Here is a 124753-nt window from a genome sequence, read left to right as displayed (position 1 = left end):
TCCATGATGGCAGGGCCTGACAGATTGCTGACTTATTAGTGTTGATGCTTTCATTTTGACAGTTGGCATGTTGAGTGTTGATTTGCTTGTTTTTCACATTTCGGGCATTGGTCATCATTGTTTTTATTCGTCAGTCATTTCTGTTTAGTCAGCATGGTATCACTATACATAGTCCTGTTTGGCATTACCTATTTGAGGTTGGACATTTTCATTACATGATGGATGAGCATATTTCAGAGTACAGTAGTTTTGAGGCATTTTGCATCTCTGTCTGTTCGTCATTGCATACTGGGGCATACCCCTTCTCCGAGAGCATTGAACCTTCCACCGGTTTCACTCACTTTTGATCTAGTTGTTGATTCCCTTGAGTTGCATACTGGGGCATACCCTCCTTCTCCGAGATCATCGGACCTTTCACAGGCTTCATTATCTGTCGACCTAGTTGTCGATCCGCATGAGTTGTCATACTGGGGCATATCCCCTCCGATCGAGTTTGTTTGCATTATTATCTGAGTCATCCTTTGGTTTTGGGTCACTTGACCAAGTCATTCATCATCATCAGTGTCAGTTAGAGTCCGGGGCCGCACCTATATCGATCGGCCATCTTCCTATCAGTTCAGTTCGAGTCGGGACCGCACCTATATCGATCGGTCATTCGTCGTGTCAGTTTGAGTCGGGACCGCACCTATATCGATCGGTCATTCATCTTATCAGTTTGAGTTCGAGTCGGGGCCGCACCTATATCGATCGGTCATTATCGTGTCAGTTTGAGTCGGGGCCGCACCTATATCGATCGGCCATCTTCCTATCAGTTCAGTTAGAATCCGGGGCCGCACCTATATCGATCGGCCATCTTCGTATCAGTTCAGTTTCTAGGACCGCACCTATATCGATCGGTCATTCATCATGTCAGTTTGAGTCGGGGCCGCACCTATATCGATCGGCCATCTTCCTATCAGTTTAGTTTCTGGGACCGCACCTATATCAATCGGTCATTCATCCTATCAGTTTAGTTTCTGGGACCGCACCTATATCGATCGGTCATTCATCATGTCAGTTTGAGTCGGGGCCGCACCTATATCGATCGGCCATCTTCCTATTAGTTCAGTTCGAGTCGGGGCCGCACCTATATCGATCGGCCATCTTCCTATCAGTTTAGTTTCTGGGACCGCACCTATATCGATCGGTCATTCATCCTATCAGTTTAGTTTCTGGGACCGCACCTATATCGATCGGTCATTCATCCTATCAGTTTAGTTTCTGGGACCGCACCTATATCGATCGGTCATTCATCCTATCAGTTTAGTTTCTGGGACCGCACCTATATCGATCGGTCATTCATCATGTCAGTTTGAGTCGGGGCCGCACCTATATCGATCGGCCATCTTCCTATCAGTTTAGTTTCTGGGACCGCACCTATATCGATCGGCCATTCATCATGTCAGTTTGAGTCGGGGCCGCACCTATATCGATCGGCCATCTTTCTATCAGTTTAGTTTCTGGGACCGCACCTATATCGATCGGTCATTCATCATGTCAGTTTGAGTCGGGGCCGCACCTATATCGATCGGCCATCTTCCTATCAGTTCAGTTAGAGTCGGGACCGCACCTATATCGATCGGTCATTGTCTTGTCAGTTAGAGTCCGGGGCCGCACTTATATCGATCGGCCATCTTCCTATCAGTTCAGTTCGAGTCGGGACCGCACCTATATCGATCGGTCATTCATCATGTCAGTTTGAGTCGGGGCCGCACCTATATCGATCGGCCATCTTCCTATCAGTTCAGTTCGAGTCGGGACCGCACCTATATCGATCGGTCATTCATCATGTCAATTTGAGTCGGGGCCGCACCTATATCGATCGGCCATCTTCCTATCAGTTCAGTTCGAGTCGGGACCGCACCTATATCGATCGGTCATTCATCACGTCAGTTTGAGTCTGGGCCGCACCTATATCGATCGACCATCTTCCTATCAGTTCAGTTTGAGTCGGGACCGCACCTATATCGATCGGTCATTGTTTTGTCGGATTGAGTTGAGTCTTGTTCACCTTCGAGTCACACCTGCATAGTTGAGTCTTCTTTGCATTCTGAGTCGCCATTATTCCTCCATTTTGGTTTTTCAGAGTCATTTTCCTCACTCAGTTACCTGGAGCTCATTGCTTGATCGTCATTGCTCTTCTAGACTTCCCATTCCATTGCACATGACATAGTTCTTTGATTCCGTGATGCGTATTTTTGTCATGTTGTTGGGCACCCTACACCTAGTCTTCTCATGTAGTTCACATAGGGTAGTTTCCTTCGGGCACATTCTTTCTTGTACTCTAGGGTGGTTCGACTGTTACTCATCTTTGACATTGATCTTCGAGTCACTTTTGGAGACGTCTTAGAGGGAGCTTGGATCCTTAGTGTGGCTGCAGAGGCATTTTTGAGACATCATTTCCTTTTAGGATTAGAGCCTCGTTGTTTATCTGTTAGTCTGAGTGAGTTTATATCTCACTAGTGTCTCTATGGGGGTCTCCTTGGTTCTTCGGTAGAGTTCACTTCATTCCACTCACTATTCACACTTACTTTTCACTCCAGTGTTCATGTTCTTTACACTCGTGAACTCTACCGAAGAGGGGCATATTTGTAGACCCCCTTTTAGGTCATTCCTACCTTGCAGCTCAATTTTACCATGTGGAAGAGCCTTGGTCAGCCACGTGTCAACACCTGAGAAGCCATGAGAGAATCATAATAGTGGTTTGGGAAGCCAATCAAAAGGGGACACGTTGCATGGGAATCTGGAAGCCGTGAATGGAGGAGCGTCTCTGGCAGCTGGAGTAGGGAGTGCTTTTCAGAGTCCGTTAGAGATATTTTGAGGATGAGGGAAGGCTTAGAGGAGTTTAGCTAGAGAGAGAGAGTCAGAGAGGAGGGGGAGAGTGAAGAGAGGCTGGTCTGGAGTGAGTTTGGAGTTGAGAGGAGAGTTCTCAGCTCAGGGAGTAGAACGAGAAGGTGGGATTTCAGTCACAGAGAGAAAAGGAGTCATCCAAATTTTGGTTGTCTTCGACTTCAGGTTTTTCCTTTTCACAACCATATTTGACTCCTTTCCTAATATTTGAAATGTTCATTTTGACTGTTTAAGATCTTAAGCATGTTTTCATCCCTGCTTGCTTGATTTTTGTTTATTCCTGTGTGAGTCACATGGTGTCGATGTTGTTTGTTTATGTGTTAAAACCATTCACTTAACCCACCAGATTGTTTTAAGCTCTCCGATCTTCATGAAGTAAAGTTTGGTTTAATGGTATTATCATCTCTTGCACGCACTCTGTTTTCTTCACTTTCTTCTCTGTTTTTTTGGTGTTCTTTTGGAGTATTGGACATCTTGTTTTGAATTTGGCCGTTTGGATTGGGGTGCTTTTGAGAAAGAGAGTTCGCTGTTGTAGAATGAAGAAATGAGGAAGGTCACTCTGTGAGCTTCCAGTAATCGGAAAAAGGAAGCTCCAGAGCTTGCCTATGTCTCCAAGTCTCAGGTTGAGTAGCTTAGAGGAAGAACTGGTCGGACCTATGATGGGCAGGTTTTTCGATTAGTCACTGGATCTTTTTTTCAATAAGCTGCAGGATTATGAGCCTCCAGCTACACTGAGGTTATAGTTGAGGCAACAAGTTTTTCTGATCTGTTGTGCTGAAGGTATCCGAATCAATAGACATCGACAAAGAAATCTGGTTATTATAGCTTGACTCATCAGAAGACAATAAGTGGACGCTTAATCTGGACGTTGTCAAGCTAGAACAGATTGAATAATCAGATAAGATGGATGCAAATCTGAACCATGAAATTCATAAATAGCCTCAACTGGTACATGTGGGGGCCATCAAAAGTTGAGGAGACTTTTGCTGTAGAAAGTGTTGAAGGCTCAAAAAAAGGACGGAGAAGGATAATTCCCCTGGGGCAGTGGCTCCCGAAGATCACCGTCGATGCCTGCGTGGCCCCCAACGTCGTTCTTTCCGACGCAGGTCAAACTGGACAGCAGCGTGAGATTCAGCTGCGTTGGAGTTGAGGACGAGGTGGCGCTGATTCGGGTCACTGGATGTATGGACGACATGTGGAAAGCACCGCGGCAGAAGTAGCTTCAGGACGAAGCTTGTTGGAGGGTTATGTAGACCGGTTGTCTTCGACGGCGTCGTTGTCAATCTCCTCACACGCACTGTCGTTTCAGAGCTCCGGAGGGTGCGGCAGTGGCAGCAGCGAGAGCAACATGCTCTTGTTCTACACCGATGACGATCCGGGCTTGAAGATTACTCCAACGGTGGTTCTCGTGATGAACCTTTGCTTTATCGGCTTTGTCACCGTTCTTCATGTCTTCGGAAAGATCTATCGCCATAAATCTGGTGAAGTGGCTTGATCAAAGATCTCTCCAGCATCTTCTCTAACTCTGGGGCACGTCTTAGTGTTTTGGGCCTATTTCCTACCGAGCACTTGGAGGCATTGACTATGGGCTTGGTGACTATGGTGGGTATAGTGGCAATGGCAGTAAATCGGAAGCCACGTGTTATCACCCACTTCCTGTTCCTATGATTTCCAAATTAATTTTCCTGAACATCATTTTATTAATAATCCCTCCAATTGTTTTTTTTTTATAATGTCAAATTTCCAAATCCTTCAAACAATTTTTGCTTTTCGAATTTTCATCTTTAGATTTATTTTTAAGTCCTAAAACTCCCATTTTCCACATAATTTCCCGATTTCTAGTTTCTTTGTTAATTTTCCAAACTCCATTTTTATCAAATAATTTATTTATTTATTTATTTTTAATTTTCACCTTTAGGTTTTTTTTTAGAATCACTTGAAATCTCTTTTTAATAAAATTTGCTTCCATTTTCTATTCGGCAAGCAATTTTTTTAAATCTTTCATGATCTTTTAAAATGTTTTAAAAATAAGCATAGATTCAATTCTGTAACTCCGAATAATGGAAATTATGGAATTAATTCATGCAAAAATAAACGGGCTTTGGTGGGGGCCCCACATATGTGAATTGACGATTGATTGATTGTTTGATTGATTTACTTATCGTGCGTGTTTGATTTATTTTGTTCCATGTTATGCGCTTAATTATATTTTGTTCATTGCTCACTAACCCTGTTTTATGATAGCGCATTGATCGTTCACGGTCCAGGTACACATCCACTCGCATCCTAATCATTTTATTTGCATGTTTTAATTCTCGTATGTGCATGATTCGTCCTAGGTATTCATTGACTTTCTCATTGGTTGTCATGTCAGCTTCATTTTATTAGTAGAGACCCGACTTTAGGGACTTAGAGGGGTGCTACGGTCTTTACCATACCTTCCCGAGAAGTAACCTGACCCCCGAACCCGATCCGGTTTTTCACAGACCGCCTTTTCCAAAATAAGGAGTCACACTTAGGGTTTTTCTTTCTTATTTTGTTTACCCTTTAATAATAAAACAAAAATAAGTGGCGACTCCAAGTCATTTTCTTAATCGATAAAAATCATTTTTTCTAATAAAATAAAAATCGAGCTCGCCATTGAGTGGGAAACGCATTGAGATAGATCGAAACGCGGGGTCCACAACATGTTTTGTATTTCTTAACAGGATTCTAATAAACGTGTACTTTGAAATTTATATTTAAAAATGTAATTGCCCAATGGTAGTTAAAAGCAAAAAAATCGAAAGAATAGAGAATTAATTGCTTAGAAAAAAATTAAGTATTGTGATGGAGTGAGGACTTTTAATATATTATTGTAATATTAGATTTTATTATATATAATAAAAAAATTGTTAAGAATATCATTATAAATATTTTAGGTTAGGGGAGGAAAAAATTATGGAATAAAGATTAATATTTAAAAACTATTTAAATTGGATAAAGATATACCAAGTAGAGTAGGAGGCTCATAGTTTACGGTGGATATAAGAAGTGGAGAAACATTAGGTGTTTTGATAATTGCATTTGATTTTATGGTATAATGAAATGATTTTTCTCATTCATAGATATAGGCATGATAAATAGGCAAATTCCATTTATGGTATAATGGAATTTGCCTCAAGATTATAGAAAAGTCTCGTTTTTTATAAAGAATATTGTATAAAATATTTTTTTGGTTGATATTAAATAAGGAAGGTTGGTAATCTAAATTATAAAAAAAGGTTGTCCAAATAAACCCGTCCACACAATGGCAAATATGAAGACAAGTATGAAAAATGAGTACTAATCTCTCTTCTTTTTTTTTTTTTTCATTAAATTTCATTTTTCCTTGTTAATGGTAAATTAGTCTTAAACTTTGACCTATCTATACTCGTATATTTACACCATAATGGACCCATAGGCCACACCTAGAAGGGGAAAAGGGGACAAAGGGCACAAAGACCCAGAGAGAGAGGGATGTCATATATAGCTAGGAAATTGGGCATGCAGATAATATCCTAGATCTCCATTAGAAAGCTTCTTCTGGTTTAAGGAAGTTGTGATACTCCAGCTGTGTCATCTCTCCCCCAGTCACAGGATCGAACTGACATCTATAGAAGCTGCATTCAAATTCAATTCAATTGCTTATCATGATTCCATTTCAGATCAACTCTTCTCACAAACTTCTGTTAAGAATATCTCTTACCTTCCATCCATTCCCAGAATTACCACTGTGTTCTTCTGATGACCAAATGCAACAATATACTGAGAACCCTCATGAAGGCGGAACTGAGCAACCGACCACTCAGAGCTGAAATACTTGGGCAGCACTCCTGCACATGAAAACCTAGTCAGAATTAGAATCAAAAGGATAGAACTTCAAAGCTTCTGTTCAATAAGAAACGCAATAGACATGCCCATGATGATTATCCAAAAACTGATAAATAAATAAATAGAATCCTGAACCCCATGGCCTAATCTCTCCTATTCTTCACTTCCATTAGTTGATACTCTAGTAAGCACCATCCAGTAACAGGAACCAAGAGAAAGCAGTTGCATTCAAAAGGAGAGAAGTGGATACAGTTGCATTCAAGAGTACACATACAAGGCCCGATGATAATACAGTTTTGCTTATCAAAAACAAAACTGTATTATTAAAGTTCCATCCAATATGTGGTCTTGGAACCATGGAGATCAAGCAGTGAAGCCTATTTTAACTTTGCGTATGCATATTCACATAATAGCCAGGGGTGTCAATTCGTGTTACTAGATCATGTTCATGTTGTGTCAAAACTAGTTATTCGACATAAGAAAAACATGACATGAATGATAATTAGGTTAAAACAATGAAATTAAACACAACCTAATTATCATACAGCCTTGTGCAACCCATTTAATAGAGTTTGGCATTTTGCTTGAGTCGGTATAATTAGCCTCCCAACCTCACATATTTATAACTCAATTGACCTGTTTATTCAAAATCAAGAAAAATGGTCAGCCTCAAGTCATATTCTAGAAAAGGCACCTTACCCTTGATGAAAGAAAGAGATAAGCCGGATGATGCAACAGCAAGATTGGCATCAGATGCACCATGGGACTTGTCATTTCCTAAGGATCCTGAGTTAACCTTAAGCCCAAAAACATGGACAGTGCCCTTGTCACTTGATACTGCTAGCCACTGGGCAGTTGAAGAGAATGCCATACTGTAAACCTCAGCTCTATCTGCTCCCCGCCGCACCTACATTAGATATTCAATTAATTTAAATCTATGATACATGTCAAATTCTTGCAGAAAGATGAATGGTAGAATAAGTATCGAATAGCAAGTAATATGAGTTTCTAACATAAACAAGAGCTCCTCTGCAGTTCAGAAAAATTGGTTCATTAGATTAATCCACAAGTAGACAAAGGAAGTTCATTTATACTTGTTTCTTGCAACGCAGAGTACTATTCAAGCTTCATTTATGGCTATGAATCCCAGAAAGGATTAACCTTCAATCGATACTTACACGGCAGGTTATTATTGTGTGAAGACATTTTCCGTTGTTCTCAATTGAGATTGAAGGTGATCCTAGCATGATAACTACAAAAACCAGTCACACTTTGAACTGTTTGCTAACAACAACAGCTATCCAAATTGAGGTTGTACGTCAACTGTGCCTGCTGTGGTCTCCACAAGAAGTAGAGGAAAAAGAAGGGACATGGCTAAATGAATTATACTTCACAATCTATTTCAACAAGAAACCTAAAATCGGGAAATTGGGAATACTACTTTTATAATAACCCTAATAGAGAAACATCAAAATATCAATAGCCTATGGCCCATTTACAGAATCATCAAAATTTCAAGTTCACTCCTCAAAGCGCAGAACTGAAAAAGGGCATATAATGTACCTCTTGCAGCCGTGTGCCATCGGAAGTATTGAAAATTCTAACCAGAGTTCCTTTGGTGCTTGCAGTGGCGAGCAATTGGCCGTCCGTAGTGAGCGCGAAACACGCAAGTCTAGAATCATGGGCCGCGAAGAACTTGGTCCTCCTCGAAGCGTAATGCTCGACCCTGACCTGCCCCTTCTGCAACCCTGGACACACCAACACAAGCGACGCAGTGAGCTGCGAAACCGCGCAAAGCCCCCTGGGATTTGCAATCGTCTCAATCTGATGTAACAGCTTCAAGTCCGCGAAGTTGTACAAGAAAATCTTCTGTTCCAAGACCACTATGATACGGTCCCGCCGGAGCTTAACTGCTCGGACCTCCGATCGGAATGACAGCTCTCCAATGCACCGGCTTTGGTGATCATCCCAAATCATGACTTTGTTGAGCGGATACTGCGGCTCAGGTCCGCCGCCAACCAGGGCCAGGATGTTGCACCGGAATAGCATCTCCACGACGCCAATTCCTCCGCCGCGGTCGAAGTCTCGCCGGAAAATCTCGCGGAACGGGTCGCAATTATAGATCCGGAAGCCGTTATCCGTGCCCGCGGCGAAGCAACCGTGGTCCTGATTGAAGGAAATATGGAGAAGAGACGGTATAGAGGATGTCGAATAAGATACAACTTCACGAAGATTAGAATTAGGGCTTTGAACAGTGTGATGATTTGGAGAAGAAGAAAATGATTCATCCTCGCCTCCATCTCCGGAGAGGCCGGTTCCCTGATGCTGACGCATTGCAGTGGGATCCTGAACCGCCGGATACTGCTCGGGGTGGCTCTGCTGAGAGAGAAAGGTCGAATTAGGACTAGGGTTAGGGTTTGGCCATGAAGCAGAAGACACGGCGGTGAGAGTCGCCATGAAAGGGCCTAGTTGCAATTTCAAAAGATTATGGGGTGACTACAAAAATATCATAACCAAACGGAGGAGAAGATAACTTATAAACTGAAAATACAGATATGTCCTCCTCGCTAGATTTGGTTGAAACAAGAATGGCGCCAAGTCGAGGACATTCTTGTCACCTTAGCATTTGTTTCCTTTATGATCTATTAGCCCATAATTGTTCGTTGATTCGGCGACACGAATCGTGGTTGAGAACATGCGCCTTCGCTTTGTCAGGAAGCAACCGTTATGGACCTCGATTCCTTTGGGCGACCACATCTTTCCGATCCGGCCCATTTTCAATTGTGGCCCATCCATTTGAAAGGGGTCCAAAAGCCTATCCAGATAAAAAATAAAAATTTCACATGGTTACGTATTAAAAAATAAATTGTAACGTTCGAAAAGTAGCTGGATACAATTACTTTTAAGTTTAACATGATCAACATAGATTCATTGATTAAAAATTGATTTAGATTTAATTTAATGGCAAATAAAATAAATAAATAAATCTAATTTATATCAAATTTGAAGCGCATTTCACTTATTTTAACTAATTAAATAATTTAAAATATATAAAATTTTAATTAATTTATTTTTTATATTTCTAGTGGAAAAACTAAATATGATAAAAAAATTTCCTTTCTAATTTTTTTATTTTATTTTTTCGTTACCACAAGTTGGGTGAAGATGGTAAGCATAGGAGGAAATTTCCATGGAAGGTGGGGGTGAAGTGGAGACAAACTGTCCTTGAGAAAGTCTGATTATTCTCAGAAGTCAGAAGTTTCCCTCCCCATTGTGGGTTGTGTCATCACTGTCATGTAGTAAATGAGAAATTTCGTGGCACATGAAGTTTCTCAAAGCTGGGTTTTAGATATTAAATATATAGTATGCTTCATGCATAAACTGCCAAATTTGGAGATAATTATTTCTAAGTCACTGACATGAATAGTCTGTCCTCAGATTTCATAGCCACTAAGATTTCCAACCACCCGACTATATATAATAAGCTAAAGGAACAGCTAGAGGCCTATGCCCATCATCTCTCTCAACAAACACCCTTTATGATTGAGCAGATTTTGCTCTCCTTGCCTCTACTGCATTCACATTTTGTTGACTTGCTGGTAGGTTTCACTGTTAGGAAGGGAGGCTCGAGCCTCGAGGCCAGTTTCAATATGAAGTGGTCGGAGTCGGGGTCGGGGTGATTGTATGTACGTATGGGTTCAGTTGCCGACGAGCATTGCAATCTTAAACCAATATGGTTTATGACCCTCAAATTTCCCATACTTCAAAATGCATTTTTACATTAGAAAACAAACACAGCCTTAACTTTTCTCACCGCTACAAATCAATTTTAATTATAAAAAAGCAGAGCTCGATCCTCTAAAAGGGCATCGTTCAGGATTTAGCTATCCATATATATATATATATGATTTCTATTTGATCTAGAGTATGCGTCACCTCATGTATAAAGCCCAGATATATAACGGGTCTTAGATGATGGGCCTAAGACTCGCGATGCCCAATAGTCCAAAGGGTATGGTCTTTTAAGGCATAGAGGGTATAAATATAAGACTAAGTATTGGTTCTTGAGATCACATCTTTTGAATTAGAAATACAGAGAAATGTGGTGCCCTCTATAGCCTTAAAAGATCCATACCTTATCCATCTCGAGAAATAATGGACTCAGATATGTTCCAAAATAGAAGAAGGTATGTTTTAAATGAATTGATATATATATATATATATATATATATATATATATCTGTGTTTGGGTGATCATATTGAATAAAGAAATCAAACACCAAAAATGCAGCAAAAATCGTCAAGACACCCATGGCCTACTTAGTCTAGGTTTGTTAATGGCCCACGATAATCCTATTTTTAACTTATTTTTTATATTTTAAAATTTGTTTTAAAAATAATTTTTACATATAATATTTTATTTTTAATCTTTCCTCATATTTATATAATTATTTTTTAAAAACGAGTAAAAATAATAAAAAAATATATTTTTAAAAAATATTATATTTTCTATTTTAAAAATAAAAAATTATTTTCTATTATTTGATTATTAAATATATTTTCCCTTTTTTTTTACCTAAAATATTTTTAATATTTTGATTTTGGTATAACCATATGATTGAGTTTATTACCGAATTCTTAAATAATACTTTAATTTAAAACTTACAATATATATTTATTATTTTTTTAGCATGGAAGAAAGATGATTTAATTGCGTACCTACATGTTTTTTTGACCATTTAAAAGAGTGGAAAATTCTTGGAACCCTTCCTTCCAAGTTTATAAAACAATATTGAATCTTTAAAATCTTGAATTACTCGGAAAATTTTATATTGACTTAGAATTCAATTAATTTAGCAAATATAAATAAAACTCTGTTGTTTATGTATATAGGGTTTATTATACTTTATCCCTCTAACTTATAGCATATTTTATATATTATCTCATTGAATTTACAATCGAACAATGTACCTTTCATATTTTATAATTACATGTAATATGCATTTTTTAAGTGACAGTATTACCTTAATTGGACCGAAGATGCATGTGTTAGTGTTATTCACGTGACCTATTTAAGTGAGAGTAAAAGTATCATTTCATTTCAAAACCCTATCCAAGTCCTCATCTACCTTCGTTCTCCTCTTTTTTTTTCTTCCTCCCCAAATTGCAACCAAATCATAGGGAGTGAAAATGATAAGAAAATTGTGATGATGCAATATCTTTCTAAACCTTCATTTTCCTTCTCTTCTTCTCTCCTCACTCTTTCTCTCTCTATTCCCTTTCTATTGAAAATTCCATGTTATAAAAGTGCTTTGTTTTTTTTTTTCAAAAAGCTTGATTTTTTTCTCCCAAATTTCCTCAAAACTTCCACCAACTTTCTAAAACATAAAAATGAAACCCTAACCCTAACCCTAACTCTAACTCTGAGTAGTATACATGTTTCGTGTGATTTGGGTGTTATGTTAGGTTTGTTTGATTGTTATTGTTTTTATGGGTTTTTGCGCCTTGTTTGGTTGACAAGAAAATCAATTGATTTTTTTTTTCATTATAAATTTTGAATATGGGACTATTTGAATTAGTTGAGGTAATTTTTTAATAATATTATTTTTTTTTTTGTAAAACTTTTTGAGTTTGGTTCCATTCACCATAAGATTTGTATATCTTGTTCACCGAAATTATAATTTATGAGGCCGAAACTTTAGGAAAATTCCAGCTGGCAATCAAAGGATGAAGAAGAGAGTTGGGTTGGGGATTTGAGTGTTTTGAAATGAAATGACTATTTTGCCGTTAGTCTCCGCACATGTTTTTCCATCCAAAAAATAAATAACATCGTATATTAAAAAAACCTATATTGCATACAATATAAAATATAAGAGTACATTGCTCAATTTTAAACTCGATAAAACGTGTAAAACATGGTATAAGTTGAAGAATAAAGTGTAACAATAAAAAAACCTATATTGCATACAATATAAAATATAAGAGTACATTGCTCAATTTCAAACTCAATAAAACGTGTAAAACATGGTATAAGTTGAAGAATAAAGTGTAACAATATATATATATATAAAGGATACAACCTCTGTTCAAAAGATGAAAAATAAAAAAATGCTAATTCATCATATATTCATTTATCAACTCCCATCATTTTCTTCTCTTTTCTTTTATTAATCACCGAACATATCTCTTTTTCAGAAATTATTAGGATTGATTGTATTAGTTATTTTTTACTAGAAGGGTAGTTTTGTCATTATTGTAAGCTGAGCTATTTTTGAGTTGTTTTGTTCAGTTTGTTGTTAAGTTTTGTTTCTGTTTTTCTGGTTCAGTTTTTGTTGAGCCATTTTACTCTATTATATAACAGAGCAGCCTTGTATTTTGTGACAAGAGGAATGAAGAGAATTCTTTTCATCTTTTCTCTCAATTCTTTCTTCAGATTTCTTTTTCTAACATGGTATCAGAGCCATCCATTTAGGGTTTCAAATCCCTAATTTCTATTTTTTTTCTTCTCTTTCTCTGTTCTTTGTTCTCGATCGTGTTCATGGCGAAAGGTGGATCTGGTAATGGTAATCGCGGTGGCCAGGTGAATTCTGAGATTGTTGTTGTTGAAGATTCGAGTAGTCCCTATTTTCTTCATAATGGAGATCATCCAGGGCTCAATCTTGTTTCAAATCTTTTGACTGGAGCGAATTATCATACCTGGCGTAGAGCGATGCTGATGGCTCTCACAGCGAAGAACAAAGTTGGTTTTGTGGATGGTACGATTTCTAGACCTATGTCTCATGATTTGATTTACGGTGCTTGGAATAGATGTAACAGTATGATTTCTTCATGGATCATAAATGCTGTTTCAAGAGAAATTGCAGATAGTCTTTTATATTTGGATTCTGCTTGTGATATCTGGAAAGATTTGAATGATAGATTTAATCAGGGTAATGGACCTCGAATTTTTCAAATTAAGAAGCAATTATCTGCTCTTAATCAAGGTTCATTGGATGTCAATTCATATTTCACTAAATTGAAGATTCTTTGGGATGAATTGAGGGAGTTTCAACCTGTTCCAGTATGTCATTGTGGTGGATTGAGAGTCTGGACAGATTATCAACATAGGGAGTATGTTTTACAATTTCTTATGGGTTTAAATGACTCTTATGCTCAGATTAGAGGACAAATTTTGATGATGGATCCCTTACCTGCTATTAATAAAGTGTTTTCTTTGGTTATTCAAGAAGAACGTCACAGGACTGTTGGTTATTCTTATTCTGGTTCTCACAATTCTGATCCTATGACATTTGGCTCTAATTCTAATGCACCAGCAGGAAGTTCAGGTGGCTCTAAAACTAGAAGGGATAGAATTACTTGTTCTCATTGTGGTTTCCAAGGTCATACCAAAGATAAATGCTATAAACTTGTTGGGTATCCACCGGGATAGAAATTCAAAAATAAAGGCCCTAATTCAAGCTCAATGGCTAACAATTCAGAAGTCCTCGAGTCTTTGAATGCAGGTTCTTCTGAATCCACTGTTTCTTCCCTCACTACCATGCAGTGTCAACAATTGATTCAACTCTTAACCAACCAATTAAGCTCTACTTCTTCAGCTTCCACAGAGAATTCTTCAACAGGACCATCAGTGTCTAATTTTGCTGGTAATAAAGTTAAAATCCAAAATAAAGGTTGGATTATTGATAGTGGGGCCACCCATCATGTTTGCAATGACATTTCTCTATTTGATTCTTCTATTGATGTTCAAAATGTCCGAGTTACTTTACCTACTGGTATTACTGTCCCTATTGATAGAGTTGGTTCGGTCATTCTTTCGAAGGATGTCAAGCTTCTAAATGTGTTGTTTGTGCCTACTTTCAGATATAATCTACTTTCTGTGAGTGCATTTACAGACACTTTATCTCTTTCAATGGTTTTTACTCCTGATGCTTGCATTATTCAGGAACCATCTCGGGGCAAGATGATTGGGAAGGGTAGCAGGAAAGGTCAGTTATATCAGCTGGATTTTGACAGTTTTGTTGCTGATAAAGCTTTTGTTGCAGCTTCTCGGATTCCTACTTCTAATATTCTTTCTTTGTGGCATTCTAGACTTGGACATCCTTCTTTTAGTCGTTTAAAAGGTCTACAATCTATATTGGATTTTGATTCAACCTTTGATCTTACTCCCTGCAATGTATGTCCTTTAGCTAAGCAGCGTTGTCTGCCTTACATTTCTCTTAATAAAAGATGTTCTTCCACTTTTGATCTTTTGCATCTAGATATATGGGGACCTTTTTCTGTTGGCAGTGTTGAAGGCTACAAATTTTTCTTGACTATAGTTGATGATTATAGTCGAGTAACTTGGGTTTATATGTTGAAGAATAAATCTGAAGTTCAAAAATATATTCCAGATTTCTTTGCTTTTGTAAAGAAGCAGTTTGGTAAGGAAGTTAAGGCCATAAGATCAGATAATGCTCCAGAATTATTTCTTTCCAATTTCTATCATTCTCTTGGTGTCATACACTATCGTTCTTGTGTTGAAACTCCTCAACAGAATTCTGTGGTAGAAAGGAAACACCAGCATATTCTAAATGTGGCCCGTGCTCTTCTTTTTCAGTCCAGCCTTCCTGTCTGCTACTGGAGTGACTGTATACTCACTGCAGTATACTTAATCAATAGAACACCAAGTCCTTTTCTAAACAATAAGACTCCTTTTGAAATCCTACATGATAAGCTGCCTGATTATAGTCATTTGCGGGTCTTTGGTTGCTTGTGTTATGTTTCTACTTTGAAAGCTAACAGGACAAAATTCTCACCTCGAGCCAAAGCAGCCGTTTTTCTTGGTTATCCCTTTGGTTTTAAAGGGTACAAATTACTGGATATAGAGACACGTTCCATATCTATCTCTAGAAATGTTATTTTTCATGAAGAGATCTTTCCTTTTTCAAAGACAAATCCCTGTTCTTCTCCTGATATTTCTTCTGATTTGTTTCATGATCGAGTTCTTCCTTGTATTGCTGCTGATAATGATCAATCTTCCTCAGTTCTTCCTCGTGTTATTTCACAGCCACCTCTTCAAGTTGCTCCTTCTTCACGACCAACAAGAGTCTCCAAACAACCTTCATATTTGAAAGATTATCACTGCTCTTTAATCAACTCTGTTGCTCATGTTGAAACTCACTCCACTTCTCATCCCATACAACATTTTTTGAGTTATGATAAGCTCTCTTCTTCTTACAAACTTTTTTCTCTCTCAGTTTCCATTATTTCAGAACCCAGCTCTTTTGCAAAGGCTGCTGAAATACCAGAATGGAGGGCTGCCATGGATTGTGAATTAGAGGCTCTTGAGGAAAATAAGACCTGGTCCATTGTTAGTTTACCTGTTGGTAAGCACCCTGTTGGCTGTAAATGGGTGTACAAAGTTAAACATAAGGTTGATGGTACCATAGAACGGTATAAAGCTCGTTTAGTGGCAAAAGGGTATACTCAACGTGAAGGCATTGATTATGTTGATACTTTTTCACCAGTGGCAAAACTAGTGACTGTTAAATTGCTTTTGGCTATTGCTGCTGTTAAAGGTTGGCATTTGTCACAATTGGATGTGAACAATGCTTTCCTTCATGGAGACTTGAATGAGGAAGTGTATATGAAGTTACCTCCTGGTTATAATAGAAAGGGGGAGTCTTTGCCTTCGAATGCTGTTTGTTTGCTTCATAAATCCTTATATGGTCTCAAACAAGCCTCAAGACAGTGGTTTTCTAAGTTTTCTACTGCCATTATGGGCTTGGGATTCAGTCAATCTCCTTCCGATCATTCTCTTTTCATCAAAAATGTTGATGGCTTGTTCATTGCTCTTCTTGTTTATGTTGATGATGTGATTATAGCTAGTAATAATCAAGGGGCCATTGCTGATTTGAAATCTGAGTTGAATAAACTCTTCAAACTGAAGGATTTGGGTGATGTCAAGTATTTCCTTGGTCTTGAAATTGCTAAATCCTCTACTGGAATCTGTGTTTCTCAGCGAAAATATGTTCTTGATTTGCTTTCTGATTTCGGGTATTTAGGTTGCAAAGCTGCTAGTACACCTATGGAAGCTAATGTCAAGTTATCCATGGATGAGGGGGTTGATCTTCCTGATGTTAGCTTGTATCGTAGGCTACTTGGGAAGCTGTTATATTTGACATTAACACGACCTGACATTTCTTATGCTGTAGGTCGACTTAGTCAGTTCATTTCTCGTCCTAAATTGCCCCATTTACATGCTGCTCAAAGAATCCTTCGTTACCTTAAAGGTAATCCTGGCATGGGTTTGTTCTTTCCTAGTAATTCAGAGCTTCGTTTGATGGCTTATACTGATTCAGATTGGGCTCGTTGTCCCGATTCGAGAAGATCTGTTACTGGTTTTTGTGTTTTCTTGGGGAATTCTTTGGTGTCATGGAAATCCAAGAAACAACACATTGTTTCTCGCTCTTCTGCTGAAGCTGAGTATCGTGCTATGGCCAATACTTCTTGTGAGATTACTTGGCTTCTTGCTCTTCTCAAGGACTTTGGTATAGATCATTCTGCTCCTGCTCTTCTTTTTTGTGACAATCAGTCTGCTTTACATATGGCTGAAAATCCCGTGTTTCATGAACGCACAAAACACATTGAGATTGATTGTCATCTTGTTCGAGACAAGGTTCAAAGTGGGGTTCTCAAGCCTATGTTTGTTTCTACAGAACACCAGTTAGCAGATGTTTTGACAAAAGCCCTTCATCCTTCTTCTTTTAAGCTTCTTATTGGCAAGATGGGTCTAAAGAACATCTTTAGTCCATCTTGAGGGGGAGTATTAGGATTGATTGTATTAGTTATTTTTTACTAGAAGGGTAGTTTTGTCATTATTGTAAGCTGAGCTATTTTTGAGTTATTTTGTTCAGTTTGTTGTTAAGTTTTGTTTCTGTTTTTCTGGTTCAGTTTTTGTTGAGCCATTTTACTCTGTTATATAACAGAGCAGCCTTGTATTTTGTGACAAGAGGAATGAAGAGAATTCTTTTCATCTTTTCTCTCAATTCTTTCTTCAGATTTCTTTTTCTAACAGAAATCATCATAGTCGTCCTCTTCATCACAACAATCGTCACATGCCAATTCATTGTCATCATCACATGCAGCAGTGTACCCCTGCTGCAGACAATCCCCTGAAATATTCAGGTTCAGTTGCACGTCTACCGTTGGTTGGACGTGCACTTGAGGCCTTGGTGGTAGCTGAGACCGCGGTGGCGTTACCACGCGAGCAAGCGGCTGGCCAAACTCGAACGTGAACTTGACAGCCCCTTGTTCGCCTCCGGAAGAATTCGTCACCGGATAACAACCGCTGCTGGAAACGTCGCGGTTCCCAACCTTGTCAAAGAGTGACTTCACCGGGATGCTGAATTCTCCAACGATCTTGTCCCCGAGAGATCGCTCGCAGTAGAATTGGAAGTTGAGGCGCTGGAGGTTGCGGTGGAGGGAGGGGTCATGGAGGGTGAAACTGAATTGGGTTTTCCAGGTGGGGTCGGTGCCACCTTCATAGTCCACAGTGGTGGAGTTCCATTTGCCAGCAGGAATAAAGGGATCGCCGGAGATGGAGACCAGGGCGTAGACCTTCATCCGAAATATCCTCCTCACGTCCTGAAGATCTTCAGCCGAAATATTTCTCATAACCAAAGATCTGCAGAGCTCCATGGTTGATACTTGATAGAGAGCAGAGGTTTGAGTCCTCTTGTATTTATATCCCTTAGGAGCTTGACCAAGTTCATCTCCTTCACTCATTCCTCTCTATCTCCTCCACATCTGCAAAGACTGGAATCTTGACTTCGTCTTCCCTATAAACCTACAGTCTATTAAGCGTTTGAAATTCTACAGAGGACCAAGCCGACTCCCACTGCAGGACATTTGATGGGACAGAAGTACTGTAGACGCTGGCTTCACTTGTTATATTAGAAAATTCAACACGCTTTCCTACATAATTAAATTGTTTAGGTAATGTATATCATATTAAATTTAAAATAATTATATAAAATAAAAAATATATAATAATTTTTAATTTTTAAAATTTTATATTTCAAATTAAATGATAAAAATAAAATAAATATATTAATATTAAAAATTTTATTAAAAAACATATATAATGTTTAAGTGTGAATATATATTTAAGATTAAAGAAAAATTATAATATTTAATTTTATTTATATGTTTGTGTATTATATTATTTTTAAATTTTAAAAATTATTATATTAATTAATTTATATTATTTCCATATTTATTATTATATAATATTATAAAAATAAATATGAATGTAAATATTTATATTTATTTAATGGCTTTAGGATGAGAGTGAAAACTATTTTCTAATTTCTACTTCCTCAAACAGAATTTTTTTTTTTTTTTTTTCTGAAGAACAAAAAACTATTTTTGGAAAAAAATTACTAGACAAAGCCAATATGAAACCAATTTTGAGTTTGAATTGGTGTTTTCTTTAGTTCCAAATGGGTATGTGGTTCAAACTTAACTCTTTCCTAATGGTCTTTGCATACCTTTGAACTCCAAATGACCAAAATCCATATCAATTTTAAACTATGTTATCTCCTTCCACATAGTTTACTTCAATTATTCGTATCTTCCTCGTTTCAATTCAAATTCATGATCCATTTCAAGCAGTAGACTTCTAACCTCTTAAGCTTCAAATCAATATAGGGCTTTCCCTAAAAAACTCATGGGAGACAACCTAGAATTTAGCTTAAATTTAATTCAAATTTAGGCTTGTGTTGTTGCCTAAGGTTAAGTTCCAATTTTCAATTTGAACTTGATAACAATGCTTCAAACCTTCTTTATCATAGTTAGTTGCCTTCTACCTCTTTCTATAACATATATTTTTCATCATTCATGCTCACAATTTTCTCATTTTACCTTTATTTGGACTCTCATCATGTTTCATAAGTCTTAATTCTTTAGGTATAATTAACTTTTCCTTTGACTTAGTTGAAAATGACATTTACACATAGCATTCTTATAATCCTTTTAACATGGAACTAAGCTCAAAATAAAAGTTAGATTTATAATTACGATCTTATTATCAATTTGAAATAAGTTAAGTGATTCAAGCCTTTTATGTTACAAAATTCGTATTGTTTATGTGCTATTAGAGTATACATTTGAACTCCAATCACTAATCTTATTTTAAAACATCTATACTTGAACATTACACTTATATATCTAGTTTCGTAAGAGTGATCGTCGTATTTCCCTTGAATCTTTGAAGGTTGTGAAGAAAATGTGTATTTTAGCTTGAAGTTGTATAGGTAATTATTATCATCCTTGGAATAATGGAATATCTCAAGGTTTACAATGGAGTGAGAGACTGTGGATTTGAGTGGATTGCTAAACCACGATAAAATCCTTTTGTTTGCAATCTCTTTTCCTTTACTCTTTTTATTTTTGATATTTTAATTTCTTTATTTGCTAGCATATACTGATTGAATTAAAATTTAGATATTGATTAAATTAAATTTTGATAAAAAAGAAGTTAAGAAAAAAAAAACCATCACCCATTTCACCACCTCTTCATTAATTACCTAAGGGCTAAGATTTGTCATGGTTTACTATTATCTATTAAGTATTTTTACGTAAATATTCATTATTAATTAATTCTTAATAATTCTGATAAATAATTTTTTAATCACATTTATAAAATATATTCTATTACTAATAAATACATTTAAGAAATAATAATTGGTTTGAAATTTGATAATTATATCTAAAATTAGATAATCATGAATTGTCTTAAAATTATTATTTTCTCTTCACTTTTTATGTGTTTTAGAGAATAAAATTTTTATTTATGTGTACACTCAGACATTTAAGTAACAAAAAAGTAAAAATACGAAATACAAAGACTAAAATGTAAATTATTAAAAATGTTTTAGCACTTTTTCTTATTAGTTTGCCATTCATTTTGCTTTGATATTATTTATATATATCAACTAGAAATTCAAAATATTGAAAAATAATTATCATGCATATTATTTAATAAAGAATTTAGATTTTTTTTTCATAGCATATTGTCATAGGCATAAAGTTCCAACACAACGAATCAAAGGGGCTCAGTCTGCACACCATGTATTTCAAGCCACTATGTTGACTAGTTTTGTTTTGTCATAAACTCAATAGGGGAATGAGTCCAACTCCTAACCAGTTTGTATAGCAAATGATCAAGCTCTTCTTTATTGTAAAGTCATTGACCAGCGACAAGCGACAACCTCCCCAAACTTAAAGGAATTCATCTGCCTAAACTCTAAAGAATCATTCCAACATCACAAACACGCCATTTCCCTAGAGCAATTCCTATTACATTCAACTCAAACCAGTCAACATACTAGTCTTGATCAACACTTTCAATACGGTCACGAACATTAAACAAATAGTTTGTGACAATATGCTATAAAAAAATGTGGTGTAAATAATAACAAATAAATAATTCAAAATTATTTAATTAAGACTTTTTTATATATATAATAAATGCATAACATTAATTTCACTTTTCTACCACATTATGAATGTGCTTTGTGGTTTGCAATAAATTAATTTGGTCACAATCTTAATTATCTAAATTATTATATTATAATCCAAGAAAATACTCTATTGATTATTTTTAAAAGTATTTTTGCATTTTAATTATCTTTATTTTTATGGGTAATTATGTTAGTGAATTTCGAATCTCATAAAATAAAATAAAAACCACTTTTCTCTTGTTTATTTTTTATTTACTTTTATCAATTCATCAATTTACTTGGAAAATTTTAATTGAATATTTTATAAAAATATATTTTGTCAAAGGCTACATTACTTAGGTTGTAATTTGGGCTGGTTGGATAGGTTGATGGCTAACCAGAGCCAAACCCAAATTAAGAAACAATTAATTGAAATTCAATCCATGTTTGACATGTAACCCTAAATACTCAACTAAGTTTAACCGAACTTCATTTTTCTAAAGTCAAAATGAACTTAAGATTAATTGAGTTTAACTTGGGTTGGTTGAGTTAAACTCAGGTTAATAAAGTAAAACTCAAGGTAGTTGGATTTATTGGATTGCATCTTTCAAAATCCATTCATGGTGGTTTTTAAAAAACTTTTAAATAAGATAAAATTTTAAAATAACAATAAAAAGCAAAATAAACTTATATGTCTTTAAAAAAAATGAAAAAAATATATGATATTTTTAAAACCTAAAAAAAAAAATGAGCATTATTATATAGGATAATAAATATTATAAAAACATTAAATCGAGCTTGAATTAGGCTCTGATTGTTCCAACATTAGCTCAAACATAATCAAAGTTGAGTTCAAATTAAGAAAACTTAACTCTAGTTTAACCAAGTATTAAAAATATTTACTTAAATCCATATAAATATTGGATTAGGTTCAGATCGGGTGAGTCAACGTGATCAAATTACGAAATAAAATAAAATTACACCAGAAATTGACTTCAGCTGAGTCTTCCCATGCTTGACTCGGTCCCCTCCGTGCTCTTGGCTGATTCATTTTCCTACTGGGCTACTGGCTATTATATAAATATAATTGCCCTCTTTCAATATAACAGTGGATTTAATTTTTTAGATAAAAAATAATTTATGAATTTGGTGAATTTATCATTTTTAATAGAAATTATTTATAAATCTAGAATTTAGTTAGTTTATCAGAGAATTTATGCATGGCATATATTTAATTATTTATAATATTATTATTTATTATTTAATTTAAAAAATATTCATATGTCATTGAAATAAAAATGTGGAGACGTGCTCGAAGGGAAGATGTGGGTTACGCAATTAATGCTAGACGTAGAGCTCACTTCACTTGCTAACGTCAATGGAGGACGTAATGCGTACGTTGGAGACTTTCAAGTATTTTTAATAATTGGTGGAATTGATGCTTGCTTATTTAAGAACATAGAGGGAAAAAAATATTTTTAATTCTTTGTTCCCTCTAAATTTTTCAAATTTTTAATTTTTTTTTTCACTTAAGCGGGTAATAATATTTTGTAAAACTCGGACTACACTTTAAAATTGATATGAACAATATCCGAAAAAATAAAAAGATGAAAATATTAAAAAATTGAAAATAGTACAAAGAATGTGAAGAGGGTATAAGAACATCCTTACATTCTTGATATTTTTCTCATATTTTTTGTACTTTTCAAACGATTTTTTTAATTTTTAAAGTTTTTTTTACCTCATTTAGCAATAATATTGTGTAAAAACATTAAGTGTTTATTACATTTTACCTTATAACGTACCTTCATACTTCGTAGATGTGTTTAAATGAGGGTAAAATCGTCATTTCAATTTAAAAATTTCCAAAACTTCAACCTTATCCTCTTTCATTCGATTGGAATTTTCCAAAAAAAATTTAAAGATTAAAATACTAAAAGGGTCATAGAATTAGGAATAATAGCAAATTTTCTTTTCCTTAAAATTCTTATTTCAAAATTTTCTTTATTTTATTACTTCATAGAAAATTTCCATAAAAGGTAATAATTAAATTAAATATTTTAACATATTTTATAATTGGTTATCGTAATAGATGATAACAACGTGTGGTGCATGATATTAATTCCTTTGGCAACCGGTTGGTAAGATTGGTTAACCTGAAGAATCGGTTTTTTTTTAATTTTTTTATTCATGCTGCTTGCCATGTGTCTTGACCCTATTGGCTCAGAAAGGTGGGTATCAGTGATTAATCCAACACGTAGTGCTCACTTCACTTGGTAATGTGAATGGGGAGACTTGTAGTATTTTTAATAATTGTTGGAATTAATGCTTGCTTATTTAAGAACATATAAGGAAAAAAATATATATATTATTTTTATTTTTTGAAAATGATTCAATTTAGAAAGGATAATTTATGAAATCGTGTGATTAAACAAGTTTGCTATTAATTAATTTAAACTTAGAGAAGTTGGTAAGGGAGCACGATCCCCTAATTAAATTAAATTAAATATTCGATCAACCATCCAACTTGATGATTGAAGTCAACACCCATCTCTCCTACCCCTTATTTATTTAGATATTAGTGGATTTTCTTTTGTATTATTTTTGATAAATTTAAAATTAATCTAACAAATCAAGCTTACTAATAATCTCTGTCACACTTTAATTTATGTTAAAGAATGACTTTCGACTTTCTCTTGGACTTTGGCTAAAGGTTTGATAAGATCATTTTAACAATTTTTTTTTTTTGTCTAAGAAGAGCATTTTGACTAAGTCAACGGATGGTGATGTTCTAACAAATATGAAACAATCAAAGGACAAGAAGTCTCCATCATCAAGGGAGAGATCATAAAAATATATGCAAATACTCAAATTTTATGTTAAGAAACATGACATGTATATTGAGATTACATCTTATAATCTCGAGTCCTTTGAAAAATTGGTAGATTAACATGATATTTTAGTTTGATTTGATCAAATTTTATTTGTCTTTTCATGTGTAAAAGTCATAGGTGAGAAAATGTATTAAAAAACATGATATGCATATTGAGTTAAAATTCTACAAGTTTAAATTTTTAAAAAAATTAGTAATTCAATATGGGATCAAAACTTAGTTTAACGGAAAATCGCTTGAACCCGTTCTTTTTAATTTGCATTTCTCTTATTTGTTTGTTAGATATGTATGCAAATTTTATTTGTCTCTTTATACACGAGGGTATTAAGGAGCATGATATATATATATATAGTTCAATATTTTATGCCCTTAATTCTTTATTTTGCAAGTTATTATTTATCATCAATTAATAAACTAGTGATCAATCAATATTTTTTAAACAACATGAGATTAGAATTTCTATGAGGGCCAAGGATGTGTTTTTGAAATTTGGATGAGAGAGGGCACAATATTTACACCTCTAGAGAGTAGTACATGGTACATGAGTGCGAAACCCTAATTTCCTAATAATAATATTGCACAAATGGACTGGCTAAGCTAATTACACATGTAGCCTAATCCAGACAAACTCAAACATTTTCCATTTTTTGTATCGATGAAGTTGAGTTGCGGCTGAGATATTTTCACCGGTCGGCTTCATCATCGTATGAACCAGAAGAGTAATATGCGTCATCTTTATCGCTATCTGGATAATGTTCAAAGGAACTCGGGAAAGACCCGCTAGAATTAATTTGGTCGTAGCTCGGTGCGCTTGGAAGACTGGATGACCGGAAATTATATGAAGCGTACTGGACCTGATTTGTGTGAAGATCATTTCGTCGTTGATCATCATAATTGCAGGCTTGTTGACGGCTATGGATGTAACTGCAGGGGTCGTTTGAAGGGTACCCACTGTAAAGTTGAGGTGGCTCTTCATGATTGAAGGTGTTGTTTCTCGGCAGCTGCTGCGGCGGCCATGGCGGTGCCGGCCGTATGAGGCGAGGGAGGGACTGCCCGAACCGGAAGGAGAGCTTGAGAAAGCCCTTTTCACCGCCTGAGGGGAGCTTCACAGGAAAACTGACATGGTAGAAGGAGTCGAGCACTCCGGCAAGGTCGAACAGGCACTTGACTGGAACGATGATTCCTCCTATGTAACGGTTGTGGTGGAAGGTCCGTTCGCAGTAGAATCTAAACATGAGGTGGAGGCGGTTGGTGAAGAGGGAGGGATCATGGAGAGTGAAGTGGAAGAAGGTGTTGTTCCATCTGGGGCATGTCCTACCTTGGTAGTCGACGGCGGTGGAGTACCATCTGTTGGGGTCGATGAAGGGGTCGCCGGAGATGGAGACGATGGCGTAGACCTTCATCTTCAAGATGAGCCTGACATCTTCTAGGTCTTCTGCAGAAAGGTCTGTGATATCAAAAGATCTGCAGAGTTCTTCCATGCCTGATGGAGATGATGATGATGAGGACGACAAGAGAGGTAGAGATGTAGAGAGATCCAAAGGAGTCCTGAAATTTATGGTGGCTTCACGGCTCCTTTGTATTAGATTGATGTTTGAAATGATCAAAATTTGAATTACGGGCTCCCATGCTGCTTCATGGATAGCGGGTAGAGAGGAGAGAGGATAGAAAGAAAATTCATGGAAATTCACAACACAGGTGTCATATTATAGATTTATAGATGGCATCTTTTGGATAAGATTTTTCTAAAACCCCCACTTGTCAAGGAAAAAAATATATATATAAAAATAAAACACCCACTTGCTGACAAAATTAAATAGACTTGGTATGACACTATTTCCATATATATATAAAAACATATTTTTTTATTATTGGCTAATTTTTTTATTTTTAAAAACATATTTTTTTTAAAACATAGTTTATTACATATTTTAATTAAAAATTAATTTTAATTAATGATTTTTCTAAGAGCTGCCGCAATAGGAAAGTGATACGAAATTTGTCGTTAATTGTAAGTCTTAAAAAATGGTGACGAGTGAAGAGTGTTGGTCCAAGAAACACAATTTAATAACGTGCGTACATGCTTTCTTGACCATTTAAACGAGTGGGAAACTCTCTGGAAACCTCTCTTCCCAGTTGATAAAACTACATTGAATCTTTAAAACCTTGAATTTGCAGAAAAATCTTATATTGACTCGAATTCAATTGAAAATGTAATGTTCAGAATGATTGCTTTTTAAGGCTGCGCATAGTTTGATTTTTTCCTTTCTTTCTCATGACGTAAACATGAGACATGAATTTTTTATTTTTTTATTTTTTATTTTTCTTTTTTGGCTATAGAGTCGACACATTGAATGTTGTTGGTTGGAAGACTCCCAGTCATCTAACAGAGCAACGGAAGATTTAAGACACTAAACCCCAATAAATATGCCAATGAATTTCCATGAAATTGTTGATTTTTTCATAATTATTCATTAAAGTCTAATATCGATGATGTTATGAAAGTGCATCAAAGAAAGATTAACAAATGTAAGAATGGTACACTTGCAAAATTTTTTTGAAGCTCTTCAATATATATGATGCTAAAGGTTGGTTTATACGAGAGCTTTAGGTACGAGTTTTGGAGTGAAATTACTAAATTAGCCATTTTCGGTTCAATTCATTAATCGATAGAATAAAAAATCATTCTCAAACTTTAATAGAAATTAAATTCAACACTTACCCTTTGCATTTTTTATTAATTCAATAATATAATTAATTTCAACGCATATAATTTAGAACTGAAGTTTTTCAACACATAATTTCAGTTTTATCAAACACCACCTGTTACTTTATGCTTAGTTCTTGGAAATCTCTACGTTTGGTGTTTGGAATTTTTGAGGGAAAATTTAATAAAAAAATAGAATGAAAAAATTAAAGAAAAGAAAAGAAAAAAAAGTAAAAGTAATAAAATATTTTTACAAGTATACTCAAAATTATTTACGCGACAATTGACGTGGATGATATCACAAATAAAATTGACATTTTAAGAAATAGTCAAATGAATTATTAAAAAGTACCTATATTTTAAATAGATAAAAATAATACTAATTTAAAAATTTTAAGTTTTATTTTCATATATTTTATCAAAACACATTTTTTTAAAGGGAGTGTTTGGTACGTCGAAATAGGGAATGGAAATGAATATTTTGTTTCCATTCCTATTTCTTAATGAATAGAAATGAATTTAACGATTATATTTCTACCATTTGGATGAACTTAAGAATACAAGATTGGAATGATTATTTATTTCCATTCCAATGTTTGATAATAATAGGAATGAAAATGAAAAAGAAATAAATTTACAATAAGGGGGTGTTTGGTACACGGGAATAGGGAGTGGGAATAGACATCTCATTCCTTTTCTCCCTTATTCCTATGTTTGGATAAATGTTAAGAAGGCGGAAATGAAATAAAAAATTATTCCAGCAGAAATCAAATTCAACTTATGAGTCGGATTTGCATTCATTAAAAGTAGGTGGTATTCTGATTCATTAAACTTATTTGATAATATAAAATAACCTAAATTACTATTTTACCCTCTTATCTTGTTTTTCAAATCCGATGTTTATCTTCTTTGTAAAGGTAGAGATCCATTCATCATCCACTTCTTATCTTCTTTGCAAAGCTAGAGACCACTCATCATCCAATTCTCTACAACAAGTGATTCTTTCAAATTGAATCAATTAAACCTTCCACGATATTTAAAAAAAAAAAATCAATTTCTAATTTATAGGGTTTTGGATGTTCATTTTGATTATTGGATCTAGGATTCGTCATTGTTTGCTGCAACTAGGTTCTGAAAAACATTTGCTAGCTTTGAGAATTTAAATATTATAATAAATAATTTTTTTTTGAAAAATATAATTTTATAACTACTTAAGCATGACAAATTATTCAAATTTTTAATAAAAATAATAATTGAATATTTGTGCATTAGGGTTATACGATTTTTTATGGTTAATTTTTTATTTATTGAGTATATATATATTTTTTAGTCTTATTATTTAATAACAAAAAACCTCTCAAATTTTATTTTTTTAAAATAGAAGTAAAGATAAAAAAATATTTTAAATTATATATAAGGATATTATTGTAAATTTATTTCTTTTTCATTTCCATTCCTATTATTATCAAACATTGGAATGTAAACAAATAATCATTCCAATCTTGCATTCCTAAGTTCATCCAAATGGTAGAAATGGAATCATCAAATTCATTCCATTCCACTAAGAAATAGGAAAGGAAACAAAATATTATTTCCATTCCCTATTCCGATGTACCAAACACCCCCTAATATCTTTCCATATAATTTAAAATAATTTTTTATTTTTATTTTTATTTTTAAAAAATAAAATTTGAAAGTTTTTTTGTTATTAAATAATAAAACTAAAAATATATATATACTTAATAAATAAAAAATTAATCATAAAAATCATATAACCCTAACGTACAAATATTCAATTATAATTTTTATTAAAAATTTGAATAATTTATTATGCTTAAGTTGTTATAAAATTACATTTTACCAAATATATATTTATTATAATATTTAAATTATATTCTAAATGTCGTGGAAAGTTTGATTGATTTAGTTGAAAATAATCACTTGTGGTATAGAAGTGGATGATAAATGGGTTTCTAGCGAAGATAAATATTTTGATAATTTTTTATTCCAATCTTCTTAACATTTATCCAAACATAAAAATAAGGGAGAAAATGAATGAAATGTTTATTCTCACTCTCTATTCTCACGTATCAAACATCCTCTAAAGATAGCTCTATTGGTTATAAATAAATAAGATAAAAGAGATTTAAAATTTAAAATAAATTAATTTTATTTTAAATTATTATTTTTAGGTGTTGACTGCGACATTAAATTATTTTATTAAAAAGAGATTAATCTATCTTAAATTAAATTATTAAGTAATATTATTGATTTAACAAAATCGTGTCTATTTCACTGTCGTGCCTGCAACTTGACGGTCTTCGGAGACTTTACCCAACGGAGAGCCAAGTCCTCCACAAATCTAAATTCACTGGAAATTTCGCGGAGAAAACGGAGTCATAACGGTTACTTCTATATCAAGCTATAATTCACCTTCAAACTTGATTATAAAAGGGTATAGGGATCTAGCAATAAGAAGTTGCAGGCTTGCAGCTATGGCGCCTTTCTACGGTTATGGTCCTCCATCACCACCACCACCGCCACCAGGAGGCGGCAACAAGTACTCGGCGGCTCCACCCTACTCGTGGCCCTATCCACCTCCCGCTCAATGGGTCTACCCGCCCCCTCCCCCTCCTTATTATCCAGGTTATTACCCACCTTACCATCCACCATATTACGGCTATGCAATGCAGCCGCTGCTGCCGCAACAACAGCGACACGGCGGGATTGGAGGTGTAGAAGTCGCTAGGGTGGCCTTTGCTGCCCTTACGATCCTCGGTCTGAACCCGTTTGGGTTCTAGATGGTGGACAGCTTCAACGTGGACAGACATATGTAAGTGAAGATACATGTCTAGCTAGACGTTTTATATGGCCTTTGCTTCTTTCTAAAAGACACAAGACAAAAACAAGTCAGTCTCCATTGAAAGACGGAGCCGGAGAATCATTTTCCGCCATCTATATAGCATTACTCTTTATGTGTGAAGTTAATCTGTGTTCTCTTTGTTTTGTACTCAGTAATCATATTAATAATAAATCTGTCCACCTCGCCTCGCAGTTTTTAATTTCGTATGGTGTAAATAGCTAAACGTATCTGTAGTCGAATTTCTTATTTAGATATAGAAGAGAGAGTTTCCCACTGCGCTTTTGATCCTTGCAGAACATCAGCCTTCATCAAAATCAGGTTCTTATAGAAAGAGAGAGTATCATGCTACAATATTGTGAACAGGTTCGGGAGTTTCCCCTTGATTAGCCACAAGTAATTCATACTTAATTAGTTGAGAAAAGAAGCAATGGAATCTCAAGTGCATCTCAACATCACCACATGCTTTTACCTAAAGATATATGGATTATATGTAGACTTCCTTAATTGATCTATTCCTTCGATATTTGGGAGCTGTGGATAGGAGAGAATATTCGCATTCAATTTTTCTTCTACAACCATCTGCATTCAGTCAACTAAAAGCATAGAAAGAAGGCATTAGTTCACATGGGTTTTGTAACGAACCACTCCCGTGGGATTAGGGAGGTCAAACAGGTAGAGACATTCTCGGCTCTAGGTACAAAGGACCTCCTGGCTTTAAAATAGGCCTACAAGATTAAAAGTAGTGACAACAACAGCAATGCCTTACATCCTAGAGAGAGGAGAGAGCTTCCAAAGTACTTGAAATCAATACAACTCCAAAGAAGAATAGTTCTAGTTAATTATTAACTCATAGCTATCGATTATCACTTCAAGTGATTTTGAGATGAGCCGCTTTCTGGGTGAGATTGAATTAGCGCAATATGGAGGTTTGAAAGAAAGCTATTAATTCAATGAAAATTGCATAACAATTTGAACATTGCTTCCCAATCCTTAAAACTATGACACCTCAAATACAGGAATACTAAATTAATATCAATACATGTCAGAAGTAGAGGTTTTTCCATTAAGGTATTTCAACTTTTCTTGGAATCCAAACAAGCATAGAGGAGGAGAATTTCCAAAAGTACACCGAAGATCAGCTATCCAAACCATGTGAGTTATAGACACGATCATGATCGCTACTAACAACAGCTGCATCAGACACCTTATCTCCCATTAAAATCATAGCTATGGCAGCCCCCAGCGTTTCCAGACTGATATCATCATTCTTCGTCGGCTGCTGATCCGGCAGCTCATGTTTCACAGGTGAATACCCATTCTCCGGCTCCGGAGGAGGATACCCTTGCGGCGGCTTTGACGAATGCCCACCATTTGAATGATACCCATCTGCTGTATTAGGAAAACCCACCGGCGGATAAAATTCCACCGCCGTTGTTTCTGGGTAAGGCGCCGCCACTGAGGGTGGAGCATATGGTGATCCGTACACTGTGTGAATGGGATATGCAGTCACCGGCGAGCATACCTGCGGAGTTGCACCTGGATGTGATCTCTCGCCGAACTTGAAAGAGAAGTTCAACTTGCCTTTGGGCTTCCCAGAGGGCTTTTTAACTTCGTATGTGACATACTTTGCGGACATGTCGTCCCCGGCGTGGTTGAGGAGCTCTTTGACGGACACGTTGGCTTCGCCGATATCCTTGTCGGCGCGGACATGCCGGCAGCAGCGGAGCTGGAAAATAAGCATGAGATGGTCCAATTGAGCCAGCGATTCATCGATGGTGAATTTCATAGTGAAGTTCCAAGTGGGGTTGGACCCACCGTCCTTGTGCACCGGCGTTTTCTGGAGGCTCTGAGGATCGCCAGAGACGGTGGCCACCACGTACACATCCATCTTGGAGATGTGTTTGACCTTTTTGATACCATTCGCTGAGACCAAGGTTATCTCCAGTGATCTGCACATTTTTTTTTTCAGTTTTCAGATGAAATGATCAAAACCCTAGAAGACTAAAAAGCGATGGAAGCCTTAAAAAATTGAAAATAGGCTTGCTGAGAAAGATCCAAGATTCGTCTTTTGAGGCCACGATAAGTCATTATTGATTCATTCAGCAGAGAATCAGAGAAGAAAAAGTCAAGCGTATTAAAGTAACCAAACAAAAAAGAAAAAAGTGTCACATCGAGGAGTGTTGCCCATCAGTATGCATTTGATGAAAGACACCGATTCCCATATTTAAAATTCTCAGAGTAGATCTTATTGATGAAAACAAATAAAAACTATTCATTAAAAATTAATTTTTAAGAACCCTGGTGAACAAATAGTCAATGGGCAAACCCAATGGAGTGTAAAGTTGGATGGACTGTTCCATCCATTATTTTTATTTTTATTTTTTTCTTTCTTTTTCTTTACTTCCAAACCATTTTTTGGTATATATGATGTGTTTTTACTCCAAAATTTGATTTGGAGAAATTTATTTTAATTAGAAAATAGATATGATTGATTTGTTGGATTATAAAATTTAAATCAATTTTGTTGCACTCATGTCAAGTTCATAAGGATTGAATTGCGCGATTGTAATGGTTGAGCAGCTTTTGCTGGAAAAAAAAAAAATTATATTGTTGAAATGATGAGCTTACAATTATTGTATATTTAATCCGTTTTTTTTTTTGTATTGATAAAATGACAAATTTTCCCTTATTATATATTTAACCCATTGATTTAACATTTAATTTTTTTTTAAGAATACTATTATTTTTTAAAAGAATACACTTACAATTGAAAAGAAAATGAGTGTTTCATCATTATATCAATTTTTTTTCCATTGACTATTAGATTTTGATATACTATATGGACGTAGAAATCTCATTGATCGTTGTATCATATTAAAAATTTCTTAAATTTCTTTAATTTTTAGTTGATTAGATTAACATAAGTATTTAATCATTTTTTATTGACATTATGAAAATTATAAAATAATTGAAAAAAACCTAGTATCTTCACTTTGGAAATGTTACCAATGGTTTAGTCATTAAGCAATTTAGGGCCTTTTTACTATAAGGTTTTAATTCTTGGATGGACCATTAAATTTTATGTTTAACAAATGTAATTATAAAAATGTTTTTATTACGTTTAACCTACTCCTTGGTGAGAAATCAGACGTAAGAAGCAATTTCTCCAGTCTAATATTTAAGCAAAAAAAAAACAAAAAAAAAAGCATTAGAAATGTAAGAAAATAGTTGTATTACATCAAATATTAGCATATTTCTTTGTTTGGTGAAGTTGAATGAGATATTCAAAATTACAGAATTGAAATTTCCCAACCCAAATTTGACATTTCCAAGTTGGGGTGAGCTCAATGCCTTTGAATTGCTTCTTAGGAGATGCTCCATCTTTTCGAGCAAATCCATGTAAAGTGTTGCCCTTCAATATCTTATTCCTCCTTGATTTAGTAGAATTCTTGTACAACACCATCATGGTCTGTCATGCTACAATCCTTGTAAAGTTACAATTTTGTGTCTCATTCAACTCTTTGCAAGAAGTACTTTGAAACTAAGAGAAGAGAATGCGGATCGATCAGGTGTTCAACCAAGTTGAAGGCTTAGATATGTGTTTTGAAAGAGAGAATGGAATACTACATTCACCTTTTTCCTTTGGTGAAACCAGACTGATCAAATTGACATCTGGGAGAAATATGTAGCCAAGATGATTATCTTGTCGCTTCCTGTTACTTGTACCTCTTTCCTGTTCAGATGATTCATCAACACATATATGAGTATTACCTTTCATTTGAAAGTGGCATCGGAAATGTCAGAACTTTATAGTAAGCATACTATGAGAATGATATTTGATCCTATTGATAAGTGCGGATATCACTCCCAAGTTTCTTTTATGTTTGGTTTCAGGAAAGTACTAAGGCAAAGAAAAAGAGAATGCTAGAGAAAATTATTATCTCGTATTTGGTTTTATTATAGAAAATACTAAAGAAAATCAAATATAATTAAAATTAGTAAAAAAACTTAAATGTGAAACAAGTTAAAATAAGTAAATGAGTATGAAGTAGCATATAAAAATAAATTATTGACTTCAAATTTACTTTTTATTTTCCTTCTATTTTTCCTCTCTATTTTCTTTCCCTTAAATTTTCCAAGAACCAAACGTAGCCTTAGCTAGCATCAAATTTTCCTCTCATTAGGTTTTGAAAATGTAGTCCATGCAATAGATAACAGGCATGCTATCCATACCAGGCGGGATGAATACGAATCAAATTCGCAACCTCAAGCTCAACATCACCACAAGCTCTTGAGCTAAAGATAACTGTATTTAGCCTTCTTCGGCATTCCTTCAATATTTGGTAGCTCTCTCCCTGTTGGGAACTCTGCATAAGCAAGAATACAGATTCAATCATCCTCCTATGAGGATCATAACCAGACAACAATCAACATCACTTGAAAATAAGCAGCCATAACCAGAAAAATGATACTATTTTGAATAGATTTAGTCAATGATAGCAAAATGACACTATTTCATATTTTTATGTAGGTTTAACCTATAATTAATAAAAGCAGTGATGTTTCACACTCTAGATAGAGAAGATACTTCAAGGAGTGATTGATGCAACTCAGAGAATATCAATTCTATCTACACTCGTTATAAACAAATACACATTGTTCTTTCACACTCCTTGATAATGTTTTCAGACAAAATCTAGCAGTTTATCTGTTTCAAGTCATTTTGTGAGAGAAATAAGCACCATTCTGTTAAGTTGAATAGGGGCAAGTTGGAGGTTGAAAGACAGCAATTTGTTCAAAATTATAAAATGATTTAACATTACTTTCAATCACTGCCAAAATTAATATCAATGGTCATTGGAAGGCATTCTTCCTTGAAGATGTTTCCAAACATGCCCTTGCATGCTGCCAAATGACACTGAAATCAGTACAATTATTGTCATGTACCTCCTGATATTGAATATTTTGTATGTATAATTTCCAAGGAAATTATTTCATACAGAATATCTGCAGATGTCATCCTTGCAAGTAAAAAATGGTGCTAATGTTCAAAACTACCAAATAAAGTAACATGCAATCAAACTCCAAATTTACAAGCGTCTAGCAACAATAAATTGCCCGTTAATTCACAAGTCAGTGATTACTTTAAAAGAACTTACTCACTTATTCCACTAATATGCCACCACCAATAATTGATGGCTAAATGAGCAAAATTTTGTGAATCATTCACATCAACTTAATCTCAATGCAAAAATATATAAAATGACCTCTTCATTTTCAACCAAAGAGCAATTGCAAACAGTCAGCTTTGCCTCAAAGAATCGTGACAGGATTTTCACATCAATGCAGCTTGCTTCATCTGAAAACAAGGTTATAGAGGTGTTAAAGAAAAAGGAGTAATGGATGCAAAAATATGCCAAAAACACACCCCATCTCATAAGACCTTTGTCAATGCATGTTAGTTTCTATGTGTAAACAAGCTTCAAACTATGCTTAGGACAAAACTTTGAGGAAAAAATAGATCATTTTAAGTCTTTTACAATTTGGACTAGCTCCTATTTGTAACTTCTTCAAGAAATTCATGTCTCTTTCCTTTTCACTCTGCATTACTCGCTGCAACTTTCCAAACAACCCAGTGCTGCAAAGTACAAAAGCATGAGTTGTAAGAACATATCTCTCACATGGAATTTGTAATTACTAAGTCGACATAACTACAAAAATGGATACCTAGCCATGTCACTCACCCCGATGGTTTAGGCACCACAAAAAGGGGAGCCTCATCATTTACAGAGGCTGCACCTAGAGCATCATGAAATCTATCTGCCATAGTTTTTCTTTCAGCTTCTGAGACATTAAGCCTTGTATTTTGCATATTGGCCTGGCATTGGAGTTTGAAAGTTGTCCAAGTAAAATAACTAGTACACAGCACATAATATTAACAAAAAGACACGATCAAAGAACCATCACACCAAATAGGTACCTCATCATCACTCGATGGTCCACTAGCCATAGGCTCATCTGGGTCTTCATTTTGCATGGTTCTATCTTCTGATGTGGAAATATTTTTCTTAATAACAAGCTGTACCCTTCTGCCTTTTCTTCTACAACACTGGAGCAAAAACCAAATCAAATTTGCAGTAGAGAACTGTAAAACCAAAAAGTTATAGGTCAAAGAAGAAAGTGAACCATTTTAGATTTCCCTCCCAGCAGCCCATTTTTTTCCTGGAGGTCATTTAGAAGCTCGGCCACTGAATGCTTGCTACAACCATGTCCAACTGTTTGGTCACCTTGCACTGCATGAATCTCAGTCTCCTTTAACTTTTCTCCATGAAAACCATCCACAAACTCAGCTATTGCACCTTCCATGGTTTTATGTTCAATAGCTTCTAGTCCTTCAGGCACCTGATCAACCTTGGATGACCTGCTGCTTTTTTCATTAGTAATAAAAGGCCCAAATGAATCTTCCTTATTCGACTGAAAGCGGAACGAAAATTTGGGCTTGGATTTAGTTTTGCCACCTGCAGCAATAATTATGAAATTCAGGAGTGGAATCAAAAAGATACATCAGTGTTAAGCATCCACCAAGAAATGAGAAAGTACCTTTAGAGAATTTGTTTCCCCTGGAATAGGACACATGGGATGATGAACACCCAGCATTTTCATTTAAGTGAACTAGTTCCTCAGTTTCTTTAGTTACTGCAGACCATGTGTCTCCATCTTGCTTTGCACTTCCAAATTTATGAAGATCAACTTTCTGGAAATTTTTAGCCCCAGAGTTGAGGGGAAAAGTTGAGAATTTGTTTCCCTTTACCAACAAAACACAATTTCTTGCAACAAGGACAGAGCATTGTAATAAAGACAAAGCCTGCATGACAGGAAGATAAAATAGGCATGTACCATCTCAACTTACTGAGTACCTCATCATCATAGACCCTCTCTTCTGAGTTGCATTTAGATCCCTTCCTTGGAGAGAGGATCAAGTGACCCCCATTGTGGAAGACAGACATTTCATCATCATCTTCAAAAGAGAAACCTGTTTGCTTCTGATCAAATTTATGAATGTCAAAGGGCAATCTTTTGATTACTAAAGAGATTTTGAACATCTCATGGGAATTAATTGTTCTATTATAATTAATCATATCATTTTTCAAAGAAAGCCATCAATTTAAGTGGATCCTTCATCATAAAATGACAGTCATCATCACAGATGCTGATAGGGAATTCGTGGCACTGACATATCCTATAATCTTAAAACTATTCTATAACATATCACATTGCAATAGTTCCATTTTCTTTATGGCCCAATTCCGAGTAATAGAGTTCTCCCTTCAAATTCTACACACAGCACAGCTGTTACCATTCAATTCCCATGGAAAGTCCAACTCAACCTTCAGCACAAAACAAGAAAACAACAAGTCAATCGGGTTAACATGCCTCATGTGACAAATTTGCTGTTTTCCTTCCGTGATCCGCTTCATATGTACCTGCACAAGGAACGTCCTAGAATCCTGAAAACCCAATTCCATAATCAATAATCGAACAGAATCATGGCTTGTTGCTTCAACAAGGCATATATTTAACTTCACGAACCGGACAAGTAGTATATGCTTCTTGAAGGTACAATGAGTTCAAGCTCAGAATTAACTGAATACCTATGAGCAACTCAAGCTGTGATTGAATTTGAAATCCCTCCTATCAGAGTATGACTACAATTAGAATATGTCAAACCAATATGTACTCCTGTTGAAAAAACATGAGTAGAAATCCAACTACGGTAGACTAAAATCGAAGTGAAATGTAATGATTTGTGAGAGTAGAGCATAAACCTTCTTCTCAGTAGCTCCACCTAATGAAATACAATTCTGAGGCCAATCTTCTTCTTCTGAGAAAAAGAAATCAACATTGTTTAATGATTGTTTTCTTTCAAAATTCATAGTCGAATATATACATTACTGCAAGCAATTCCACCTGAAATGCTTTGATCAGACTCTGGATTTTCCTGCATGATTTCAGGGCAGAGGATTGATGTGGATGGAAGATTTTCGAAAAAATGGGAAAATCTAGGAAGAGATTGAAATTTGTAAGTGAATTTACCGGAAACATTTCGATGGATAAACCCTTGACTTAAACCCTTTTCCCCTGCGATTTTTCTCGAGGAGGAGCTCTGAGAAAATGCGAGAAAATACCCAAGGCCTTCTTGGGATGGGATGGGCCGTATAGGCCCTTCTTTTTGTGGCCCAAAACCACCCTTCATTTAAAAATAAATAAATAAATAAATAAGATTTCTTTTATTTCAAAATTAAGCCCAGTTCGTATTTTTAACTTAAATCTTGAACCAAGCTGGTTTAAAATTAAGACATTTTCAAGCTGTTTGACTTTACCTATTTTAAAATAAATTTTCCCTGATAAAAATTTTAATTTTAATTTTCTCTTAATAGAAAAAGTCCTTTTTTTTTTCTCTCTCTGTTTGACTTTACCTATTTTGTACAAAAGTTTTATTTTAAAAATAAAAAACTAGGAAGTGTATCCCATTGCATACTTAAATTTTATAAATTTGACTGAAAAATAAAATTGCTATAAATTAATAAAATTATCCAAGAAATAAAAGAATGTAATTAATATAAATTTTTTTTTGTCATTTTCTTTATTTTTTAAAGAAATTTTAATGTGAAAATTTCTATAAAAAAAGTTAACAAAATAAAAATTAGCTAATTGGGATAAAAAGTAAATCTAAAAAAAAAAATCATAAATTTCTAAAATTGAAAACAATTTTCTAAAATTTAAATATATATGTGTGTGTGCGCACGTACACACACATTTTAATCCAAAATTCAAATATCACATACACATCACCGAGTAATTACTAATCAATAGAATTTAACATCAAAAACTTTTTGTGTTTTTAATTAATCAAACATATATAGAAATCTTAATTATCATATGATTATCAATTTTTTAAGTTATCACATCATTCATCATTATAATTATTTTATTTTATTTTTATAATGGATTAGTTAAGAAAATTTATGTTGTTCAATAGATTTTTAACAATTTATATGATTCTAAATGATTTTTTTGAAAAAAAAAAATTATAATCTAGTTTATAGTAAAAATAATTAAAAATAATAATAATTAAGAAAGAGTTGTAATATTTAGACAGCAACTTAGCGTGCCATACACAAAACCAATTTGAAAGTTGTGGGCCGTCCTTTGTAGTGGGCTTCATGCTTCGCCCCACTACAACCGCACTACCTTGGAATTATCAAATCAATATCACCACAAAACTACAAGGCTTACGCGGTACGCTACCACCATAAATTGCTTCACCACAAGAACCAATCCAAACCGTTGAATTCTCTCCCAATTCCACATCACGAAACGTGTCAAAAGGAGAAACACGAATGTATTATAAGATAAACAGTACTGGATCCATACAATCTTTACCAAACCCGCGCATTTTTGAATTTTTCACTATTTTTAATTCCCGAAATTCCAAAATCTTCATTTTTTATGTAGCGTAGTTATATACAGAGAGTTTTAGAGAGGGGAGACAGAGAGCTCTCTGTCGTTGAAGAGAAAAACATAGAGAGAAGCTCTAGGAGAAGGAGACAGAAGAACGAAATGAAGGGTACCCTAGCAAGGCATTTGACGGTTCAGCTAGGTCAAGTTTCTCGCTGCCAGAACCTTCTGGAATCGGAATCCACCGTCGATAACATCGACGCTGATGTCGACGACAAAGATTTCATTCTCAGCCAAGACTTCTTCTGGTAAATTTCACGTTTTTGAATGGCGTATTTTGATTGGAGACTTGCAAGCTCAATTTGATTATTATTATGATGATTACTTTTGTATCTGTGCAAAACTCACTGAACTCGGGGATAATTTGCTTATGTTTTACTTTATAGCGCTAGAGATTGAAAAAGGTAATTTAGCTATGTTCTGCTATAAATCAACAAATGGATTTATTTATGAGCTGATGAAGAATAGACTGGATTGTATCATTCCGATATTGCTTTCCGTCTTATGGGTTGATTTTTGGTGAATGCAGCACTCCTGACTACATCACTCCTGATGGTCAAAATATTTTGAATGGTCTGGATTGCAACAAGGTGATATTTTTTTTTTTTTTTTTGAGGCTTTGGAAATTATGTGTAGTATGATTTATGATAAGAGAATTAACACTTCTTGCCTTTGCTTTGAAAGGATAACATCCCGTGCCCCAAGTCTCCGGAGAAGCTAAAGACTTCAAGAATCAAAAGGAAGAGAGAGGGTAAGATTGGTTATTGTTACAGTCAGTTTGAGTTGTGATATTTTCTGATGATATTGCTAGAATTACTATTTGGATGATGATTAGGGAGCACACTAGACTGTCTCTTTTTTTTTTTTGGAATCACAATCTCTTTTGACTTTGATTCAAGTTAATGTATAGTGCGGCAGCCATGAGTAGCAACTGTGGCCAGATGGTCTACATATATCATCTTCAGATGACCCTGATGTTAATTTCTCTAATTCAAACTTCTTTGTCTTCAAATAGAAGATACCCTGATTTGAACTTTACATAAACTAACGAATTATGCACTTGATTAAATTTATGACCAGGGTTCAACGAGATATATAGATGATGGGTCACAGCAATATTGTAGTAATTATACTTGGAAATCCATAATCCCAACTAGAAAGTAAATTAATTGGGAAATTAAAATTAATGATGTGAATACAGTATCTTGCAATTGGAGGTAGGCATTATGTTTGTGTTTTACATATCTCAGAGCAGTGACAGATTTCCCTACAAATTTTTCTCACCTCTTGCATTCTACTTTCTATTGGTTTGTTTGGTTGTTCATTAAACTTTCTATGTAATTAATGCCCTTTATTTGTAACTGAGTTTCAATTAATTTTTGCAGATGATACCTTATTAGATTCTCCCAATTCCACCTTGTTTGATCAACCAATATTGGAGCTAGAAAAAGACACTTTTGGTACGGATGAAGTTAAGGTGGAGAAAGCAATAGTAACTGGATCACAAAAGAATCAAAGTTATGTTTCACAATCTGCAGTTGCCTTACGGTGTCGGGTTATGCCCCCTCCTTGCTTAAAGAACCCATATCTGAAGAATGCTTCTGAAACTGACATAGATCCTTTTGGAAATCGAAGATCAAAATATTCAGGTATATATTTGTCTTCTTTCTGAAAGCAAGTTGAATTGATGGGTCCAATCTAAAAGATTGTGGGTGAGGTACACTAGAAGTGCTTCTGTATATCTCATGCCTTATTGCAATGTACCAAATCATATGATCCTATATTTTATTTATCTGCTAAGGATAAGCATTACTATCACAAAGTTAAGAAAGTTTTAGAGCCATAGTATTATCTTCTTATCATCTGATATCTCCGGGAACTTCTCTTTTCTTTTTCTTTAACTTAGTTGGGGGTTGGGTGGGGTTACTGCTGATTATCATAGTGTCTGTTCTGGTTTCAATTTTATATCTTGGGTTTTAATTGAATAAAGCTGCAATCTACAGGTTTTTTCCCTGCACTTATTGGTGGAGATGGCCTTTCCCGATATCACACAGATTTCCATGAGATTGAGGTATCTAACCAAACCCAAGTGTTTATATACTTCAGTGGAAGGATTAGTTTTTTATAGTATTCACTTTCTATATTGTCATTTTTCCCCAGCAAATTGGTGATGGGAACTTCAGTCGTGTTTTCAAGGTTCTGAAGAGAATTGATGGTTGCATGTATGCAGTGAAACATAGCACAAGACCATTGCATCAAGACACAGAAAGGTAGCTTCTTCATGCTTCTTGGTATTTGTAGTATTTGTCTGAGCAGCTTGCTTATGCAATAATACCTGCAGGAGGAAAGCTTTGATGGAAGTTCAAGCTTTGGCAGTTTTAGGTTTGTATGGATTCTTTCATAAGTTTTACACCTCTACAATATCTTCTCCACAAATTTGGCTCTGTTTATTTCCTAACCAGAATCATCGTTTTGCCTTTGTAGGATCTCATGAAAACATTGTAGGTTACTACACTTCATGGTTTGAAAATGAGAAACTCTATATTCAAATGGAGCTTTGTGATCACAGCTTATCCATCAAGAGATCTTCCCACTTGTTCACAGAAGGGGAAGTCCTGGAAGCTATGCATCAGGTTGATATATTTTTTTTCAAGCATATGTATGTGACTCTCATGTAAGAAAAATGAGTCCATGTGATATGGTGCAACATATGGTACATGTAGTGAACAGATAATAAGAATGACCTATAGAAGAGAGTATGCCGAGAGTCAACTTAAGTAGATGATTTTGGACAACCACTCCCTAAGTAGGAGAACAAATACAAAAGCCCAAAACCAACCGACTAAGCTAATTTTGTTTTATGACAAAGACCTAATGCATACTAGAGAGACCCATAGAAGAGAGTATGCTGAGAGTCAAAGTAAGAGGATGATTTTGGACAAATGCTACCTAAGGTAGCAGAACAAAACCAAAAGCCCAAAATCAACTGTCTGTTCTGATTTCTTTTATGGCAAAGACCTAATGTGCCAGAATATACTTATTTCATATGTAGAGCACCTATAGATGTTTTGAGTACTCAATCAACAATTCTCCTACCCTTCTCTTAGACTGTCCTTAATTTGTTTCCTGATAAATCGTATCTTGTGGTTTACCATGTCATTTAAATGTCCACTAGGACCTTAGTTTTAAGTTATTGTTAACATCTTTTCACTTGAACTTTGTCTACAGATTGCCAAGGCCTTGCAATTTACACATGAGAAAGGAATAGCTCACCTAGATGTAAAACCTGATAACATTTATGTCAAAGATGGTGTTTACAAACTTGGTGATTTTGGTTGTGCAACACTTCTTGATAGAAGCCTTCCTATTGATGAAGGTGATGCGCGTTATATGCCACAAGAAATCTTGAATGACAACTACGACCATCTTGACAAGGTTGACATGTTCTCCTTGGGAGCTGCTATCTATGAACTTATTAGAGGCTCACACTTGCCTGAATCAGGATATCAGTTTTTGAATCTTAGAGAGGGAAAACTGCCACTTCTTCCTGGCTATTCTTTGCAATTCCAGAACTTACTCAAGGTACCAAACACAATTGACTTATTAAATGTTGCCTAACCATTTTTTTTAAAGAAAGGAAATGTTTCCATATTTCACATTTGTTGTGTCTGGAAGGCAGCTCAGGGGAGGAATAAATGATTTGATTTGATTTCATTATTCATCTCACATTATGTGAATTATCTAGATTAAGTTCTGGCATAGGGTGCATTCAGATTAAAATATATGGGTGCATGAGTTCTACTGGCCAATATATTTTCTACAGTTCTCTTTCTTTCTTTTAAGTTCCAAATCTTGCAATTCTGAATTCTTATGTTGGTCAATGTGACTTTCTACTTCTTTTCAGACTAAATAGTACTAAATTATCAATATAATCTGATTTCTGTGATTTGCAACAATATTTGGGGAATAGACATCTATGATAAATATGGTCTGAAAAAAAAAATCCATTATTTATGGGAATTGGAAACATTCTACCTTGGACTAGCTTCTAAGCACACCTGTAATGACTTGAACCAGTTATAACCTGTGAGTAATAAAAAATGAGGCAGGTACCACACTTTCACTATAGAAATTAAAAGAAAATTTATCTGTCTGTAACTCCATTTCTTTACACCTATAAGAAATGAAGTTGGTGACTAGATATCATTCCAGTGGTGGTTAGAATTCATTCTTGAATTGCCTGCAGACACTCCCTTATATCAAAAGATAACTTTTACCGTCATTTCATTATTTTCTTTTTATGCTATTTTAAAGCCACTAGTTAAGATGATCTTGCACTATATGGTTGATTTATCTAATGGATTGATAATCCTCCCAGGCAATGCTGGATCCAGATCCAGTTCAGCGGCCTTCAGCTAAAGAACTAGTAGAAAATCCAATTTTTGACAGGCTCCAAAGAAATGCCAAAACCAAGTAAGGTCATTTTGCTACAATTGAACTTTGACTGGAACTGGAAGCTATGATTAAGAGATTGTATATGCAGCCACTTATATTTTGCTGGTCTGGCAAACAAGGGATGGAAAAGATTATGAATTCCCAAAATTTGTGACAATAGCATTTTGTCCACCATATGCACCATTTTTCCCCTCAGCATGGTGCAGATTTTGTAAATTGTCAAAGAAAACCTTGAGGATGCTGTAATTTTTGTTGTGATGGAATGCAGTGCTAATGATGAAGTCCCTTTGATTTTGGTGTAGCTGGTTGTGACATGAAACAGATATGGTGATAAAGTTTAGTTGACATTGAGGATAGGACTCAAGAAGTCCCTTCAATACAGGTTTGCCATTAATGTATTTTCCTAATAATCTGAAAAGTCCTGCATTTCTAGGTTTGTACGTTTACAATTGTAGCCTTCTATTTTGAGCTTTCATCCTCATTACTTGTGTGCTTTTAGAATAGAAGCTGTCAAAATAATGCTAGAACCAATGGATAAACATCTTCATCAACCTCATGCCTTGTCTGTTAGCCATATAACCAATCTTGCTTAATCATCTGTAAGAAAAACCTGAGCGCATAATACAAATTAAGCGTTGGCATGTTGGTTGCATTAGGTTGTGACCATTTCTTCTTTGTATTACATGACTAATAAGTTTCTGACATCAAACAAAATACACACAACACACATTTGTTATTCAGTCATTCATCTCGAATATTCCCCTTTTGACATGCATATATGCCTTTGCCTTACCATATCAACTGTTTGTTTCTGCCATTGGACACCCCATGGTTTGAACACATTGTTTAATGAATTATTAGATGTTTGAAAGCTACATTTAACATAAACCATAAATTTTTAACGTGCAATCCAAGCAAAGCTTTGTTCAGAAAAGTGCAATAATTGTTATCCTGGTCAAAACAATATCTTATGTTTGGCTTATGCAACCTAACAGATGGGGGCTTTGTTTGAAGCATCCCAGAACCTAGTATGAATGAGAGAATTAAAAACTGAGACATGGCCTAGCCGTCGCTGTTCTTAATATCAAATAAATGTATATTTAGTAGTTTTCTAGAATTTAATTGCTTGCACAAAGCATTCAATTATTGTCACTGGTAGGCACTTAATAGTCTCTTTTGGGAACCTAGGGAAGAAGAGGAAACAGTTTGGAGATTGACGCCCATTTGTTTTTTTTGGTGTATTTTGGGAGAGCGAAACCGAAGAATTTTCCAAGTGGAAGGGTTGTCAGACCAAAGCGAACCTCTTTTTCTGTTTACTTGTAGAGTGGTCTCATCAGTTTTTGGTTGATTGACATGGTGGTTAGCTTTATTTCTCTCTAGTTTTGGCCCTTTTTGTATACTGCCACTAAACATGGGGTGCGTCTCGTGTTTTGAAGTCTTCTTAATTCAATCCGCCTTTGTCTATGAAAAAAGACAAAGTCTCTTTTGGGACCTGTATCTCCTGCACTAGATATCACTGAATTAGAAAAGGCCTGAAAAAAATATGGGCAACTAGTAGAATTTTTGTGATGTTAGGTGTGTGAATGTCAATGCAAATTGTATAAAACCAGATCCAAGAATCTCCGATAAAATGTTAGTAATTAGTCACCCTATGATGTCTTCACATACACATTTTTCTTTGGAGGGGGACCACCATGATAACCTAAAAGCACGGGGGAGAAAAGTTTGCTATATCTGTGTAGACTTGTTTTAAAACGTACGAGGGCTAGTCATCCAAAATGAATGAAATGTTGCATCCTATGAATCCACCCCCAATTTTCATGGACCACAAATTAGAGGGGCAGGTTATGTCAAACAAACATGGTACTGATTTGAACACCTAAGAGGTCACATACACCGCCCTTCAATGCCCCAAAAGTATTGATTTCAATACAACACATGCACAATTGGAAGTCTTGATAGCTGCCTCTCTTGACCCCCACTACCAAATCAGAGGCTTACAGCTCTACCTACCCATTTACAATTTTGTGCCCTTCTGTGTTGGATTAATCTCTGTGATTTCTGTCGAAAGGGCAGCCAGACTTGGCTTACTCTCATGCGTCATTTGTTCTCATTAGTTGTATTATTGTTGATGTCCCCGATGTGCCACCAACAAGGCCTCACTATTATTGCTAAGTAATAATTTATGGGAACAACCACTCATTGGTCAAGCATTGCTGTAAGAATATTCCCTGAGGTTAGAGTCATGGAGAGGGAGAGAGAGAGAGAGCGACCTCAATAATTTTAAATTTTGAATTATTGCTATTTTTTCCCTTTCTATGAATCTTCTTTGATGGAGAAGTTTTGTGTCATGCTCCCATTTTTTTATTGCTCAGTGGTGTTCATTGAACTTCTCTGTAATCAATTAAATATATTAAAAGGTCTTATCAATTCAGTTTCATAGAAATTTTTTTAAGTCGTAATGTCAACTTTATGATAAGATACCTAAAATCATTCCTCGGCTCTCAAGGAAAAATGTAAAGAAAAAAAAAGAGTGTAAAAAAAAGCGGGTAAAAATAAAAAATAAGTTTAAATTGAATAAATTATTTATATATATATTTTTAAATTTATTTTATTTATTTCTCAATTAAATAATTTTAAAATATATAAATTTTAAATTAATTTTAATTACTTTTTTTTTTCTCTGGGAATTAAATATGGTATTAATAAATATAATGTTCTTGTCATTAAAATATACCCAAAAATTTAAAAGTTAATATATATCTATAATGTTTTTCCACTCCCTGCCAACCCATCAATTGTTTTTTTACTTACTTCACACGTGCATTGCACCTTTTGAAGTTCTTTGATCCTAAAAGGTTGGTGGAAAGAATAGGAAGTGAATTGAAAGGCAAGAAAATGTAAGAGGAAAAAATTTATTTTATATGTTTACTTAAGACGCTGAAAAACACCAAGGACAAAAATGTTTAAAAAAACTGCCTTTTTTTCATATTTAGTTTTATTGTATAAAATATAAAAGAAAATCAAATAAAACTTTATATATTCTAAAATTATTTAATTTTTATATAGCAAAAAAAAAAAAAGTGAAATAAATTTAAAAAAACATGTAAAAATAATTTATTGATTTTGAATATGTTTATTATTTGCATTTTTTCTAAACCAAATATAGCCAAAATTTTTAAATGATTCATTTTATTTTTTGAATTTTTTGTGATCCTAAATCTTTAGTTTCAATAAATTGAAAGCTGCAATAACTCATTATAATTTCCAAACAAGACCTACCAATATACGCAATTTTGTTCTAAGGTCAACCCTGTGATAGATATCCTGTGATCGATGACACGTGTCACAAGTGACCAAGAGGGATATGCACGTTTTCACCCCACAAGAAAGTTCAGAGCTCCACTCTCCCCCCATACATATCAAGTTTCACTCGCCGTCTTCTGTTGTGCACCTCTCAACAATCTACTACGTGGCAATAGCAAGAAGGGAGTACAGTTTTTTTTCTACATCCGAGAGTAGGACTACGCTGTTGCCAACTGTAGCAAACGGACGTCTTTGACGGGTGGTAATTGTGGACTATCTATATTTCCAAATTTACCCCTCATTCATCTTAGAACATGGAAATTGCCATTATCGATTTTATTACTTATTTTTAAATAATAAATTTTGGGTATTCTAGTTAATGTGCTTTGAAATGTAATTAAGTCTTGCCGAATCCAATATTTTTAGCAGACGCATGCTTGAAGAAAAAAAATGGTAAAATAAATTAATAAATATAATATCTTTCTAAAAAATAAATTAATAATTAGAAAAAAATAATTATTATAATATAGAGGTAAGAATAAAAATATCAATAATTATGAATATATCGGTATTTCGATTTTATGAATATTTTAATATAAAATATCCGTAAAAATTAATAAAATTTTGAAAATATTAAAAAAAAATCTAAAAAATTATATAAGAAGTAAAAGTAGATATTTTAAAGTTATTTTTTTTAAATATATATATATATATATATATTATGATATTTGATAATAATATCTTTTATGTTGATAAAAAATATAAATTTTATAAATGTATATTTATTATTAAGTTGCATCATAGATTATTTTATAATATTATTATGATAATATGTCTAATTTTAAAATATATTTAATATGAAATTTATGGTCCATTTTAATTTAAATGTATTTAATGATATCAAATAAATAATAATATATGTATTTTTTTTAATATTTATATTTAATAAATATGTAAAAAAGATCTATTAATAAAATTATGTTTTTATATTTTTGATAATAAATTAAATCAAATATAAATTTAAAATAATTATAATTTATTTCTTTAATAATAAAAAAATTAAAAATTTAATATATCCCAAAATATAGATGAAATATAAAACGAAAAAAAAAAGAGGGTAAAATATCCAAAAATATCATATATATCTTCTCAATATGTGCGATACATCTGGATATTTTAATTCTTTGGGTCACATCCAGTTAATGGGTCAATTGGGGTGCACAACCAATCACATTTTTTGTTCCAATTTTTGTTTACCTAGTCAAAATTGGGACTTTTCTCAATAGTACAGCAATTTAAAAAAGTTATGCTTAAATTACTGTACTGGCAGAAGTTATTACAAATATAGGGTAGTTTTTGCCACATAGGAGAGAGGAGAGAGGAAAGAGGAGAGAGGAGAGAGGAGAGAGGGTGAGAGAAGAGAGGAAAGAGGAGAGAAGGTGACTGTAAAAAAAAAGCAAACTCGTCTCTTGAAGAGACGAGTTCCATGAAAGAAGAGAGGAAAGAGGAGAGAGGAGAGAGGAGAGAGGGTGAGAGAGAGGAGAGAGGAGAGAGGAGAGAGGAGAGAGGGTGTGTAAAAAAAAGCAAACTCGTCTCTTGAAGAGACGAGTTCCATGAAAAAAAATATATATATAATTTTAAAAAAATTCTAAACAATTATTCAAGGGAACTCGTCTCTTGAAGAGACGAGTTCCATGTAAAAAAAATATATATTTTTTTAAAAATATATTTTTTAATTTAAAAAAACCCAAATTTAAAAAAAAAAAAAAAAAATTTCCAAAAAGGGAACAAAGAGACGAGTTCCATGTAAAAAAAAATATATATTTTATTTTAAAAAATCCCAAATTTTTTTTTAAAAAAAAAATAAAATTCCAAAGGGAACTTGTCTCTTGAAGAGACGAGTTCCATGTAAAAAAAAAAATATTTTTTAAAAAATATATTTTTTATTTTAAAAAATCCCAAATTAAAAAAAAAAAAAATTCCAAAGGGAACTCGTCTCTTCAAGAGACGAGTTCCATGTAAAAAAGAATATTTTTTAAAAAAAAATCCTAAATTAAAAAAAAAAAAAAATCCAAAGGGAACTCGTCTCTTGAAGAGACGAGTTCCATGTAAAAAAAAAAATATTTTTTTAAAAATATATATATTAAAAAAAAATCCCAAATTAAAAAAAAAAAAAAACACACACAATTCCAAAGGGAACTCGTCTCTTAGAGACGAGTTCCATGTAAAAAAAAATATATTTTTTATTTTAAAAAATCCCAAATTTAAAAAAAAAAAAAAAACACACACAATTCCAAAGTGAAGAGACGAGTTCCATGTAAAAAAAAATATATTTTTTATTTTAAAAAATCCCAAATTTAAAAAAAAAATAAATAAATTCCAAAGGGAACTCGTCTCTTTATATTAAAAAAAAAAAATCCCAAATTAAAAAAAAAAAAAAAAAAAAACACAATTCCAAAGGGAACTCGTCTCTTCAAGAGACGAGTTCCATGTAAAAAAAAATATATTTTTTTAAAAATATATTTTTTATTTTAAAAAATCCCAAATTAAAAAAAAAAAAAAAAAAATTCCAAAGGGAACTCGTCTCTTGAAGAGACGAGTTCCATGTAAAAAAAAAATTATTTTTTTAAAAATATATATATATTAAAAAAAAAATCCCAAATTAAAAAAAAAAAAAAAAAAAAATTTAATTCCAAAGGGAACTCGTCTCTTCAAGAGACGAGTTCCCATGTAAAAAAAAAATATTTTTTTAAATATATATATATATTAAAAAAAAAAAAAAAAAAAAAAAAAAAAAAAACAATTCCTCAAAATTCCTAACAGACGAGTTCTCATCTAAAAAAAAATATTTTTTTTTAAATATAAAATTTCAAGAGACGAGTTCCTTTAGGAAAAAAAATATATTTTTTAAAAAATATATTTTTTATTAAAAAATCCCAAATTTAAAAAAAAAAAAAAATTTTCCAAAGGGAACTCGTCTCTTGAAGAGACGAGTTACATGTAAAAAAAAATATATTTTTTAAAAAATATATTTTTTATTTTAAAAAATCCCAAATTTAAAAAAAAAAAAAAAAAATTGCAAAAGGAACTCGTCTCTTGAAGAGACGAGTTCCATGTAAAAAAAAAAATATTTTTAAAAAAATATATTTTTTATTTTAAAAAATCCCAAATTTAAAAAAAACAAAAATAAATTCCAAAGGGAACTCGTCTCTTGAAGAGACGAGTTCCATGTAAAAAAAAATATATTTTTTTAAAAATATATATATTAAAAAAAAAAAATCCCAAATTAAAAAAAAAAAAAAAAAAAAAAACACAATTCCAAAGGGAACTCGTCTCTTAATATATTTTTAAAAAAATATATTTTTTATTTTAAAAAATCCCAAATTAAAAAATATATTTTTTTTCCTAAAGGAACTCGTGTCTTAAAATTTTATATTTAAAAAAAAAATATTTTTTTTAGATGAGAACTCGTCTGTTAGGAATTTTGAGGAATTGTTTTTTTTTTTTTTTTTTTTTTTTTTTTTAATATATATATATATTTAAAATTTTTTTTTTTTTTACATGGGAACTCGTCTCTTCAAGAGACGAGTTCCCTTTGGAATTAATTTTTTTTTTTTTAATTTGGGATTTTTTTTTAATATATATATATTTTTAAAAAAATAATTTTTTTTTTACATGGAACTCGTCTCTTGAAGAGACGAGTTCCCTTTGGAATTTTTTTTTTTTTTAATTCGGGATTTTTTAAAATAAAAAATATATTTTTTTTTACATGGAACTCGTCTCTTCAAGAGACGAGTTCCCTTTGGAATTGTGTTTTTTTTTTTTTTTTTTTCTAATTTGGGATTTTTTTTTAATATATATATTTTAAAAAAAATATTTTTTTTTTTACATGGAACTCGTCTCTTCAAGAGACGAGTTCCCTTTGGAATTTATTTTTGTTTTTTTTAAATTTGGGATTTTTTAAAATAAAAAATATATTTTTTAAAAAATATATTTTTTTTTACATGGAACTCGTCTCTTCACTTTGGAATTGTGTGTTTTTTTTTTTTTTTTTTTTTAATTTGGGATTTTTTTTTTAATATATATATTTTTTAAAAAATATATTTTTTTTTACATGGAACTCGTCTCTTGAAGAGACGAGTTCCCTTTGGATTTTTTTTTTTTTTAATTTGGGATTTTTTAAAATAAAAATTATATTTTTTAAAAAATATATTTTTTTTTACATGGAACTCGTCTCTTCAAGAGACGAGTTCCCTTTGGAATTTTTTTTTTTTTGGAATTTTTTTTTTTTAAATTTGGGATTTTTTAAAATAAAAAATATTTTTTTTTTTACATGGAACTCGTCTCTTGGATTTTTTTACATGGAACTCGTCTCTTCAAGAGACGAGTTCCCTTGAATAATTGTTTAGAATTTTTTTAAAATTATATATATATTTTTTTTCATGGAACTCGTCTCTTCAAGAGACGAGTTTGCTTTTTTTTACACACCCTCTCTCCTCTCTCCTCTCTCCTGTCTCCTCTCTCTCACCCTCTCTCCTCTCTCCTCTCTCCTCTTTCCTCTCTTCTTTCATGGAACTCGTCTCTTCAAGAGACGAGTTTGCTTTTTTTTTACAGTCACCCTCTCTCCTCTCTCCTCTCTCCTATCTCCTCTCTCTCACCCTCTCTCCTCTCTCCTCTCTCCTCTTTCCTCTCTTCTCTCACCCTCTCTCCTCTCTCCTCTCTCCTCTTTCCTCTCTCCTCTCTCCTATGTGGCAAAAACTACCCTATATTTGTAATAACTTCTGCCAGTACAGTAATTTAAGCATAACTTTTTTAAATTGCTGTACTATTGAGAAAAGTCCGTCAAAATTGGTGGGCAAATGTGAAGCCAAGAAAATTTGAATTGAGGAGAAACATAGAGAAAGGTCCAATTTTGCTTTACTATAAATGGCATTGAAATACCCCTTTATTCAAAATGGCAGTTGGGTTTTCCTTGTTTGGTTTTGCATGTCAGACAATGAATTCAATTCATTTGTTCACACATCAACATCTTATGTTAATAATATAAGTTATTAACTACAAATCACCTCAATTTGTGATCCATACATGAGAAGGTATAAGAACATAATCTATACTTTCCCTAAATTATTGGATATATTAATTTTAAAAATATTTTCAATTTTGTAAAGGAATATTTCAAAAAATAACTTTTAATTAATACCATACAAAATATCATAAATTTAGAAAAAGCAAAACTTGAAGAAGAAATTATTGGCTTCTGATATCAATCATTCAACCCTACGAAATACTATATTTTCCAATAAATTTGAAAAATAAATGGTAAAAAAAAAAAAAGATTCTCATAATCTCATTTGCTAATTCAGAAAATCAAACTACGCGGCTTCCAATCGAGAGAGTCAGGCCAGGGCATGAAAGGTAAATAACCCTAAAACCAAGAAGCAAACATTTGGGAGATACCCATCAACATCTCCCACCTTGAACTTCACGTTTCTTCTTCACTCTTTTCAGACCTTTCTGTGCCTTTAAATTGGCCTCTCCATCTTCTGCAAACCCTCCATGCCAATCCAAGCCCTTTTCAGATCATAGAAAATGTCTTCTGATGTGGTAAACAGCCCTGACGGGACCCATGATCAAGGCCTCACATCAAAGAAACTCTCATGGGGAAAACTACGTCGTATGGACTCCTTAGATATGGAGTCCGGGACTGTCCATGGCCATAGCCACCATGGCTCCAGGGTCTGCACCCCCCCCATCCTGATATGATTTTCCTGTTATTATATATCTGCATGCATAGCAACTGGGGAAAAGGGAAAAGGAGATTGATGTTTTTTTTTGTTTTTTTTTTATTTTCTGTTTTGAAGGGCACCAAGAACTGGTCTGTGATACTGCACCTGGCGTTTCAGAGCATTGGAATAGTGTATGGGGACATTGGAACTTCGCCTTTGTACGTGTATGCAAGCACTTTCACTGATGGTGTCAAACATAATGATGATATTCTGGGGGTTCTTTCTCTCATCTTCTACACCCTCACCCTCATCCCTCTCTTCAAGTACGTCTTGATTGTTTTGAAGGCCAACGATAATGGCGATGGTGAGAGCTCATCATCTTTAATGACCTTTGATTTTAATTCAAATGAATCCTACTTTGATCTTCTTTTTCTATCTTTCCTTTTTCTTTTTCTTTTTTTTTTTTGCCATTTTTTCTAGTGTTGATCATTGATGAGATGAGTGGAAAACACCTTTGAAAGCCAACTGTGAAGCATCAAATTGTGTGACTTACCCATTAAAATAACCATGCAGGCTCCAACTGGGGAAGGGAAACTTCCTTCGTATGTGCTTAATCAATGATAAACAGTTGTGCACTCAGTCCAATGAATCTTTCTTTTTTTTTTTTTAAAAAAAGAAGAAGATATTTTCTGCCCTTTCAACCCTAAATATATGGTCACATTATATTACTCAAAAAAAAAAAAAAAAAGAGAAAGGAAAATAGCCCATTAAGCTTAGAATTTATACACTTCTTTTAAACACTGATGAATATCACAGGAGGGACATTTGCTTTGTATTCTCTTATATGCCGATATGCCAAGGTGGGGTTGATCCCTAGTCAACAGGCTGAGGACAGAGAAGTCTCCAATTTCCGGTTGGAGCTGCCTAGTAAAAGCCTGCAGAGGGCATCAAAGCTCAAGTCTAAGCTAGAGAAGAGCAACTTTGCTAAGTTCTTTCTGTTGTTTGCTACAATGCTTGGCACTTCCATGGTGATTGGTGATGGTGTCCTCACTCCTTGCATCTCAGGTTAGTTTTATTTCCTGCTTTATTTTCTTTATCCTATTTCTTTTTTTTCATCCTTGTTTTCACATGATGATTTTTTAATTTCGAAATACTTTTCTTACTTTGGAATGTAAAAAACCAGCATAATTTACATCATCTTTTTTTAGTTAGTTTGAGATTAGAAGGTTTCTTTCTTTCATAATAAATGGCTTTTCCTTTTACAAATTTTTGTTACCAAAATTAATTTAGTTGGATTTTAGTTTACCAAAAAAATGGGTTTCGTCCTTCACTCTCTTAATTGTGTTTGGTTCCGAAAAATAATAAGAAAAAAAGAAATATAAAGGAAAATGATTTTTTCATATTTGGTTGTCTTATGAAAAATATATATATATATATAATTAAAACTAATTAAAAACTTATATATTTTTAAATGATTTAATCTTTATATTAATGAGTTAAAATAAATAAAATGAGTTTGAAGTAACAAAAAAAATAATTTATCAACTTTTAATCTATTTTTTATTTTCCTTCATTTTTTTTTCTTCTATTTTTTCTTTATATTTTCTTTCCCGTATATTTTCTTTCAAATTTTCTGGAACCAAACATAATCTTATTATATATTTGACATTTGACTTTGCATATCACAGTTTTATCTGCTGTGGATGGCATCAAGGCAGCCACAGATTCAATGACGGAAGGTAATTTTTCTCAACTTTTAAAATTAACTACTAAAATAATTATTTATTTAATATTTGGATAATTTTTTTATAAGTTTTTAATTTTTTTTTTTTGAAAAAAAAAGAATGGTATTTTTGTACATATTTTTTTTTTATTTTTACAAGATTTGTAAATAAATTAATTAATAAATGAGGTTTGTCCAAATTTGACTAGTAAAGTGTAGACAAAAGCGTTGAATCCGATGGCTTATATTAATAGCTTTTGGACATCTGAACAGCCCACGTTAACTTGGAATCTTTTCCTTTTTAAGGAAAAAACAAAAAAAAAAACAGAAAAACCAATGGGTTTACACTGTTGACAAATTAAAAATAACCCTTTCAAATTACAATAACATCCTCATATAATTATTGTTAATAATATTTTGACTTGTCCACTTCCTTAGTCGGTAAAAGTCTAAATGATTAAATACAATAAAAATGTCTTATTAGAAAATAATTTTTTAAAAATGGTTATATAAGCATGCTATTGATCATTTTTTCCCTCAGTTTGAAAAAGTAAATAAATTTATTTATGATAATTTTATTTAAATAATAATTCTAACTTAAATACCATTTTCCTTTGTGCAAACAGATAGGATTGTTTGGATATCGGTAGCCATCTTGGTATGCCTCTTCATGGTACAAAGATTTGGAACTGACAAAGTTGGCTACAGTTTTGCTCCAATAATCTGTGTTTGGTTCGCATTAATTGGTGGCATTGGGGTCTACAACTTCATCAAGTTTGATCCAACAGTCGTTAAAGCCATTAATCCCAAGTACATCATCGATTACTTCACAAGGAACAAGAAACAAGCCTGGATTTCCCTTGGTGGGATCGTTCTCGCCATTACAGGTTTGGATATACATTAATCAATTCTCCTCCATCAATAACTCGGAAAATTCTCAAATAGTTTCTGGGAAAATGTAGGGACGGAGGCGCTGTTTGCTGATGTTGGCCACTTCACAGTTCAATCGATACAGTTAAGTATGTGCACTGTCACATACCCTGCTCTTGTATTGGCATACACTGGACAAGCCTCTTTTCTCCGGAAACACCATGAGGATGTTGGTGATCTTTTCTTCAAGTCCATACCACGTGAGCATTCTGGTCTTAGAGTCTGTTTTCTGTCTTCTTGTTGGTTCTTTTATTGGTTCATTGAGGTGAGGTTTCTCTGTTGCAGATCGTCTGTACTGGCCGATGTTTGTTGTGGCTGTGTCCGCGTCGATCATTGCTAGTCAAGCAATGATTTCTGGGACTTTCTCCATAATTCAGCAGTCACTCTCATTGGGGTGTTTTCCTCGAGTAAAGATTGTGCATACATCAACTAAGTATGAAGGGCAAGTGTACATTCCTGAGGTCAATTACCTTCTCATGCTGGCTTGTGTAGGGGTCACTCTCGGGTTCAAGACTACTACAAAGATTGGAAATGCATATGGTAGTCCACACAGTTCACCCTTGTTTCATATCTTCATTTCTTGGCCTTTTTTTAACTTTTCAAGCTTAATGTTGTTTTGAAATGATCATAATTATGAGTCTTTGTTGGTATAGGGATTGCGGTGGTGTTCGTGATGACCCTCACCTCATCATTTCTGGTTCTTGTGATGATCATGATATGGAAAACCCATATCCTTCTTGTGATCTCATATGTTGTGGTCATTGGTAGCATTGAGCTTCTGTATCTAAGTTCAGTCCTTTACAAGTTTGATCAAGGCGGGTATCTACCCTTGGCCTTTGCCTTAGTTCTGATGACCATAATGTACATTTGGAATGATGTGTACCGGAGGAAATACTATTATGATCTGGATCACAAGATTTCTCCTGAGATGGTGAAGGAATTAGTAGCGAGCACACACTTTAGTAGAATACCAGGACTGGCCATCTTCTACTCTGAGCTTGTTCATGGCATCCCGCCCATCTTCAAGCATTACATGGAAAATGTGCCTGCCTTGCATTCAGTTCTTGTTTTCGTCTCAATCAAGTCTCTCCCCATAAGCAAGGTTCCAATGGAGGAACGATTCCTCTTCCGCAGGGTAAACCCAGACGATCTTTATGTGTTTCGGTGTGTGGTGAGGTATGGGTACACTGACGTGCGATCCGAGGAAGAGCCTTTTGAGAGATTGCTGGTTGAAAGATTGAAGGAGTTCATAAGAGAAGAGATGATGATGACCCCGACATTAACACACAGTAATGAAGACATGGTTTCTGGAGAGCTGCAAGATGGGTTGATTAATGGTGAGAAGGAGAGTGAAGAATCAAAGCAAATTGATGAAGAAAGGCGCCAAGAGGATGTTGACAAAGATATTGAAGCAATTGATAGAGCGGCACGAGCTGGTGTGGTGCACTTCATCGGTGAGAATGAGGTGATTGCAGAGAAGGGCTCCAAATTAGGGAAAAAAGTTTTGATAAATGTTGGCTATAATATCTTGAAGAAGAATTTGAGACAGACAGAAAAGGTGTTTGACATTCCACACAAACGTATGTTGAAAGTGGGAATGATCTATGAGCTTTGAAACATGGGAAGACTATGATCAACAAAAAGTCCCATTAGTATAAAGTGATAAGGCTGCTTGTAGCTAGCTAGAATAGCTAAAAAAAAATTGTAGCAACAGTACTTCTCTTCTCAAGCATGTATTAGCCAAAATTCAATCCGGAAGGCTTGGTAACAAGAAAGAAGTTTGTAGTGAAGGTATAGATATGGAATGAGGATTTAATATATATATATCTTTTCAAAAAATATTTTCAAATTTGTAAAGGAATATAATTGGAAGTTATATTTCCAAAAATATCTTTTAATTAATACCATAAAAAATATTATAAATTTAGAAAATTCAAAACTTGAAGAACAAATTATTGGTTTCTGATATCAACCATTCACAAATTTGGAAAATAAATGGGGAAGGACACTCATAATTTCATTTACTAATTCATAAAATCAACCACGCGGTTGTCAACCAAAAGTCATGGCAGGGCATAGAAGGTAAGAAGCATAAAACCAAGAAGCAAACATTTGGGAGATGTCCATCGACATCTCCCACCCTGAACTTCACGTTTCTTCTGCACTTCTTTCAGACCTTTCTGTGCCTTTAAATCGACCTTTCCTCCTTCTGCTAACCCTCCAGGCTAATCAAAGCCCTTTTCGGATCATAGAAAATGTCTTCTGATGTGGTAAACAGCCCTGACGAGACCCATGATCAAGGCCTCAAATCAAAGAAACTCTCATGGGGAGAACTACGTCGTATGGACTCCTTAGACATGGTGTAACATATGGTACATGTAGAGAACAGATTAGAAGAATGACCCATAGAAGAGAGTATGCCAAGAGTCAAGAGGATGATGTTGGACAACCACTGCCTAAAGTAGGAAAACAAAGACAAAAGCCTAAAACCAACCGACCAAGCTAATTTTGTTTTATGACAAAGACCTAATATATACTGGAGCGACCCATAGAAGAGAGTATGCTGAGAGTCGAAGTAAGAGGATGATTTTGGACAACTGCTACCGAAAGTAGCAGAACAAAACCAAAGGCCCAAAATCAATTGTCTGTTCTAATTTCTTTTATGGCAAAGACCTAATGTGCCAGATAAATACTCATTTCATTTGTAGAGCACCTATATAATCCTACCAGGCAATGCTGGATCCAAATCCAGTTTGGCGGCCTTCAGCTAAAGAACTGGTAGAAAATCCAATTTTTGACAGGCTCCAAAGAAATGCCAAAACCAAGTAAGGTCATTTTGCAACAATTGAACTTTGAATGGAACTGGAAGCTATGATTAAGAGATCGTATATGCAAACACTTATATTTTTCTGGTCCAGCAAACAAGGGATGGAAAAGATTATGAAGTCACAAAAATTTTGGCAATAGGTTTTTGTCCACTGTATGCACCATTCTTCCCCTCAGCATGGTGCAGATTGTGTAAATTGTCAAAGAAAATCTTGAGGACGCTGTAATTTTTATTGTGATGGAATGCAGTGCTAATGAAGAAGTCACTTTCATTTTGGTGTAGCTGGTTGTGACATGAAACAGATATCAGCGATAAAGTTTGGTTGACAGTGAGGATAGCATTCAAGAAGTCCCTTCAATACAGGTTTGCCAGTAATTTATTTTCCTAATAATCTGGGAAGTTCTGAATTTCAAGGTTTGTACGTTTACAATTTCCAGGTTTCTAGGTTTGGCACGTAGATTGCATTAGGTTGTGACCATTTCTTCTTTGTATTAGATGACTAATAAGTTTCTGACATCAAACAAAAACACATAAACGTGCACATTTATCATTCGTCCATGATATTCCCCTGTTGACACGTATTATTGAAAGGAATTAGACATTATGTTAGTTTATGAATCCAACACGAATTCTATCTCTATGATATAAAAGAGCAATAACCAATTTCCTCTTCTAGCAAGGGGATGAGAAAGAGAGAAAAAGAGGCGTATTTTATTTGACGGTTTTGGCATTGGCAAGGTAACGTTTCAATTCACCATTTCCATTTTGGAAAAGAATTAGACATTATATTAGTTAATGAATTCTGAAGAATTCTATCTCTATGAATGTAAAGGAGTAATAACCAATGTTCTTTTCTTTGGATGAAAGAGAGAGAGCGCCTTTTTCATTACAGAAAGGAATTAGACATTATGTTAGTTCATGAATTTGATAAGAATTTTATCTCCATAATGCAAAAGAGCAATAACTAGTTTCCTTTTCTAGTAAGGGGATGAGAAAGAGAGAAAAAGAGGCATATTTTATTTGATAGTTTTGGCATTGGTAGGGTAACGTTTCAATCCACCATTTCCATTTTGGAAAAGAATTAGACATTATATTAGTTAATGAATTCTAAAGAATTCTATCGTTATGAATGTAAAGGAGCAATAGTCAATGTTCTCTTCTTTGGATGAGAGAGAGAGCGCCTTTTCCATTATGAAAAAAAAATTAGATATTATATTTGTTCATAAATCTGACAAGAATTCTATCTTTATAATGTAAAAGAACAATAATCAATTTCCTCTTTTAGGAAGGGGAGGAGAGAGATCAATAATTTTATCTTTTTAATTATTATTTTTTATGCATCTTCTTATATGGAGAAGTTTCATTTCATGGTCCTTTTTTTTTTTATCACTTTATCTATTGTGTTCATTTAACTTTTTTTTAATCATAAAATAGATGATACTTAAAATTATAATAGATAAAACTTATCCCATTAAAAAGTAGTATCTGAATTATTAAAGATAAAGGTTGTACACCAAAGTGTATAAAATGTTAAGATCCTAATTATTTTTAAAAAGCTACTTAAATTTATATTTTTTAAACTCAGATTGCTGTGATTTTTTTGATATTATATTTTCCAAACAAGGCCCATGAATATACCCAATCCGTCTTAGGGTCAACCTGTGATAGGCTTCCTGTGATATGTGATGATGCAGAAAGAATGCGTGTAACACGTGGCTATGACCGATCTGAACGTGATGCTTTAGAATTTTCACCCCATTGGAAAGTTCTACTCGCCCCCATGCATGTGGACAATTCACTCGCGTCTTTTGTTGGACACCTCTCAACTTTCTATCACGTGAGTACATGGTCCTTTCCACAGCCAAGAGTAGGGTTGCGCTGTCGTTGTCTCTAATTTATTACCTTTTTTTAAATAATAAATTTTGGGTATCTATTAATGTGCAGTTAAATATAGCCAACTACAAAAGATTTAAAATATTTTTTAAAATCATTATTATTTTTTAATTTAATTAAATCTAATTTTATTAATTAAATGAATGTGATGATAGAAAAAAAATAATGATGAAAGAAATTATAAATGTAATATTTTTCTCAACTTAATTATTAAAAAAAGAATTATTGTAATGTTTATTTTTATTTTTAAAATGGAAAACAAAGTAAAAAAAAAAATAGAATCATAGTGATTTTAAAAAACGTTTTTTTTTAATCTTTTTAACATTTGAATTTTTTTATATTTAAATATTAAAAATATTAAAATTGTTTTTGCACTTAAAACGTAAGAATAGAAAAAGGTTTTTAAACATGAAGATATATCATTTTTATTGTAGGCATGAGGATTTAAAAAATATATATAAGTATATATATTAATTAAAAAATATTTTTAGTAATATACTAATTCAAAAAATATTTTCAAATTTGTAAAGGAATATAATAAGAAGTCGTATCTTCAAAAAGTAAATATTAATTAATATCATAAATTTAGAAAAGGCAAGAAGAGGTCTGATATCAACCATCCGACTAATATGGGGGAAGTTTATTTACTGATAACGCGTTTTCCAATAAATCTGAAAAATAAATGGTAAAAAAACACTCTCGGAATCTCGTTTACTCATTCATTATTCATAAAATCAAACCACGCGGTTTTCAGACCTTTCTGTGCCTTTAAATTGGCCTCTGCACCTTCTGCAAACGCTCCGGTCTAATCAAAGCCCTTTTCAGATCATAGAAAATGTCTTCTGATGTGGTAAACAGCCCGGACGACACCCATGATCAAGGCCTCAAATCAAAGAAACTCTCATGGGGAAAACTGCGTCGTATGGACTCCCTAGACATGGAGTCCGGGACTGTACATGGTCGCAGCCACCATGGCTCCAAGGTCTGTACCCCCCACCCTTTCCTGATATCATTTTCTCGTTATTATGCATGGCAACTGGGAGAAAGAAGATTTGATTTTTTTTTTTTTTTTTTTTGAATTTCTGTTTTGAAGGATACGAAGGACTGGTCTGTGATACTGCACCTGGCGTTTCAGAGCCTTGGAATAGTGTATGGGGACATTGGAACTTCGCCGTTGTACGTGTATGCAAGCACTTTCACTGATGGTGTCAAACATAATGATGACATTCTGGGGGTTCTTTCTATCATCTTCTACACCCTCACCCTCATCCCTCTCTTCAAGTACGTCTTGACTGTGTTGAAGGCCACTGATAATGGCGATGGTGAGAGCTCATGATCATTAACGACCTTTGATTTTAATTTATATGTATCGTACTGTGATCTTCTTTTTCTATCTTTTCTTTTATGGCATGAACCCATCATCTTTTCTTTTTAGAAATATGCCACATATTAAGACTTTTCCATACCAACAAGGCAAAATGGTTTATTAATTTCTTGATTTTTATTTTTATTTTTGCCATTTTTTTCTAGTCTTGATCATAGATGAGATGAGTGAAAAACACCATTGAAGGCCAACTTTGATGTATCAAACTGTGATACTTGCCCTTGAAAATAACCATGCAGGCTCCTACTGGGGTCCCTCGTATCTGGTTGATCAATTAATGATCAACAATTGTGCACTCAATCCAATGAATCTTTTTTTTTTTTAAATCCTTGCCGCCTTTTCAACTCTAAATATGTGGTTCACATTATAACTCAAAAAAAGAGGAAAATAGCTCATTAAGCCTAGAATACACTTCTTTTAAACACCATGGATAATTTTCAGGAGGGACATTTGCTTTGTATTCTCTTATATGCCGATATGCCAAGGTGGGGTTGATCCCTAGTCAACAAGCTGAGGACAGAGAAGTCTCCAATTTCCGGTTGGAGCTGCCTAGTAAAAGACTGCAGATGGCATCAAAGCTTAAGTCCAAGCTAGAGAAGAGCAACTCTGCAAAGTTCTTTCTATTGTTTGCCACAATGCTTGGCACTTCCATGGTGATTGGTGATGGTGTCCTCACTCCTTGCATCTCAGGTTAGCTTAGTTTTTATCCTTCTTTCCATTTACATACAAATTTAATGACATAATGTCATACACCTTTATTTTTCCTTATGCATTTATTAAAAGGGATTTTTTTTTTCCCTTTCATCTTTGTTTTCACATATATTTTTTGAAAATACTTTTCTTACTTTAGAAAGTAAAAACCATATCACACTACCATTTTTTGGAAATACTTTTCTTACTTTGGAAAGTAAAAATCATATAAAAACCATGTCACAATATCATTTTTTTTGGAAATACTTTTCTTACTTTGGAAAATAAAAACCACATCACACTACCATTTTTTGGAAATGCTTTTCTTACTCTGAAAATAAAAAACAAACATAATTTACATCATCCTTTTTTAGTTAATTTGAGATTAAAAGGTTTTTTTCTTCCATAATAAATGTCTTTTCCTTTTACAAATTTTTGTTGCCAAAAAACATCTTGTGCTTAGCTTTTTCTAAAGTTATCTTTTATTATCATTGAAAATTACTTATGACTAATTTAAGTAGATATACGTATATGGTTGAATATGCATTCAACTTTCTTCTTTATTATTAATTTTTGTTGACAAAGAAAATGAGTTTTGTCCTTCAGTCTTTTATTGTATATATATTTGACATTTGACTTTGCATGTTATAGTTTTATCTGCTGTGGGTGGTATCAAGGAAGTCACAGATTCAATGACACAAGGTAATCTTTCTCAACTTTTAAAATCAACTACTAAAATAATTTTTTTATTTAACATTTGGATAATTTTTATATAATTTTTTTTAAAAAAAATTATTTTTTCAAAAAAAAATGGAATGGTATTTTTGTAGGTCATTTTTTTTTTTTTAAAGATTTGTAAATCTATAATTATTTTATTCCTTTTAATTACAAAAAAATTGAATTGAACCAAATTAATTGATAAAAAAATCAGATTGTCCAATTTTGACTAGTAAAGTGTAGAAAAAAGTGTTGAATCCAATGGCTTATTAACTTGGAATATTTACCCTCTTTAAGGAAAAAGAAAATAAATAAAATAATGGGTTTGCACTGTTGACAAATTTAAAATAATCCTTTCAACTTACAATAACATCCTCGTATAATTATTCTTAATAATATTTTGATTTGTCCTCTTAATCATGACTGATGAAAAGGTAAAAGTTTAAATTATTAAATACAATAAAAATTTCCCATCATCATAATTTTTTTTAAAAAAAATGGTTATATGTAATCATATTATTATTATTATTATTATTATTATATACAATAAATTATTAACCATTCTTTCTTTATTATTATTTTATTTTTTATTTTTTTCCTCAGTTGAAAAAAGTAAATAAATTTTATTTCTTACATTTCTTATAATTTTATTTAAATAATGATTCTAACTCAAATAAATTTTTTCTTGGACACAGATAGGATTGTTTGGATGTCAGTAGGCATCTTGGTATGTCTTTTCATGGTTCAAAGATTTGGAACTGACAAAGTTGGATACAGTTTTGCTCCAATAATCTGTGTTTGGTTCGCGTTAATTAGCGGCATTGGGGTCTACAACTTCATCAAGTTTGATCCAACAGTTGTTAAAGCCATTAATCCCAAGTACATCATCGATTACTTCAGAAGGAACAAGAAACAAGCCTGGATTTCCCTTGGTGGGGCCGTCCTCTCCATAACAGGTTTGGATGTGGATCATTAATCAATTCTCCTCCATCATTAACTTGAGAAATTTCTCAGATTGTTTTCGGGAAAATGCAGGGACGGAGGCGCTGTTTGCTGATGTTGGCCACTTCACAGTTCGATCAATTCAAATAAGTATGTGCGCTGTCACATACCCAGCTCTTGTATTGGCATATACTGGACAAGCCTCTTTTCTCCGGAAACACCATCAGGATGTTGCTGACCTTTTCTTCAAGTCCATACCACGTAAGCATTCTGGCTTTAGAGTTTGTTTTCTGTCTTCTTGTTAGTTTTTTTATTGGTTAAGGTGGGGTTTCTCTGGTGCAGATGGTCTGTACTGGCCGATGTTTGTTGTGGCTGTGTCAGCGGCGATCATTGCCAGTCAAGCTATGATATCTGGGACTTTCTCCATTATCCAGCAGTCTCTCTCACTAGGGTGCTTTCCTCGAGTGAAGATTATGCATACATCGACTAAGTATGAAGGGCAAGTGTACATTCCTGAGGTCAATTACCTTCTCATGCTGGCTTGTGTAGGGGTCACTGCAGGGTTTAAGACTACCACAAAGATTGGAAATGCATATGGTAATCTACCCACATCTTCTTTCATATTTTCATTTTTCAGCTTTTCTCGAGCTTAGTGATGTTTCAAAATGATCATGATTGCAAGTCTTTGTTGGTGTAGGGATTGCAGTGGTGTTCGTGATGACCCTCACCTCATTATTTCTGGTTCTTGTGATGATCATGATATGGAAAACCCATATCCTACTTGTGATCTCATATGTTGTGGTCATTGGTAGCATTGAGCTTCTGTATCTAAGTTCAGTCCTCTACAAGTTTGATCAAGGAGGGTATCTACCCTTGGCCTTTGCCTTAGTTCTGATGACCATAATGTACATTTGGAATGATGTGTACCGGAGGAAATACTATTATGATCTGGATCACAAGATTTCTCCTGAGGTGGTGAAGGAATTAGTAGTGAGCACAAACTTTAGTAGAATACCAGGATTGGCCATCTTCTACTCTGAGCTTGTTCATGGCATCCCGCCCATCTTCAAGCATTACATGGAAAATGTGCCTGCATTGCATTCAGTTCTTGTTTTCGTCTCAATCAAGTCTCTCCCCATAAGCAAGGTTCCAGTGGAGGAACGATTCCTCTTCCGCAGGGTAGAACCAAATGATATTTATGTGTTCCGATGTGTGGTGAGGTATGGGTACACCGATGTGCGTTTTGAGGAAGAGCCTTTTGAGAGATTGCTGGTTGAAAGATTGAAGGAGTTCATAAGAGGAGAGATAATGATGACCGTGACATTAACACACAATAGTGGAGACATAGTTTCTGGAGAGCTGCAAGATGGGTTGATTAATGGTGAGAACGAGAGAGAAGAATCAAAGCAAATAGATGAAAAAAGACATCAACAGGATGTTAAGAAGGATATTGAAGTAATTGATAGCGCGGCACAAGTGGGTGTAGTGCACTTGATCGGTGAGACTGAGGTGATGGCAGATAAGGGCTCCAGATTTGGAAAGAGGGTTTTGATAAATGTTGGCTACAATATCTTGAAGAAAAATTTGAGACAGACAGAGAAGGTGTTTGACATTCCACACAAACGTATATTGAAAGTGGGAATGATTTATGAGCTTTGAAACATGGGAAGGCATCAAAAGATTGTCCCATTAGTATCAATTGTAGCTAGATAGAATAGCCAAAAAAATTGTAGCAACATGGCTTCTTTGATGGGAATTTAATAAATATAGTAATATATTAATTCAAAAAATATTTTCAAATTTGTAAAGGAATATAATTGGAAGTCATCTTTCCAAAAATATCTTTTAATTATCACCATGAAAAATATCTTTTAATTAATACCATAAAAAATATCATAAATTTAGAAAATGCCAAACTTGAAGAACAAATTATTGGCTTCTGATATCAACCATTCAACCATTCACTGATGACGCGTTTTCTACTAAATTTGGAAAATAAATGGGGAAGAAGGACACTCATAATTTCATTTACTAATTCATAAAATCAACCATGCGGTTGTCAACCAAAAGTCAGGGCAGGGCAAGGAAGGTAAGAAGCGTAAAACCAAGAAGCAAACATTTGGGGGATGTCCATCGACATCTCCCACCTTGAACTTCATGTTTCTTCTTCACTTCTTTCAGACCTTTCTGTGCCTTTAAATTGGCCTCTCCTCCTTCTGCTAAACCTCCAGGCTAATCAAAGCCCTTTTCGGATCATAGAAAATGTCTTCTGATGTGGTAAACAGCCCTGACGAGACCCATGATCAAGGCCTCAAATCAAAGAAACTCTCATGCGGAGAACTACGTCGTATGGACTCCTTAGACATGGAGACCGGGACTGTCCATGGCCAAAGCCACCATAGCTCCAGGGTCTGCACCCCCACTTCCTGATATCATTTTCTTGTTATTCTGTATCTGCATGCATGGTAACTGGGAAAAAGAAGATTTGATTTTTTATTTTATTTTATTTATTTATTTTTATCTTTTTATTTTCTGTTTTGAAGGGCTCCAAGAACTGGTCTGTGATACTGCACCTGGCGTTTCAGAGCATTGGAATAGTGTATGGGGACATTGGAACTTCGCCTTTGTACGTGTATGCAAGCACTTTCACTGATGGTGTCAAACATAATGATGATATTCTGGGGGTTCTTTCTCTCATCTTCTACACCCTCACCCTCATCCCTCTCTTCAAGTATGTCTTGATTGTTTTGAAGGCCAATGATAATGGCGGTGGTGAGAGCTCATCATCATGAATGACCTTTGATTTTAATTCAAATGAATCCTACTTTGATCTTCTTTTTCTATCTTTCCTTTTCCTTTTTTTGTTTTCTTTTATGGCTTGAACCCATCATCTTTTCTTATTAGAAAGATGCTACTTTGATCTTAAAACTTTTCCAAACCAACTGTGATTCTTTTTTCCCTTTTCTTTTCTTGCCATTTTTGCTAGTCTTGATCATTGATGGGATGAGTGGAAAACACCTTTGAAGGCCAACTGTGATGGAACAAATTGTGTGACTTAGCCGTTAAAATAACCTTGCAGGCTCCAAATGGGGAAGGGAAACTTCCCTCTTATGTGCTTAATCAATGATCAACAGTTGTGCTCTCAATCCAATGAATCTTTTTTATAATCTTTTCTTCCCTTTCAACTCTAAATATACGGTCACATTATAACTCCGAAAAAGGAAAATAACCCATTAAGCTTAGGTGATGAATATCACATTTGTGTTATTATTATTTTCAGGAGGGACATTTGCTTTGTATTCTCTTATATGCCGATATGCCAAGGTGGGGCTGATCCCTAGTCAACAGGCTGAGGACAGAGAAGTCTCCAATTTCCGGTTGGAGCTGCCTAGTAAAAGACTGCAGATGGCATCAAAGCTCAAGTCCAAGCTAGAGAAGAGCAACTTTGCTAAGCTCTTTCTGTTGTTTGCCACAATGCTTGGCACTTCCATGGTGATTGGTGATGGTGTCCTCACTCCTTGCATCTCAGGTTAGCTTAGTTTTTATCCTTCTTCTTTACATTTACATACAAATTTAATGAAATACTTCTGCTTTATTCCCCCTTATTAACGTATTTTTTAAAAGAGCTCTTTTTTTCATCTTTGTTTTCACATCACAATTTTTAATTTGAAAATACTTTTCTTACTTTTGGAAAGTAAAAAGCCACCATAATTTACATCATCCTTTTTAGTTTGAGATTAAAAGGTTTCCTTCTTTCATAATAAATGGCTTTTCCTTTCACAAATTTTTGTTACCAAAAAACATATATATGGGGGAATATGCATTCAACTTTCTTCTTTATTATTAAGTTTTCTTATTGGGTAGGAATATTTAGGATTGGCGTCTTTCACAAAAACCAAAATTGTGATGCAAATTAATTTAGTTGGATTTTAGCTGACAAGGAAAATGGGTTTCCTCCTTCACTTTCATGTTGTGTATTTGACATTTGACTTTGCATGTCACAGTTTTATCAGCTGTGGGTGGCATCAAGGTAGCATTGGATTCAATGACACAAGGTAATCTTTCTCAACTTTTAAAATCAACTACTAAAATAAATTTTTATTTAATATTTGGATAATTTTTTATAAATTTTTTTAAAAAAATATTTTTACAAAAAATAAAATAAAAATGAATGGTATTTTTGTAATTATTTTATTTCTTTTAATTAAATAACCCTAAAAAAAGAAATTGAATTGGACCAAATTAATTGATAATAAATGAGATCGTACAATTTTGACTACTAAAGTGTGGACAAAAGTGTTGAATCCAATGGCTTATATAAATAACTTTAGGAAATCTCAACTGGCCACATTAACTTGGAATCTTTCCCCTTTTTTTAAGTAAACAAAAAGGAAAAAAAAAAAAAAAAAACCAATTGGTTTGCAACTTTGCATTGTTGACAAATTTAAAATAATCCTTTCAAATTACAATAACATCCTCATATAATTATTTTTAATAACATTTTGACTTGTCCACTTCCTTAGTCATGGCAGATATACAAAGGTAATAGTCTAACTTATTAAATACAATAAAAGTGTCTTATCATCTTAAAATAATTTAAAAAAAATGGTTACATAAGCATGTTATTGATCATTTTTGTTCCTCAATTTGAAAAAATAAATAAATTTTATTTTAATTTCAATACCATTTTCCTTTGTGCAAACAGATATGATTGTTTGGATATCAGTAGTCATTTTGGTATGCCTCTTCATGGTTCAAAGATTTGGAACTGACAAAGTTGGATACAGTTTTGCTCCAATAATCTGTGTTTGGTTCGCGTTAATTAGCGGCATTGGGGTCTACAACTTCATCAAGTTTGATCCAACAGTTGTTAAAGCCATTAATCCCAAGTACATCATCGATTACTTCAGAAGGAACAAGAAACAAGCCTGGATTTCCCTTGGTGGGGTCGTCCTCTCCATAACAGGTTTGGATGTGGATCATTAATCAATTCTCCTCCATCATTAACTTGAGAAATTTCTCAGATTGTTTTCGGGAAATGCAGGGACGGAGGCGCTGTTTGCTGATGTTGGCCACTTCACAGTTCAATCGATACAGATAAGTATGTGCACTATCACATACCCTGCTCTTGTATTGGCATATACTGGTCAAGCCTCTTTTCTTCGGAAACACCATGAGGATGTTGGTGACATTTTCTTTAAGTCCATACCACGTAAGCATTCTTGCATTAGAGTATGTTTTCTGTCTTCTTGTTGGTTCTTTTATTGGTTTATTTAGGTGGGTTAATTTCTTTGGTGTAGATGGTCTGTACTGGCCGATGTTTGTTGTGGCTGTGTCCGCATCAATCATTGCCAGTCAAGCAATGATTTCCGGGACTTTCTCCATTATCCAGCAGTCGCTCTCGCTGGGGTGCTTTCCTCGGGTGAAGATTGTGCATACATCGACTAAGTATGAAGGGCAAGTATACATTCCTGAGGTCAATTACCTTCTCATGCTGGCTTGTGTAGGGGTCACTGTTGGGTTCAAGACTACCACAAAGATTGGAAATGCATATGGTAATCCACCCATCCTTCTTTCAGATCTTCATTTTTCAACTTTTTTCGAGCTTGGTGCATGATATTTCGAAATGATCATGATTGTGAGTCTTTGTTGGTGTAGGGATTGCGGTGGTGTTCGTGATGACCCTCACCTCATCATTTCTGGTTCTTGTGATGATCATGATATGGAAAACCCATATCCTACTTGTGATCTCATATGTTGTGGTCATTGGTAGCATTGAGCTTCTGTATCTAAGTTCAGTCCTTTACAAGTTTGATCAAGGCGGGTATCTACCCTTGGCCTTTGCCTTAGTTCTGATGACCATAATGTACATTTGGAATGATGTGTACCGGAGGAAATACTATTATGATCTGGATCACAAGATTTCTCCTGAGATGGTGAAGGAATTAGTAGCGAGCACAAACTTTAGTAGAATACCAGGACTAGCCATCTTCTACTCTGAGCTTGTTCATGGCATCCCGCCCATCTTCAAGCATTACATGGAAAATGTGTCTGCATTGCATTCAGTTCTTGTTTTCGTCTCAATCAAGTCTCTCCCCATAAGCAAGGTTCCAATGGAGGAACGGTTCCTCTTCCGCAGGGTAAACCCAGACAATCTTTATGTGTTCCGGTGTGTGGTGAGGTATGGGTACACTGATGTGCGATCCGAGGAAGAGCCTTTTGAGAGATTGCTAGTTGAAAGATTGAAGGAGTTCATAAGAGAAGATATGATGATGACCCCGACATTAACACACAGTAATGAAGACATGGTTTCTGGAGAGTTGCAAAATGAGTTGATTAATGGCGAGAATGAGAATGAAGAATCAAAACGAATTGATGAAGAAAGACGCCAAGAAGATGTTGATAAAGATATTGAAGCAATTGACAGAGCAACGCAAGCAGGTGTGGTACACTTGATCGGTGAGATTGAGGTGATGGCAAAGAAAGGCTCCAAATTAGGAAAGAAGGTTTTGATAAATGTTGGCTATAATATCTTGAAGAAGAATTTGAGACAGAAGGAGAAGACATTCGACATTCCACACAAACGTATGCTGAAAGTAGGAATGATTTATGAGCTTTGAATCATGAAGAAAGAGATGATCACAAAATGTCTTATCAGCATCAAGCGAAACAAAAAAAAAAAAAAAAAAAAAACAGTTGTGCCTAGCGAGAATAGCTAAATAATTGTAGCAACAATACTTCTCTTCACAAGCATGTATAGCCAAAATTCAACACATAAATTATTATTGAAAACAAAATTTCAAGGAGGCTTAGTTAAAATGCAACTACAGAAAGAGGTCTTTAGTGAAGGACTAGATGCGGAATATATATATATATATATTCATAAAAACAATTATCAAGTCGAAAATAAATCAATAATAAAGATAAGACCTTAAAAATGGTATTTAAAGTTAATTTTTATAAGATCTGTTTGTAAAGTTATTGGTTCATTAATTCATATTACATTTCATTTTTACTTAAGCACCTAAAGTCATTAAAGTGCTAAATTGTTTTGCACTCTTTTATAAATTAGATGAAAACAATTGATGTAAGGAAAAAATCTAAGTTTTAATGTGAGTAAAATATTTTGAAAGGTTTTTGAAAGATTGAGGAGCTATTAATCGAGGTTTACCAACCTTAATTCGGTCTTAAAAATGTGCAATCCATTGAGGTACAAGAGAACTAGTTAATTTGGTTAGACTCAGCTAATTAAGGAGATAAAAAATGCTCAATTTTATTGTAAGATAACTCTAGCTAAGAAAAAACAGAGATAGAATTACCATGACTTAGTAATATTTTGGGGTGTGGTCCTTTGGAATTAGCTATAATGTGTTTATTTGTTTTTAGATTAAAATGATTAATTATTTGTTTAAGATAATAAAATCCTAATTTAAATAAATAAGAATAAAGATTGCTTGAATATTAAATGAAATAAATCAAATTAAAAAAAGAATGTTCTAGAGAGTTTCATAATCTAGTGTCAAATTCTTAGAAGGATAGCATTATAAAATCTAGGGTTTAGGATGAAAGTCAATCCACAACCAAATTGAATCCTAAGATTAATGTTACATCCAAAACTTTTTTTTTTCTTTTTAAAACATATTTCTAAAACCATCAAGTGAATGAGATTAAAAGTTAATTATTGGTTCAAAGTTTGACTTTTTAACATTTCCTACTCCTTGTAGCTTTATTTTAGGAAAAAATAACGATAAAGAAGATTAAGATAACTAATGATCAAAAGTTACCAAAAATCACTAGTATTAGGTAATAATCTACTATATCATTCCCCAACACAAACTCACAATGATAGGTGATGGTCAATTTTGATTTTCAATTTTATTCAATCAAAGCCTATATCCATTTTTGTAGATTTGACCCTTAAATTCGTTAATAGTAAGACCAAATTATAGTAATTAGTGATCAATGTCTTCTCAAGAATGACTACTATCTTGATAAGAATCATTTGTAATTTATCTATAGTGATCTCATGTAAAAGATTTATTCTTATCAATTAAATCTTGAAAACATAAAGAAAACCATATTTTGTCATGTTCTTGCTACTTTTCTTTGGATTCTTCACCTTCATCATGTTATCAGATTTGGATCAATCAAGTTAGCCAAACATGATAGAGGGTTTCTTTTTACAACCCATGTTTGGTTGCCAAGAAAATAAAATAGAAAGATTGAAAAAGAAAAGAAAACCTAAAACTCTATTAAAGACTTTTAAGAGGAGATTTCACTCCCTACATTCTATCTTCCTCTTTTCCTCCTTCAAAACCTAGAAATAAAAGAGTTTAATAAATTCAATATCCTAACATGTGATACACTTCCATTGTCCACTTATTATGGAGAAAAATTATAAAAAAAAAACCTAAAAAAAACTCTAAATATTATGAGTTCCAAATGAGTAAAATGCATTTTGAATTAGATTGAGGCATTTGGAACTCATTTTTGGTATGTTTTAGAGCTCAAAACTTGATCACCAATGGTTGAATTCGAAATTGAGGTGAGTTCCAAATTGTTAGAAAAATTAGGCAAATCCAACCTATGGTAATCACCCTAGAGGGGGGTGAATAGGGTGATAGTCTCTTTTTGCAAATTTAAATTATGTGAATGCAAGAGATAATTATATGCAAATACATAATAAAATAATATAAAAATAATTGCATATAAGGTAAGAGAGTAAGGAAAAAGAGAATGCAAACACAAGATTTTATAGTGGTTCGGCGCAACCCGACCTACGTCCACTCTCCTCTAGCTTCAATCCTAAGCTTGAGGTTCCACTAATTCAAGGCTTCCAAAACAAACCTTCAAACAATACAATTGAATTATGGGTCCAATCAACCCTCTTGGACTTTTGGCTCTAAGTATCCTTTACACTTCTCAAGAGATACCCCACTCTTGAACAACCCCTCAAGTGATACCCCACACTTGAGAATCCCAAAGTGATACTTTACACTTAGACTTTTCTTCTCATAGATTTACAAATGAAGATAATAAATGATCTCACAAAATCCTAGTACAAAACTTTAAGGCTCAAATGATACAAGAAAAATAGGATTGAATGATGCACTAATGATATGCAAGTTTTAAAATAATAGTGTACTAAAAAACACTTGCCCAAGACTCAAATATATTCAAGAAATGTTTAGGAAGGTTAAGCTCATGAAATAATAAAGATTGAAGCCTTTTTATAGAAGAAAACGACCAAACTAGCCATTGGGGGTTCGACTGGTTGAGTAGGGGGTCAATCGATTGACTAGCCTTTAATATTTAATACTTGGCAAGTGACTGTTGGACCTTGACCGCCCTTTGACCAAACTTCAACCGGTTGAGGTTCAACCTTAACTAGTTAAACAACCGTATAGAAGAAAGAGAAAGTTTTTGTATCATTTGACCAGTTGAGCTAAATAGGTCGACCGATTCCTCATTTGGTTCAACCGATTGAGTTGTTTTTGGCTCAACAACTATCATTTTCAACTTAAAACCTTTTAAACAAGTTTGAAAAATATTTAATACAATGTTTTAGTTGAAAACATGAAATCATCAGATTTTAAAGGATTTAAAACAAAATTACTTCTGGATGATTTTGGTGCATAAATTAATAATGTAATGCATGAAAGACCTAGTGCACCAACAACTTTATAAAGAGATCCTATGAAACTTAAGTCTTGAAAAACACTTATCTTTGAGGTCTTCTTTTTCTAATTGATTTCTCTTTGACTTGATTTTATTTTTGTAATTGCCACTTTGGAAATCGTCTTTCCTAATCATACTTGAAATATAATCATTAGTTTCAAACCTTATTTTGTTATCATCAAAATCGAGATTAACCAAACCTTAGTTTAACACAAATCAATTTTGAACTCATAAGTGGAAAAAAAGTGCCAAATTTGAAATCACCATGGTGAGTTCATAATTCATTTTGAATTTTGAACTTACCTACTACTACTTTGCTTCTAACACACATAACTTTTTCATTTCAGCTTTGATTTGCACATAATATGAAGTGTTGGACTCTTGACTTCCCAAACTTTGAAATGAAATATAACATGCTCAAAAATGACTTTGGAAAGTACTCTAAATTTCACCTCAAATTTAGAGTGCTTGTTGTGGCCAATTTTTGAGTTCCAAATTTCCATGTGAATTTGATTGTATTTGCTTCAAACTTCTTTCATTATGATTGCTTGCCTTTTATCTCATTTCATAATATTCGTTGCTAGTATCTCATGCCTATGGTTTTCTCATTATGCTTTTATTTGGACTTTTTATGGTTCACAAGAGCAAAGTCTCTCATTTATGTATATTTAACATTTTCTACTCCCTTGGTTGAGAATGAAATTTGTACTAAGCATTCTTTTTACCCCTTAAATCTAGAATTAGGTTCAAAAATGGAAGTTAGATCCATAGTTAGGATCTTAGCATCAATTTAAGTTAAGTTTGATGATTTGAACTTTTTATATTGTATAAATTATATTATATTGGAGCACATATTTAGCTCCAATCACTGGCATAACCTTGGTTCAACAAGGTTAGGCTAAGTCTCAATCGGTTGAGTTAGTTGGGAAATGGTAACCTTGATGATTAGTAGTTGATCAATTGGTTGGTTAATCAATACTCAAATTATATCTAGTGGCTTTCAACTCTTATATTGAACAAGAAAGAGTTATGAGAAAATAAAGGATATGCTTAATTAAGAAAAACACCCAAAAAGGGATGGGGGAGGTGAATTAGGTTTTTTAATATCTTTTCAAACACAACAAGTTCTAGCACAATATAAACAAAAATAAAGAGATAGAGTTAGAGAATTCAAACTCGTGTTTTATAGTGGTTCAGAACTTCCTTGCCTACGTCCACTCTCCTCAATCTCCTAAATGAGTAAGGGTTCCACTAACTTGAAGCTTCAACCAAGCTTCCAATCTTCTTACACTTGGATTTCGGCTCTAATGGGCTCTTACATAATCTCTTCAAGATTCAAACCTCTTGAAGGCTTTAACACTCAGTTTTTACAAGAATGAATCCCTCAACCTAGCTTAAAGATAACTCAAATACAAGACAAAGCTAGGATGACACACAAGAGTGCATTAAAGGATATGCAAGTGATGATTTAATGCACTAAGAAAGAAATGAAAGCTTTTTGGTTAAGAACAGGTAGGTAGACAATTGATTGCAAGTGTTCTCTTATTCATAAATGAAGTGGAGCTCTCAATTTATAGGTTTCTAAGCTCGGGAGCCAAAAACAGCAAAAAAGAGCCTCGACCGGTCGAGCTAGGGTTCAACTGGTTCACTAGTCGTTAGAGCATTTAATGTTTGGCAGGTTATCGTTGTCTCGACCGGACCTCAACTGGGAAGATGAAGTTACTGGATGAGAGAAAGTGTTTTTGGCACTCCTCGACTGGACCTCGACCGGACAAGGACAACCGGTTGAGCCGTTTGGCCAGAGTCTCGACCGGTTCAGTCTTTTGGCCCCGAAAACCTATCTTTTTCAATTCCTTTCTTTTCTAACACTTGGGCAAGGTCTTTAGGTGAAATAATATGTCAATTTTAAAACTTTTTGCCCAAGGTACATTTGTTAAAACTTGGGTTTTAATGAAATCGAAGTTTTAAAGGATAAACCAAGTTTTCTAAGATGCATGAAACGGTATGAAAATCCTAAGTGCACCCATGCATTCATCTTACATTCATTTCCTATGATCAAAAGTCTTCCCAAAGTCTTGATCTTGTATCCATTTGGTCATTTGATGAATTTCTGAATTTATACCTCAGATTCTTTACCATTTAAAACAATTAGTCACTTAACCATGATTTGTTATTATCAAAACTCGATTAGGAGAACCCTTGGGCTAACAAGTTCTAAATTGTTTTTTAACTATATTTGAAGCATTAAGAGAATGTTTTTAGATCTGCATTTACTTTTAAACTTGCATTTCATTTTAGTGTATCATTCAACCCTAATTTCATTGTTTTGAAAACATGATCGGACCGACCGGTTTAACCATCGACTGATGGCCTTTTCGATTTGGTTTGGTGAAATAGACCGTCTAGAGTTTGAACTGTCTCATTTCTCACTTCCTTCCAAGCTCATTTACTATATTCTATTGCAATTAACTTTCTCTTGTGATGTGAAGGTATAAATACTACATAAATGCTTTGTAGGAATTTCAATGTGAGATAGGTTAGGCCTTAATAATAATAAAATAAGCTTCACATGGAGGGGAATTGAAACCTAGGACATGTAGTTTACATAACGAGTGGTTGACCACCAACTTACACAGCTATTTGGTCAACAACATGGAAAATATGTATATATCTTTAAATTTTTATCATATAGAACATTTAAATAAATATAAATATTTATATCTACCATTATTGGTATAATAATTATTAATTATAAATATAAAAATAATATAAATTAATTAATATAATAGTTTTAAAAATTTTAAAATAACAAAATACATACATACATACATACATACATACATACATACATACATACATATATATATATATATATATATAATTTCTTATCATTATTTTTAATATTATTAAAATATAAATTATATATTTATGATGTCACTGGTTTGATTATGAAAACAATGCTTTATATTGAAATTTTTTGTTATAAAGTATATTTAAAACAATAATCCAAAAAGGTATTTGGAGCTAGAAGTCCAAGAAAGTTGATTGGAACTATAGTCCATTGTAAACTTGAAGGTTTGAGTTAGAAGCCTTGTTAAAAAAACTGTCACTCGATTGAAAACTTGAGGAGAGTAAATGTAAGTTGAGTTGTGTCAAATTGCTGTAAAATTTTGAGTTTGTATTCCCTCCTCCCCCTCCCCCCTCTCATTTTCTTTATTTATTTGCAATTTGTTCTTATATTGATTTTTATTATATCATTTTCTATATTGTCACTTACATTATTTAAGCTTCAATTTGCAAAAATGACCATCACCATATTCACCACCTATAAGGTGAAGTAAGACCAAACTCATGTCATTATTATGTTGTACCCTTTTATGTGGTGACATAGAAGCCCAAAAAAGACAAAATAATGATGAAGTTTCTCTTGCTCTTGGTATAGTGGGTCCTTAATGGAAGACTTGTATGATGAACTATTAGCTCGGTGGCACAACATGCCCCTTATAATTGTGTTGTGCCAAAGTTATAAGAACCAGTGTTTTAAAAACCGGACCGAATCGGCCGGTACAACCGTTCCAATCCAGTTCCCCCTTTTAGGCCGGTTATCAATTAGCGGGCCGGACGGTTTTTGGAGAACCGAACGGTTCAACACCCCAACTTTTATTTGACTAAGTGGGCCACTTTAGTCCATTCCCTCACGACCCAACATTGTTGGCCTACCCATTTTTTTGGCAAAACGGATTGTATCCTCTCCCCGGCCTAACATTCATTGCCCACACCCATCCTGTAAAATGGACCCTTAATCAAGAGTTGAGCCATAAGGCCCAACAACCACTTGGCTTGACTGTCCAACTTGAGTTACATGGGAAGAGATTTGTAAAGCACTTTATTTTTCCTCTTACTTCCAATGTGGGATAAGGTAAAAGGACTTAAAAGCAAAAATCAACTTTTTTCCTACGGACTACAACAAGGGGGTTTGAACCTAGAACCACAAGCTCATTTGTGTTAATTTTTAACAGAAAATAACTACATAGTCTATTTCAAATAATATATATATATATATATATATATATATATATATATATCACATATGTTTTTTTTTTCATTTTCAATTTGTTTTCATATATAAATACAACTTTTTTTTTAGTTACCATTTTGAATATATTGTCGTATTTAAATATTGTATATATTTTGTTTAATAAATTTAAACCATTAATACATGTATATAAAAATGAATAAATAATATTGTAAATATTATTTAATTTTTAATTATATATTTTAAATATTTTATAATTATTTTTATTTTTAATAAATATATAAAATATATATTTATGACATTACCAGTTTGACTACCGGTCCGATTAGTGAACCGTGAACCAGTAATTTTTTCGGTTCAATATTCGGTTCGATTCTAAAAACATTGGTAAGAACTCTCAACCATATGGATAGTTCAATGACTCATTAATATCTCTACTTTTGTACAAAAGTTTCTTATTTTAAAAATAAAAAACTAGGTCATACTTAAATTTTATACATTTGACTCAAAAATAAATTTGTCATAAATTAATAAAGTTATCCTAAGAAATAAAAGAATATAATTAATCTTTTTTTGTCATTTTCTTTATTTTCCAAAAAATTATTACTAAAAACATAAATTTAATAAAATAAAAATTAGTTAATTTGGATAAAAAGTCAATATAAAAAAATTCACAATTTTCTAAATTTGATATATATATATATATATATACACACACAACACGGAGTAATTACTAATAAATAGAATTTGACATAAAAAAACTTTATGTTTTTTACTTAACTGAACATAATTAGAAATCCTAATTACCATCTTATTACCAATTTTTTAAGTTATCATATCATTCATCATTATAAACTTTTGTATTACAATCCAATTATGATATTTTAGGATATTTAGAAATATATTAAATTACTAATTTTCAAATATTTTTCTTTATTATATGAAACAACAACGGAGTAAATTTTGGTATTTTAGGATGTTCTACAATTTATTAAATTAATTTTATTTTAATTAATTGTTTTTCAAATATCTTTATTCTAAAATACAAATAAACAAAATAATTTTTTTTAAGGATGAAGACTACTTATTTACATACAGTATACAACAGTAATAAAAAATAAATTAATAATTAATAACATTCAAATTAAGGTCCATTTGAGAATTTTAAGATCATAAAAATTAAAAAAATTACAGTTTTCATAATTTCCTAATAAATGAGAGTTCATCACATGAAAATTTTCATATAAATAAATAAATAAAAATTATATCTAATAAGTCAATAATTAATTAAAAATATTTAACATTATTTTATAATTTATTAATTTAAAAATAAAGTTTAACTAGAAGAAAAGAACCAAAAAAGAAAAAGAATTCTAATCAAATTTTAACTAATTTATTTTTTATTTCAATAGATTTTTAACAATTTATATGATTCTAAAATGATTGTTGGAAAAAAAATTAAACATTATAATACAGTTTATAATAAAAATAATTTAAAAAAATTAACGACGAAAGAGTTGTCATATTTAGACAGCAACTTTGCCTGCCATACACAAAAGCAATTTGAAATTTGTGGGCCGTCCTTTGTAGTGGGCTTTATGCTTCGGCCCACTACAACCGCACTGCCTTGGAAGTATCAAATCAATATAACCACAAAACTACAAGGCTGACGCGGTACGCTACCATCATAAATTGCTTCACCACAAGAACCAATCCAAACCGTTGAATACTCTCCCACTTCCTCAATCCCCAAATTTGGAAACGTGTCAAAAGGAGATGCGGGGTGCATTTTAAGCTCAACAATACTGGATTCATACAATCTCTGCCAAACTCGCGCATTTTTTAAATTTTCACTATTTTTTAATTCCCGAAATTTCAAAACCTCCATTTTTTCGGAACGTATTTACAGAGAGAGTTTTAGTGAGAGGAGAGAGAGAGAGAGAGAGAGGGAGAGCTCTGTTGATAAAGAGAAAAACCTAGAGAGAAGCAGTAGGAGGAGACAGAGGAACGAAATGAAGGGTACCCTAGGAAGGCATTTGACGGTTCAGCTAGGTCAAGTTTCTCGCTTCCAGAATCTTCTGGAATCCGTAACCGCCGCCGACAACATCGACGATGATGTCGATAACAAAGATTTCATTCTGAGCCAAGACTTCTTCTGGTAAATTTCACGTTTTTGAATGGCGTATTTTGATTGGAGAATTGCAAGCTCAATTTGATTATTATTTTTGTATCTGTGCAAAACTCACTGAAATTGGGGACAATTCGTTTATTTTTTACATTATAGTGCTGAAGAATGAAAAATTTAATTCATCTATGTAATGCTATAAATCAACAAATGGATTCATTTATGAGCTCATGAAGAATAGAGTGGATTGTATCATTCGGATATTGCATCACAAAGTTAAGAAATATTTAGAGTCGTAGTATTATCTTCTTATCATCTGATATCTCCAGGAACTTCTCGTTCCTTTTTCTTTAACTTAGTTGGGGGTTGGGTGGGGTTACTGCTGATTATCATAGTGTCTGTTCTGGTTTCATTTTTATATCTTGGGTTTAATTGAATAAGGCTGCAATCTACAGGTTTTTTCCCTGCACTTATTGGTGGAGATAGCCTTTCCCGATATCACACAGATTTCCATGAGATTGAGGTATCTAACCAAACCCCAAGTATTTCTATACTTAAGTGGAAGTATTAGGTTTTTTTTTTATAGTATTCACAATCTATATGGTCAAGCTTTTGGGGCTTGGATATTTTGCAATTAAAATGTTTTTTCCCCATCAAATCGGTGACAGGAACTTCAGTCGTGTTTTCAAGGTTCTGAAGAGAATTGATGGTTGCATGTATGCAGTGAAACATAGCACAAGACCATTGCATCAAGACACAGAAAGGTAGCTTCTTCATGCTTGGTATTTGTAGTATTTGTCTGAGCAGCTTTCTTATGCAATAATATCTGCAGGAGGAAAGCTTTGATGGAAGTTCAAGCTTTGGCAGCTTTAGGTCTGTATAAAATCTTTCATAAGTTTTACACTTTTTACAATTTCTTCTCCACAAATTTGGCATTGTTCATTTCCTAACCAAAATCAGCATTTTTCCTTTGTTCCTCTCATGAAATGATTGTAGGTTACTACACTTTGTGATCACAGCTTATCCATCAAGAGATCTTCTCACTTGTTCACAGAAGGGGAAGTCCTGGAACCTATGCATAAGGTTGATATGTATTTTTTCAAGGATACATATGTGACTCCCATGTCATAAAAATGAGTCCATAAGTGATATGATGTAACATATGGTACATGTAGAGAACAGATTATAAGAATGACCCTTAGAAGAGAGTATGCCAAGAGTCAAGAGGATGATTTTGGACAACCACCGCCTAAAGTAGGAAAACAAAGACAAAAGCCTAAAACCAACCGACTAAGCTAATTTTGTTTTATGACAAAGACCTAATGTATACTGGAGCGACCCATAGAAGAGAGTATGCTGAGAGTCGAAGTAAGAGGATGATTTTGGACAACTGCTACCTAAAGTAGCAGAACAAAACCAAAGGCCCAAAATCAATTGTCTGTTCTAATTTCTTTTATGGCAAAGGCCTAATGTGCCAGATAAATACTAATTTCATATGTAGAGCACCTATAGATGTTTTGAGTACTCAATCAGCAATTTTCCTACCCTTCTCTTAGACTGTGTCCTAAATTTGTTTCTTGATAAATTGTATCTTGTAGTTTACCATGGCATTTCAAGTAAAAATAATAAATATTCATTTCATATATAGAGCACCTATAGATATTTTGAGTACTCAATCAACAATTTTCCTACCCTTCTCTTAGACTCTGTCCTAAATTTGTTTCCTGATAAATTGTATCTAGTAGTTTACTGTGGCATTTCAAGTTATTTTTACTTTATTTCCATATTGTGTATAACAAATCTATTTCTTGTAATTTGTGACCAGTTACAGGGTGTCAAGAAGTGACACCACATTTTTGTTTGTTTGTTTGTTTTTCTTTAATTTTTTTTTAAAATATTTTATTTTGTGATAAATCTAATCTTTTTTCTGGCTCCATTTTTGTTTTGATGACTCCATTTCTAATGGTGTGCCCAAAATGCTATGGAAACTGGAAACTGGAACATCTGAATATCTACTAGGACCTTAGTTTTCAGTTATTGTTAACATCTTTTCACTTGAAATTTATCTACAGATTGCCAAGGCCTTGCAATTTACACATGAGAAAGGAATAGCTCACCTAGATGTGAAACCTGGTAACATTTATGTCAAAGATGGTGTTTACAAACTTGGTGATTTTGGTTGTGCAACTCTTCTTGATAGAAGCCTTCCAATTGATGAAAGGTGATGCACGTTATATGCCACAAGAAATCTTGAATGACAAGTATGACCATCTTGACAACGTTGACATGTTCTCCTTGGGAGCTGCTATCTATGAACTTATTAGAGGCTCACATTTGCCTGAATCACGATATCGGTTTTTGAATCTTAGAGAGGGAAAGCTGCCGCTTCTTCCTGGCTATTCTTTGCAATTCCAGAATTTACTCAAGGTACCAAACACAATTGACATATTAAACATTGCCTAACCATTGTTTTTGAAGAAAGGAAATGTTTCCATATTTTACATTTGGTGGGTCTGGAAGGCCACTCAGTGGAAGAATAAATAATTTGATTTGATTTGATCTTTTTCATCTCACATTATGTGAGTTTCTAGATTAAGGTGGCGTTTGTTTTTTTGGCTTAATTCTAAATAGAACTTTTTTTTAACTTAATACTAAATAATGCTTAATAGCATTAAGCATTAAGTTGTTTGTTTTTTTAAAATTTTATTTCTATTAAGTATTAAGCTGTTTGTTTTTTTATATGCTGAAAACCAATATCTTAATATTTTAATGTATTAAAAAAATATAATTTAACTTATTTTTAAAAAGTTCAAAATAATAAAATTGTTATAATAAATAATTTATCATTATCATTCTTACAAAAAATAATTAATATATTTATTTTTTATATAATTAAAATAAAATATTTAAACTTAATAATATGAAAAATAATAGATTGATAAAACCTAAATCAAATTAAAGAAAAAACATAACAATTCAAGTACATATTTTCAAATATCCGAAGACATCACATTTTATGCTAATATCTAAACATTGCATTTCTTACAATGGTAAAAAGCTAAAAATGACAAGTTAACTAAACACTTGAAAGAGTTCATTTGCGATTTGGTTTCGGAACTGTTGCATGAATTCTTGATCAGATGCTGCAAAAAAACTGCTTGTAGTTGAGTTTTGATTTTGATTGGCATTGTCACTTTCCAATTCCACTTCATTGTCATATTCGGAAAATAATCTATCCGCAATTGAGATTTGTCGAAGAAAATTGTGAATGGAGAAGCATGTCATGACAATTTTTGTTTGAGTAGTAAACGAATAAGGTGCCATTCTCTTCAAGGTTGGAAAACGCGCCTTAACAACACCAAAAGCACGTTCAATGACATTTCTTAATCTTGCATGACATTGGTTGAATATCTCCTCTTTTCCTACAGCTTTACCACTACTACGAAAATCACTCAACCAATAGCGCACATTACGATATGGTGCCATAAAACCTCGAGTGTGTGTGTATGCTGCATCTACTAAATAATATTTTTCTGAAAAAAAAAGGATTGAGTTGATTATTATAATGAATAAATACAAATTATATTAAATAAAATGAAAATAAAATATTTACCTGATGGGGGCATTGGAAAATTATGTTACGGGTTACGAATAGTTTCTGTCAAGACTCTTGAATCATGAGCTGTTCCTTCCCATCCAACAACAACAAACCTAAATATCATGTCAAAATCACAAACTGCCATAACATTTTGAAAACACTCTCCTCTCCCACGACCTCGATAAGGTACTTGTTGATTAGTGGGAATACATGCATGGATAAGAGTTCCATCAATTGCACCAACAGCATCCTACATGGTAATAATTCTTTAAAATATAAATAATTATTTTTATATGAGAATAATACAAATATGATATGAATAATTAGAAATAAAAAATAATGTACCTTAAAAATTTGTCTTAGCCGACGATTGGAGATACCATTTGAACTATCATTGAATGATGGAGGAGTAATCATCTCTTTTGAGAAATTCACCATGGCCACTAAAACCTCATGGAAGTATTTATGAAGTATTTATGAATAATTATTTTTTCTTCTGTTTTTTCTTAGAACCTTCTGCTTCATCATTAGTATTTCTTGGCAAATCCTCATCTTCTTCTAAACTAATTGAAGTTTCGCTAGGCATAGATGTAGAATGTGTTGATGATTCCTCAGCCCCAGAAGCTATCACTCCCCCAGAGCTCCAATTTTTAGACCCAGTAGCTAACACCCCTTCAAACAATGCCTCTAATTCTTCCACATTTGCTAATGGTTTAAAACGGAATTGTTTAGTTTCTGGATATTTCTATTTTACAAGATAAACAACAAATTAGTCATATATACATATATATAAGACAATTATTTTTAAAATTCACTCAAATCCATAAAAAAAACTACTTGTAGATATTCTTCCCATTTTTCAGCTGGCCAATCAAAAGTTTTGGTTACAGAGTTGTAACCATGTCCTGTCATAGTCATCATTTTACTCCAAATGAGATATTGTCTTTTCATGTAATCCCACCCATTCTTAAGTTGTTTTGAAGTATAACGTTTTCTAAGTAACTTCTCCAACTTTTCAGCAATTCGAGGCCAAGCACTAAACTTTAAACCTCCACCTGATCTAAAACCTTTGTTTGCCTCTTGAAGACAAAGATCAATAAAGTGCTTTCTTTGGATGGGGTCAGTCCAATTTGCCCTACTAATCTCAATATTTTGACTCATTACTGTACAAAAAACCAACCAACATTAATGACTAATTTTCAATTTTCAATTAAAGACAATAAAATAAAATAAAATAAACTTCAGTTGGTTTGGTATGTCTAAATAGAAAAGGAAAATAATTTTTTCTAACAAAAATATTAAAAAGGATTATATGTAAAGTGGGAGAAAGTGAAGGGGTGCTTTTGAGGGAAGTAGCAACTCATAAATGGTGGAAAGAGAGAGCAATACATGTTAGAGTTATTGCTTAAGGATGATAATCATAATGACAATAGTTTAGAGGGCTTGCTTAAGGATGATGATCATGATGAATGCAGTTTAGAGGGTTTGCTTAAGGATGACAATCATGATGAAAACATTTTAGAGTGCTTGCTTAAGGATGGTGACAATCATAAGGCGAGCAGAGATGATGGTGATGGCTATTACAGGTGCTACAAGCGAAGAAGAATATCAGCCTATTGTTGTTACCTCGCGTCTTTGAGGATCCACGTAGTTGCCAGATGGATGGACGCGTGATTTCAACTTATATAGGTTCTTGATCCAGTCGTTATACCTGCAAGAAGGCATCCGGACAGGGTGTCCGGATGCACCCTCCGATGGTTTTGTTAGCCATGATCAGAGAGAGAGGTACAAATCAGTTGGCCTTTTACCAGGTATTAAGAAGTTATCAGGGGGGGATCCTTTCCTTCTTCGTGCGAAGGTATATATATACAGCTTCAGGGGTACTGTTCCTCTCATTAATGGCGAGGAGATATTTTATGTTTGTCATGATGACATTCGGAGGCAGCATGGTCATCGCCACCCTACTGGCGGCTGTCAGAAACCGTGGTAGGTGATGCTGCTGTCTAGATATCGTGGGAAACGATCATGTAGAATGATCGCGGGAAGTGACTTGTTGTCACCTCGACCCGTCCTTTCACTCTGCAGATGATGGGACGTGGGCCATGGCTGGTTGTCGTGATAGCGTGTAAGACTTGCTTTACTTTAATTGATGATCCGAACGATTAAATCCGGATGGTCACATGCTGACTATCCGGATTGTATAGTGGAGCGGATACATTATGAAGGTTGTCCGGATGTCTATGCTCTGTCAGCGTCGTTTGCTCTTCCTTGGGCAGAAGAAGCTGAAACGTCATGTGCTTTTCCTTGAGGCGGTCCGGATAGGAGAACCATCATCATGCGTATCCTTAAGGGAATCCGGATGATGATGGTCCGGCTGATAACACGTGCTGCGTGTCACTGTGAGGTGCGTGCCACGTGTTTCCCAGAGGGAGGGGTCCCCACATTGCCCCCCTTTTTAACTTGCCTATTTTGCCAAAAAATGGGCGGGTTAAAAAATAACTGGCTTTTTGAATTTTGAAGAGGTCTCTTCGTCTGATTGGGCCACGTGGCGAGAGGGGGTGCGGAAGCCATAAAAGGCATTTATGATGAGCCGCCGACTCTGGGAATTTCCAGGCAGCATGTTGTTTCAATGATAGCGCTGTTTGGACGTTTGGCTTTCCGAGGGCTGGTCTCCCTATAAATAGCGTACTGTACCTTCTTTTTCATTTTTTCTACTGCATTTTCCTGAGAGCCTTTCTTCTTCTTGCTTTTGTTGCGTCCTTTGCTTTTTCTGAGTAAAGAAACTCGAAAATACTTTTGTACCGGTGACTTTGTGTCGCGACATTTGTTTGCTGCTGGTGTTCTTGTATTCGAAACGACGACCTTTCTTCTTCAGAGCTTCATTTGGTACGTGTACCTTTGCTATTGCTGTTCCTTTTGTTGCGTTTTGTTGGTTCTTTGGTTTTGGTTTCTGATTTGTTTGGGTTAGGGTTTGTGTATTTTCTGGGTTACTTGTGTTTTACCCATTGCGCTTCTTGTGTGTAGGTTTGGGCTTGTGTTTGTGGTAAGAAATGGCTGCAAAAAAGACTGTTTCATCTTCTGGGGCTAGCGAAGTTCGTGGAAAGGCGATAGATAAGCTGGATGCGAAGGAATTCCGGGAACGGTTCTGCATCCCGAATAACGTGACTATCGAACTGCTGAATGGGAGGGTACTTGTGCCTTCTGAGAAAGCAGAAGAAAAAACTATCATTTTCTCGAAGGAACAATTCAACGCGGGGCTCCGGTTCCCTCTGCCGGCGTTGTTCAAGGAGTTCCTCCACTTCACCAAGATTCCACCCGTCTTCATTCATCCCAACATCGTCCGGGTGTTGATGGGATGCAGCATCATAAACATGCTGTACAACCTCGATCTCACGCTGCTGGAGGTGTTTTTTTTGTATTCTTTGAAGAAGGTAAAAAATGACATCTTCAGCATGTCCGCACACCTGCCCTCCCTCCAACTGGTGACAGAGCTGCCAGATTCGACAAAGGGAGGGGCGACGGGACACGTGGTGGTCCGGGGTGCGTGGGCGGGGCTTTTGGAGCATCCGGCGAGGCCTTTCAACCCAAACTATTCCTTGGAGGTTCCGGGTAAGTTTGCTTTTGTGACTATTGTCCGGTTTTTACTTTGTTGATTTTTTGTTGACTCTTCCGGATGGCATTCTCATCTTTTGTTGCTGTTAATGTAGGTCCGGAATTGAGGGGCCACCTTGTGGACTGGGTGGAGAAGGCGTCCTTTGGCTGTCTCAGCAAATTGTTCGAGATAGACGCCAAGGAGAGGCAGTGCAAGACGCTGCTGACCGCGCGGAACCTGACGGCGGTCGTCCGGGAGCCCTGAGAATATGTCATCAACATTCTCCCCAGGAAGATGCCAAAGGAAGTTGTTCCTGGGGAGCATTATACTGTGAAGGATTTCCCGATTTACGAGGCGTTAAAAGAGGTTGACGCTAAAAAACGCCCACTTCTCCTGGAGGATCGGGAGAAGAAGAAGAACGAAGGGACCCTTCGGAAGGCTCCCGGACAGAATCGTCACGCAGACTCTCCTCCAGAGAAAATTCCAGCGAAAAGGAGGAAGCTGGTGAAGAAAAATGGGAAGGACTTGAAGGAACCCAGTCCTCCCATGGAATTTGCTCCTCCGCCCATTATTCATGAGGCGGAGGTAATGATAGAGGAGCCAGTGAACGCTGCCCCTCATTCCATCTCAAGCGGGTCCAGACACCTTGCGGGGCTGAACCACTCAAGCACCTCCTTGGCAGCGGTTGCGTGTCTAGCGAATTTGGCTGAGGAAGCTGCGTCTGTCAACCATCCGGACTCCCGCAATCCGGATGCCGATGCAGCTGAGGCCGTTTGCGCGACCCCCATGGAGGAAGCGGGAGCAGAAAGCCAGAGTCAGCCCTCTGACGATCCGGACCGGCTGGCTCTTGTTCTGGTGACGGGGCCACCCTCAAAGAAGCCTCGCTCGGTGCGCAACCTGAGGTCCGGACTCCTCGGGCGGCTTCAAGAGCGGCAGCAAGAGATTGAAGTCAGTTGCACATCCGCCCACGACGCTCATCCGGAGGGGGGTGAAGTGGAGATGGTAACTGAGACTGCAGCCGTCCCGACGGAGGTCCCAGCTGAGGTTGCATCGGGGGAGGTCCATCTGGCCGGAAATGTTGAGGTTGCACCCGAGGATGCCCATCCGGCCGTAAATGTTGAGGTCCCGAATCCGGAACAAGAGTCATCTTCTCTTGCCTCATCGGAGGGGAATCCTGTTAATGATGCATCTTGCACTTCTGCTAACCCTTTTAGCTACGCGGAGTTGGAAGAGAAGCTAAAACATATTCCACCCGGCTTGCCCCTTGTCAAGCCTTCAGCCCAGATGTTCGAGATGGTGGAAACGGTAAAACTGTTTTTGTGCTTTTTGATTGTCATTCTGATGTGTGATTTCTAACTTTGCTTTTCTTGCTTGGCTATTTGTTTGCAGCTGGTGAGTGGTCTTCGTGGCATGGCCAATCAGTACGATCTTTTCACTGACTTGCTCCGGACTACTGATTATGTGAAGGCCTTCGCCACTTGGCACAAAGATGCTGAAGATCAGTTGCGTCTGAGACTGGCGGAGGCTGAAGCCAGCATATCCACCGCCCGGAGGGAGAATGAGGCCCTCCGGGCAGATTTGGCTGACGCAAAGACCCGGGAGGAATCAATGGATGCCCGTCTGCTTGAGGCAGCAGATGAGGTGGTCGGTCTGAAGGGGGAGGTGAGGCAACTCCGAACAGAAGTTTCTATCGAAAGGAAACAGAGGGAAGATTTGCAGCTGCGCTTGGTTGCACAAAAAGAGGAGCTAGAACGGGAGTTTGCTGCAGAGAGGAAGGAAATTGAAGCAGAATATCAAAAACAAGTGGATGATACGTTCATCTTTGGGTATCGGTGCTGCATGAAGAAGAACTGTATCAGGCGGGACGTGCCTTCAATTCCTCCGGGTGAAGAAAAGAAACTACATGACAAGCCTGCTCCCTGATAGTTTATCTCTTTTTGTAACTTCTTCTGTAATCTTCCTTCTGTATTTTTTGTGGTCCGGAGACCTCTTTGTACATATTTTTAGCTATATCAATAAAAATATTTCTTTTCTCATCTGAACTCGTCTTGGCTCTCTTATTGATAATATTGCTTTAAATTAGACACATTCCATGGTCTAAGTAATGGAGTTCCGTCTAGCTTTTGTAAATGATATGCTCCATTGTCACTTGCTTTAGACACTATATAAGGTCCTTCCCAGTTGGCTTGGAACTTCCCTGCACCCACTTCAGTAGTATTTTCAAAAACTTTTCTAAGGACTAGCGTACCATTTTTTAAGCTTCTTGGCTTCACTTTACGATTGTAATGTGCTGATGCCCTTTGTTGATAATCTGCCATCCGGATGGCCGCACTTTCCCTCACTTCATCCGTCCAATCCAAATTTCTTCCTAATTCCATGTTTGCATCATTTTGTTTTGCTGCGTCGGTCAGGATAGTAGGGAGACCTATTTCGGTAGGAATGACGACATCCATTCCATATGCAAGAGCGAAAGGAGTATTTCCTGTTGGCCGTCCGGGTGTAGTTCGGTAGGCCCATAGGACACCGGGTAGCTCCTCCACCCACTTCCCTTTAGCTTGCTCAAGCCTTTTCTTTAGGGCATTGATTAGGGTTTTGTTTGTGGCTTCTGCTTGCCCATTGCTTTGAGGATACCGTGGTGTGGAGTATGAGTTCCGGATATTCAGCTCCGAACAGAAATTTCTGAATGCAATGCTATCAAATTGTGGACCATTGTCGGCTATAATGGTTTGGGGAATTCCAAAACGGCAGATAATATTTTTCCATACAAACTTGGTGACATCCTTGTCTTTGATGCTAGCATATGCTTCAACTTCCACCCACTTACTGAAATAATCTGTGGCAACAAGCAAAAATTTCTTTTGGGCAGGTGCAGCTGGGAGAGGTCCCACTATGTCCATGCCCCACTGTGCGAAGGGCCATGGACCTGAGATTGATTTTAACGTTGTTGATGGCATATGTGGAATGGGAGCGTACCTTTGACATTTATCACATTTTTTGACATATGTTGCCGCGTCTTTCTTCATTGTTGGCCAATAGTATCCTTGCGAATGAGCCCTATGTGCCAAAGATCGTTCTCCCGAATGATTTCCGCATATTCCCTCATGTAACTCAGCCAACACATATTGGGCCTTTGAGTGTCCTAGGCACCGAAGGTATGGTCCTGTGAAGGATCGTTTGTACAAGTGCCCCCCAATTAAGGTAAAACGGGCAGCTTGCACCTAGATTTTGTGTGCCTGTTTGAGATCTCCGGGTAGAGTTACTGCCCGGATATATTCTGTGATATCATTCATCCATTCTTGGCCGTCCGCTTGGGGTGCTTTAATGGTATTGCAGATTGAAATTTCTGAGACAGAGGGGTTGGTTTGCACATGTATGGGCAGTAGAATGGCTTCCTTGATAGGGAGGGAGGCATCTATGCCGGCCAAAGCGTCAGCGCGCCTATTGTCAGCTCGCTTGATTTTTTCGATTGTCCATTCAGTGAATTGCTGCAAGGTGTTTCTTACTTTAGCTAAGTATCGCGCCATGCGTGCGTCCTTAGCCTCATATTCCTCCTGGACATGTTTTACCACGAGTTGTGAGTCGTTGAAGATCCGGAGTTTGGAGACGGCTAGAGCAAGGGCGAGGTCCAATTCGGACAGGATGGCCTCATATTCTGCTTCATTGTTTGAGGCAGGAAATCCCAGCCGGATGGCTTGCTCCAAATGTTCCCCAGTTGGGGACTGTAGTAGGAGCCCAACTCCAGAGCCTGATGAACGTGAGGCTCCGTCAACTCGCAGAGTCCACCATTCTTTTTTACTTGATTCTTCATGCTGGCCGGGTTTTCGGGAATATTCTAGCACGAAGTCAGCCATTACCTGGCCTTTCATGGACAACCTTGGTTGGAATTCTATTCCAAACTCGCTTAATTCGATGACCCATTGTAGCATTCTCCCGATTAAATCTGGCTTGTGCAGAATGCTGCGAAGGGGTTGATCAGTCAACACGATCACCGGGTGGGCTTGAAAATAGGGCCGGAGCTTTTGGGCAGCGCTTCGAAGGGCTAAGGCTGTTAGCTCCATTTTTGAATATCTGGTTTCCACATCTGCCAATGCCCTGCTGACATAGTAGATGGGCTTCTGCTCCTTGGGTGATGGGCAGCGGGATAGAACGGCACTGATTGCCCATTCTGACACTGCCAGATACATGTATAATTTCTCCTTTGGGATGAGGCTGCTCAATATGGGTGGTTGCATAAGACAATGTTTAATTCTTTCCAAAGCGTTTTGGCAATTGCCCGTCCACCCGTGCGTTCCAGCTTTTCGTATCGCCAAGAAGAAGGGTCGCAACTCATCAGTGAAGCGGGCTATGAAACGCCCTAACACAACGAGTTTGCCTGTGAGGCGCTGTAACTCTTTCTTGTTCCTGGGGGGAGGTGTTTCCATGACTGCCTTGACTTGATCCGGGCTGACTTCTATGCCCCTTTGACTGACCATAAATCCTAGAAATTTGCCGGCACTCACGCCAAAGACGCATTTGGAAGGATTTAGCTTCATGCCATACTTTCGTAAGAGGTAAAAAACTTCTTGCAAATGAAGGATATGTTGTTCTCGAGTTTCGCTTTTGACTACGATATCGTCAATATATACCTCTACCGAGTGGCCTATCAGAGGTTTGAAGATTTTAGTCATCAATCTTTGATAAGTGGCGCCAACATTTTTGAGTCCGAATGACATGACTTTATAACAATAGAGGCCATGTGGCGTTATGAATGCTGTTTTTTCTTCGTCATCCGGGGACATGGGGATTTGATGATATCCGGAGAAGGCATCCAAGAAAGAGAGCATCCCTTGCCCGGAAGTGGAATCCACAATCTGATCTATTCGCGGCAAGGGAAAACTGTCTTTTGGACACGCATTGTTGAGATTGGTGTAATCTACACAAACTCTCCATTTTCCTTCTTTTTTGGGTACCACGACTACGTTTGCCAACCAATCCGGATAAGAAACCTCTCTGATGAATCCGGCTTCGAGCAATTTGTCAATCTCGTTCCGGATGACTCTTTGTCTATCCGGGTGGAAGCGCCTAATCTTCTGTCGGACGGGTCTGGCAGTTGAAAAGACGTTAAGCCTGTGAGATGCAATGGAGGGATGAATTCCCTTCATGTCAGAATGTGCCCACGCGAAGATGTCATGGTTCTGTCTGAGGATATTTTGCATGCCTTGAGTTTCTTCTTGTGTCATGAGGGAACTGATGTTCGTGAGGTGGTCGTTTTCCTCCGAAATTTGGATTGTTTGTAAGGGATCTACTGCCGGGGGATCTTTGTCCGTCGGACCCAATAATTGCTATTGGTCGTGTGCAATGCTGGGTTCAGGGGGAGATACATCCTCCTGGTTAGCCCCTGCTTCGCGTGCTATTTGATAGCATTGGCGAGCGGCTAATTGGCTGTCATATAGGTCGATTTGGCCATCGTTGGTGAGAAAACTCACCATTTGATGGTATGTAGAGGGGATAGCTTTCATGTAGTGGAGCCATGTGCGCCTCAAAATGACATTGAAGGGTGATAGCTCCTGTACTACTGAAAACTGTACATTGAGAGTGACTGGGCCAGCTTGGACTGGCAGTATGATATCTCCCAAGGATGTGGTTGATGATCCGTTGAATCCAGATAAGATTCGTCCTGGGTTTTCAAGGCCCGCGAGACTATGTCCCATGCGGCCAACGACTAATGCTTGCACCAGGTCGGCCGAACTGCCTGGGTCAACTAAGATACGTCGCACATCGAAGTCCCCAATTTCCAAGGACAAGATGAGGGCGTCGCGATGTGGTTGTAGTGTCCGGGTGGGATCTACTGGTGGAAAAATTATTGTTCCATCTATGGGGCGAGGCCCCTCTCCAGTTAGACCCGGCCGGATGGAATTAATGCGTTCGCGTATTGATGCAGCCCGCAACAATTTTTGCCTTTTCCGCCTGGAGTCATACTCCTCTTCAGATGGTCCTCCGTTAATATAGTTGATAACGACCTTGGTGGCAACTGGGGCCCTAGGGGCTCCAGGGTTGTTGTGCTGGGAAACGTCCCTACCCCCAGTATCCATGCGGAGGTATTGCTTCAAATGCCCAGCTTTTATGAGTCTTTCGACCAAATACTGGAAAGATCGGCACGTCTCTGTTGTATGGCCATGATCCTTGTGGAAGGCACATCTCCTGCTACGATCCCTTGTAGATGGGTCCGTTGCAATGGGTCTAGGCCACTTGAAGTCGGACAAGCCTTGGATCATTGGGAGAAGTTTCTCATATGATATAGAAAGAGGTGTGAGAGGCGGCATTTCCGGGCGACTTGGCCCTTCCTGCCTTCGGTCAGATGGCTTTGGCCGATCCGGAGGTTTGGTATTTCTCTCCGTATTACTTCCGGATGGCCGTCCGGCAACCAAAACTTGTTGGGTGGCTGCACGTACGTCATCTTCGAGCATTGAATATTTGTTGGCTCTTCTGAATAAGTCATCCATTATTGTAGGAGGTTTTTTGGCCAGTGATTCGAAGAATGGAGTGCCTGAACAGATGCTTCGTTTGAAGATCTGTAGGACCGCGTCCATGCTGCAAGCCTCTATTTGAAGTACGGCCTGGCCAAATCGTTTCACAAATTCCCTCAAGGATTCGTTATCTCGCATTTTTATGTTCTGGAGGGTGCTGATATTCTGTTTGTGTCGAGCGGAGCACAAGTATTGTCCCACGAAAGCTTCGGACAGGTCCCTGAAATTGCCAACAGAGTTGGGAGGTAGGCGATGAAACCATGAGAGGGTCTGTCCCTGTAGGCTGGCGGGGAATACTTTGCATAGCAGCGCATCGTTGCCAATATCGAGCGTCATGAGCTGTCGATAATGCATGATGTGATCGAAGGGATCGTTGGTTCCATCGTATGTGGAAAATTTTGGTACGAGGAATCCCCTTGGGGGCTCATAGTTAATGATATGAGAGCAGAAAGGCGTGAAGAGCATGTCATCCAACCTTTTGCTGATGGAGCCAACGGGTGGCCCGTTTGGGATGTTTCTCCCAGTTGGCTGTTCCGCTGGGTGCAGATGGACGTTCCGCATCACGGGGGTGACTATGGGGTCACGATGCGGGTGAACGTTTTGCACCATGGGGGTTGCCATGGGGTCAGGGCGTGGTGCCCAGGTTGTGGCCATAGGTGGCCTTGATCTTCTAGGCTCTTGCGGGCCTAGTCTTGCACGCATCGAATTTGACAACCGCGACTTTTTATCACGTTGCCTTTTTGCTGAAAAGTGAGTAGAGTCTGAGCTTTCCTCATGGGGAGCTCGAGGCATAGGCGTGCGTGGTTCATGAGGCCTCACGTTGCATGCCCCTGGGATTGCCCCTGTTGTCCCAGGGTATATTGACTCCGGTTCTTGCTGAGGCCTTGAGTTTGCTACTTGGCCCCTCGAACGTTGACGTCGAGGAGGCTCTGATGTTGAAGCCTGGATACGTAACACAACGTTTTCTTCTCTCAATCTTTTTGTCTCCTGAAGGAGAGCTTTTAGCTGTCTTTCGCTTGCCAGCTGTCTCCTTTCGATGACTAGACGCCATTCAAAATTATCATCCTCTCCCCTACCAGATGAACGACTTTGGGAAGGTGTGGCCATTTTTTTTTTTTTTTTTTAGTGACTGAATCAAAGTAAAGAAAAGTTCCCACAGACGGCGCCAATGTTGTTACCTCGCGTGTTTGAGGATCCACGTAGTTGCCAGATGGATGGACGCGTGATTTCAACTTATACAGGTTCTTGATCCAGTCGTTATACCTGCAAGAAGGCATCCGGACAAGGTGTCCGGACGCACCCTCCAATGGTTTTGTTAGCCATGATCAGAGCGAGAGGTACAAATCAGTTGGCCTTTTACCAGGTATTAAGAAGTTATCAGGGGGGGATCCCTTCCTTCTTCGTGCGAAGGTATATATATACAGCTTCAGGGGTACTGTTCCTCTCATTAATGGCGATGAGATATTTTATGTTTGTCATGATGACATTCGGAGGCAGCATGGTCATCACCACCCTACTGGCGGCTGTCAGAAACCGTGGTAGGTGATGCTGCTGTCTAGATATCGTGGGAAATGATCATGTAGAATGATCGCGGGAAGTGACTTGTTGTCACCTCGACCCGTCCTTTCACTCTACAGATGATGGGACGTGGGTCATGGCTGGTTGTCGTGATAGCGTGTAAGACTTGCTTTACTTTAATTGATGATCCGGACGATTAAATCCGGATGGTCACATGCTGACTATCTGGATTGTATAGTGGAGCGGATACATTATGAAGGTTGTCCGGATGTCTATGCTCTGTCAGCGTCGTTTGCTCTTCCTTGGACAGAAGAAGCTGAAACGTCATGTGCTTTTCCTTGAGGCGGTCCGGATAGGAGAACCATCATCATGCGTATCCTTAAGGGAATCCAGATGATGATGGTTCGGCTGATAACACGTGCTGCGTGTCCCTACACCTATGACAGCTGATCTCATTCCATCTGCATTGATTAACCTGCCAGGACCTAAGTTTTGGGTACAGAGATCTGTAGATTGTTTCTTTGTAAATGATGGAGCTTCTATTTAATGTATAGGCGGAAGAAGAGGTGATAGGTACATATGCATATATGGCTCATTTTGAGGATCTATTTTGGATTGGAACTTGGAGTAAAAGTGATGTTGCGTATGTTTACAGCAAGAATCACATCCTGCCTGTGTTGTCCATGTGTATAATCTGCCATAATCGTCGTGTATGTTCTTTTCCTTGTTGGGTGGGGAGGGTGAATTGAATGTGTAGGATCTGATAAGTGTGTGAATTAATGGAGGCTTTCTTTTTCCCCTTCATTTTTTTTTTTTTTTTATATATCCTGCCTTGTTCATAAGAACAAGAGGAGTTATTCTAAAAGATAAAAAGATAAATTTTTATCTTTTTAAATATTTGTCTGCCACTTAGCCTCGTGGCACTCGTACACCACCACCTACCATCTACCACCCTTCTATTGCGTTTTATAGTTATTCTAAAAGAACAAAAGAGTTATTATGAATTGAGAATTTCCATATATTTATTGTGAGGGCCTTTGACTAATGTTGGAATAACAAATAATAACAATAATAATAGAAAATGATAAATTTGGATTTAGGGTTGAATTAGGGAAGTAAGAAAGCATGGTAAGTAAGACAGCAACTAAGCAACAGAAAAAGATACTGGATTTTACTAAACAGACTTTAAACAGCTGAGGCATAATAATTACAAGTTAGAGGACTGAAAAGGAAAAAAGAAATAAAAAAATGGGACCACAATCAGAGAGGAGGCACAAGATTTCTCATTTTCAATAGAAACCCTGGCATTATGTTAAAAACTCCAAAATCAGCATTGGGGTTTAAGAAGAAAATGATATGAGGAGATGCTCTGTTTGAGCCTCATGCCTTTGATCCATCTTTAAGATTCTGGAACCTCATTGCTTCTTGGTAACAAATTGGGTTCTCAGCAAATTGAGTGGATATTGTATAAAAAAATCACTGCTCATGTAAAACTAAACATTTCAGATGCCAAATTATTTTAGAATTAGGTTCCTCTATAATTGGTTTCTGGGCTCACAGGAACTGTAAAGCCATCTTGATCTTTGTGGAAAAAGAAAGGAATGATTTGAATTACCAATTTCTTTGGCAATGGGAGGCATACCATTCTTAAAAATCCAGCTGCTAATGACTTAAGGAAGGGTAAAACAGGGTAACAAGAGCTTGGCATTGGAGTGGGGAACAGATTATGATTCCATTTTCTTAGCGTTTGCTCACTTGATAAGTCACTATGCTAGATGTTCACATGGCTGGACTCATGGTTGGTAGAGGAGTCGTCCTTGTCTGCTAGTCACATGGCTGGACATTAGAGAAGTTGCTCTAATTTTGGCACAGGACATCTCCAATTTTGGCACTCTAGCTCTAACATATTGTTGCTCTAACATATCATCATTCCACCAACCAATTTAATTTATCTAAAATCAAAATCTCTTGAACAATAAATTAAAACCAAAGTCATAGGTTAAGCTTGAACAATTGACCAAGTCAACATGTATGTCATTGTATCTACGACGGCTAATGAAGTAGAAGTTTGGTCAATGGCTAAGAAGATGCTGAATGGTTGATGGATGATTTCCTAGAAAATGTTGAGAAGCTGTTAGATGCTTTCCCTCCGGGAAGAAAACTTGGTCTTGTCATCCCCACATTTGACACTCAATTTCTCTATTTATTCCCAGTTTCTGGAAGGGCTGTGAAGCATCGGCTCTCATCCTTGCTGAAACTCCTCTGAAAAATTCATCAGGGACAGGGAGCAAAAGCTAAGAAAATGGAATCATCCCTTTTCAAGGCGATTGCAACCTTACAAAGAGCTTGGCAGTAGGCAAGTGTAGGAGCCATTTTTGGATGATCCAAACCCCTCCAACCTTACAAAGAGGACTCAAAAAATCCTATAAACCCCCAACATTCAGGGAAACCTTTCATCTCTGCAACAACTTTCAATGGCGTTCAATCATTTGGAGGGGGTATTCCACGTTATTTAAGAACTCTCATGGGCATTCTAACAAACAGTTTGAGCACAAATGCTCTACTCAACAAACTATAATATGAAATCAATAAGATTAAACCCAACATTTTTCTTCCTTAAAAAATAACCCAACAAACCACAAAAATCACAACAATCAAACAAACCCAAATTAACAACGAGACAACAACCATATCAAATAGGCTCTAAATAATAAGATATCACCAAACAAAGTTTTTCTTCCTAAAAAAATAAACGGACCTGCAACACGTGAACCAGAATGCTCTATTGAAAATGAGAGTTTTAGAAAGAGAAGTACTGGAAAATGAGACTCGAATGCTCTATTGAAATCCTAAAACCAAAATAAATTTGGGTCAGTTACCTTCGATTAGATCAACGATGCTGAATGAAAGAGGAGCTTCTTTCCAACTCTATAGTCCCGGAAGGAGAGCGATGGAGGAGGAGAATGAAGAAATTATTGCTTTGGGATGAGGTGAGGGTTGAGGATCGGGGTTGCAGAGAGCTACAAGGGATGGGTGGGTAGGTTTGGGCGTCGGGTTCGGGTTCAATCGCATTTGGTAAAGGTTTAAAAAATTGGCTTTTTCTAAATAGAAAAAGCCAAATATTTTAGCTTTTTTTATTTAGTCAAAAATTTTAAAAATTCAGTAATAAGTCATCAAAAATTAAAAAAACAAACAACCTAAATTCTGAAAGCAAATTGTTTTCAGCAAAAAGCCAAAAAAACAAACGCCACCGAAGTTTACTTCTGAATGCCTGAAGATAAAAATGATAAATGTTTACAATTCTATGCAACAGAGATGTGTATCCAATCTTTTCTTAATTGCATGATAGGGAAGTATTAGTCTTATAACCTATTGAAATACTTCAACTCAGATAACTTAGTGGAATTAGTGTATTTTTTCTCTTAAGAGTTTGGAATTTTCATAGATCAATTTGCAGACAATAAATCTTTTTGAGTGTCAGTTGATCATAATTCATTGCCTTAACTTGTAATGAAGATGCAATTATATGAGTTTTTACTCTTGTTTTTATATACATTTTTAGGCTACTGGCCCCTTTTATATCATCTGGTATTTTTTGGGAAGTTTTCAAGCTATGGATGAAGGGGTTTAAGGTTATTGTTCTTGATGTCCCTTTGTTGTTTGAGGCCAAGATGGACGGCTGGACAAAACCCATTATTGTTGTATGGGTTGATCCTGAAACACAACTTCAGCGACTGTTGGCAAGGGATAGGACGTCCGAGGAGGATGCCAGAAACAGGATAAATGCCCAGATGTCACTGGATTTGAAGAGGAGAACACTGGGTCGCTGGAGGATCTGAATGAACTGTTCCAGAATGTATTATTTCAGGTCAAAAGGCCCTTGACATGGACTGAATTTGGGCTTTCAAGGCAGGGAGCTTTTTCAGTTCTTGTTTCTGTTACTATAGGTGTTCTTATATGCAGAAAATTTTATAATAATGGTTTATAGCCATTATATGTACCTGAGACTTTTAATATCTGAGATTGCTGGTGTATTTCATGTAACTTTATTTGTGTTTCATTTCAAAGGGCTGTATCTTTGATTTTTCTTGGAAATGAAAGTTCTTGATTGAGAGGTTGTCAATTTGATTGAAATGTGTGGATTTTTTACTACACACTTTTTAACAAATTCATTAAAGACTAACTTCTATCTGAACTTCCAGATTAAAGTTCAGATATGAATTTTGACTGACCTTGATCCTTCTAGTCTCCATATGCTTGGAGATTTTGTGTGTTATAAATGATTGCTGCTATAGTTGGTTGAACCTAATAAGGATGAAACTTGCTTCAAATTGTCTAATGTAAACCTTTATCCATGACCACTGAAAATCTATTAGCGTTTCAGTCCCAAAATGAGTCGTGTCCATTTCAATAAGGTTATTCTCCCCATTAAATTCAGTGTAAGCATCAAGTTCTATTATTTTGTATTTTTAGGTTCAGCGTTTGTCTGATAACTAAGAATGATCATCTTCTTCTATTGGCTGTTTGATAAAGAACATAAAGCAAGAACTATTGAGTGCTAAGTGCAATCATTAGTCATCGTGGACCTAACAGTTCAGCAAAATAATTGGCTTTTTTAAAGGGGAGAGATACGTGAGACAACATCCATTAAAGACTGCATAATGTTTTAAAATACTAAGTAGTTTATCCTGTTTCAGAACTTTGATCTCCAATATTAAAATAATGTCATAAGTAATAAGTGGTAAAATTTCGAATTGAGTGATAATCTTATATTAGCCTTTGGCTTCAAAATGTTAATTATTATCTTTTGTATATTATGTTTTTGCCTATTATCTAGCATTAGGCTTAAGATGGGAATTGATATCTGACTGTTAAATTTTTTAATTGTAGAAATATGTTCTGAATATCTTTGTTCCTTCTTCTTCTCCTTCTTCCTCTTCTTCCTTTTTATTTATTTATTTCTTGGGTGTTGAACAAGGTGCAAGAGTACAGAATGCAGCACCTCTTTTTATTTTTTTATAAGGGTCATTCATTCCAATAATGGCCAATATATTTCTGGAGTTGTATTACTTTTAACATACAGTTCCTGGTGTTTTCTGTCAATATCTGTAAATAAAACTCATTCATAAAATGTTCTTGAATCATAGTTTCTTTTGCAACTAGCATGCTTTTGTTGTCTGTTCATCATAGCTAGGTAAATACTGTTAGAACTCTCTTTGAATCCTTATGTTCATCATGGCTTCTTATAGCCTTGTTTTATGTAACCTAGGTCTCAATCGGTTGAATTAGTTAGGATTTGGTAACCTTGATGATTAGCAGTTGATCAATTGGTTGGTCAATCAGTATTCAAATTATATCTAGTGGCTTTCAACTCTTATATTGAACGAGAAAGAGTTCTATTTTAAATATAAGTGAAGCATTATATTGTATAAATTATTTTTCACGTGTCATTCAACCCTAATTTTATTGTTTTGAAAACAGGATCAGACCGGCCAGTTTAACCATCGACTGATGGCCTTTTCAGTCCGATCTGATGAAATAGACTGTCCAGAGGTTGAACCCTTGTTGGACCTAATGAATCGATAGTTCAATCGCTGAATCGAACAAACTGTCTGCAGGTTTTTCACGAACCAGTCAATTATGGTTTAACCAAAATTCCACATGGGTTTCCACAATTTTCTAGCTCATTTCTCGCTTCATTCCAAGCCTGTATTCTATGGCAATTTACTTTCTCCTGTGATGTGAAGGTATAAATACTACATAAATGCTTTGTAGAATTGAAACCTGGGACGTGGTTTACATAATGAGTTGGAGGACCACCAACTTACAAGCTATTTGGTCAATAGCATGGAAAATATGTATATATTTTTAAATTTTTATCATATAGAACATTTAAATAAATATGAATATTTATATCTACCATTATTGATATAATAATTATTAATTATAAATATAAAAATAATATAAATTAATTAATATAATAGTTTTAAAAATTTTAAAATAACAAAATACATACACACACACATGTATATATATGCAATTAATTTAAATATTAAATTTTTATCATTGATATTATAAAAAATAAGTATAAATATATTAATAATTTGAATTTTATTAAATGACATGTGTTTAATATTAAATGTCAATATATTCAAAATGAAGAAAAATTAATTATTTAATTTTAATTAATTTTAGAATTTTTGAAAATATTATATTATTTTTTTAATATTATAAATGTTTTAGAAACATATACATTTTTTTTATTTGCATTTTAAGTGATAAAGTGCAGCCTAAGTGGCCATCTATGTGTTTTGCTTGGTTGTAGGTCTTGAGTTCAAATCCTTAAAATCATGAATCCTATGTGGCATGTGGATTGCTAACTCAACAAGCCATGAATCCTACATGGGATGCGCATTGCTAACACAATAAGACATGTCTACAACACCTTAAATTAAGGTATGACACATTAAGGGGTGTTTGGGTTGGGCTTTTACCTAATATCAAATCCTTTAGGTGAGTTTTAAGCAAGGTTCCAATGGAAGAATGATTCCTCTTCCGCACGGTAGACCCAGACAATCTTTATGTGTTTCGGTGGGTGGTGAGGTATGGGTACATCAACGTGCGATTCGAGGAAGAGCCTTTTGAGAGATTGTTGGTTGAAAGATCAAAGGAGTTCATAAGAGAAGAGATGACGATGACCCTGACATTAACACATAGTAATGGAGACATGGTTTCTAGAGAGCTGCAAGATGGGTTGATTGATAGTGAGAATGAGAGCGAATAATCAAAGCAAATTGATGAAGAAATGCGCCAATAAGATGTTGACAAAGATAAAGAAGCAATTGACAGAGTGACACGAGCAGGTATGATTGAGGTGATGGCAAAAAAGGGCTCTAAATTAGGAAAAAATGTTTTGATAAATGTTGGCTAGAATATGTTGAAGAAGAATTTGAGATTGACAAAAATTGGTCATTAAACCAAAAAAAGTTATGGTTCATGGTTCAGTAATTAGATCGGTGGTCTAGTCGAACTGATGACGTCATATATATAAAATTTATATTATTAAAATTAAAAAGAATAAAAAATTTAAAAATATATAAACAAATAAATAATGAATAATATTATATTTTTATCTTTGATATTATAAAAAATAAGTATAAATATGTTAAGTATTTTGAATTTTATTAAATGAAATATGTATAATATTTAAATGTCAATATATTCAAAATGAAGAAAAATTAATTATTTAATTTTAACTAATTTTAGAATTTTAGAAAATATAATATTATTTTTTAATATTATAAATATTTTAGAAACATATAAAGTGCATGCAACCTAAGTGGTCTTCTATGTGTTTTGCTTGATTGTAGGTCTTGAGTTCAAATCCTTAAAATCATGAATCCTACGTGGGATGTGGATTGCTAACTCAACAAGCCATTTCTACAACACGTAAATTAAGGTATGACACATAAAAGGGTGTTTGGGTTGGACTTTTACCTAATATCAAATCCTTTAGGTGAGTTTTAATCAAGGTGCCAATGAAGGAAGGATTCCTCTTCCGCAAGGTAGACCCAGATGATCTTTACGTGTTCCGGTGTGTGGTGAGGTATGGGTACACCGACGTGAGATTCGAGTAAGAGCCTTTTGAGAGATTGCTGATTGAAAGATTGAAGGAGTTCATAAGAGAAGAGATGATGATGACCCCGACATTAACACATAGTAATGGAGACATGGTTTCTAGAGAGCTGCAAGATGGGTTGATTGATGGTGAGAATGAGAGCGAAGAATCAAAGCAAATTGATGAAAAAATGCGGCAAAAGGATGTTGACAAAGATAATGAAGCAATTGACAAAGCGGCATGAGCAGGTGTGATTGAGGTAATGGCGAAGAAGGGCTCCAAATTAGGAAAAAATGTTTTGATAAATGTTGGATACAATATCTTGAAGAAGAATTTGAGACAAACAGAGATTGGTCATTCAACCAAAAAAGTTATGGTTCATGGTTTAGTAATCAGACGGGTGGTTTAGTCGAACCGATGATGTCATATATAAAAAATTTATATTATTAAAATTAAAAATAATAAAAATTTAAAAATATATAAATAAATAAATAATGAATAATATTATATTTTTATCTTTGATATTATAAAAAATAAGTATAAATATATTAGTATTTTGAATTTTATTAAATGAAATATGTATAATATTTAAATGTCAATATATTCAAAATGAAGAAAAATTAATTATTTAATTTTAACCAATTTTAGAATTTTAGAAAATATAATATTATTTTTTTAATATTATAAATATTTTAGAAACATATACATTTTTTTTATTTGCATTTTAAGTGATAAAGTGCACGTAGCCTAAGTGGTTTTCTATGTGTTTTGCTCGGTCTTAGGTCTTGAGTTCCAATCCTTAAAATCATGAAACCTAATTGGTAACTCAACAAGCCACTTCTACAACACCTTAAATTAAGGTATGACACATGAGAGGGTGTTTAGGTTTGACTTTTAAGCAAGGTTCCAATGGAGGAATGATTCCTCTTCCGCATGGTAGACCTAGATGATCTTATGTGTTATGGTGTGTGGTGAGGTATGGGTACACCGACGTGTGATTCAAGGAAGAACTTTTTGAGAGATTGATGGTTGGAAGAATGAAGGAGTTCATAAGAGAAGAGATGATGATGACCCCGACATTAAAACACAGTAATGGAGACATGGTTTTTGGAGAGCTACAAGATGGGTTGATTGATGGTGAGAATGAGAGCAAATAATCAAAGCAAATTGATGAAGAAATGCGCCAAAAGGATGTTGACAAAGATATTTAAGCAATTGACAGAGCGGCAGGACCGCGTGTGGTGCACTTGATCGATGAAATTGAGGTGATAGTGAAGAAGGGCTCTAGATTAGGAGAAAATGTTTTGATAAATGTTAGCTACAATATCTTGAAGAAGAATTTGAGATAGATAGAGATTGGTCTTTAAATCGAAAAAGTTATGGTTCATGGTTTAGTAATCAGATCGATGGTCTAGTCGAATTGATGATGTCATAAATATATAATTTATATTATTAAAATTTAAAAGAATTAAAAATTTAAATAAATAAATAAATTATTAATAATAATAAAATTTTATCTTTGATATTATAAAAAATAAGTATAAATATATTATTATTTTGAATTTTATTAAATGAAATATGTATAATATTTAAACGTTAATATATTCAAAATGAAGAAAAATTAATTATTTAATTTTAACTAATTTTAGAATTTTAGAAAATATTATATTATTTTTTAATAATATAAATATTTTAGAAACATATACATTTTTTTATTTTCATTTTAAGTGATAAAGTGCATGCAACCTAAGTGGCCTTCTATGTGTTTTGCTAGGTTGTAGGTCTTGAGAACACATAAATTAAGGTATGACACATTAAGGGTTGTTTGGGTTGGGCTTTTACCTAATATCAAATCCTTTAGGTGAGTTTTAAGCAAGGTTTCAATGGAGGGACGATTCTTCTTCCGCAGGGTAGACCCAGACGATCTTTGTGTTTTGGTGTGTGGTGAGGTATGGGTACACTGACGTGCAAGGAAGAGCCTTTTGAGAGATTGTTGGTTGAAAGATTGAAGGAGTTTATAAGAGAAAAAATGATGATGACCTTGACATTAACACAAGACATGGTTTCTAGAGAGCTGCAAGATGGGTCGATTGATGGTGAGAATGAGAGTGAAGAATCAAATCAAATTGATGAAGAAAGGCACCAAGACGATGTTGACAAAGATATTGAAGCAACTAACATAGCGACACGAGCGGGTGGGGTACACTTGATTGGTGAGAATGATCGAGGTGATGGCGGAGAAGGGCTCCAAATTAGGAAAAAATGTTCTAATAAATGTTGGCTAAAATATCTTAAAGCAGAATTTGAGACAGACAAAGAAGGTGTTTGACATTCCATACAAACGTATGCTAAAAGTGGGAATGATTTATGAGCTTTGAAACATGGGGAAGGCGATGATCAACAAAATGTCTCATTAGTATCAAGTGACAAGGCTACTTGTAGCTAGCTAGAATAGCTAAAAAAATTGTAGCAAGAGTACTTCTCTTCTCAAGCATGTATAGCCAAAATTCAACCCGAAAGGCTTAGTTACAAGAAAGAAGTTTGTAGTAAAGGTATAGATATGGAATGGGGATTTATATGAATGAGGATTTATATATATGTATATAAATTCCCATTCCATATCTATACCTTTACTACAAACTTCTTTCTTGTAACTAAGCCTTTCTGGTTGAATTTTAGCTGTACATGCTTGAGAAGAGAATTACTCTTGCTACAATTTTTTTAGCTATGCTAGCTAGCTACAAGCAGCCTTATCACTTGATACTAATGAGACATTTTGTTGATCATCTCCTTCCCCATGTTTCAAAGCTCATAAATCATTCCCACATTCAAAAAATATTGAATCGTTCAAGTCATATGGAATCACCCAATTCAGGCAGTTCACCGGTTTAACCGTTGGTTCAACGGTTTTGGGGCTGGTTCAAATGTCTGATTTAATAGAGAGGACCAAATCGGAAAGTCCACCGATCGATCAGTTGGGTCCGATCTAATTTTCAAAATAATATATAGTAATTAAAAAAATAAAACAGTACAAATACAATTTTAAATTGAAAACATTATGTAAGATTAAGAGCATGTTTGTTGAAATTTTTAAAAACGGTTTTTAAAAAATAGAAAACAACTTTAAAATTTTTTTTTTTTACATGTTTGGCAATTGTTTTGAAGTTATAACTTAAATAAAAATAAAAATAAAAATAAAAATAAAAATAAAAATAAAAACAAGATTCGGAGAACAACCTCTCTATTTTTAAAAGCAAAAGCATCTGAAGCTGTCCCTCAAGCTGATGAGAAGTAATGAAAGCATGGCAAAATTTGAAGATACCATTGCTACTCTCTGCTTTCTCTGCTTTCTTAATCAGCTGTTTGTGCTGAGCTCTAAGTGTTTGCACAGTCTTATTTTTGTACAGAGAGGCCTGGTCACAGACTCACGTCTACTTGTGCTAATGCAAACGTCATTTTTGGACACAGAGGCCTGCTGTTTCTGAGATCAATCAAGAAATAAATTCAATTAGATGACACGTTTTCTACTAAATTTGAAAAATAAATTGTAAAAAAGAACACTCATAATCTCGTTTACTAATTCATAAAATCAAACCGCGCCATTGTCTACCCAGAAGCATAAAATTTAGTTGCCCATCAACATCTCCCACCTTGAACTTCACGTTTCTTCGTCACTCTTTTCAGACCTTTCTGTGCCTTTAATGGGCGCCTCTCCACCTTCTGCAAACCATCCAGAAAGTAGTTTGATTAAAAGCCTTTTCAGATCATAGATCATAGAAAATGTCTTCTGATGTAGTAAACAGCCCTGACGAGACCCATGTTCAAGGCCTCAAATCAAAGAAACTCTTATGGGGAGAACTACGTCGTATGGACTCCTTAGACATGGAGACCGGGACTGTCCATGGCCAAAGCCACCATAGCTCCAGGGTCTGCACCCCCCCCTTCCTGATATCATTTTCTTGTTATTATGTATCTGCATGCATGGCAATTGGGAAAAAGAAATATATATATATATATATATATATATATATATATATATATATATATATATATTATCTTTTGAATTTCTGTTTTGAAGGATACCAAGGACTGGTCTGTGATACTGCACCTGGCGTTTCAGAGCATTGGAATAGTGTATGGGGAGATTGGCACTTCGCCTTTGTACTCATTTGCAAGCACTCTCACTGATGGTGTCAAAGATAATGATGATATTCTGGGGGTTCTTTCTCTCATCTTCTACACCCTCACCCTCACCCTCATCCCTCTCTTCAAGTACGTCTTGATTGTTTTGAAGGCCAATGATAATGGCGATGGTGAGAGCTCATAATTGGAAGTGAGCTCTTCAAAATATATCTTTTAATTAATACCAAAAAAATATCATAAATTTAGAAAATGCAAAACTTGAAAAACAAATTATTGGTTTCTTTACTGCGTTTTCTTCTAAATTTGGAAAATAAATTGTAAAAAAAGACACTCATAATCTCCTTTACTAATTCATAAAATCAAACCGCCAAGAGATTGAAATTTGTAAGTGAATTGACTGGAAACATTTCGATGGATAAACCTTTGACTTAAACCCTTTTTCTCTGACTTTTCTTGAAAATGAGCTCTAAGAAAATGCGAGAAAATACCCAAAGCCTTCTTGGGTTGGGGTGGGCCGTTTAGGCCTTTTTTGTGGCCCAAAGCCACCGTTCATTAAAAATAATAATTTTTTAAAGAAAAAAAATAGGTTAAAAGAATTTTTTTGGAGGAAAAAAAAACCGCTCCCTTTAAAATTTTCTTTTAATTCAAAAACCAAATTCAAAATTAAACCCAATTTGTATTTTTTAACTTAAATCTTGAATTGAACTGCTTTAAAATTAGAAATTTTAAAGCTGCTTGACTTTACCTATTTAAAAATAATTTTACCATAATAAAAATTTTAATTTTAATTTTCTCTTAATAGAATTTTTTTCTCTATTATCTTTTTATTTTTTAACTTCGATAACATCCATTCTTGTTTTTTTCTCATAATAAAACTAAATTTACTTTTATTTTATTTTATTTTGTTATTCTTTACTTTAAAATACATCAAATTACTTAGTTTTCATTTGAATGTCATTCCTATTTTCCATTTTTAAAATTAGAAAATAGTAATAACTTTTATATAAGATATAAAAAATTTTAAATGCTTATATTGAAAATGTAATAGTTTTAAAACTATTTAAAAAAATTAAAGTATATAAATCTCAAATTTTAAATTTTCTAAAAGTGATTTTTAAATATTAAGATTAAGAAAATAAAGGATAATTTTAATGAAGAAAACACCCGAGATGAGGGGTGAATTGAGTTTTAATTTTTTGTATTTTTCAATCATAACAAATTCAAGCAAAGAAAACACAAATATAAAGAGATAAGGTTAGAGGAAGTAAACTCAAATTTTATAGTGGTTTGACACCCCTTGCTTACGTCCATTCTCTTCAAGCTCTTAACCGAGTGAAGGTTTCACTATACTTGAAGCTTCAACCAAGCTTCTAGCATCTTTACACTTGGATTCTGACTTCAATGAGTTTTTACACAATCTCTTCAAGTCTCTACTCACTTGAAGCTTATAACACTCAAATAACAAATTCAAATATCTCAACCTAACTCAACAAAAGCTTAAATACAACTCAAATGCTAGGATGAATTACAAGGGTGTACTAAAGCATATGCAAATAAAGATTTAATGCACCAAAGAAAGAATGAGAGTTATTGAGGTAAGAACAAGTAAGTATACAAATAAATGTAGGTATTCTCTTACTCATAAATGAAGTAGAATTCTCAATTTAGAGGTTTCTAGCTTTGAAAGCCAAAAATGTCAAAAATTAGCCTCAAAGAGTCGGGGGTCAACTGATTGACTAGCCATTGGGCAATAAATGCATAGAAAGTGATCGTTAGGCCTCGATCGGTCCTTGATCAGACCTCTATTGGGAATGCATATCTCTCGATCGGGAATGCAAGACTATTAGAAGATAGAGAAATTTTTTTGCATCTCTCAACCGGAAAGGTGTAACCGATTGACTGATACACTAACTGGTTGAGCCGGTTGGCTAGTGCTTCGACTGGTTCACCATTTTTGGTCTGTAAACCTATCTTTTTCTATTCTTTTCACTTCTAATACTTAGACAAGGTCTTTAGGTAAACTAATATGTCGATTTTGAAATGATTTTTCTAAGGTTCATTTGATAAAACTCGGGTTTTGATGGAAATGCAACTCTAATGCATAAATCGAGTTTTTAAAGATGCATGAAAATATATGAAAATCCTAAGTGCACCTATGCATTCATCTTACATATGTTTTCTATGATTAAAGGTTCTTCCAATTGTCTTGATCTTGCATCAATTAGGTACTTTGATGAATTTTCCAACTAACACTTGAAATTCTTTATAATTCAAACCAATTAACAACTTAACCATGATTTGTTATTATAAAAACATGATTAGGAGAACCCTTGGGCTAACAAAGATAAATATGTACTTTTTTGAAATGTCTTCTTTCGTTTCTCAAAGGTGAAGTAAGGCTAAGCTCATGTGGTTATTATTTTGAATCGAAACAAGTTGATAAGATCTTTTTCTACTTCCTCGTGTCCTTCTTACATGGTCATGAACTAAAAAAGAAAAGAAAATGTGAATTAAAGGCTAATTCACTAAGAAAAATAGTCAAAAGGGAGGGTAAATTGAATTTTAAAAACTTTTTTGAAAACTACTCCTAAGTAACAATTAAAAGAACAATAAAAGTAAAAACACAAAAGTAAGAGAAATTGCAAACATGGTTTGTAGTGGTTCGACAATTCTCGCCTATGTTCATTTCTCCTTAAACTCCTTCCAAGTGAGCGTTCAATTAGTGTGAAGCTTTAACCAAGCTTCTATGCTCTTACAATTGGATGCACGACTCTAATAGGCACTATAAACCATTCAAGTTTACCCCCAACTTGAAGATTAAACACTCAACCTTACTTTAATCAAGAGAATTTGGAATCACTCAATCCTAGTACAGTTAATTTGCAAGTACAAAAGAAACTAGGATGAAAACAAAGGTGCGCCAAGCATGATTTGCAAATGAAAGTTTATTACACTAAAGAATGAAAAAGAGCTTTTAATGTGAGAAACAAGTAGATAGAGAGTTGAATGCAAGTATTCTCTATATCATGAATGAATGAGATCTCTTTATTTATAGGTTTATAACCTCGAACACCATAAGGTTCACCAATAGGCCTTTCCCAGTTAAGCTCCGGTTCGACATCGATTGACTAGCTGTTGGACATTTAATGCTTGATAGGTGACCGTTAGGACTCCTCTAAACCTCAACTGAGAAATAAGATACCATCGACTAGGAAAAGGTTTCTCTCGTTTAGGAGAGCAATCATTTTGAAAGAAAGAGAAAGTTTTTGCACTCCTTGACCAAGAAATTAAACTAATTGACCAATTCCTTAACCGGTCGAGTTGGTTCAACTCATTTTCAATCGGTTGGACATTTTTAACTCAAAACCTATCTTTTTCAATTTCATTTTTTTTTAACACTTAGACAACATCTTTAAATACTTTTATAAAACAAATTTAAGTAGTTTTGCCTAAGGTTTTTAGATCAATAATCGAGTTTATAAAAATATGATTTTTAAGGCTTAAAACGAGCATGGAAAAGATGCATTCTTAAAAAGAAATACTAGGTGCACTCAAGTACTTATCTTACGTAGGGTTCCTAAGCTTGATGGGTCTTCATATATACTTGATCTTGCTCTCCATGGATCCTTTATGATTCACTTTGATTTTTCATTTGATTTTCTTGATTAACTCTTAAAACTTAACTTGATTTTTGATCATTAGCAAACTAACCATGATTTGTTATCATCAAAACATACTTAGGGAAACCCTTAGGCTAATAGAGAAGGATGTGTTTCTTCTTACTTTTAGCATAGTTGATCCCTTGGTGGGAGGCCTACACAACGGGCTATTAGCTTAGTAGTACAACATGCTATAAAACTAAGGAAGTTAATTTTGATTTTGATGATAACATAACAAAGTTGAAAACCAATGATTTATCCCAAGGGTGCTTAGGTAAGAAAATTTCCATAAAAGCAATTATCAAGTAGAAAAAAAAAATCAATAATAAGGATAATACCTTAAAAAATGGTATTTAAAGATAATTTTTATAGAATCCCTTTGTAAAGTTATTGGCCTATTAATTCATATTACATTTCATTTTTACTTAAACACCTAAAGTCATTAAAGTACTAAATTGTTTTGCATTCTTTTATAAATTAGATGAAAAAAATTGATGTAAGGAAAAATCTAAGTTTTAATGTGAGTAAAATATTTTTAAAGGTTTGAAAGATTGAGGAGCTATTAATCGAGGTTTACCAACCTTAATTCAATCTGAAAAATGTGCAATCCATTGAGGTACAAGAGAACCGGTTAATGCGGTTAGACTCAACTAATTGAGGAGAGCAAAAATGCTCAACTTTATTGAAAATAAAATACTAAAACCTAAATACTTGATAACTCTAGCTAAGAAAAACCAGAGATAGAATTACCATGGCTTGATAATATTTTGGGGTGTCATCCTTTGGAATTATCTCTAACGTGTTTATTTGTTTTTAGATTAAAAAGATTAATTATTTGTTTAAGATAATAAAATCATAATTTAAATAAATAGGGATAAAATATCAATAAAGATTTCTTGAATATTAAATGAACTAAATCAAATTAAAAAAGGAATGTTCCAGAGAGTTTCATAATCTAAGGTCAAATCCTTAGAAGGATAGCATTATAAAATCTAGGGTGTAAGATCAAAGTCAATCCACAACCAAATTGAATCCTAAGATTAATGTTACATCCAAAACTTAGTTTTTTTTCTTTTTTAAAACATATTTCTAAAACCATCAAGTGAATGAGAATAAAAATTAATTATTGGTTCAAAGTTTGACTTTTTGACATTTCCAACTCCTTGTATCTTTGTTTTAAGAAAAAATAAGGATAAAAAAGACTAGGATAACTAAAGATTAGAAGTTACCAAAAATCACTAGTAACGGGTAATAATCTACTGTATCAATCCCCAATACAAACTCACAATGATAGGTGCTAGTCAATTTTGATTTTCAGTTTTATTCAATCAAAGGCTATATCCATCTTTGTAGATTTGACCCTTAAATTCGTTAATAGTAAGATCAAATTATAGTAATTAGTGATCAATGTCTTCTCAATAATCACTACTATCTTGATAAGAATCATTTGTAATTTATCTACAGTGAACTCACGTAAAAGATTTATTCTTATCAATTAAATCTTGAAAACATAAAGAAAATCATACTTTGTCGTGTTATTGCTTTTTTTTTTTTTTGGATTCTTCACCTTCATCATGTTAGCATATTTGGATTAATCAAGTTAGCCAAACATGATGGAGGGCTTCTTCTTACAACCCATGTTTGGTTGCCGAGAAAATAAAATAGAAAGATTGAAAAAGAAAAGAAAACCTTAAACTCTATTAAAGACTTTTAAGAGGAGATTCACTTCCTACACTCTATCTTTTTCTCTTCCTCCTTCAAAACCTAGAAGTAAAAAATTTTAATAAATTCAATAACCTAACATGTGATACACTTCCATTGGCCACTTATTACAAAGAAAAATTATAAACAACCTAAAAAAACTCTAAATATTATGAGTTCTAAATGAGTAAAATGCATTTTGAATTAGATTAAGGCATTTGAAACTCATTTTTAGTATGTTTTAGAGCTATAACTCAATCACCAACTGTTGAATTCAAAATTGAGGTGAGTTCCAAATCAATTTTGAGCTCATAAATGGATGAAAAGTTCCAATTTGAAATCACCATGGTGAGTTCAAAATTCACTATGAATTTTGAACTTACCTACTACTATTTCACTTCTAATGCACATAACTTCCTCATTTCAGTTCTAATTTGCACATCATTTGAAGTGTTAGACTCTTGACTTCCCAAACTTCGAAATGATACATAACATGCTTAAAAATGACTTTGGGAAGTCCTCCAAATTTCACCTCAAATTTAGAGTGCTTGTTATAGCCAAATTTTGAGTTCCTAATTTCCATGTGAATTTGATTGTATTTGCTTCAAACTTCCTTCATTATGATTTATTTCCTTCTATCTCACTTCATAACATTCGTTACTAGTATCTCATGCCTATTGTTTTTTCATTATGCTCTTATTCGGACTATTTATGGTTCAAGAGTCTGAAGTCTCTCATTTATGTATATTTAACCTTTTCTACTCCCTTGGTTGAGAATGAAATTTGTACTAAGCATTCTTTTCACCCCTTAGATTTGGAATTAGGTTCAAAAAGGGAAGTTAGATCCATAGTTAGGATTTTAGCATCAATTTAAGTTAAGTTTGATGATTTGAGCTTTTTATATTGTATAAATTATATTATATATGTGCCATTGGAGCACATATTTTGGCTCCAATCATTGGCATAACCTTGATTCAACTAGGTTAAACTAAGTCTCAATCAGTTGAGTTTGTTAGGAAATGGTAACCTTGATGATTAGTAGTTAATCTATTGGTTGGTCAATTAGTACTCAAATTATATCTAGTGGCTCTCAACTCTTCTTTGAACGAGAAAGAGCTCTAAATTATTTTTTAATATAATTGAAGCACCAAGAGAGTGTTTTTAGATATGCATTTACTTTTAAACTTGCATTTTATTTTAATGTATCATTCAACCTTAATTTTATTGTTTTGAAAAATGGACCGAACCGGCCGGTTTAACCATCGACTGATGGCTTTTTTGGTCTGATCTAGTGAAATGGACCGTCGTTGGACAAAATAAATCGACAATTCAATCGCCAAACCAGACAAACTATCCAATTTCTCATGAACTAGTCAATTATGGTTTAACCAAATTCCACCCTGGTTTCCACAATTTTCTAGCTCATTTCTCACTTTCTTCCAAGCCCATTTATTGTATTATATGGCAATTTACTTTCACTTATGATGTAAAGGTATAAATGCTACATAAATGCTTTGTAGAATTTCAATGTGGGAGAGGTTAGGCCTTAGTAATAATAAAATAAGCTTCACATGGAGGGGAATTGAAACCTAGGACATGTGGTTTACATAATGAGTGGTCGACCACCAACTTACATAGCTATTTGGTCAATAACATGGAAAATACGTATATATCCTACTTTAAATTTTTATCATAGAGAACATTTAAATAAATATAAATATTTATATCTACCATTATTGGTATAATAATTATTAATTATAAATAAAAAAATAACATAAATTAATTAATATAATAGTTTTTAAAATTTTAAAATAACAAAATACATATATATATATATATATATATATATATATATATGCAATTAATTTAAATATTATAATTTTTTATCTTGAATATATCCTCATATTTAAATATTGTTCTATTTAATAAAATTTAATATATTAATACATTTATATTTATATTTATCATTTAATATTTAATTTGACATATCAAATATAAAATACAAAATATTATTAAAAAATTATATATATATATATATATATATATATATATATATATATATATATATATATATATATTAATTTTATTAAAATATAAATTATATATTTATAATATCACCGATTTGACCGCGGTTAAATCACATGTTCGACCGGTGAATCGATAACTTTTTTGGTTCAATATCTGATCCAATTTTGAAAATAATGCTTTATATTGAAATTTTTTGTTATAAAGAATATTTAAAACAATAATCCAAAAGGGTATTTGGAGCTAGAAGTCCAAGAAAGTTGATTGGAACTATGGTCCATTGTAAACTTGAAGGTTTGAGTTAGAAACCTTATTAAAAAATCTGTCCCCTGATTGAAAACTTGAGGAAAGTAAATGTAAGTTGGGTTGTGTCAAATTGCTGTAAAATATTGTGTTTATATATTTTTTTTCCTCTTTATTTTTTATTTATTTATTTGTAATTTGTTATTATATTGATTTTTATTATATCATTTTTTTTATATTGTCACTTACATTCTTTAAGTTTCAATTTGCAAAAGTGACCATCATTGTATTCACCATATAAGGTGAAGACCAACCAAACTCATGTCATTATTATGTTGGGTGAGAACAAATTGATAAAACCTTATTTTACGTCCTCATGTCTCTCTTATGTGGTGATATTGAAGTAAAAAAAGACAAAAGAATGATGAAGTTTCACTCGCTCTTGGCATGGTGGGTCCCTAATGGAAGACTTGTACTATGAACTATTAGCTTGGTGGTACAACATGCCCCTGATAATTGTGTTGTTGTGCCAAAGTTGTAAGAGCTGTCAACCATGTAGATAGTTCAATGACTCATTAATATCTCTACTTTTGTACAAAAGTTTCTAAAAATAAAAAACTAAGAAGTGTATCTCATTGAATATTTAAATTTTATACATTTGACTCAAAAATAAATTTTTCATAAATTAATAAAATTATCCCAAGAAATAAAAGAATATAATTAATATAAAATATTTTTTTGTCATTTTCTTTACTTTCTAAAAAAATATTACTAAAAAATAAAATTAACTAATTTGGATAAAAAGTCAATCTGAAAAAATTCACAATTTTCTAAAATTGAAATATATATATATATATATATATATATATATATATATATATATATATATATATATTCATATATCATGTATATGAGTAATTACTAATAAGTAGAATTTAACATAAAAAAACTTTACGTGTTTTTTACTTAATTGAACATAATTAGAAACCCTAATTATCATCTTATTACCAATTTTTTAAGTGATCCCATCATTAATCATTATAAATTTTTGTATTACAATCCATTTTGATATTTTAGGATATTTAGAAATATATTAAATTACTAATTTTCAAATATTTTTCTTAGTTATATAAAACAACAATGGAGTAAATTTTGGTATTTTAGGATTTTCTACAATTTATTAAATTAATTTTATTTTAATTATTGTTTTTCAAATATCTTTATCCTAAAATACAAATAAACAAAATACATTTTTTTAAGGATAAAGACTACTTATTTACATACAATATACAACATTAATAATTAATAACATTCAAATTAAGGTCCATTTGAGAATTTTAAGATCATAAAAATTAAAAAAATTACAAGTTTTCATAATTTCCTAATAAATGAGAGTTCATCACATGAAAATTTTCATATAAATAAATAAATTTTATATCTAATAAGTCAATAACTAATTAAAAATATTTAGCATTATTTTAGAGTTTATTAATTTAAAAATATAGTTTTACTAGAAGAAAAGAACCAAAAAAGAAAAAGAACTCTAATCAAATTTTACCTAATTTATTTTTTATAATGGATTAGCTAAGAAAATTAATGTTGTTCAATAAATTTTTAACAATTTATATGATTCTAAAATGATTTTTTTGAAAAAAAAATTAAAATTATAATAAAAATAACTTGAAAAAATTAATGACGAAAAGAGTTGTCATATTTAGACAACAACCATGTGTGCCATACACAAAAGCAATTTGAAATTTGTGCGTCTTAGACATTATATTAGTTAATGAATTCTGAAGAATTCTATCTCTATGAATGTAAAGTAGTAATAACCAATGTTATCTTCTTTAGATGAGAGGGAGAGAGTACATTTTCCATTATGAAAATGAATTAGACATTATGTTAGTTTATGAATTTGACAAGAATTCTATCTCTATAATATAAAGGAGCAATAACCAATTTCCTTTTCTATCAAGGGGATGAGAAATATCAATAATTTTATTTTTTTTAATTATTATTATTATTATTATTATGAATCTTCTTAAATGGAGAAGTTTTATTTCATGGTCCTTTTTTTTTTTATCACTCTATGTCGTGTTCATTGAACTTTTCTTTAATCATAAAATAGATGATACTTAAAATAGTCAAAGATAGAACTTAAACTATTAAAAAAATAGTATCTGAATAATTGAATATAAATTTGTATTTTTTTAAACTCGGATTGTTGTGATTTTTTTGATATTATATTTTCCAAACAAGGCCTATGAATATATGCAATTCATCTTAGGGTCAACCATCATAGGCTTCCTGTGATCTGTGATGTTGCAGAAAGAATACGTTTAACACGTGATTATGACTATGACGCATCTGCATGTGATGCTACAGAATTTTCACCCCACTGGAAAGTTCATGGAGCACTACACTCCCCCATGCATATTTCAATCATGGAACAAAATATCGAGATATATGGGCGATATATGAGAGTAGGGTTCCGATGTCACCATCTCAAATTTATTACTTATTTTTAAACAATAAATTTTGGGTATCCTTTTAATGTGCAATCAAATATTGTGAAATACGAAACATTAGAAATATTTTTTTAAACATTGCAAAACGAATTTTTAGTCTAATTAAATCTAATTTATTAATTAAATGTATGTGATAATAGAAGAAAAATAATGATGAAAGAAATTATAAATATAATATTTTTCTCATAAATAACTTAGTCATTAAAAAAAAAAATTATTGTAATCTCTATTTTTATTTTTAAAAATAAAAAACAAAATTGAAGAAAGCTTAGAATCTAGAAAATAATTTTTATCTTTTTAATTTAAATTTTTTATATTTAAATATTAAAAATATTATAAACGTTTTTTAAAATCACTTTAAAACACACGTTTAATTAAAACGTAAGGATAAAAAGAAGTTTTTAGGAATATTGATGGGATATCCTTATTGTAGGCGTGAGAATTTAAAATATATATATTAGTTAAAAAATATTTTTAATAATATACTAATTCAAAAAATATTTTCAAATTTGTAAAGGAATATAATAGGAAGTCATATCTTAAAAAAAGTAAATAATAGGTTTCAGATATCAACCATTGGACTAATATGGGGTAAGTTTATTTACTGATAACGCGTTTTCCAACAAATTTGAAAAATAAATGGTAAAAAAACACTGTCGGAATCTCGTTTACTCATTCATAAAATCAAACCACGCGGTTTTCTATTTTCAACCGACAGTGAGGGCAGGGCATGGAAGGTAAATAAGCACAAAACCAAGAGGTAAATTTGGAGATGCCCATCAACATCTCGTTCACTCTTTTCAGACCTTTCTGTGCCTTTAAACTGGCCTCTGCACCTTCTTCATCTTCTGCATAACCTCCGGTCCAATCAAAGCCCTTTTCAGATCATAGAAAATGTCTTCTGATGTGGTAAACAGCCCTGATGACACCCATGATCAAGGCCTCAAATCAAAGAAACTCTCACGGGGAAAATTGCGTCGTATGGACTCCCTAGACATGGAGTCCGGGACTGTACATGGCCACAGCCACCATGGCTCCAAGGTCTGCACCCCCCACCCCTTTATGCATGGAAACTGGGAGAAAGAAAATTTGATATATATATATATATATATATATATTTTAATCTTTTGAATTTCTGTTTTGAAGGATACCAAGGACTGGTCTGTGATACTGCACCTGGCGTTTCAGAGCATGGGAATAGTGTATGGGGACATTGGAACTTCGCCGTTGTACGTGTATGCAAGCACTTTCACTGATGGTGTCAAACATAATGATGATATTCTGGGGGTTCTTTCTATCATCTTCTACACCCTCACCCTCATCCCTCTCTTCAAGTACGTCTTGACTGTGTTGAAGGCCACTGATAATGGCGAGGGTGAGAGCTCATGATCATTAACGACCTTTGATTTTAATTGAAATGTATCGTACTGTGATCTTCTTTTTCTATCTTTCCTTTTTCTTTTTTGTTTTCTTTATGGCATGAACCCATCATCTTTTCTTATTAGAAATATGCCACATATTAAGACTTTTCCATACCAGGCAAAATGGTTTATTAATTTCTTTTTTTCTTTTTTTTTTGCCATTTTTTTCTAGTCTTGAGATGAGTGAAAAACACCATTGAAGGCCAACTTTGATGTATCAAACTGTGTGACTTGCCCTTGAAAATAACCATGCAGGCTCCAACTGGGGAAGGGAAACTTCCCTCGTATGTGCTTAATTAATGATCGACAATTGTGCACTCAATCCAATGAATCTTTTTTTTAATCCTTTCTGCCTTTTCAACTCTAAATATGTGGTTCACATTATAACTCAAAAAAGAGGAAAATAGCCCATTAAGCCTAGAATACACTTCTTTTAAACACTGGATAATTTTCAGGAGGGACATTTGCTTTGTATTCTCTTATATGCCGATATGCCAAGGTGGGGTTGATCCCTAGTCAACAGGCTGAGGACAGAGAAGTCTCCAATTTCCGGTTGGAGCTGCCTAGTAAAAGACTGCAGATGGCATCAAAGCTTAAGTCTAAGCTAGAGAAGAGCAACTTTGCTAAGTTCTTTCTGTTGTTTGCTACAATGCTTGGCACTTCCATGGTGATTGGTGATGGTGTCCTCACTCCTTGCATCTCAGGTTAGCTTAGTTTTTATCCTTCTTTACATTTACATACAAATTTAATGACATACTGTCATACACCTTTATTTTTCCTTATGCATTTATTAAAAGATTTTATTTTTTTCCTTTCATCTTTGTTTTCACATGGTATTTTTTGGAAATACTTTTCGAAAGTAAAAACCATATCACACTACCATTTTTGGAAATACTTTTTTTACTTTGGAAAGTAAAAACCATGTCACACTACCTTTTTTGGAAATACTTTTTCTTACTTTAGAAAGTAAAAAGCATGTCACAGTATCATTTTTTTTGGAGATACCTTTCTTATTTGGAAAGTAAAAACCATATCACGCTACCATTTTTGGAAATACTTTTCTTACTATAAAAAATAAAAAACAACCATAATTTACATCATCCTTTTTTAGTTAGTTTGAGATATTTAAAAGGTTTCTTTCTTCCATAATAAATGACTTTTCCTTTTACAAATTTTTGTTGCCAAAAAAATCTTGTGCTTAGCTTTTTTAAAGTTATCTTTTATTATCATTGAAAATTACTTATGACTAATTTAAGTAGATATATGTATATGGCAGAATATGCATTCAACTTTCTTCTTTATTATTAATTTTTCTTATTAGTTAGGAATTAGGATGAATTTTTCTTATAGTTAGGAATTAGGATGGGTCTCTTGTCTACTAGTGGTACTGCAAATTAATTTAGGTGGTGTTTGTTTTTTTGGTTTTTTGCTGAAAGCAATTTGTTTTCAGAAATTAGGTTTTTGTTTTTCTACTTTTTCATAACTTATTATAAACTTTTTACTAAATAGAAAAAACCAAAATATATAGTTTTTTCTAAATAAAAAAATATAATATATTGGTTTTTCTTTACTTTTTAATATTTAATAGAAATAAAATACTACAAAAACAAATAACTTAATATTTAACATTATTAAGTATTAAGGTTCTATTAAAAATTAAGTAAAATATAAACACCACCTTAGTTGGATTTTTGTTGACAAAGAAAATGGGTTTCGTCCTTCAGTCTTTTATTGTATATTTGATATTTGACTTTGCATGTCATAGTTTTATCTGCTGTGGGTGGCATCAAGGAAGTTACAGATTCAATGACACAAGGTAATCTTTCTCAACTTTTAAAATCAACTACTACAATAAATTTTTTATCTAACATTTGGATAATTTTTTTAAAATAAAAAAAAAAAAAGGAATGGCATTTTTGTAGGTTATTTTTTTATTTTTTTAAGATTTGTAAATCTATAATTATTTTACTCCTTTTAATTACAAAAAATTGAATTGAACCAAATTAATTGATAAAAAAAACAGATTGTCCAATTTTGACTAGTAAAGTGTAGACAAAAGTGTTTAATCCAATGGCTTATTAACTTAGAATCTTTACCCTCTTTAAGGAAAAAGAAAATAAATAAAATAATGGGTTTGTACTGTTGACAAATTTAAAATAATCCTTTCAACTTACAATAACATCCTCGAATAATTATTCTTAATAATATTTTGACTTGTCCTCTCAATCGTGACTGATAAAAAGGTAAAAGTTTAAATTATTAAATACAATAAAAAATTCCCATATCATAAGTTTTTTTTTTAAATGGTTATATATAATCATATTATTCACCATTCTTTCTTTATTTTATTTTATTTTATTTTTATTTTTTCCTCAGTTGAAAAATGTAAATAAATTTTATTTCATGGTTCAAAGATTTGGAACTGACAAAGTTAAATAACTTTTTTCTTGGACACAGATAGGATTGTTTGGATATCAGTAGCCATCTTGGTGTGTCTTTTCATGGTTCAAAGATTTGGAACTGACAAAGTTGGATACAGTTTTGCTCCAATAATCTGTGTTTGGTTCGCGTTAATTAGCGGCATTGGGGTCTACAACTTCATCAAGTTTGATCCAACAGTTGTTAAAGCCATTAATCCCAAGTACATCATCAATTACTTTAGAAGGAACAAGAAAGAAGCCTGGATTTCCCTTGGTGGGGCCGTCCTCTCCATAACAGGTTTGGATTTGGATCAATAATCAATTCTCCTCCATCATTAACTTGAGAAATTTCTCAGATTGTTTTCGGGAAAATGCAGGGACGGAGGCGCTGTTTGCTGATGTTGGCCACTTCACAGTTCGATCAATTCAAATAAGTATGTGCGCTGTCACATACCCAGCTCTTGTATTGGCATATACTGGACAAGCCTCCTTTCTCCGGAAACACCATCAGGATGTTGCTGACCTTTTCTTCAAGTCCATACCACGTGAGCATTCTGGCTTTAGAGTTTGTTTTCTGTCTTCTTGATAGTTATTTTATTGGTTGAGGTGGGGTTTCTTCGGTGCAGATGGTCTGTACTGGCCGATGTTTGTTGTGGCTGTGTCAGCGTCGATCATTGCCAGTCAAGCTATGATATCTGGGACTTTCTCCATTATCCAGCAGTCTCTCTCACTTGGGTGCTTTCCTCGAGTGAAGATTGTGCATACATCGACTAAGTATGAAGGGCAAGTGTACATTCCTGAGGTCAATTACCTTCTCATGCTGGCTTGTGTAGGGGTCACTGTAGGGTTTAAGACTACCACAAAGATCGGAAATGCATATGGTAATCTACCCCACATCTTTCATATTTTCAGCTTTTCTCGAGCTTAGTGATGTTTCAAAATGATCATGATTGCGAGTCTTTGTTGGTGTAGGGATTGCGGTGGTGTTCGTGATGACCCTCACCTCATCATTTCTGGTTCTTGTGATGATCATGATATGGAAAACCCATATACTACTAGTGATCTCATATGTTGTGGTCATTGGTAGCATTGAGCTTCTGTATCTAAGTTCAGTCCTCTACAAGTTTGATCAAGGAGGGTATCTACCCTTGGCCTTTGCCTTAGTTCTGATGACCATAATGTACATTTGGAATGATGTGTACCGGAGGAAATACTATTATGATCTGGATCACAAGATTTCTCCTGAGGTGGTGAAGGAATTAGTAGGGAGCACAAACTTTAGTAGAATACCAGGATTGGCCATCTTCTACTCTGAGCTTGTTCATGGCATCCCGCCCATCTTCAAGCATTACATGGAAAATGTGCCTGCATTGCATTCAGTTCTTGTTTTCGTCTCAATCAAGTCTCTCCCCATAAGCAAGGTTCCAGTGGAAGAACGATTCCTCTTCCGCAGGGTAGACCCAGATGATATTTATGTGTTCCAGTGTGTGGTGAGGTACGGGTACACCGACATGCGATTCGAGGAAGACCCTTTTGAGAGATTGCTGGTTGAAAGATTGAAGGAGTTCATAAGAGAACACACTGGAGACATGGATTCTGGAGAGCTGCAAGATAGGTTGATTAATGTTGAGAATGAGGCCGAAGAATCAAAGGAAATTGATGAAGAAAGGCTCCAAGAGGATGAAGAAAGGCGCCAAGAGAATGTTGACAAAGATATTGAAGCAATTGATAGAGCGGCACAAGCGGGTGTGGTGCACTTGATCGGTGAGACTGAGGTGATGGCGGATAAGGGCTCCGGATTAGGAAAGAAGGTTTTGATAAATGTTGGCTATAATATATTGAAGAAGAATTTGAGACAGGCAGAGAGTGTGTTTGACATTCCACACAAACGTATGCTGAAAGTGGGAATGATTTATGAGCTTTGAAACATGGGAAAGGTGATGATCAGCCGTCTCATTAGTATCAAGCATGTATAGCCAAAATTCAACACGGAAGACTTAGTTACAAGAATGAATTTTTTAGTGAAGTTGGTGACTGGATATCATTCCAGTGGTGGTTAGAATTCATTCTTGAATTGCCTGCAGACACTCCCTTATATCAAAAGATAACGTCTACTGTCATTTCATAATTTTCTTTTTATGCTATTTTGAAGCCCGTAGTTAAGATGATCTTGCACTATATGGTTGATTTATTGATAATCCTAGATCCAGATCCAGTTTGGTGGCCTTCAGCTAAAGAACTAGTAGGAAATCCAATTTTTGACAGGCTCCAAAGAAATGCCAAAACGAAGTAAGGTCATTTTGTAACAATTGATGAACTTTGACTGGAACTGGAAGCTATGATTAAGAGATCGTATATGCAACCACTTATATTTTGCTGGTCCAGCAAACAAGGGATGGAAAAGATTATGAAGCTGCAAAAATTTTGGCAATAGGTTTTTGTCCACTGTATGCACCATTTTTCCCCTCAGCATGGTGCAGATTTTGTAAATTGTCAAAGAAAACCTTGAGGACGGAATGCAGTGCTAATGAAGAAGTCACTTTGATTACAACCATGAAACATATATCAGCGATAAAGTTTAGTTGACAGTGAGGATAGCTTTCAAGAAGTCCCTTCAATACACGTTTGCCAGTAATTCAGTTTCCTAATAATCTGGAAAGTTCTGAATTTCTGGGTTTCTAGGTTTGGCACGTAGATTGCATTAGGTTGTGACCATTTCTTCTTTGTATTACATGACTAATAAGTTCTGACATCAAACAAAACACATACACATGCACATTTATCATTCATCCCTGATATTCCCCTGTTGACATGAATATATGCCTTTGCCATACAATATCAACTGTTTGTTTCTGCCAATGGACACCCCCATGGTTTGAACACGTGTTTTAATGAATTATTAGATGCTAGAAAGCTACATTTAACATTAAATATATACAAAGTTCTAAATTTTTAATATGCAATCCAAGCAAAGGTTTGTTCAGAAAAGTGCAATAATTGTTACCCAATTCAACGCAATATCTTATGTTTGGCTTATGCAACCTAACAAATGGGGCTTTGTTGTAAGCATCCGAGAACCTAGTATGAATGAGAATTAAAAACTGAGACATGGCGTAGCCGTCGCTGTTCTTAATATCAAATAGATGTATATTTGATAGTTTTCTAGAATTATGATTCAAAATCGTGGTATCGGTCATTGACTCAAAAGGTTCTAATGCACATCCGTATCGGCATCTTGATATACGCAAAATAAGATACTTAAGAAGATCAAAAAATTATAAAAATGATTTTTAAAATAATTAAATGAATTAAGAAACTAATAAACTTAATAATAAACTATTGATATAATAATAAATGAAATAATTTCTTAAATTATTAACATATAAAGTAATACACCTTATATAATATCATTACCATGTAAAATAATATATTACCTAAATTAAAGTCATTCATATCATATTTAATATATAAAATACTAATTTTCAAATTTCTAATTCCAAATGCAGTTAACATATAAGATAAAAGATGCAAATACATGAACATTTGAAATAATAAATCATTTTTATATAAGACAATACATTAAGCCATTTTCTTTAATTCTCAATCCCAATTAAACATCACTTATTTACACCATGGGATACCCGATTTGCAGAGGCAAAAGCCTCTCTTTAATACACAGCCAAACAACACTATGGAGATCAAGCAAGAAGAGGCAACACCAACATGCAACACAAACTACATTACTAACACGAAGCTTTCTTTCTTCTTCTTATCCTTCACGGTTATAGGTCTTGAAAAAAAAATATTTTTAAGAGAATCTCTCATATTTATTAGAGATTTCTAAGTTTTGGTTGCCTTTTGTTGTGATTTGAAAACAAAAAAAAATAGTTTAATATGAGAATATTTAGATCTTAAAAGATTAAACTCGTAATTTTAACTTGAGTCCACTCAGAATCTCAACCGAGGCGACCTAGTTTAACCGGTTCTTAGTTGGGTCTGTGTTGAAGATGGTACCGGATATCGGGCTTGGCGTGAAAAGGTTCGAGGTGGATACAACTCGGCCGATTATTGCAAAAAGCATCCAATTATTGTCACTCTTAGGCACTTAAAAGTCTCTTTTGGGCCCTTTATCTCCTGCAGTAG

At 34.3% G+C, this 124753-nt stretch overlaps 13 protein-coding genes and 2 long non-coding RNA genes across 33 annotated transcripts; 9 read left to right on the top strand and 6 right to left on the bottom strand.

Moving 5' to 3' along the window:
• Positions 1–4069: 4069 nt before the first annotated feature.
• On the top strand, positions 4070–4384 carry LOC104879783 (protein transport protein Sec61 subunit beta-like). The gene has a single exon (XM_010653854.1). It carries the CDS (start codon positions 4070–4072, stop codon positions 4382–4384), a length of 315 nt encoding a protein of 104 aa, XP_010652156.1.
• A 1816-nt stretch (positions 4385–6200) lies between these two features.
• Positions 6201–9337, bottom strand: LOC100259615 (autophagy-related protein 18a). The gene is made up of 4 exons (XM_002263940.4): positions 8305–9337; positions 7441–7648; positions 6617–6743; positions 6201–6530 (listed from the first exon to the last, which is right to left on the bottom strand). Exons 1-4 carry the CDS (start codon positions 9196–9198, stop codon positions 6440–6442), a joined length of 1320 nt encoding a protein of 439 aa, XP_002263976.1. The 5' UTR covers positions 9199–9337; the 3' UTR covers positions 6201–6439.
• Positions 9338–17790: 8453 nt separating this feature from the next.
• LOC104879760 (protein SRC2 homolog) lies at positions 17791–18507 on the bottom strand. Its single transcript, XM_010653723.3, has one exon. The coding sequence runs from the start codon at positions 18505–18507 to the stop codon at positions 17791–17793; it is 717 nt and encodes a 238-aa protein (XP_010652025.2).
• Positions 18508–24573: 6066 nt separating this feature from the next.
• On the bottom strand, positions 24574–25809 carry LOC100240854 (protein SRC2 homolog). The gene has a single exon (XM_002268375.5). The coding sequence runs from the start codon at positions 25596–25598 to the stop codon at positions 24801–24803; it is 798 nt and encodes a 265-aa protein (XP_002268411.1). The 5' UTR covers positions 25599–25809; the 3' UTR covers positions 24574–24800.
• A 4824-nt stretch (positions 25810–30633) lies between these two features.
• Positions 30634–31839, bottom strand: LOC104879761 (protein SRC2-like). The gene has a single exon (XM_010653724.3). It carries the CDS (start codon positions 31642–31644, stop codon positions 30823–30825), a length of 822 nt encoding a protein of 273 aa, XP_010652026.1. The 5' UTR covers positions 31645–31839; the 3' UTR covers positions 30634–30822.
• A 1063-nt stretch (positions 31840–32902) lies between these two features.
• On the bottom strand, positions 32903–37893 carry LOC100854629 (uncharacterized). 15 transcript variants are annotated; one of them, XM_010653726.3, is made up of 15 exons: positions 37782–37893; positions 37656–37686; positions 37514–37569; positions 37340–37379; positions 37122–37171; positions 36605–36730; positions 36288–36492; positions 35874–36205; positions 35668–35796; positions 35432–35565; positions 35228–35325; positions 34955–35046; positions 33921–34054; positions 33321–33420; positions 32903–33228 (listed from the first exon to the last, which is right to left on the bottom strand). In XM_010653726.3, the coding sequence occupies exons 1-14, from the start codon at positions 37788–37790 to the stop codon at positions 33348–33350; spliced, it is 1509 nt and encodes a 502-aa protein (XP_010652028.1). In that variant the 5' UTR covers positions 37791–37893; the 3' UTR covers positions 32903–33228; positions 33321–33347. The 15 variants fall into 15 exon arrangements, 14 of the variants coding, with proteins under 14 accessions (XP_010652028.1, XP_010652029.1, XP_010652027.1 ...); XM_010653727.3 differs by having other exon boundaries at positions 32903–33164; XM_010653725.3 differs by having other exon boundaries at positions 32903–33420.
• A 1273-nt stretch (positions 37894–39166) lies between these two features.
• LOC100247725 (wee1-like protein kinase) lies at positions 39167–43952 on the top strand. Of its 2 annotated transcripts, none has more exons than XM_019221188.2 (10): positions 39167–39454; positions 39736–39796; positions 39891–39957; positions 40592–40855; positions 41210–41277; positions 41403–41476; positions 41548–41588; positions 41691–41839; positions 42435–42788; positions 43585–43952. In XM_019221188.2, exons 1-10 carry the CDS (start codon positions 39309–39311, stop codon positions 43681–43683), a joined length of 1323 nt encoding a protein of 440 aa, XP_019076733.1. In that variant the 5' UTR covers positions 39167–39308; the 3' UTR covers positions 43684–43952. The 2 variants fall into 2 exon arrangements, with proteins under 2 accessions (XP_019076733.1, XP_002268578.2); XM_002268542.5 differs by having other exon boundaries at positions 39173–39454; positions 41367–41476.
• Positions 43953–52544: 8592 nt separating this feature from the next.
• Positions 52545–57185, top strand: LOC100232991 (KUP1; the record flags this gene model as incomplete). The annotated part of the gene is given in 8 exon segments (NM_001280973.1): positions 52545–52703; positions 52829–53057; positions 53510–53758; positions 54382–54432; positions 55043–55303; positions 55379–55546; positions 55632–55886; positions 56000–57185. Coding segments are annotated over 8 exon segments (2322 nt in total). The 3' UTR covers positions 56962–57185.
• A 3622-nt stretch (positions 57186–60807) lies between these two features.
• On the top strand, positions 60808–65589 carry LOC100249390 (potassium transporter 5). The gene is made up of 8 exons (XM_002264701.4): positions 60808–61048; positions 61160–61388; positions 61892–62140; positions 62792–62842; positions 63553–63813; positions 63893–64060; positions 64142–64396; positions 64497–65589. Exons 1-8 carry the CDS (start codon positions 60902–60904, stop codon positions 65456–65458), a joined length of 2322 nt encoding a protein of 773 aa, XP_002264737.1. The 5' UTR covers positions 60808–60901; the 3' UTR covers positions 65459–65589.
• Positions 65590–66032: 443 nt separating this feature from the next.
• Positions 66033–70434, top strand: LOC100244225 (potassium transporter 5). The gene is made up of 8 exons (XM_019221187.2): positions 66033–66208; positions 66343–66571; positions 67080–67328; positions 67804–67854; positions 68505–68765; positions 68844–69011; positions 69100–69354; positions 69458–70434. Exons 1-8 carry the CDS (start codon positions 66062–66064, stop codon positions 70417–70419), a joined length of 2322 nt encoding a protein of 773 aa, XP_019076732.1. The 5' UTR covers positions 66033–66061; the 3' UTR covers positions 70420–70434.
• Positions 70435–79266: 8832 nt separating this feature from the next.
• Positions 79267–80382, top strand: LOC132254055 (uncharacterized). Of its 4 annotated transcripts, none has more exons than XR_009465999.1 (3): positions 79267–79671; positions 80094–80161; positions 80316–80335. It is a non-coding gene; the product is annotated as an uncharacterized LOC132254055 (long non-coding RNA). The 4 variants fall into 4 exon arrangements; XR_009465998.1 differs by lacking the exon at positions 80316–80335 and adding an exon at positions 80363–80382 and having other exon boundaries at positions 79268–79671; XR_009466000.1 differs by having other exon boundaries at positions 79268–79671; positions 80329–80346.
• Positions 80383–80587: 205 nt separating this feature from the next.
• On the top strand, positions 80588–82197 carry LOC100242588 (wee1-like protein kinase). The gene is made up of 3 exons (XM_059737866.1): positions 80588–80721; positions 81711–81771; positions 81860–82197. The coding sequence occupies exons 1-3, from the start codon at positions 80713–80715 to the stop codon at positions 82099–82101; spliced, it is 312 nt and encodes a 103-aa protein (XP_059593849.1). The 5' UTR covers positions 80588–80712; the 3' UTR covers positions 82102–82197.
• Positions 82198–82579: 382 nt separating this feature from the next.
• Positions 82580–83698, bottom strand: LOC132254056 (uncharacterized). Its single transcript, XR_009466001.1, has 3 exons — positions 83582–83698; positions 83252–83486; positions 82580–83171 (listed from the first exon to the last, which is right to left on the bottom strand). It is a non-coding gene; the product is annotated as an uncharacterized LOC132254056 (long non-coding RNA).
• A 10243-nt stretch (positions 83699–93941) lies between these two features.
• On the top strand, positions 93942–98691 carry LOC100249469 (dephospho-CoA kinase). Its single transcript, XM_003632309.2, has 2 exons — positions 93942–94084; positions 98415–98691. The coding sequence occupies exons 1-2, from the start codon at positions 93942–93944 to the stop codon at positions 98689–98691; spliced, it is 420 nt and encodes a 139-aa protein (XP_003632357.2).
• Positions 98692–117587: 18896 nt separating this feature from the next.
• On the top strand, positions 117588–122730 carry LOC100266566 (potassium transporter 5). Its single transcript, XM_002265329.4, has 8 exons — positions 117588–117810; positions 117916–118144; positions 118646–118894; positions 119956–120006; positions 120648–120908; positions 120988–121155; positions 121237–121491; positions 121583–122730. The coding sequence occupies exons 1-8, from the start codon at positions 117664–117666 to the stop codon at positions 122533–122535; spliced, it is 2313 nt and encodes a 770-aa protein (XP_002265365.1). The 5' UTR covers positions 117588–117663; the 3' UTR covers positions 122536–122730.
• The last annotated feature ends 2023 nt before the right edge of the window (positions 122731–124753 follow it).

Source organism: Vitis vinifera, chromosome 7, assembly GCF_030704535.1.
Source record: "Vitis vinifera cultivar Pinot Noir 40024 chromosome 7, ASM3070453v1".
NCBI classification, from domain to species: Eukaryota; Viridiplantae; Streptophyta; class Magnoliopsida; order Vitales; family Vitaceae; genus Vitis; species Vitis vinifera.
The sequence above is the reverse complement of the archived record's forward strand: the minus strand, read 5'-3'. Positions and strand labels throughout refer to the sequence as shown.

Bases quoted from the DNA above. Each gene is read 5' to 3' on its own strand.
- LOC104879761 (XM_010653724.3), bottom strand. From the start codon at position 31,644: ATGTGCAGATCACTGGAGATAACCTTGGTCTCAGCGAATGGTATCAAA.
- LOC104879783 (XM_010653854.1), top strand. From the start codon at position 4,070: ATGTATGGACGACATGTGGAAAGCACCGCGGCAGAAGTAGCTTCAGGA.
- LOC100854629 (XM_010653725.3), bottom strand. The intron at 36,206-36,287 runs GTACTTTCTCAT...TTATTGCTGCAG, and splicing joins GGGAAACAAATTCTCTAAAG to GTGGCAAAACTAAATCCAAG. The intron at 34,055-34,954 runs GTCATTTTATAT...TTGCTTATGCAG, and splicing joins CTTTGGTTGAAAATGAAGAG to AGTTCCCAACAGGGAGAGAG.
- LOC100244225 (XM_019221187.2), top strand. From the start codon at position 66,062: ATGTCTTCTGATGTGGTAAACAGCCCTGACGAGACCCATGATCAAGGC. The intron at 68,766-68,843 runs GTTTGGATGTGG...CGGGAAATGCAG, and splicing joins GGTCGTCCTCTCCATAACAG to GGACGGAGGCGCTGTTTGCT. The intron at 69,012-69,099 runs GTAAGCATTCTT...TCTTTGGTGTAG, and splicing joins TTTCTTTAAGTCCATACCAC to ATGGTCTGTACTGGCCGATG.
- LOC100247725 (XM_002268542.5), top strand. From the start codon at position 39,309: ATGAAGGGTACCCTAGCAAGGCATTTGACGGTTCAGCTAGGTCAAGTT. The intron at 39,455-39,735 runs GTAAATTTCACG...TGGTGAATGCAG, and splicing joins CTCAGCCAAGACTTCTTCTG to CACTCCTGACTACATCACTC. The intron at 39,958-40,591 runs GTAAGATTGGTT...TAATTTTTGCAG, and splicing joins AATCAAAAGGAAGAGAGAGG to ATGATACCTTATTAGATTCT.
- LOC100259615 (XM_002263940.4), bottom strand. From the start codon at position 9,198: ATGGCGACTCTCACCGCCGTGTCTTCTGCTTCATGGCCAAACCCTAAC. The intron at 7,649-8,304 runs GTACATTATATG...TATCTAATGTAG, and splicing joins ATGGCACACGGCTGCAAGAG to GTGCGGCGGGGAGCAGATAG. The intron at 6,531-6,616 runs GTAAGAGATATT...ATTTGAATGCAG, and splicing joins ATTCTGGGAATGGATGGAAG to CTTCTATAGATGTCAGTTCG.
- LOC100242588 (XM_059737866.1), top strand. The intron at 81,772-81,859 runs GTAACATTTATG...AATTGATGAAAG, and splicing joins TCACCTAGATGTGAAACCTG to GTGATGCACGTTATATGCCA.
- LOC100266566 (XM_002265329.4), top strand. From the start codon at position 117,664: ATGTCTTCTGATGTGGTAAACAGCCCTGATGACACCCATGATCAAGGC. The intron at 121,156-121,236 runs GTGAGCATTCTG...TCTTCGGTGCAG, and splicing joins TTTCTTCAAGTCCATACCAC to ATGGTCTGTACTGGCCGATG. The intron at 121,492-121,582 runs GTAATCTACCCC...TTGTTGGTGTAG, and splicing joins AAAGATCGGAAATGCATATG to GGATTGCGGTGGTGTTCGTG.
- LOC100240854 (XM_002268375.5), bottom strand. From the start codon at position 25,598: ATGGAAGAACTCTGCAGATCTTTTGATATCACAGACCTTTCTGCAGAA.
- LOC104879760 (XM_010653723.3), bottom strand. From the start codon at position 18,507: ATGAGTGAAGGAGATGAACTTGGTCAAGCTCCTAAGGGATATAAATAC.
- LOC100249390 (XM_002264701.4), top strand. From the start codon at position 60,902: ATGTCTTCTGATGTGGTAAACAGCCCGGACGACACCCATGATCAAGGC. The intron at 62,141-62,791 runs GTTAGCTTAGTT...TGCATGTTATAG, and splicing joins CCTCACTCCTTGCATCTCAG to TTTTATCTGCTGTGGGTGGT. The intron at 64,397-64,496 runs GTAATCTACCCA...TTGTTGGTGTAG, and splicing joins AAAGATTGGAAATGCATATG to GGATTGCAGTGGTGTTCGTG.
- LOC100249469 (XM_003632309.2), top strand. From the start codon at position 93,942: ATGGGGGTTGCCATGGGGTCAGGGCGTGGTGCCCAGGTTGTGGCCATA. The intron at 94,085-98,414 runs GTGAGTAGAGTC...ATACATTTTTAG, and splicing joins CGTTGCCTTTTTGCTGAAAA to GCTACTGGCCCCTTTTATAT.